The sequence below is a fragment of the Mytilus californianus genome, unplaced genomic scaffold, assembly GCF_021869535.1.
Source record: "Mytilus californianus isolate M0D057914Y unplaced genomic scaffold, xbMytCali1.0.p SCAF_4, whole genome shotgun sequence".
In the NCBI taxonomy this organism is placed as follows: Eukaryota; Metazoa; Mollusca; class Bivalvia; order Mytilida; family Mytilidae; genus Mytilus; species Mytilus californianus.
This window is the reverse complement of record NW_026262690.1, coordinates 72,109,317-72,214,582: the sequence shown is the minus strand read 5'-3', so window position 1 is coordinate 72,214,582 and position 105,266 is coordinate 72,109,317. Positions and strand designations below refer to the sequence as shown.

At 32.3% G+C, this 105,266-nt stretch overlaps 3 protein-coding genes across 4 annotated transcripts; all 3 read left to right on the top strand.

Annotated features, from left to right (window-relative positions):
• Window positions 1-22,601: 22,601 nt before the first annotated feature.
• On the top strand, window positions 22,602-34,477 carry LOC127737066 (uncharacterized). The gene is made up of 5 exons (XM_052247599.1): window positions 22,602-22,689; window positions 24,119-24,160; window positions 30,020-30,118; window positions 30,548-33,085; window positions 34,449-34,477. Exons 1-5 carry the CDS (start codon window positions 22,644-22,646, stop codon window positions 34,475-34,477), a joined length of 2,754 nt encoding a protein of 917 aa, XP_052103559.1. The 5' UTR covers window positions 22,602-22,643.
• A 6,018-nt stretch (window positions 34,478-40,495) lies between these two features.
• Window positions 40,496-63,946, top strand: LOC127737065 (uncharacterized). The gene is made up of 11 exons (XM_052247598.1): window positions 40,496-41,162; window positions 43,947-45,518; window positions 46,663-46,863; window positions 47,203-47,361; window positions 48,448-48,624; window positions 49,415-49,615; window positions 50,587-50,742; window positions 51,701-51,844; window positions 52,181-52,381; window positions 63,369-63,509; window positions 63,933-63,946. Exons 1-11 carry the CDS (start codon window positions 40,994-40,996, stop codon window positions 63,944-63,946), a joined length of 3,135 nt encoding a protein of 1,044 aa, XP_052103558.1. The 5' UTR covers window positions 40,496-40,993.
• LOC127738464 (uncharacterized) lies at window positions 63,489-85,240 on the top strand. Of its 2 annotated transcripts, none has more exons than XM_052249719.1 (17): window positions 63,489-63,509; window positions 63,968-64,390; window positions 66,557-66,757; window positions 67,612-67,770; window positions 68,475-68,615; window positions 69,437-69,637; window positions 70,494-70,649; window positions 72,012-72,155; window positions 72,450-72,650; window positions 73,518-73,718; window positions 75,446-75,568; window positions 78,192-78,311; window positions 79,372-79,572; window positions 80,721-80,939; window positions 82,172-82,297; window positions 83,634-83,847; window positions 85,121-85,240. In XM_052249719.1, the coding sequence occupies exons 2-16, from the start codon at window positions 64,144-64,146 to the stop codon at window positions 83,828-83,830; spliced, it is 2,637 nt and encodes an 878-aa protein (XP_052105679.1). In that variant the 5' UTR covers window positions 63,489-63,509; window positions 63,968-64,143; the 3' UTR covers window positions 83,831-83,847; window positions 85,121-85,240. The 2 variants fall into 2 exon arrangements, with proteins under 2 accessions (XP_052105679.1, XP_052105680.1); XM_052249720.1 differs by having other exon boundaries at window positions 83,634-83,738; window positions 85,121-85,239.
• The last annotated feature ends 20,026 nt before the right edge of the window (window positions 85,241-105,266 follow it).

Below are 105,266 nucleotides of genomic sequence, written 5' to 3'. Positions count from 1 at the left end.
CATAATAGATTAATGTTACAATAATTGGGATCCACAGTCTCAACTGTGTAAACATACCTCACAGATATAGAACACAACTAACTAAAAAATTCAAACAAATATGCAGATTAATCTTACAAAGATGCCAACAAAAAAGGCGTAGTAAATAGTAATACCTCATCAAAGAGGCAAAGACTGAAATTGTGTACGCCAGATGCGCGTTTCGTCTACAAAAGACTCGTCAGTGACATTAATTAGACAATGATGTCACCAACAAAAAAAGTTTTTGTCGTTGATAGTACATACCGTATATATTACACACTTTCTCGATAAAGTCAAAATTAAGTTAATAGAAATACAAGGGTAAACTAAAAAGAAACAACACTGTAAAAACCCTTTGTGCCCGAATCACACATCATGATATAAAAACATCAATGCATCTGCTGGGAATAATATTTCGGTTAGAATGGTATGAAATTCGTGAATACATTTCCTCAAGTTCGTGCTAGACCAAAGGCTTTCGATGCGAAGGGAAGATACCTTACTTTCGAAACGGGATAGATAATGCCAAACATCCATAGCAAAGGACTAGATAGTTACCAGTACGTATGGGAAAAAAAGTAACAAATGTTATCTCGTCGCAGTGCTGGCTACCTAAACTGAATCAATTTCAATGCATTATTTTTGTTATTTGACTTTTTCCAATTTTCATTTGATAATTTATCCTTTGGTCTTGTTGAAATGAAGCAATGACAAATTTGCCATTTCAAGAACAATGTTGTTAGTATTAAAAAAAATAATCAAACAATAAAATCGAAATGAGGCATGCAAAAATGTACGTCATGCGTTCAGTTGTGTACGGTTTAACCAATATCATTATTATGATTCAATATTACAATTCTGGTTTGGTGTCAGTTTAGCTTATATGATAGCATATAGATCACGGAATAAAACAAATACAAACAAAATGCAATAAATTCATAACACTACGTACATCACAATTGGAAATTCGCATAAAAAGAACTGGAATCCATAAACTGTTTACAGCTTTGTTTATCAAAATACATTCATAACTGCTTTTCCAAAAACTTCATTCTAAACACAACATATGTCCGACAGTCATACAAGGAACCAGAAGAAGATGTCGATTCTCTATAATTCTGTTAATTCATAACACAAAACCTCAAGACTTTTTATCTTATTGCTGTATATAGATATTTTGGTTTTCGGGAAAACAAACATTTGTCTGATAGCTATGGAGTATTATATCAAAGTCCAGCTAAAAAAACGAACATCTTAAAACAGTTGAAACCACCAACAGGTACAACAAAAATTGAACGTTTGCAGTTACCAAAAAAAAAAAGTCATTACATGTTTTAGTGTTTTATTGAGTACGAAAACAGGTCCATACCGACATTGGAAGGCTTTTTCGGTAAGCATAGACGGTTCAGGAACAACAAAAGCATTGTACATATAATATATAGTTATTCAATTTATTTTTAATAGAATAAAAACATTTCTTATGTTTCAGATTTTTAAAGACCTGATGGAAACCATACATTATAGAACTTATAATAAATAAATAATCAATATGTATTTCGTTGTTATTATCTGACCTCTGAATTAATAATGTTGCATTATTCTTTTATTGTTGGTTTGGTGCTAAGTCATTGTATTATCTAATAAGCTTAATAAACTAGATCGCTGTTTAAAAATCAAAGTTAGATAGTTCCTTTTCACTTCTCGTTAAGCTACTTGCGAAATGCATCAAGATGATCAATATTCAACATAGTATTATTTGGTACATGCTTAAACTATGGCCACACTTTTATTAATCAGAAAACACCATATCTCAACACATGAGTTATGTTTATAAATATCCGCACAAAGCTTTTACAGGCCAAAAGCTATGCGGTCAATTCTTGTCATGCGATTGAATGTCCAAAATTTAACAAGAAGAAATTTTTGGTCCTCCATCCTGCAGTTACTTATATTTTGGAACTGCACAAGGCGATGTTCTTTTTTTTAAACTGTTTGTGACCTCTTTACACTAAATCCATTAGATGATAACTAACTGATATTTAAGTATGGGAAAACATGGTGTATTTGTAAGTTGGAATTAGCTTTGAACTGACTCTCAGTTGCTGCGAGTACTGTTTAATCGGTACCTTGTGTTTTGTTTTTTATATACTTACTGCCGACTTGAGGAGTTAAGCCTTTTTGAACTGATTGTTATAGGTTGTTCTTATGTTGTGTTGTTACGCCACTATCTCGAGTTAAGGGAGGTCTGAACTTTTAACATCGGAAATCGAAAAAAACAATACAACAAATACAATTAAGTCTAATTTAATCTAGAAATTGACAATGAGGGTCGGTAAAGAAAACAAATTTACGGCAAAAGATATGATTTCCACTTCTCAATTGTGAAATTTCAATTTCTATGTAGCAAAATCCCAGCAGCGCATGCATATGGAATATATATCTCTCAGTTAATGCGATTTGCTAGAGATTGCATTTCCTATCATTATTGTCTTGATAGTGGGTTGCTGCTAACAAGGAAGCTATTAAACAAAGAGTGTCAAGTGGAAAAGTTAAAGTCATACGAAAATTTGATTGACGCCATCACGAGTTGGTTGGCCGTTATGAAATATCTGTTTCACAAATGACGTCGGATATGTTTCAAATTTCCTAACCACAATCCCGCCCTCTTTTTCTCGAATGTAACCCACCGAATTAGACTTATGCCCAAATTTGAACAGTCCTTAATTTTCGATGTTGTGTTTTGTAGACTGTTGTATGGGTTATTTTTCATTTTTTTCAAAGCCATTGTCAGTTCGTTTTCAGCTTATAAGTTTGAATATCCCTTTAATATCTTCCGCATATCTAACGATATGGGATTGCTCATTGTTGAAGGCCGTATAGTGTCCTATAATGTTTTACATGCTTGTTTTGTGGTCTCTGCTGAATAGTTGTCTCGATGGAAATTTACCAGATCTCCTTATTTATAACTGGAAGACAAGATGTGCTATAAAGTGACAGGGTAAATATGCTTATGTTTGAAATTTTCACAAAAATGGTAGCTATCTCGAGTTTGTAGACCATAAAATACTAGATAATACGTAAAAAGGATAACAGAAAATACTTAAAAATTTATCACTCTTTCGAGAAAATAACCGTAGAAACAAACACAAAACAAGTAGTAGTGAAACCAAATGGTCAAGATAGCCTAACTTGGTCCTGGTACATATAGTGATTGGGTTACACCAGTTTTACATGCGCCCAGACCTACCCGTTTGGATTTCATACGCTACCAACAGGATAACTACATAATTGTGCTAGGACATAAAAGATAGAACATGATTTAGATATTTACATGTGAACATGCCGTACGGTGACCTATAGTTGTCGGTCTCTGGCGGAGAGTTGTCTCATTGGTAATTATACCACATCTTCTTATTTCTATATGTGTCTGCGTTTTCGTACCTGAATTCAGGTCTTTTCGGTTGTATATGTCTGATATATTGCCTAATAGTTTTACCAATTCTTAGTTTCATTGGAATATTTTTATTCATTATTTGATAAATTTATTTGTCTGTTTATTTTTTAATTTATCCTTCATCTTATGTATTGATCTATTATAGTTTTTTTTACACATCTACACATCTTTATTTATACAAGATTATTGATTTGTTTATGTTTGACTGTTAGTCATTTTCTTTTTTAGCCATGACGTTGTCAGTTTATTTTCGACTTATGAATTTGAATGTCCCTTTTGGTATGTTTTCCTCTATTTTATTGAAAAACTTGAATTTGTCAGCAAACGGTTCTTTTGTAGAAATTTCACTAGCTGGCAAGCCCCCATGCTGAACTTAAACAACACAATTGAAAAAGGAATAACAACTCAAAGCTGCATCTGACGGCCCATGTGTGGCAGTGGACCAGCCACCGCGTGACGGTGGGCTACAAAGTTTTCAGGTATTGAGTTGAGGTTGGAGATTTTAAATGAGAAATGATTGGAAAATGAATGAAACGTTTGAATGATAAGTGAAATATTTCAAAAGTTTCCAAGAAACACAATAATAAGGCAAATTAAAGAACACAATATATACATAAAGCAAATATGCAGTACTAATGTCCTTAAGCTCATAACTGTCTTTGATATATAATCAATAATAAGCAGATTCAGCTAGCAGCTGTTGTGTACGATTTATAGTGGTTGGTTGAGTGCGAAGATGACGCACATAGTAATCTGAAGACCAACGGCCTAACGATTTTATCGTGTGATACTCTACTTTAGCTTGACCAACACCTATTCTAAATGAACGCACTGACAATTATTTAGGATCATAACCGCATAACTCTAGAATATATCTGAGTTTGGTTATAAAAAATCTCTTTCCAAAGCCAAATTTCTAATTGATACAAAGAGAGGGTCAATGTTTTGATAAGACGATATACACCATTTGCTGATCTCTAAATATCTTTTTAAAACAAGATCTGGACAAATATGACTTTTAATTTTGTGTAACTGAATATCTACATCCTTACGAAATGGATCAGTTTTTGACTGTTTTAGCTACATTTATATTTTGATTTACTAGTACATAAAATAATAGCAGGCTCAAATTATTGGGATCTGATAACAGTTAATTTGTAAATGTCACATAAAATATCTTAAAATGTATGAAACTAATGTCATACACGTCCTTGGTCCTTCTAGATATAGAAATCGTCAATAGTTATTCGACAGTTTGAATTAACATCACATTACATCTGAAATGTTTGACACGGGTCCGGAAATAGGTCTGCATCTGGTGCCAGTGTTTTGAATCTTTGTATCTGAAATCTAGATAAGGCATCAATTATGTCGTTTTGTAAACCTGGGACGTGTTTTGCACTAAAAAAGAAATTGTTTGTACATGCGCACCATGTTAATTTCCTCATTAACTTCATAATATACAAACATTTTGATCCGCCGTTTCTTATTATCTCGACTGTAGACATATTATCAGACCAAAATAACACTTTTTAAGTTTTCCATGAGGCGCCCCATAAAATAGCTGCCACAACGATCGGATACAATTCAAGAACAGCCACTGAATGTTTACTGTTTGTGCTGTTTTTTTTTTATTTCTATCGGCCATGACGAATAAAAAGTAAAATAACAAAAATACCGAACTCCGAGGAAAATTCAAAACGGAAAGTCTTTTACATCAATAGCAAAATCAAAAGCTCAAACACATCAAACGAATGGAAAACTACTGTCATATTCCTGATTTGGTATAAAACCATTTACTTATAATTTATTTATATATTTCTCTGTGCTGAGTGTTCTTGCGTTTGTTTGTACTGTATTCCTGTCACGTAGTGTTGTCATTTTAGCGGTATTTTTTAACATTGCTATATAAGCGGGAGGTTTTGCTAGCCATAAAACAAGGTTCAACCCACCATTTTTTCTTAAAATGTCCTGTACCAAGTCAGGAATATGGAAGACATTCCGTTTCTATGTATGCTGGCGTTTGCTTTTGTTGTAGTTCAGTGTTTCTGTAGTTCCATTGTTTTCCTCTTATAGTTGATGTGTTTCACCCGATTTTAGTTTGTTGCCTGGATTTGTTTTTGCTCAATCTGATTATGACTATTGAACAGCGGTATACTACTGTTGCCTTTATTTACCACCACATATCTACCAAAATCTACAGTTGACGATGCATCCGTGAATATTTCCTTATAGTCAGTAGATATAATTGTAGAATTATAGAACATATTAATTCAATTCCAATTCTTTAAGAATCGTAACCAAAAATCAAGATCTATCTGACATTCTTTATCTAAACGCACATGAAGATGTAATTCTTTTGCTTTGGTTGATAGATTTATAAGATAAGACACAAATTACCTACCCAGAAGTATAACTCTTGATGCAAAATTTAAATGCCCAAACAGCTATAAAACTTTTCGAACAAAAGGGTTAAACAATGTTTAACTATATTTGAAATAGACTCACAATTTCGATCATTATGTTTCCTTAGGTAAACGGGCCTCCATTTTTTGTGTATCGGGGATGATGCCAATATATTCAAGACACGTTACATGGCCAATAGTTTTATGCATTGCTATTGGAATATTTAAGTGTTTAAAAATAATCATAATATATGTCATTGATCGTTCTCCGTCGGCTTGTGGTGGATCTATAGTAAAGAAATCGTCTTACAGGTATAAAATGTTATTGGCCATTAATTGTTTGTTGCAATACAACATATTGCCTTCGACAAAGTGTCGAATATAATGGGACTAGTTCGGTAACTTAAAGTTAATCGCACATAGGAAAAATACATTTCCTCCCATCTGAAATAAAAAAAAAAAGGCCATTGTGAAGATAGAATTGGACAAGTTTTTAATGCATTGGAAATATCGTACTTGCATAACCAAAATTTTTAACCGTATTTCAGGATAGTATCCATAGCGTTGTCGATCTTGACGTTCGAAATAGAGCAAATGTCTTTGTCAATTGATGCTAAAATGAATATCACTTTGATGAAGTGTCGATAAATCCAATATTAGTTCTTTGAATATTTTCCTTCTGCAACTCAGAACGGACTGTCATGGTAACTTGAAAATGAGAGTGTGTCACATAACCCGTATATGAAGCCATTTTCACATTCATTCCTTAACAATTTATTTACTACATTCGGTTGTGATCATGCAGACCAATTACTACGACATTCGAGTGGGTAAATTCTAAAACCATATTTTAAACCATTGTATAAGTAAAATACAAAAGGTGTTGCATTATAATTGTTAAGTTCATTTTCCAATACGTCTACGTTAATCGGAGTAGTAGAATGTTGAGATAAGTTAAAATTTAATAGTCATTTTTCAGAACCAAAATTTTGCTTTGGAGCAGGAATACCAGTCTTAGCAACAGTGTTTTTAAATGTTTGGTTCTTTCTACTTTTTTTGGTATCGGTTTGTGTAGATTGACGACGACAGGCGGCTAAGCTTCGGTTAACGTTACGACAATTAGAAGAAAGAAGAAGCAACGGCTATCTTTGTAACAGCCAGATATACTCTTGAAAATGTTGCAAATTTCTTTCTCGTTGTAAAAACGCTTCCTCCCACGAATATCAGTATTACCACCATTTCTTACCAGTTGTAGAAACGCTTTCCATCGATAATTAGAGTAGACAAATAAGTATCATGGTCATAACCAAATTTGCAGTTATTGATTTCAACGCCCACACCTATCAAAATCATTAGGTCGCAATCTCTTTTGCTCCAATCGACTTTGATTTGTTTTTCTTGAAGAAGTACCTCGGCTTTTGTTGAGAACAATTTATGACAATCGTAGAACTTCTGCCTGTAAAAGTTACTAATCTCTATCATATCCTCATCATAGGTATCTAATTCAGACCTCCCACCTGGAAAAGCAGATGTCATTTTACGCTTAAATTTTCCGAAGGCCTTCCTAAATTCCTGGATTATAAGTTGTCGACTTAAGCGCGGGTCTAGCTTATTCCCTGCATTAATTTCCATACCGTATATCAAAATGATATGTGATTGGGGATTCTCGAAACTAGGAATTAGGAGAGACGCTAATATTATATCCTTACCGTGTATTATGTGTTTATGTAATGCTCTAGAAATTATGTCGACATTAGAAAAATCATCGGAACGAATTCCTGTTCTATTAAATCCAACAGGTAAGGCATCCGAGGTGTTTTGTATCGACGGTCCGGTATTACTGGAATTGTACCATTGTTGTAGATTATACGGTTTGTTAGTATTATAGAGCTTCTCTGTCATCAGGGTATCGATGGATATGTGAAAGCCATTCATACATTGTGACATTGTGTTAAAAGCAGCCACCAATATATTAGTGTTCACATTATTCGTAGCAGGAAAAAAATAGTCAATGCTTTCACGGCTTTGTGTCTCTGTTGAAGCAGTTTGCATATCAGATGGAAAATTGTCTGTTGCATTGATAGTATTTTTTATGTGTCCTCCGCGAGAATCATTGTTTTTGTTACCAATGTTTTCTTTCTGTATACAGAGTTCTAACAAAGTTTAAATGGAGGTTTGTAGGCACTTTAAATCCAATTAAAGACATTTCATCAACCAATTCGGTGTTAGTTTCTCACAATTAGTTTTCGTTGCAACCGATTCAGTACTATATGGTTGGAAACGAGATTTTCGTTTCGTTGGATTCATTTATTTTACTTGTAGGCATACCTAATATCTTTTTAAACAGTCATCAAAGCTGTTTTGAGATTAAATTTTAAAAGCTTTTTCCACAAGAAGCAATTAACTAAGAATAATGTTTTTCTCACGTGACACATTTATTAGAAAACTGGAAGCATGCAACTTTATCTGACCTTTGTGTTTATGTGAAATCTTGACCGATATTTAATGTCTAGTAAGAGAAAATGCAGAGACGGGTTAAGAAAAATAAACAACACTATTAAACTGGGAATGAAACGTCTCATCTATAAACCATGATTATACAATTCTGTAATGTACCAGTAACTTACTCAATCTTTACATTACACTCCCACACAATCTAAACAACAGAAGTTCTCTTCTTTCATCGAATGATTGTTAAAAACATCTTATTCCAAATATATTTCCTGCAGCCCATATCCAGCTTCTTCTGTAATGAAAATTAAATATAGGTAGTCCTACGGGCACAAGTTGTACCCCTTTAAGATCAGACTGTGTTTGTATTGTTACGAATAACAATCCATGGAAAAACTCAGGAAAAGTTGACTTAAGATGGACTTGGACTTTTTTTTATCTGTTTAGGTGACAAATTGAAAAGTTTCGTAGTTTATAGTTTATTAATATAGTTCTTTACAAATTTCGTGTTTTATACATCTTTGACTTTTACATTTTTGGCTTTGAGTAATCCTAATGAAGGGAAATCCAGAAAAGCACTTGGGACGAATAAAATTTATAAGGTGTTATTTTCATTTTCTAGCACTGGGTTTATTTCACTGCCTATGGACTTAAAGATAAGAATGTCAACATAAAAAGTAAAACAAGGCAACCACAACGAAGAACCATTTAGTTGACTGATTCGGCACACAGAAAATTCTTCTTATACAGACATAACGATTATTTTCAAAACTTTTTAATTAAAAAATGTAATCAAACAGAACTAGAAATATCATTATACTATGCACGTGCTTGTCTGTCTATTGTCTATATTTAAATCTACATGTAATCGGGTTATATGGCATCGGTAGTTTTTAGTGGTCGTCTTGATGGTTTATTAGATGACGCCTAGTCTAAAATACGTATGCAATGCTGATATTTTATACAATGTCCATGCACTGCTGATTGTTTCTTGTTTAGTTTTTGTAATTTAGAAATACGTTTTAGTATCTTATAAATCAAATATAAGAACTCGAATCAAATCTGTGAACATGAATTTGACAGCTCAAGCCCCTTTATACAAACAGTAATTCTTTATATACACGGTAGAAATGTACTGCACGGAACTGACTCTAAGTATTCTATTATAAACAGCAAAAATTGACTTTTTCTTGATTTGTATATTTCTGTTACGCAAGAGAAATTCTACACTATAATATAATATAAGAGAACGTTTTGTTTGTTCCTTTTTGTTCCTTTTTGTTTTTGTATTTAGGACGGTAATATTCATTTGCCACCTTCGTACGTTTATATTTTCTAGCTTGTGCGCTTAGCCCGTGTCTGCAGTCATGTCTTGAATTTCAATGAAAATAATCTATGTTTATGTGGTAAAATTTTTGAGTCATGGATTTCGTTACCATAAACTATTTATAACCTTTTCCAAATTCTGTCATACATGTAGGAGTAATACCACCATTGTTTTTCTCCTGTTAGTCTTTTTTATGTTGACATTTTCCAAAAAAATTGTACAGAATTTATCTTTGTTTCCAAAAAAAAAAGTTGACATGAGTAAAGTTTTATCCTGTCCAGTACTACAGTGAAAATGTACACATACCATTTCATAGCACATAAGATAATAACCATCACCGGAAGTTAGAAAATCGAATTTTCGCCATCTTTTCTCCTGTTGACAAACTTTAGTAGTTTCCAAAATATTTTTTTAAAAACACCCAATAAAAAAATAATGGTGCTTTGAAACACCAAAAATATATGTTTGTGACTCAGAATTTTTTTTTCTGCAATGAAATGCAGGGTTAATTTCCTACAACTGTCAAATTCAAAGAAATCGTTTTTGTCTACCCTTGTTCGTATGAAACCGGATGTGACGTATTATATTTTGGTGGTATTACACCTGTAGTACAAATGCCACTGCTAGTGGATGTTTCCTCCCCGAGGTAATCATGGACTCAGTTGTCAGCATTTATATGCTGACATGAATTATCATCGATGTTGTCATTTTTATAATGTAACTGTTTACAAAACTTATTTTTTTTTAATACTAAGGATTTTCTCTACCATAGGAATCGATTACGTATGCTGTAAATGACAAAACCTTTTGGAATTTTTGGCCCTCACTACTCTTCAGCTTTCTACTTTATTTTGCCTTTTAACTTATTTGATTCGAATGTCAATGATGAGTCTTTTGTACACGAAATGCACGTCTGGCGTACAAAATTAATAACCATGTATCTTTGATGAGGATTTCTTACAACCACTGGGTCGATGCCACTGCTGGTTGAGGTTTCCTCCCCGAAGGTCTAATCAGCCCATGGCCAGTAGTCGGCAATTCAGTGTTGACATGAGATATCATTGATATAGTCATTTCTATAAAATAACTGTTAACAAAACTTTGAATTGATCGAAATTTTCGAAATACTAAGGATTTTCCACACCAGGAATAGTTCAACTTAGCTGTATTTGGCAAAACCTTTCAGATTTTTTGGCGCTCAATGCTCTTCAACTTTATACTTTATTTGGCCATGTATTTTTTTTATTTGAGCATCAAGTCTTTAATAGACGACACGCATATCTGGTATAGAAAATCATAAGCTTGTTACCTTCGATGTGTGTTTTGCAACAACGGGGTCGATGGCGCTGCTAGTGGAGGTTACCTCCTGCGGGTATCACAAACCCAGTAGTCAGGACTTCTGTGTTGACATGAATTATCATTGGCGCGCTCAATGCTCTTCAACTTCATACTAGCCTTTTTAACATTTTATTCGAGCGTGTCTGTCTTTGTCTTTTACAACATGATATGCCTGGTATCTTTGATGAATTTATTGATACATTTTATATAATATTTAAAAAGAGATTATATGCTGTTAACTTGTTTTTAATCTGAGTAAATATTCTTTACAGTTTAAGTATAACAGATCATTGACAATCACTTTATCCAGAATATAAGATACCATCATATGTTGAAGCAAATTATTCAGCCAAACGTTGAAAGAACTCTGAGTCAGAATTGAATTCCATGTAAATAATCTTTCGCCAAAACCAATAGCCTTTTTCATCCCCCGAAATGGTGGCATCAGAGAGCATTTTTAATATCTGAAAAAAGGATATGAATTATATCCTTTTAAAAGAAAAAGTCAGATAACCCAATGTTTTCTTACTGTCTCTTTATCTCATATAATTTTGCCAGTACTCATACTACTTGCACTTGATAAACTCAACCTGTTTCTAAAAATTAGATGTTTAATGATCGTTATATAATAATTCATACATATGAAAATAAAGCTTATATCAATAATCCTTTGTATTTACTAACATCAATCTGTGGATCAAGCCATGTCTTCTTCACATGAATAGTTGTCATCTTTTATACGGTACATGCATGTATACTGTGGGTGGAAATCAATGCTTGTAAAAATACATAATTTTTGTGATAATGTGCATTTCATGTAAATAGAAAAGTATTCAACTCTGAGCTGTACAAATAAACACACTACATTATGAATTAATTATATAGATATGCAATGAATTACTAAACAATTCATTACTGCACAATATTCAGGATGCCTGAAAACTGATCAGGTAAAAAAAAAAAACGTTATACTTGAGAGTTTATCTTAATGCCTTACGTGTATAATCTTTAAACAAGTCTTTATCAGAACTTTTGTATCGACAATTTTGATCAAGTAATTTTTTCTATATTTCCAACCAAAAACAGCTGAAATAAATCAACTCAACAGTCATGAAAAAAGTAAAATAACAAAAATACCGAACTCCAAGGAAAATTCAAAACGGAAAGTCCTTATCAAATGGCAAAATCAAAAGCTCAAACACATTAAACGAATAAAAAACAACTGTCATATTCCTGACTTGGTACAGGCATTTCCTTATGTCGAAAATGGTGCATCAATAAAATTGTGAATGGAAATGGGGAATGTGTCAAAGAGACAACAACCCGACCAAAGACTAGAAAACAGCCCAAGGCCACCAATGGGTCTCCAACACAGTGAGAAAATCCCACACCCGGTGGTGGGCGTCAGCTTGTCCCTAATCAAAAATGTGTACTATTTCAGTGAAAATGGACGTCACATTAAACTCCGAAACATATAATAGAACTTAAATTTAAAAAACATACAAGACTAACAAAGGACAGAATCTCCTGACTTGGAACAGGCGCATAAATGCGGCGGGGTTTAACATGTTTTGTAAGATCTCAACCTTCCCCCTATACCTCTAGCCAATGTAGAATAAACAAACACATAGCAATACACACAGTTAAACTCAGTTTAAAAGAAGTCCGAGTCCGATGTCAGAATAGGTAACAGAAGAAACTAAGCAAAATGACAATGATACATAAATTAACAAAGGATTACTAGCAGTTACTGACGTGCCAGCTTCAGACCTCAATTAAACTGATTGAAAGATTATGTCTTCATCATTTGAAAATCAAGCAGAATCCCTCTCGTTAGGGGTTTAGTATCATACCACCATTAAATATATGAAAAGAACATAACCCGTGTCATGCCAACAACTGGTTTTAGAATAAATGTGTTTATTTCCGATGCAAAGACCCTATGAATGAATCAATATCAAATCAAAAATATGCCATCTTTAATGACCTGACAACAGTATCGTAACTATATCCCTTCTGAATAAGTCTGTTTAAAGGTTTTTTTAGCTTTTGAGGTGAATGACGACATTTTTGTGCTTTGTAGCGAAAATTACCATAAAAGATTGGATGTGAAATACCTGAACGTATACGATTTCTGCATGTTGATTTATATATACGAATCATGTCCAACCTGGCTTTATAGCTAGCTAAACCTCTCACTTGTATGGCAGTCCTATATAATTTCATTATATTGACAACAATGTGTGAACAAAACAAACAGACACGACAGGCAATTTTTCAAAAAAAATTATGTGAATGGTTAAAACCTTACAAAATGTTTGGTTTGTCCTTTTCGAAAACTTTTTTGTCACAATTTTTAATTTAATTTAAATGCATGCACTATTTTTTTTATAGTGTTGTCCGATGAGCAATATGATTTAGACATGATAATCAATTTTTGAAAGTGACATGACTCTATTTGACTAGCTGTTGAATTATAATTACCATTATTTTCATGGTCCTTGGAATTCTTTTCTCTATTATACGGATCTTAGATCTACATGCTCAAACGCGAAATCACCACAGGACTAAATAGCTATGGTTCCACGTCTTATATTTGACTTGCTCATATTATCAAGACTGAGGACAAAAATATATTTGATTCTTATATCATATTAATAATGTTTCTTCGTAGTTAATACAGTTCCCACTGTTATTTTTCTTCTTGAAAGGAAGAGTATTTGATTTCATTTAGTATTGTATATTACATAGTTTTTCTGCTTTACAAGGTTGCCTGATTAAGTTTAGAAGATCCTCATATAATCTCAATTGATGGATATTATACTCTTAATCATGCATCACAGATTGGTCTTTTCTGTGGTCGTGCCAGCTACCGCCTTTATGTGTAGTCAGCTTGAAAACTAAACCTGAACAAGTTGACCTTTCTTAAAAGGCGAAAAGTTCTTCGCAGTATCAAAATTACGTCAGTGTTAGCGTTTGATGTGAGTTTTTAGGAGAGAACTAATAGGGAACAGACTCGTGGAGTAAATATGAGCGCCAACCGTAATCATAATGGATAATCAAAGGTCTGATCTATGTTCCTTTTGGAATTTCAACCAAAGATAAAGAACTGGATCACCCATCACTGTATTGGATACCTAAGCTACATAAGTGTCCTTACAAACAACTTTATATTGTTGGGTCTTCCAAGTGCGCCACGAAACTTCTTTATAAATTATTAACATCAATTTTATCAGCAATCAAAGCCGGGTTCAAAGTTATTGTGAAACTACCTATTCTAGAGGTGGCGTGAATCAGATGTGGATACTAAAACATTCCAAAGATCTTTTAGAGTACATACAATATAAGACTCTTTCATCTTGCAATTGTATTAAAACATTAGACTTTTCTACACTTTACACAAGTATTCCCCATTCCAAACTAAAAGACTAATTGAAATAGTTGGTCCTGCTTTGTTTTATAAAAACGAATGGACAACGTATCTTGTCTTAGGAAGGGATACATCGCACTTTGTAACAAATCACTCTGATTCAAACAAAACAAGTTCTGAAACTGACATTATCAAGATGCTGGATTTCTTGATTGACAACATATTTGTTACCTGGAGGGACGTGTTTTTCAACAAACAGTCGGTATTCCCACGGGAGCCAACTGTGATCCTTTTCTTGTCGACTTCTTCCTTTATTCATATGAGGCTGACTTCATACAGGAACTTCTTACTAGGAAGAAAGAAAAGAAATAAGCAGTATCCTTTAACTTTACTTTCCGCTATATAGATGATGTTCTCTCACTAAATAATTCAGAATTTGGTGATTATGTTGAACGCGTCTATCCCATTGAACTTGAGATAAAGGATACAACATATACAGTTAAGTCTGCCTCATGTCTTGACTTACATCTAGAAATTGACAATGATGGTCGTTTGAAAACAAAACTTTACGACAAAAGAGATGATTTCAGCTTCCCAATGTGAACTTTCAATTTTAATGTAGCATCATTCCAGCAGCGCCTGCATACGGAGTATACATCTCCCAGTTGATACGATATTCCAGGCCTTGTATTTCCTATCATGATTTCCTTGATAGAGGGTTGTTGCTCACAAGAAAGCTATAAAACCAAGATTTTCAAGTTGTGAAGTTGAAATCAACCCTTCTTAAATTTTACGGACGCCATAACGAGTTGGTTGACCCTTATGGAATATCCGTTTTACAGATGACAGCAGATATGTTCCAATTGTCGTAACTACAATCCCGTCCCCTATTCCCTAAATGTGACCGACCGAATTAGACTTATAACCGGGTTTGTACTAACATTGGTAACACGACGGGTGCCACATGTGGATCAGGATCTGCTTACCCTTCCGGAGCACCTGAGATTTCCCCCAGTTTTTGATGGGGTTCGTGTTGCTCAGTCTTAAGTTTTTTATGTTGTGTTTTGTGTACTGTTGTTTGTCTGTTGGTCTTTTTCGTTTTTTTTTTAGCCATGGCGTTGTGAGTTTATTTTCTACTTATAAGTTTGAATGTCCCTTTGGTATATTTCGCTTCTCTTTGATAGTTGTCTCATTGACAATGATACCACATCTCCTTATTTTTTTATAAACGAATCAAAGTAACAAATTTGCATTGTTCAGTTTTCCTTTCAATATCTCGTTACTTTCAAACAATGCATTTAGTTTAATTATGAAAATAAAAACTAAAATCATTCATTTTGAAATGGCCGCAATTCGATACTAAGAGATTAATAACAAAATAATTTTTTGTCACGTACTAGGGAGAGAAATCCGATCTCTAGTTGACAAACAATTGTGTTGGCTAAGAGCAGAAAAACTTCCTTTGCAATTGGTCACCTTCGTTCCTCTCAAACAGTTTTTGCACGCTCTTATTCTACGCGCAGATAGAGAGCGATGCACTCTATCAAATCTTGATTTAGATTTTTTACGTCTTCATTCTATCAAAGTGACTACGTATTTCATGCATTTATAAGAAATTCCATACAGCCCGACAAAGTGTTCATCATAATCAGCAGAACATGTTCACTCTTTTTGACGGCAATACTCTTGTTCAGGTCTAGAAAGTGTAATTTTGTTTTAATCAACCAAATGTTTTTTTTCAATTTTAATACACAAATGTTGACATTATTTACCCTTAGAATATATAATATCAAAAAAGTATTCTGTTGTTCCCAGTGGTTTTTTAATGTTTGTATTGTTTCTATATTTTACAATGAAATTATTTGTCGGTCAAAGTATTATTTTTTTTTTTAAATTTCTTTGTCCTTTATAGTATGTAATTTGTTTATTTTACCCTCCATATGTGTGCTGTATATAAAGCTTATGAAATTAATGGTAATAATTTTTTTTTGGAGTGTTAGAAATTCATTAGAGGTTTTAGGTTAAATACGTGCTTTTGATGGTCCTTTTAATTCTGTTGACAGTTATGATTTTTCTACTCTCTACACTACACTTCCACACAATCTTACCAACAAAAAGTTTTCATATTAAATTAAATGGTCTTTTGAAAAATCTCATTGCAAAATTTGCTGTAACTCGTTTAAAGCCTTTTTCTGTAACGAAAAAGGAAAGTATGCTAGATACCTACCTACCGAATTAGACTATTTACCGGATTTGTAATAACATAAGCAACACGACGGGTGCCACATGTGGAGCAGGATCTGCTTACCTTTCCGGAGCACCTGAGATCACCCTCAGTTTTTGGTGGGGTTCGTGTTGCTTAGTCTTTAGTTTTCTATGTTGTGTCATCTGTACTATTATTTGTCTGTTTGTCTTTTTATTTTTGGCCATGGCGTTGTCAGTTTGTTTTCGATCTATGAGTTTGACTGTCCCTCTGGTATCTTTCGTCCCTCTTTTAGATACACTTACTAGAAATGTAAAGATATGATAGAAGCTTTAATTTTTCTCCTGGACAACATATATGTACGTTTCGGTAATAAAATGTATCAACAGGTAGTAGGTATTCCTATGGGCACTAACTGCGCCCCTTTAATAGCAGATTTATTCCTGTATTGCTATGAATCTCAGTTTATGACCAAACTCAGTAAAGACACGTCATTGTTACATTTGATTGATATATTCAACAATACCTACCGTTATCTTGATGATATTTTTTCGTTAAATAATCCAGAGTTCTCTTAATATACTACCGAAATTTACCCAAAAGGAACTTACTTTAAATAACTCTAATATAAACAGCAGTAGTTTTCCCTTTCTAGATTTTTTAAAGGGAAAGTCCATATTAAATTTACGACAAAAGAGACGATTTTTCATTCCCGATTGCATATATTGTTAATTTTCCCTTTTTAGACGGCGATGTTCCTTTGGCTCCATCATACGGTGTTTAAAAATCCCAACTCGTTCGTTATGCCCACGTGAGTAGTGATGTCATAGATTTTAACGAACGTAATCAATGCATCACCGGTAAATTATTAAGTCAGGGATTTCGTTACCATAAATTACGTAAAACTTCCATAGATACAAAGATTTGATTAGTAAATTTGGCTATACCTGTAGAAAACTGATTAAAAACGGTATTTCACATCCTAAATTTTACGGTAATATTGTACCAAATCGCGCAAATCACTATGTGATCCGTGTATACTCATCAAACCTTTAAACAAACTTATTAGTAAAGGTTATCTTACCAATGTTGTAATTAGATCTTTGAATATAGTATACATTGGCACAAATATCGATTTTGTTATCAGCAAATTAAAACATTACTAAATTTGTATTCTTTTCAAACGTTTTTTTGGGATGTATAAGTACACATCCACGTTCATTTTCTATATAGAGATAACTCTATCTATATATTACATTATACATATTTATTAACAGGTTCACTCCTAACTATCCTACTGCCTGTCGATACTTTTATATTGGCATTGCACAAGTCATGTCTTCTTTGACTGTCCATGACGTTAAAACACTAAATCCCTGGGATGTGTTTTAGTTGATTTTAGTCTCTGATGCATGATTTTTCATTATTAATTGTTTTTGGCTTTTAACTAGCTAGATTTGAACACTTCAATCTCTAAAGGAAATCTCCATACTAAAATTTACGACAAAAGAGACGACTTTTCATTCCCTATTGTTAATTTTCCTTTTTTAGACGGCGATGTTCCATTTGCTTCATCATACGGTGTTAATATATCCCAACTCGTTCGTTATGCCCGTGTGTGTAGTGATGTCATAGATTTTAACGAACGTAATCAATGCATCACTGGTAAATTATTAAGTCAAGGATTTCGTTACCATAAATTACGTAAAACTTTTACTAAATTCTTTCATAGATACAAAGATTTGATTAGTAAATTTGCCTGTTCCTGTAGAAAACTGATTAAAAATGGTATTTCACATCTTAAATTTTACGGTAATATTGTACTTAAAGCGCGGAAATCACTATGTGATCCGTGTAAACTCATCGAACCTTTAAACAAACTTATTAGTAAAGGTTATCTTACCAATGTTGTAATTAGATCTTTGAATATAGTATACATTGGCACAAATATCGATTTTGTTATCAGCAAATTAAAACATTACTAAATTTGTATTCTTTTCAAACGTTTTTTTGGGATGTATAAGTACACATCCACGTTCATTTTCTATATAGAGATAACTCTATCTATATATTACATTATACATATTTATTAACAGGTTCACTCCTAACTATCCTACTGCCTGTCGATACTTTTATATTGGCATTGCACAAGTCATGTCTTCTTTGACTGTCCATGACGTTAAAACACTAAATCCCTGGGATGTGTTATAGTTGATTTTAGTCTCTGATGCATGATTTTTCATTATTAATTGTTTTTGGCTTTTAACTAGCTAGATTTGAACACTTCAATCTCTAAAGGAAATCTCCATACTAAAATTTACGACAAAAGAGACGACTTTTCATTCCCTATTGTTAATTTTCCTTTTTTAGACGGCGATGTTCCATTTGCTTCATCATACGGTGTTAATATATCCCCACTCGTTCGTTATGCCCGTGTTTGTAGTGATGTCATAGATTTTAACGAACGTAATCAATGCATCACTGGTAAATTATTAAGTCAAGGATTTCGTTACTATAAATTACGTAAAACTTTTACTAAATTCTTTCATAGATACAAAGATTTGGTTAGTAAATTTGCCTGTTCCTGTAGAAAACTGATTAAAAATGGTATTTCACATCTTAAATTTTACGGTAATATTGTACTTAAAGCGCGGAAATCACTATGTGATCCGTGTAAACTCATCGAACCTTTAAACAAACTTATTAGTAAAGGTTATCTTACCAATGTTGTAATTAGATCTTTGAATATAGTTTACATTGGCACTAATACGATTTTGTAATCAGCAAATTAAAACATAACTAAATTTGTATTCTTTTCAAACGGGATGTATAAAGACACACCCACGTTCATTTTGATCTATAAAGAGGTTAACTCCTAACTACATGTAACTACTGCCTGTCGATACATTTATTTTTGACATTGTACAAGTCATGTCTTCTTTGACTGTCCGTGACGTTAAAATACTTAATCCCTGGGATGTATTTTAGTTGATTTTAGTCTCTGATGCATGATTTTTTATCATTAATTGTTTTTGGCTTTTAACTAGCTGTCAGTAACTGCGAGTACACTCAAATCGTACTTTCTTGTTTATTTGACCTGTTGATACTAATTGTAATGCTTTTTTTTGTTATTTAATGTTATTCAGGGTTATATCCGGTCTACATACCAGCTTTGATAAGTGTTTGGTATTATTATAAATTTTCACTTCTTCGTAGTATGAACATCAAAATTATTTATTTTGTAAAAATATTTCCCTTTCTCTATTTGAACTGTACACGTATACCTAAGAACAAAATTATTTTCATTTACCTGTGTTAAAAATAATTGCAAATGGCTGATATTTTTGTTCAAGCATATTGTTTTTCTTAAATTGTATAACATTTCACAGCGGTATTACATGTTACTTTAATCATTCTTCCCTTAGTATATTTATTTTGTATTTACATTGTATCATAGATCAAATTAATTTGTTCAGTGTATGTTCACTGGTGTTAATATGTCTTTTGATTGAGTTAAGCCATTTCAATTGATATTTTATAGTGTGTCTTTCTATGTTGTGATGTTACACTATTGTTTCAGATAAGGGTGAAGGTTTGGTACCATTAAAACGTTTAAACCCGCTGCAATTGTTTGCACCTGTCCTAAGTCAGAAATTTGATGTTCAGTAGTTGTCGTTTGTTGATGTGGTTCATAAGTGTTTCTCGTTTCTCGTTTTTTATATAGATTAGACCGTTGGTTTTCCCGTTTGAATGGTTTTACACTAGTAACTTTTGGGGCCCTTTATAGCTTGCTGTTCGATGTGAGCTAAGGCTCCGTGTTGAAGACAGTACTTTGACCTATAATGGTTTACTTTTATAAATTTTGATTTGGACGGAGAGCTGTCTCATACCACATCTTCTTATATCTATTAAATAGCTTTCTGCTTTAAAATATTAAATGTTTATTCAAATCCTAGTATTTTTTCCTTTTCGGTGATTTAAATATGAAAAAGGCTTCCACTTTTTCTTTTTCTTTTTTTCCCTTTCTAATGGTTAAATGAATTAGTAGGAAGGAAAACAACATTCATATAAGACAGTAGTAGAAACATAACGAATTTTTCTGATCATCCATTTTTACCCAAAATCAGACGATAAATGGAAACTCACACATTATGTATATTTTCGTAGCCTCAACATCCTTCTATATGTGAATACAGCATTAAAGCACTTTTAATAGTTAATACAATATTTAACATGAACAATTTTTATTTTCGAGCGACTAGGAAAACTCCCAAAATTTACACCAAAAACACGGAAATCAATACAAAGGTAAGATATAGATATAAGAAGATGTGGTATGAGTGCAAATGAGACAACTCTCAATCCAAGTCAAAATTTATAAAAGTAAACCATTATAGGTCACAGTACGGTCTTCAACACGGAGCCTTGGCTCACACCGAACAGTAAGCTATAAAGGACCCCAAAAATTACTAGTGTAAAACCATTTAAACGGGAAAACCAACGGTCTAATCTATATAAAAAACGAGAAACATTTATGAACCACATCAACAAACGACAACTACTGAACATCAGATTCTTGACTTAGGACAGGTGCAAACAAATGCAGCGGGTTTAAACGTTTTAAATGTACCAAACCTTCACACTTCGATGAGTTTACACGGATCACATAGTGATTTCCGCGCTTTAAGTACAATATTACCGTAAAATTTAAGATGTGAAATACCATTTTTAATCAGTTTTAATTTGCTGATGACAAAATCGATATTAGTGCCAATGTAAACTATATTCAAAGATATAATTTCAACATTGGTAAGATAACCTTTACTTATAAGTTTGTTTAAAGGTTCGATGAGTTTACACGGATCACATAGTGATTTCCGCGATTTAAGTACAATATTACCGTAAAATTAGGATGTGAAATACCGTTTTTAATCAGTTTTCTACAGGTACAGCCAAATTTACTAATAAAATCTTTGTATCTATGAAAGAACTTAGCAAACGTTTTACGTAATTTATGGTAACGAAATCCCTGACTTAATAATTTAACAGTGATGCATTGATTACGTTCGTTAAAATCTACACACACGGGCATAACGAACGAGTTGGGATATATAAACACCGTATGATGGAACCAAAGGAACATTGCCGTCTAAAAAAGAAAAAATAACAATAGGGAATGAGAAATCGTCTCTTTTGTCGTAAATTTTCGTAGCATTTCTATTGAAATGCCTACAATATCCTTTTTTCCATTATGTCAAAAGATGTGTTGCCGTCTGGTATAAAATTCTTTTTTTCTCAGTAAACACGATTTAAAGAGCTCAAATTTTCTGTTTGAGATTTTTCAACCAATTTTTCACGAGAAATTCTAAATTTGAAGGTTTTGTTACGTTATATTATGCGTTATGCTATGTAACATGCTATGTTATGTTATGTTATGTTATGTTATGTTATGTTATGTTATGTTATGTTATGTTATGTTATGTTATGTTATGTTTTGTTTTTATTTTCTGTTTTTTGTTTTTGTTTTTGTCGTTATTTATTTCATTATTTATTGTTATTAGCTACATGCTTTGTTGATCTTGGTTTTCTTCATTTTTCGTGTGTGAAACAATGTGCTCTTTGCATAGCGAATATGTTTGTTTCATGAATGAATTTTTGTCAGAACAACAGTGAAATTGCTATATTGTTCAACTAAATACATTTGTGTAAAACTATTTTTCATATAGTTCATCTTTTTACTTTAAACAATGCGAACTTTTCTTTTCAATGTTGTCAGCATTTTCCTAAAAATAGGTTATTTCATGTTAACATGTTGTGATGCAAATAACCTGAAACGAATGTTGTGAATTTGTTACAGCTTGAAACGAAACATATGTATTTTTTCAGCACAAAGAAACCTAGGAAGTTACAACATGAATGTAAGAAAAGGATTATTATAAAAACACAAAGTTTTATGATATACGTCCTTATACAAAGAATTATGAAGCAACACGTGGTTAGTCTTATACGTTCAAAATTATGGCATATTTACATTCCTTTTGACTGTCTAGCATGCAAAAGGTTAACACGGCACAATGGACCAAGGAATACTTGTGCTGGTTTTTGTCTTAAGCTTTTCAGGTAAATGATATTTTACATAAATGTATTGACAACCTAGTTTTTCTTTTTCTTCAATTTGAATTGATTTAAAATATCTATTTTCCTAATTATGAAATAGAGGCGGCAGATACCAAGGGGATATTCAAAACTTATACGTTAATAAAAAAAAGGACAATGCCAGGGAAAAAAAACCAAAAAAGGGCGAAAAGATGAAAAAGTACACAAAACAAAACATAGCAAAATAAATATTGAGCAAAACGATTTTAATAATTGAAGGCATCACAAATGAAGATGCCAGTTTCATTGTTATTCGACAATCTTCTTTTTGTAACAATTTTACACATGCCCGTATGATTAAATTCTCTTTTTTATGGGGAGGGGGGTGATAAAGAAAAAAAGATCAGTATGAAAATAAGGAGATGTGGTATGATTGCCAATGAAATAACTAGCCACCAAAGTTTTAAAGAAGTGTATGTAAGCAATTATAGGCAACCGTACGGCCTTCCATAATGAGAAAACCCATACCATATAGTCGACTATAAAAGGCCCCTACATTGAAAATGTGAAACAGTTCAATTGAGAAAACTAACGCTGAACCATATTTATACAAAACGATTTAAGAAAAACAAATATGTCAGATATGAAACAACGATAACCACTTAGCTAAAGGTTCCTGACTTGGGACAGGCACATAAAGAATGTTGCGGGGTTAAACATATTTGTGAGCGTTCAACCATCCCCTTACCTTGGACAGTGGAGTTACAGCAAAACATAAGAACAAACTGTAAAAATCAGTTGCAATTTGCTTAACTACAACAAGATCGGTAAGAGGAACATTTCGGTTTCGGTAAATTCAGTAGTATTTGTACTCTCCACCATCTTGCTGTTAAGATATGTCCGGTCAGTTAAAAAGCGGCCACGTGCATTTTTTTTATATCTGAACTAAGTATTACTGATATATACGAATTGCCTGCAAATTGAATAAACCGATCAGGTTTGATGGTAAAATAATTGCATAAACACAACTGAATTTATCACAAGTAAAAAAAACGAAAAAGATAAAAGCAAACAAATGAAAAGAGTCTTCGAAGACATTTACTGCCGCACCAAAACTAAAAAAATAAAAATGTCAAAAATAAAATTTCATCACAGAAATGAATTTCTCTTCAACATTACATTAAAATATGTAGTCGATTGTGATGAGCCATCCGGTTTAAATTTTTAGAATGCAAATGCTGGACTGAAATTATTAGTTCATCCGTTGTTTTATATGGCGGTGTATATAATTATTTTTGTCTAGGTTTCTTACTTTTGTTTCTTTTTTTTTCGTATTTGTAATTTGAAAATGAGTAGTTGTCTTAGTTTGTTTTTTCAAGGGATCTGATCCCCTTCCTCTATTTTAAGAAATTGCAAGCTATGGCTCTTACAGAATCATTGTTCATTTTTACAGTATCTACGAAAGAAGCAGGAAGATGTGGAAAGCTTTCAGATAGTAAGATACATTTTATCTGTACTGTGATTGATTTTTGTCGATATTTTCCCGAATGTGTATTACTTTTTACAAGTGTTTCTTTTTTCTGGCATGTTTAACATTTGCGGCACCAGGTTAAAGTTGATATTTAGATGATAACATTAGCTCAGTATTCAGTGATGCGGTACTGACATGATTTATATCAACATTTCTTTAATTGCCCTAAGGTTACAACTTCCTCAGGCAAAGTTGATGGACTTGTCTATTATGTTTAGGTCCCTGTTGGTCATAAAGCTCTTCAAATGTTTCAGTAATCATACATCCTTGTCTTTCAAATATTCAAATTTAAGCGTTCCTGACAAAGATAAATCCAGAAAAAGGGTTTCAGACGCTAATCATACATTCTTGTTTTTCAAATATTTAAATTAGAGCGTTCCTGAAATAAATCCAGAAAAAGGGTTTTGGACGCATACATTTACAAAATAAAAATATTACATAAAATATTTTTTAAAGCTTTAAACAATATTGTTTTTGTATATAAATCCTAATAGAGATTTCCAATAAAATGACATTACTCGGCATAACCAACCTGAAGGATGACGGAGGGGAGCATAGACTGCATGAATTTTTAGCTCGTTGAATACACATACGTTGTTGGAATAGATGTTATTTGAAAATTAGCACAAACTACTATTTTAATTCTTTACACATTTTGTTATTAAATTTGGGATGATTTCATTGACAACAACCTTTAAAGGAAATAATTAATTCAGTTACCGGTAATCAAATGCACCGATCATTACTTAGTCATTTCACTTGACCCATATATTTATCTCTCAAACGATGAATTTATAAAAGCTACTAAATCAAAATTAAGTTTGAAAAATAAAAATGATGGAATCTGAAGCGAGATCTCATTTTTGTTTAAAAAGTTATAAGATTTAAACAAGAGTTTCAAACACGCCGGAATGTAAAAGGTGTACATGACTTGCTTCTTCTTCCTTTTTTTAGCATACTTCTATAATTTATTTCAAGATACTTTTGTCAAAGGTAAAGATTTAGATCACTGATGCATCTTTCTGATAGTACTTTGTCACCTTTCCGTAGAATTTTATCAAATGGAATTGATGAGGACGCATCTTCAAGAAAAAATTACACTTTACTGAATCAGTTAATTTTTTTTATATCTTGTCTTTAATTATATTGATGCATGGATTCTAGAAAGAGCCCGTACAAATTTATGCGTAATTTAATGTCATTGCTCTTAAATTGTTTTTCTAAAATGTTTGGCGATTAACTTATACATAAAGGAATGAAAAACGGACATGTACGGAATATTTGATTGAAGTTTTGTTAAGTAGGATAATCATTTTAGTTTTATGACCAACTTATGATAGCAAGGGGATATTATATTTACTGGTCTGTGAATCCGTCCGTTCTTCCGTTCTGTTTAAAATATAAAACGTTTAAAATTATATATCAAATTAGAGTTTTACCCGGATGAAGTGGTGCACTGAACATAGAAATATGATCATGTGAAGGGGCACGGTGTCTTGAGGCCACGCATTCTTGTTGCAAATGTTTTGATTAATACACGTACAAGTATATGTATCTTCCATATTCATAACTGTCTCTTTGGTCGCGCTCGCCTCAACAGTAACCCTTCAAAGGTGATCGGGGCAATAGAAATATGGTCACTATTGGTCTTGTTCCGATCTGCAGTTAAACCATTGCCAAAGTGGGGAGTCCGTTTGGTTGTGCGGGATGTACAAGTACGCAGTCCCGTCCGGTCAGAGTGGGACGTTAAATCTGATGCCTCTTGTAGAGAGAATGTGACATTGCTCTCTACACGTTAATTATGCATGAAATATTCGCCACTGAAAGTAAAGCAACCAACTATCAATCAATCGACAGTAGCGTAACTTGAATTTTATTTCTGGTGAAGTAAATGATTTGAATTTTGGCAGTCAAAGCCTCACCTTGGTTAAAAGACGTCAATGCCAATAGGGAGTGGACGGTTAATTGAAAGTATGAATCGCAAAATAGGTGTAGGTGATCATACTCTTTATAGGTCACAGATTTGTGGAATTTTATCAAGAATTAATATTTCTAGTGCGTATTAAATCAATATATTTCAATGAAACTGCTGGTTAAAGGTTTAATTCTCAGTATACAGTTACAGACAGGTCCTGATCAAAACAAAAATAATTGAATGAATTATATGTATGACCTCCTTTAAAATGCTTTTGTACAGATTTAGGGATATTAAGTTTAAGATCCACTATTTCTTTTAACTTTATACGTTTAGCTTTTGTCAAAATGTATGGATGATAATAACAGGGTGAACTATGAAGTCATGCTTATATTAACCAAGGTACAAGAATACTACATAAAATGTAGGAATGCCAAGTGTCTGTTGAAAACTTTGTTTACAAAAAGTAACAAGTTTGTTGTCAAAAAAATAGCAAGCATCATATCAGTTTCACAGTTCTGACCTCTTGTTTGGATCAGTTTTTTGCGAGGTATACTTTGTCTGTTACTTAAAAAAATATTTGCATCTACCTTGTTCATTTTATGAAAGAAAGTTTTCAAGACGTTAATAATGAGGAATGAGTGAATAAAGAGTAAATCAGTCAACGTTTTGAACCGTCGTCACTCAGTATACCTTATATAATTCTCTTTATCTGTCTTTTTTAATGGTAAAAAATTTGGTGAGGCGGTTGCCTCATTGCGTCAATGGAAGCTACACCACTGCTCGAGTGCGGGAAGTCTTGGGCTCGTTCCTGGCCCGTTTCAAATCGAAGACTGGCTGCCTCTCTGCCAAGCACGCAACATTTAGGAGTTAGGAGTAAGAGCAAAGATTGGTCGGTCAGGGGTCAAACTCATGTGTCCGGGTATGATGACATGTCTTCCTGCAGTAAAATACAAAGTCTTGTTCATATTCATCTTCTCGTCCTAAATATGCATAAATAAAATATAATTTAATTAATTCTAAAAAACAACATATATAAGGATTTTTTTTATCAATACATTTTATAATAAATGAAAAATATTTTGTTTAGAAATTAAATGGAAGCGATAGTTTTATCTCAATTTTCAACTTTTATAAAGAGACAGATTCTGACAAACTCTGGTTTCGATATTTTAGAAATTGTCAGAAAAAATATCCTTCAAAATATTTCCCCCCTAATAGAATTAAATTAAATAAGTTCGTGAAAATAGTAAAATTGAAAACAAATGACACCAACAAATATAATACGAGGGTCGTTAAAAAATTTTGTGGATCGAGTGGGTAATGTCACTTGACGCCTTGTGGTGAGTCCTTATACCAGTGGTAGGTCTACATATGGAATCGTTAATTCAGCGTTTACGTTCAAGCATTCTATTGTTAAACATTAGTATTACCTCCAGAATATATGTAGTGCAAGATTGTTCATGTGTTTTCTCGATATATATTTTATATATGTTAAAATGTGAAAATCAAGATCTATAATTATTTGATATATGATAAGAGCGCCAGGACGGATTCAGAGATTAGGGCGCACCCGATGTGTCTCCACTCGACAGACATATGTCTTAACTACTATTCTAGGTCTCCAAATTCGAATATTCCTTAAAAGAAACAAAAAATAAATATTGTGAATTTTGTCGTTAAATTTAGAGTATCATTCATACTTCGCGAATTTCATTGAACTAGTTGTAGTTAATGTTATAAACATTTAGAAACTATGTGCTTGAACAATTCCCGCGCAAATATGTGTAATTGTGATTTACATAATCAACGTATTGTACGTAAGTGTATTTTACACGATTTTTCTTTATATTGATATAAGAAGATGTCGTATGAGTGCAAATGAGACAACTCTCCATCTAAGTCAAAATATTTAAAAGTAAATCATTATAAGTCAAAGTACGGTCTTCAACACGGAGCCTTGGCTCACACCGAACAGCAAGCTATAAAGGGCCCCAAAAATTAGTAGTGTAAAACGATTCAAACGGGAAAACCAACGGTCTAATCTATATAAAAAACGAGAAACGAGAAACACTTATGAACCACATCAACAAACGACAACTACTGAACATCAGATGCCTGACTTAGGACCTTTAGTTATTAATAAAAAACTCATCATAGATACCAGGATTGAAATTTTATATTTACGCCAGACGCGCGTTTCGTCTACTTAAATGGTTGTTTAATTTGCGATATACTTAAAATTGTGTAAGATACATTTCATTAAGAAAAGTGTTGTTGTGGGAATGTAATACATGCCCCCTTTACATTCGTTCGTACCTTTAGTCAAAATGTAAGATAGCTTTATTACTACGAGTGTCTTATCAAAGAATTGGGAATAAATGAATGAAAGAAGTTAGATTATTCAATTTCACACTGTACAGGTATATTAATGATGTTCTTTCCATTAGTAATTCAAACCGGTTTTCTGATTGGGTCCCATTGATATATCCTCCTGAAACCACTTATAAAGCTTCCTCCGCCTCATTTCTAGACATTTACGTCGAATTTTAAAACACCGATCATCTCAGAACCAGGATCTATGACAAACGAGACGATTTCAATTTGAAATTATAAATTATCCTCACCTTAGCAGCAATATATCAACTTCACCTGCGGATGGAGTATACATTTCTCAACTCATCTGATATTCAAGAGCTTTGCAGCTGCTACTCAGACTTTGTTAAACGTCACCGGTGTCTCAGCAAAAAATTGACAAGCCAGTGATTTGTCAAAAAACGTCTTGTCCTTTTTCTCAAAAAGTTCATCGGAAAGTGCCAAGAACGTATAGTTAAATATTCGGTGTCTACTTCACAAATAATACAATATGGTCTTGAGTAATAGATTCTAGGTGCTGAAGCTAGGTATCGTTTTTATTTTACTTTAGTTTCATCGTTATTTGTCTTCATGCTGTTTTGTTTCTTTTGGTCGTCTGACTTTTAATGTGACTTAGGTATTTCAATATGCATCCCGCCATCGTTATTTTTACTTTGGGTGTTCCAGGTGCAGGTGGGTCCTGAGGTGCAATTCGGACACCACAGGGTTTTATTTACCGTGTTTATTTTGTTTACCATTGTATTTATATTTTTCACATTATCGAGAAAGTGTATACTTTATACGATATGTACTTAATGTATCAATGATAAAAAATTGACAAAAAATAAATTTTTTATCGGGGTCCGTGTCAATTTACTATCAACGACAAAAAAAATTTTGTTGTCTTTGTTAAATTTACCATCTACTTCAGCACTTTTTTTGTTGGCGTCGTAAGATTTATTTGTATGTTTACCTGAATTTTTGGTCAGCTTTGTCGTATGTCTGTGGTGTATATTTACACAATTGTGGCTGCTAGATCCAAAATATTGTCATATTAATCTATAATGTCTGTTCGGGTTGTTCACCCAATTGTCAATATAACGGAACTATATACAACAGTCATACAAGTAGGATATTTATCTAGCTATAAAGCCAGGTTTAACCTATAATTTTCTTTGGAAAATGTCTGAACCAAATCAGGAATATGGTAGTTGTTTTTCACTTGTTCCAGTGACTGATAGCGTTTGATTTTGTCCGTTTTTATGGACTTCCCCTTTTTGAATTTGCCTTGGAGCTTTTTGCTATACTTTTTTACAAAGCGTTACTGTCGGTTATTTTTGAAGAATATTGCTTTTTGTCCACCAACTTTATGGAAAATTTGATTTTAGTAAAATGCATATATTATGTATCAGGTTACAAAAAAAATGTTTCAAACCCAAAATTATATTTCATATAAAAAGACCAAAATATAATTGATGACAAGGCACATACAACTTTATAAACAAACAAATATTTATGTTTTGGAACACAATGTGTATTTTTTAATTTTTCAGGTTGTGGTAAAAGTAGCTTTGATAGATCTATAACTGTTGGAGGTGGTCAGACATTCAGTGGACCAATCAAAATTCACCTTGATATATCTATAGACGTTGGTAAATAAAAACAAAATACTTGCTTTTTATTTGTGACAATCATAATTACATATAATGCTTGAAAATTTAAAAAAAATAGTTCCTAATTATTAATGTGGAAAGTACAGATCTACTCGCAACTACTAAAAGCCCATTTGTTACTATTCAATAATCTATGTTTTCCTGGAATAAAATATGTCTGTGTACTAAGCTGTGACTTCAACTACTTCTAAAATTTGTTGTATACATTATATTGAAACATTAAAAAATATGCAATTTACAGATACACTCAAATGTTTTGGAGAATTAAATCCGAATATTAAACAATTAAAAAAGAATGTCTGCTCAATTACTTTCGAAAATATTTTTAGATTATTAGGTACTAAAGTACCGTAATTAAGTTTTTATAATGTTTAATCAAATGAGTTTATTTCTTTTGCAAAATTTCAGGCGGAACTGGTCGTTATCATCATTGTAGAAAGTTACGGCATCACCCGAAATGCAAATTGCTACGGCAACGATGTCGACGTTTTTGTCACCATCGTCACTGCAAATATAACGATCATCACCATGTGATAATTGGTCACCATCCAAGTGCGATACTTGGTACCTATCACCGTGTGATATATGGTCACTATCACCGTTGGCTTCATCGATACAAGTATCGTATGATCCATTACCATAACAACCACCATAGACTTCATAACCTTCGTTTAGTTCATTATCACCGTCACAGTAGGCGTCAATATCGAGATTTAATCCGACTACATCGATATAAGAAACACCAGCTTATGCTAAATTATGACCAAAACATCAGTAGGTTTTACCACCACCATAATATTTATTTACACCAGAAACAAAAGCGTTGGCTGAAGTATTTTAAACGCCATATTCGTAGGTTTTCCAAGCACCGACACTTCCATATCCACAGGTTTCACCACCAACATAGACTTCAACGAAATCAACATCAAATACGTTGGCTTCACTTACACCACCGTCGTATCCGTACGTTAAATCAATACCATATGCTTCTTCGACATCAGAAACAAAAGCATTTGAATCAGTATAATCACCATCACCACAACAGTAGGTTTTATCATGAACAAAAGTATTCTAAACAACAAACCAGTAGATTTCGCAATCACCATCACCACCATGTGCGCAGGTTTCATCGCCACCGTCGCTACCTTATGCGTAGATTTCACCATCACCGTAGACTCCAACGATATCAACTGCACAAGCGTTGGGTTAAACTTCACCACCGTCATGTCCGTAGGATTTACCGACACCATAGTCTTCTTCATTATCAGGAACAAAAGCATTTGATTCAGTATGACCATCATCAGCGCATCCATAGGTTTCACCATAGGCTTCATTTACATAAGGAACACAAGCGTTTGGTTAAAAATTTGAAACAGCACATCCACCGGTTTCATCATCACCGCCATCACCATATGCGTAGGTTTCATCGCCACAGTAGTCACCATTTGCGTAGGATTCTCCTACACAATAGACTTCAACGAAATCACTTGCAAAAGCAGTTGGTACAGGTTCATCACCACCACGTTCGGAGGTTTAATCGACTCGAAGGTCTTCGTCGTCATAAAGAACAAAAGCGATTGCTTCGGTTAAATCACTATCACCACATTCGTATATTTCATCAACAACACAGGATTTGGAAAAATCAGCAAAACAAACTTTGGGTTCGGCATAACCCCCATCACGTTCGTAAGTTTCATAACCACCATAAACATCGACACTATCAGGAGAAAAAACTTTGGGTAAAGTTTCACCATCACCATGTCCGTACGTTTCACCAATACCATAAGCTTCTTCAATATCATAAAGATAAGCGTTTGATAAAGTATAATCACCATCACCACATCCGTAGATTTTATCATAATCATAGATTTCATTTACATCAGAAACACAAGTACTCTACTCGCCAAATCCGTAGGTTTCTGAATCACCGCCACCACCATGTGCGTAGGTTTCAACGCCACAGTCGTGAGCATATACGTAGATTTCATCACCATCGTAGACTTCAACGATATGAGCTACAAAGGCGTTGGATTAAGTTGCACAATCGCCATGTTCGAAGGTTTCACCAACACAATAGTCTTCGTCGATATCAGGGAAAAAAGCGTTTGATTCGGTATAATCACCATTTCCACATCCGTAGGTTTTCTCATAGTCATAGGCTTGTTATACATCAGGAACACAAGTGTTGGCTTAAGCATTCGAAACACCATGTCCAAAGGTTTCACCATCGCCTCCATCACCATATGCATAGGTTGCATCGCCACAGACGTCATCATTTGCGTAGGTTTCACCTACACAGTAGACTTCAACGATATCAACTGAAAAAGCGTTCGGTAAAGATTCACCACCACCATGTTCGTAGGTTTAAACGACATGAAACTTTTCGTCATAATAAGGAACAAAAGCGTTTGATTCGGTATAATCACTTTCACCACATCCGTTTATTTCACCAACAACACAGGCTTTGGAAACATCAGCAACACAAACTTTGGGTTCGCCATACCGACAACCATTTCCGTAAGTTTAATACTTACCAAAGACTTCTACAATACCAGAGGCAAAAACGTTGGGTTAAGTTTCACCACCAGCATGTCCTTTTGAAACATCAGCAAAAAAAAGACTGGAGTCACCATAATCATTTCCGTAGGTTTAACTACCACCATAAGAATCATCTTCAGTACCACCGTCACCTAAACAGACATCTTCACAGTCGATATCTCAACAAACATGGTCGTCATCGTCATGTGAACAGCTATCTTCACCCTCGTTATCGTCGTCAGCAAAATCGTTGGGTTCACTTACGCAACCACCATCATAAAAATACGCTTTATCTACACCAGAAACACCAGCGTTGGCAAACGTTTTCTCAATACCACTTACGTAGGTTTCACCACCACCGCCATCACTATGAGCAAATGTTTCTTCATCACCGTCATAAACATGTGCGTAGGTTCCACCACCACCACCATCACCATGTACGAAGGTTTCTTCATCACCGTCGTAAACATGTGCGTAGGTTTCACCACCACCGCAATCACCATGTAAGAAGGTTTCTTCACCACCGTCATAAACATGTGCATAATTTTCTTCAACACAGCCATCTCCATGTGAGAAGGTTTTTTCAGCAACGTCGTAAACATTTGCGTACGTTTCACCACCATCGGTATCTGCAACAAAAGCGTTGGATGCACTTTCACAAGAACCAATCCCGTACGTTTCACAAATACCATAAGCTTTTCCGATATCAAAATAAGATAAGGACACACCAGCAAGAAAAGCATTGGGTTCGGTTTCACCACCACCATCACTTCCGTAGGTTTCAACAACATTATAGACTTTGGAAGCACCAGCTACAAAAACACTGGGTTCGATATCACCACAACCATCGCTTCCATAGGTTTCACCAACATCATATACTTTGGAAACAACTATTAGAAAAACATTTGGTTCAGTATTACCAACAAAAGTTTCACACTTACCATAGGCACCATCAGCAACATTCAAACATGCATCATCACCATCGTTATCTCAAGAAAATGTTTGGTCATCGTCACCAAAGTAATCTCAACAAGCATCGCCAAAACCACCGTCATCTCAACATGCATCACCGATACCACCGTCATCTCAAGAGGCATCATCATCATCGTATTTTTGGTAATATAATAATATAATTATCGTTAAAATATTTAAATTTATTCACACTTAATCCAAATAGTAACGATTTCATTATGTTTGAGGTTTATCTTTTCTTATTATATATTCTTAGGCTAAATAAAGTTTAGATATCATGACGAGTAGAAAAAAATGCGAATGTATTGCGACTACAAGTTCTCAGTCATCAAATATTAAACAGTTTCTAGAAATGATAATTACGTGAGAAGGGATGACAGTAATGTACATGAAACATAAGTGATTTTTTGCTGAATTGTAAAAGAGAGGCGAAGGATACCAAAGGGACATTTAAACTCTATAAGTCGAAAATAAACTGAAAACTCCATGGCTAAAAAAGAAAAAGACAAACAGACAAACAACAGTACAAAACATAGTAAACCAAAGACTGAGCTACACGAACCCCAACAACAATTAAGGGTGATCTCAGGTGCTCCGGAAGGATAAGCAGATCCTGCTCCATATGTGTCACCCGTCGTGTTACTCATGTAAGTACAAACCCGGTGATATGTCTAATTCGGTAGGTCACATTCGGGGGAAAGGGGACGAGATTGTAGTTACGACTATTGGTACATATCCGTCTAAACTGCATTTGGTTTCTTCAAATTAATATCTAATACATGTATCTTCCTTTTTAAAGTGAAAAGAGACCAATCCGTAGAATTTTAGTATATAGTTAGATACAACAAATACTTCATTAGTTGATGTTAATAATATGGTAGTATTTGTATCAAATTTATTCAATTATTCGTCTTGGTAAAGGCATAAATGATCATTCGGGTATAGAAATATTATAGTGAGCTACTTCACTGTGTATCATCGCCACCGGAAATTGGGTACTAACGAAGCGGAGAGAAATGGAAAAAAAAGTGAACAAGGTAAGAATTCATTCAATTTAAAGCATTTCTACTGATTTGACGTGGGTACCGCTTAAGAAATGATTTTCTGATATATAATTCTTTAAATTATTAGGCCGATAAGTACAAAATTAAGACAAGATTTTGTGTTATACTCAAGAACTTGCCACTTAGTACCTGAAAATTTCGAGGTCGATCGTCCTCTGTCGCCCCATTGGCAAGATATTCAACTGTTTTTCATTATTTTTCCAGACACTTTTTTAGATTATTATAGTGTGGCATCATATTCACTGAAATTTGTTGTCAAAATGAACGTTTTTAAAGAATAAAGACCATAAAAAATAAAGTCTAGGGTACGGCAACTTGCTCATGTTGACAAATTTACTGTATGGCAACTTGTTTTCAACTGTATGGCAACTTGCTAATTTCAAAATATTTATTTGCCGTCTTTTTAAAGAAAATAAAGTATTAGGTTCAAATATCTAATTATGCATTTGATAAAAATACAATTTGCTTGACACCATTTAAGATGTATAAACAATATAAGGCTTGAACACAGTCCTATTACATCTTTTACATACCTGATGTATACAATATGAATACGGCATATACAAAAGCTGGCAAATGTTGTAACTTTCGGAAAGGCATGTCACTTTTTTACTGACCTGTTGTTCTGCCCTGACGTAGCGTTAAATGTTACCCATGTCCGTCCGACACGTCTCTCCCGTCCGTCCAGAAAGTCCCAATAATTGGTTTCCGTTCTCTAACTTTAGTATGCCTTAACCAAATGTTTTAAAACTTACACGAAATGCTTATCACCACAAAACACAGATCAATTTATAAATTGGGTAGCGTCACTGTTACCGTTCTTGAGTTATGCCCTTTTATAAATGAAAAAAAAGCTAAAGCTGTCGTTTCTGTTCGCAAACTTTAGATTGCCTCAATCAAATGTTTTAACCATACAACATTAGTCAGCATTTGCATATAAGTGATGAACATTTCGGGGATGGGTTGTGGATGGAGGGAAGGAAGGAGGTAATGGCAGGAGAATTTTTCCGATTTGAATATTTAGAACCATTAAGTGAATGAATTCTCTTTCAACTTTCAGATAAAATGAAATATAAATGAATTATCATTCTCTGCAAAACAAAATGTTGTATTGCTACACCACGGCACCATGTTAAGGGAGGTTTGAGTGCTCACAAACATGTTCAAGCCCGCCTCAATATATATGTGTCTGTCCCTGGTCAGGAACATGTAATATAGCGGCTGTCATAAGTTGCTGCCTGACATATTTGTTTATGATTTTGTCATAAATCAGGCAATTTTGATACGGTATGGGTTTTGTTCATTGTGAAGTGTATAGTAACCAATAGTTGGTCAAATCTATTTCATTTGGACTTTGTTTGAAATTCCTCTCAGTGAAAACCATTCCACGTCTCCTTTTTCAATTAAATGTTATTGTCTTATTTGTAAAAGGCAGATACAGCCAATATATTAGAATAAAGAACATTAATTTTCTCTAAAAAAAACTTCATCTCTATATAGTAAGAAATGAACAAGCTCGGTGGCTAACACTGTTTAAATTCAAAAAAAATATTAACCTTAGATTAATCATTTTTGGAAAGAATGAAAGAAGAATCCGATACAAGGGATACAAATCCGGCTGTGGCTACGGCATACACTATTTATATAAACTTTCTACTTGAGAATAAAGATGACCTTGTATGAAGTTTTTTTTGGTTGTCATCTTAATATTATATACTTATTAATACAATTCACAAAAGCTAGCATCTTCGACTTGTAAGTTTAAAAAATGATAATGAAATAACATCTAATAAGGACAGGTTGAAATATTTTTTAATCCTGATAGTGCATACTCATAAATTCTTTTGGAAAAATCCACGTAAATTTAACTGTTGATTTGATAGCGTTCATTTATTTATTTATTTGCCCTCGTAAACAGTTTTGTTAAAATACCGAAATCGGTAAATTCTTATCGTGAACGAATAAGTCGGGTACACCTTTTTACATTCAGGCGTGCTTAAGTTGCACTTTTTTCTTCTTATTAAGAAAAATGATTTTAATTTAAGCATCTATCTAAAGATTAGACTATTTACACACACACACAAATAGGGCTTACTGTTGATTTTGAAACTCTATGAATTCACATTTGTATTCAACCAAACAGATAGGCCGAGATCCATACCTTAATAAGTTTCAAAACAGAGAAGGTGTGTTTGAAAACAAATAATCACGTACCGCTATATCTTTTAAGGCAAATGCAAGTCTTACTTGTATTAATTATATAATTTTAATTGGCACAATATCACATTAAAATTTACTGAGAAATATTATACATAGTAATCATGAAAATGTACTACTGTAACAATGAAAATTCGGACGAATACACTCCTTTTCACTACCCCTCCATCTACTCATTTAAATTTAGGCCAAACAGCCTTAGAAACAGTCTTTTATTATTTTTTCCCTGTAAATAAAAAGATTGATTGAATTTACTTAAACTAAAAAAAAAAAAAAAAAATACAATCTTATTTTCAATAACAAACAAGAAAATTAATTCGAAACACAATTCATGATTTATTTCTCCTAATTTTCAATGAAAACAAAGTATTTTCTTCACTCTTCTTTTAACAAATTATTCATTTCAGAAATTTAAAAAATAAACAATAAACAATGTTGAAGACCGTACCTTGACCTATAATGGTTTACTTTTATAAATTGTGACTTGGATGGAGAGTTGTCTCATTGGCACTCATACCACATCTTCCTATATCTATTTAACCCAGCACATTCTTTACGTGTCTGTCCGAAGCCACGAGCCTGTAGTTTGATGGTTGTCGTTGGTTCATCTCTATCATATTTGTTATTTTTCGTAAATTGTTTTGTTATGAGTTAGGCCGTTAGTTTTCTTGTTGAATCCTTCCACAATTTTCATGTTGGGGCTTTTTATAGCCGACTGTAAGGTACGATTTTTCGTTGTTGAAGGCCAAACGATAGCATATAATTGCTTACATACAATTTATTTGACCCTGGTGGATAGTTATCTTATTTGCAATCATACAACATCTCCACTGTTTATATTTAAAAAAAAAAAAAAAGATGAATGGTCGTTTTTTTTTTATTGAACTTACAAAATTTCACCCTGACAACAAATAAGACAACAGTCGTTAGTATTATAACGATATATGAATGTATTTAGGGTAATATGGTTGAAAAAAACCTTTTAAAACACAAAGTCAAATAGAGGTACGCAACGACGACTTCTGAACGAAATTAACGGCATATATCTTATAATATTTGATAAGTAGTTTATTTTGTATATTTGTAAGCCGGTAAAGCTTAGATACAGCCAAAATTTCGTCACTTGATATTATCTGAACAGTGATTAATTTCATCTTTAAATTACAATATATTGCAAGACGCCGTACAGACAAAAGTTGTTATTTTGCCATTCGCCGTACAACGTCCTGCAATTCGCCGTACAATAAACAAACAATGTTTTGGTCCATATTCTTTAAAAACATCTTTATGACAACAGATTTCAGTCAATATGATGTCTCACTATCATAATCTAAAAACGTGTCTGGGAAAATAATGAAAAACAGTTGAATATCTTGCCAATGGGGCGACAGAGGACAATCGACCTCGAAATTTTCAGGTACTAAGTGGCAAGCTTTGGAGTATAACACAAAATATTGTCTTAATTTTGTACTTATCGGCCTAATAATTTAAAGAATTATATATCAGAAAATCATTTCTTAAGAGGTACCCTCGTCAAATCAGTAGAAATGCTTTAAATTGATAAATTCTTACCTTGTTTACTTTTTTTTCCATTTCTCTCCGCTTCGTTTGTACCCAATTTCCGGTGGCGATGATACACAGTGTACTTATGTGAATATTATTTCAAATCATCATATTTCTTATATACTTAAAAGATATTTTTTCACAATTATAACTTTGAAATTAAATGAGACCAGTTTAAATTTGAACTGACAAAATAAACAGTGACATCTGGAAATCTTCTCACAGTTTGCTATTCTAAAACATTGAATATATTTCACATAACTTTTAAAAAAACACATTCAAGATCACTGTAATTGTACAAAATTGTAACCTATGACTCCGATCATCAACTGTCCTGCAATTAAGGACAGGCGTAAATCAATCAAAGAGAAATTCGTTTCATATTTCATTAAAATTGTACTAAGGAGACTGCATAGCACGTATATTCGTTTAGGATTGTAAACGGAAATAAAGAAAATGGTTTATAATGACCATATTTCTTTTAGTGCTTATTCATAATTGTATTTTAACAAAACTACATTGTTTTCTCCAATGTTCTACTCTTTGACCCAGAATTATGTAAACTACTTTGCCTTTAATAGATCAATGCTAAATAAACAATTTGGTACCTATTAAGTCTTTAACTTTTCAAATACATGTATCTTCCTTTTTAAAGTATCTTCCTTTTTTAAATAATTTTAATTTTCAGACAAATTTGAAGAATATGGACACTCTCACCACTCTCACAGATATGTAATAAGACATCAAAGGGAACTCAACAAATTAAGAAAACTACACCACAAACGAAGTTCCCATACTGATAGTTATTTGTTCGGCATTAAAAAACATAAGAAACTGTATGGACACCACCATCATGTAGTATATCACAATCATTACACACACAGGGATCTACGGAAACATACACACCGCCATATGCATAAACAAATTCATCTATCTACTGTTGGTCATAAACCCAGCCATTTAGCAGTCAATAAGCGCATTTTTGATAGAGAATGGCATTTGAGTAGGCATACACATGTATCTGAGAGACAACAAGAAAGTCAAATAACTGAACATCATGAGAGTTCTGGTCTGGCCATTGCTGGTCATTACTTGAAACTATTTCATCAACTTGGAGTTCGCTTAATAGGACGGAGCATAGTATATCATACAAATTGTGAGTGATATTTTGATAAATTAAATTTAAAACATGCTTCAATCTTATTTGAAGTAAAACAATTGGATTTAAACCGAATTAACCCGGAGCAACCAGCCATGAAAACCGTATATTGTTTTCGATGAATGAATACAAGAATATAAACCAGGAGTCACCTATGACCTTATTTGATGATTGATTGATTGGCAAATATACCTTTAGTTATTTGATGAGAAATCATTTTATTTATTATATTTTTTATGTATTACTATAGATAAATGGCGAAAATTGATCCGTTTAATATCTATATTCATAAAATGAATTGCTCGATATAACTGAAATACTTATAGAGTTATATCGCGTTGTATTATCATCTTATCAAAATTCTATAATGTTCTTTGAAGTAGCATAATTTTCAGTAAGCAAAAGTTAATCAGTGTAACATTTCTTCAAAATATATCTGTTGATATAGTAAAAGGTCAGAACTTTATAAATACTTTAAAGGAAAATACGAATTTAATCGTTCATCAGTCATATTTGACTTGTCACATGTAAAGAACTTTGACTTTGGATACGATTCTGTAGTAAATGTTTTAATTGTTTTTATTAATACGAGTTTTTAGTTCTACAGTGCTGAATATATACATTTTTGTAGTTTATAAACTACGCTGTAGTGAAAGAAGACTTTACATTTCAATGAAGAAATGTATTAGAATATATGGTGGAATCGATGCCTGTTTTCCAAGATTGTATGGACGCGGATTGATAGGCAAACGACACAGATATAAAAGATATGGTCAGGGATTTGGTCTAGGTGTAAAATTTGTAAGAAAAGGAATTATCTATGGAAACTATTGTGAGTAAATATACAATTATCTGTACTGACTTGTGAACGTCATAACATTTTTTTTTTAAATATTCATCAACTTTGTATTTTCGTACACTAGTATAATGTCGTAATAGCGCGTAAAATTTTGAATGGATTTGGTCTAGGTGTAAAATTTGTAAGTAAAGGATTTATCTATAGAAACTATTATGAGTAAATATACAATTATCTGTACTGACTTGTGAACGTCATAACATATTTTTGTAAATATTCATCAACTTTTTATTTTCGTACACTAGTATTATGTCGTAATCATGGTAATAGTGCGTAAAATTTTGAATATATAATTTAAGTATATTTTTCTATTAAATGAATACCCCGGTTTTAAATTTGTCAATGTTATGTTTACTGAGTTCAAGTAAAATGTTAATTAATTAGACTTAACATTATCGATCTAATAAATGCAAGAAATATTTGATAAATTATAATTGTTATGTTCATTTTAATTTGAAATACCTATTATACAAAATTGCTTGTTTATGTTTATAGATCTAAAGTATCACGTTGTGCGAAAGACTTTCATAAAGTATATGACGGTATGTGTGAACAGTTACGGACGCACAAGTAAATGTATTAACAAGTTACAAAAGAAAGGGCTACTTGGAACTGCACATTCATATAGAAACCAAAAAGTGATCAGTCATGGTTGTAAGTAGAACGTACTATCACAATCACTTATATGACTACTCATGAATATGTGTCGTCTAAAAGTTAAGTCATCAATTTAGGGAAAATCAATATGTATTACAGAACAGAGTAAGAGGAGTATATTGTTACATCCTACCTTTATATTAGCATTTATCTTACCTCCTATAGATTTCTGGGGATATGATTGGTTACAAGGACTACACGTGGTGCCTAAATATATATTTGATATAGGGTGTCCTAAAAAATATGGGTTTAGTTACCATATAGGGTTAGTAAGAAGTAACTTCCCTTTCATAACAAAAAAGAAATCTGAAAGGTTTCAACAGACGAAGAAATTGATAATGAACGATTGAAATAAATTCATAAAACAAATTGAAAACTAACAAGTTGTTATTGTTGGCATTTGCTTTTTATATAGACAAATGGAAGTATGTTCTTAATACTAAGTATTCGAGACTTAATGACTTTGATAGGCCGCTAGTCTAAATACCACATGTGAAGATAGTCGGTAAGATAAATGCGTTACACGGTGTACTAATGACCGAATACGGTATAAATGGGGTCAGTAAATTCCATATGGGGATTCGAGTTTCGCTCTCTCCCCATATGGAATTTACTGACCCCATATATATCGTATTAGGTCACTAACACACCGTGTAACTAATATTATAAGACGAAACAAAAAATTCACTGTTGGTAAACTGGCAAACTAAACCTACTGACTGCAATCGGCATGTAAAAAACGACATACGTGCAATATCCAATGGATAACTAAGGAACTTATTTAAACTAAGGAAAATATTCCTTTTTGTATCTTTTTTATTACTGCATACATTTCAAATATAACAGTTAAATATAAGTTATTTCTGTGTTTGCGTTTAACGTCATTCTTGGTTAGCGTATTTTTTGTTGGATTTTGGTGAATGTGTGATTTGTATCATGACTTTTTTTAGCGATATTGCATAGTGACATACATTAGTTTGAATGTTCCCGGAATCAGTTGGCCGTGGAATGAACGACAAAAAGGTTGCCACATCATCTACATCATTTAGTGTAATTGTTTGAAAATATTCATATTGATGATACTAAGATATATGCTTCCCGCTATAAGTATTTTGAAAAAACGATTTTAAAAGGCAAAAAACTAAATCCTCTGCATTATGTAGTGTAACTTTTCGAATACCGTTTAAGAGCTGATGTCTGATTGGACGAAAGTTGTGTGATGAAAGTTTATGATCTGATTTGAAATTTGACCACGAATTGAACGTTTCTCAAACTTCGTACCAGTTGTTGTTAAAGCAAACTAACATGTTATTTTAATAAGACTGAGGTGTAATCTAAAACCCTCAAAAATACATGTACATATTCAATAAGCGAATTTTCGATTATGAAAGTAAAAATGTTGACTTTTACACGTCTGTGCTATTTTCGCAGTTATAATTTGAAACAACACTTCTCTAACAATAGTATTAAAACATCATTTAATTGGTTATTTGATTTAAAATTTTGGGTGGAAGTTTAAAATCATCTTATTATAAAAACAGTAGACACGTAACGATTTGAAACTAATGGATGTGTTTGTGATAGAAATTTTGTAAAAATACAAGAAATAAATAATATGCTTCGGAATCTGTGTAAACAATTTAGCATACTAAAACAAGTAAATTAAATTGATTTTAAAAGATAACATAAGAGTTTTGACTTATTAGTACTAAACCAAAATATTAATGATAGCAAATATATAAACTATATACAGTTTAGTTGTGATTTGTTCATGGTCATACTACGACATAAAACTAAGATTACTGAACGGTACAGCAGTATTAGAAGAAATAGCTTATATTAGAAGAAAATAACACTGAATAGATTTTATGCGTCGGACGTGCCTTTTTTTGATATACGATCATCAAGAACGCTCAAAGTAAAACATTTGAAATTCAAGGTTAAACGTCTAAAGGTAAAAGGCAAATAATTCCTGTCTGTCAGTGTTTTTAAAAGCGACAAAATTGCAAGTTGATTTCGGAAATATTACCTTTGAAAAAGTCATGTGTTCTATTTGTAATATCCTCATATTTCAAAATTTAAAAAACAAATCTGCCAAAGGTCGATTCTTCTATCAGAGCACTCCGGCTTCCCCCACTTATAAAAACTGACAACCACGATATAGCATAAAGAGTGAAAATGGCGTTTAACTCCAACTATTATTCAAGTACGTAAGTTACTTTAACTTATTTTTTATATTCAAAATGAACTTCAGTTTATACCTTTGCCTCGTATAGATCAATGATGACTTAATTTTCATTTTTTAAAGCACTGAGTCGATACCGCAGCTGTTGGACTATTGGTTCCCGACAGTACCATCATCTCAGTAGTCAGTACGTTGGTACTGACATGATTTATGCATACCTTTCTTAAATTGTCCGTTTATAGATTTAGAAATTATTAATAAACTAAGGTTGCAACTCCCACAGGCAAATTTGATCTCAGATGGATTTAGCTATTATTTTTATGTCCTTTTTTAGACATATAGCTCTTCAACTGTTTCGGTTCTTATACAGCCTTGGTTTTAAAATATTTGGATTTGAGCGTTCCTGATGAAGATTAATGAAAAAAGCGATTTATGTAAATTTTTAACGAATTATACATAGTAAAAAGCGGTGAAAGATAACAAGGGAAATTCAAAAGTCGAAGGGAAATTGACAACGCCTTGAAAAAAAAAGAAAAACGACCAGAAAACAAACAAGTGCATTAATTTAATCTTTTTCAAATGATTTTAATTTTCAGACAATTTTGATAAATATGGACACTCGCACAGACATTTAAGACACAAGCACGGTATTGAAATTGTTAACCATGGTCACCACGCAGAAGGCCGTTTGCGAATTCCCTATTTAGAGAGCCGGCTGCACGATCATCATTCAAAGATTCATCATATAGCAAGCCATAAATGGAGGAATCCTTTCGAAACCTTTCAACATAGCTACCAGGCCAAACGTTATGTGAACAAGAAACGCATTCATCATATTATAAACCATAACTATCACCATCTTTCCAGTTCCAGACCTCGTCTTCATACTGCAATATATTACCACAAACGACGACCCCATACTTATAGTTATTTGCAAGACATGGAAAAACATAAGGAAATGTATGCACACCGCAATCATGTAATGCATCACAATCGCCGTCATGTAGTACATCACAATCGCAATCATGTAGGACATCACAATCGCCATCATGTAGGACATTACAATCGCCATCATACAGTACACCACAATCTCCGTCATGTTGAACATTACAATCGCCATCATGTAGTACATCACAATCGCCGTTATGTAGTACATCACAATCGCCATCATGTAGTACATCACAATCACCGTCATGTAGTACATCAAAATCGCCATCATGTAGTACATCACTATCGCCGTCATTTTGAACATCACAATCGCCATCATGTTATACATCACGATCGGCGTCATGTAGTACATCACAATCGCCATCATGTAGTACATCACAATCGCCGTCATTTTGTACATCACAATCGCCATCATGTAATACATCACAATCGCCGTCATGTAATACGTCAAAGTCGCCGTCATGTAGAACATCACAATCGCCGTCATGTAGTACATCACAATCGCCATCATGTAGTACATCACAATCACCGTCATGTAGTACATCAAAATCGCCATCATGTAGTACATCACTATCGCCGTCATTTTGAACATCACAATCGCCATCATGTTATACATCACGATCGGCGTCATGTAGTACATCACAATCGCCATCATGTAGTACATCACAATCGCCGTCATTTTGTACATCACAATCGCCATCATGTAATACATCACAATCGCCGTCATGTAATACGTCAAAGTCGCCGTCATGTAGAACATCACAATCGCCGTCATGTAGTACATCACAATCGCCGTCATTTTGTACATCATAATCGCCGTCATGTAGTACATCACAATCGCCGTAATGTAGTACATCACAGTCGCCGTCATGTAGTACATCACAATCGCCGTCATTTTGTACATCACAATCGCAATCATGTAGTCCATCACAATCATTACAAACAAGTTAATCTACACAAGCATACACGTCGCCATATACATAAACAGATTCACCCATTTGCACTAGGTCGTAAATCCAGTCATTTATCAGTCGATAGGCACAACTTTGATAGGGAATGGCGTATGAGCAGACATGGACATGTATCTGAGAGACAACAAGAAAGTCAAATAACTGAACATCATGAGAGTTCTGGTCTGACGATTTCTGGTCATTACTTCAAACGATTTCATCAACTTGGAGTTAGATTAATAGGACGTGGTATTGTCTATCATCATACTTGTGAGTGATATTTCGATAAATAATTTACCAAACATGTGATTATATTGTTTAAAGTATAACAAGGGAACATAAACAAATAAATCCAAAGAAATAAGCCATCAAAGAGATATCTATACACTTTTTTACGATGGATAATAACAAGAATACGAAAACAGTAAAGACAGAATTTTACAAGTAGTCATTTGACAACATATATTTTATATACATATTCTTGTATATGAACTTTAGATCAAACTGTTTGGCAAGGTCATGCAAATTATTCATATTTACAAAATGATTTTTCTTTGATACTAGTACCATATCGATAAAAATAGAACATGTATTGAATGATGCTGCTATGAACTATTATCCAATCTAATGTCTATCATGTTCTTTTATGCTAATAAATTTTCCGGAGTCCAGGAAAGCATACCAGAAGAGTGTTCCAATAAATCACTTGATGCTATTTAGAGGTCAAATCTTTATTAATATTTTTAATGAAAAGACGCATTTCATTGTCCTTTTTCCAAGGTAACTATGTGATTTGACATGAATAGTGCTGCAGATGTAAATAACTTTAAAGGGGCATTAGATGCCAAATTCATGTGTACCAATTTTGTCTCAAATTTTCTTATTTGATTTATAACATACTGAAACGTATATCCAAATTACAAAACGCCTAAAATGAACAATCATCAATGCATGGACTCGATAATATTTATCAGCAATTCGTGTGTATTTTTGTGTAGAGGCACAACTAATATACCATCGAGATGACCTCCGAAGACTGCCGACGGTCAAATAACCCAATATCAAAATAAATATAATAATGAATAAAAAGCGAGCACGTGCAATTGGATTTTATGCCTATTTTGACAATTTTGGGGCAAACTTACTGTTTATAACGAAATATTACTTCAAAATTCCGCTTTTAAAAATACGTTTACAAAAAGAATCGGATATATAAATCGAAGCTTATGCCCCTATAAGTATATGGGAATACAATTCTGTAATAAATGTATATATAATGGTTTACTTTTATATATTTTGACTTGGATGGAGAGTTGTCTCATTGGCACTCATACCACATCTTCTTATATCTATATAATTTTTCATTTATATGTGATTTGGTTGAACAATAATGAGTATTTACATTTGTTTTTAGTTTATAAACTACGCTGTAGCGAAAGAAGGCTGTACATTTCATTGAAGAAATGTATTAGAACATATGGTGGAGTTGAGCCTTGCTTTCCTAGATTGTATGGACGTGGATTGATAGGAAAACGCCATAAATATAACAGATATGGTCACGGATTTGGTCTAGGTGTAAAATTTGTGAGAAAAGGAATTATCTATAAAAACTTTTGTGAGTAAATATGAATTTAACTTTGCCGACTAGTAAACGTCGTAAAACATCTTTGTATATATTTCTATCTACTTTTTATTCTCATATGTGGTGCCGGAATTGTTTGTAAAAAATCTTCAAAAATCTTCTTTGTTAATATCTTGTTTACATGGAGTATGTTAAATGCAATTAACCCTGTCAAATTGAATCTTAGATATCATAAATGCAAAGAAATAATTGTTAGATTAGAACATTTGTAAAATGTATTACAACATGTTCCTTTCGTGGTTTGGATTTTCCTTTGACATTTTGTTTTAATTCTCGCATGCCTATGTTACAGAATTATTTTGTTTTTTTTAGATCTTAAGTATCACGTTGTGCGAAAGACTTTCATAAAGTATATGACGGTATGTGTGAACAGTAACGGACGCACAAGTAAATGTATTAACAAATTACAAAGGAGAGGGCTACTTGGAACTGCACATTCATATAGAAAACAACACGTAATTAGTCATAATTGTAAGTGGAACATAACATTTAAATTACTAATATACCTGTTCTTTACTGTTTGTTTTGTATTAGTCGGGTTGTTGTGTTTTAAAGGTACTAGCATATAAGAATGAATTGTGACAAACTACTTTTTGATTAACTTTTATAGCATGCTGAAACCGGAAATCAATGTTGGTAAGCTGGCAAATTCAACATAATGACATTGACATAATAGCAATCGCAATGGATACTTACTGCTGTCCTCTTTTCCAAACTACGGAAAATCATTCTAGTTTTTATATTTATGTTCTTACTGCATACTAGTTCATATACAAATATAACATAAACAGAGGCTAACAGACCTGTTAAATTGAGTTTTGTGAAGTGTTTTCCATTTTCGAGTAGAAGGAGAGAAAAGTTAACTCTGCCTTTTTAATGCACACTTATAATACTTTTTTTTCCTTGTTCGTAATTGGAATGAGCTGAGTTCAGTTTATATTCAAACAAATAATCTTGGTAAATAAATTTACAGATGGAGGTCATTTTTACAATATGCAAATAATATCATGAGACAGCCATTTATTGTTACGTCAGTATTAGTTTTATGGACAGCCAACCAAATGTTTAACATAAGAATTTTGATACAAATCATTCCAACATGCTTTTGCGATTTGCTTTTATTGCCTTTCAATTCAATTTAGCGACAACCGTGTTGGCAGCTCTACTGTGCGATGATTTTTCTTGATCTTTTATTTTTATGACAAATTGTTTAGATAAGTAAGAGGTAAGTTTAGATACAAGGAAACTGGTTATGCTCAATCATCTTTTGTGCAGACTAAGTCAACCTATCAAACCTATATTTCGTAATCTATTATCTGTCCTTGTTTCTCAGTATCTTTTCTTTCATGAGCTATTTGTTAACTGGTATTTGATTGTTTTTTTATTTGTGGTATTTATTTTTATCAAAAGAAACGAAATCAATAAATAAAGTCTTGTTTGAAGTTAGTTGCCTTATTTCAATGATTAATATTGTATTTAGAATGTCTTCTTTGGGGCTTCAATTCAACAATTAACCCATAATTATTTGAATATAACATATTACCAATAATACTTCAGTTGCATCACAACAACAGCTTTTGCATCTAAACTCTGCATCCACAAGACCAGATGGTTTGCATCATAATGCAGGCTATAGACACATCCATGCTATTAAAGTAGACAAACGGACTTTTCAAAGATACCGAAAGCTTGGTGTTCGGTTAGTGGGACAGGGAATACTGTTTAACGGATATTGTAAGTAGACACAATATAAAAAAATAGGTTTTTTATCAATGGTACATGTAAGTGCAAAACTCAATGATTTTTATTATGAATGCAAATGCAATGATGTGAACTTTCATTCTTGTAATTCTTGTAACGTAATTGTACAGCATATGCCAGAATCAATCTCTCATAATAGATAATTGTCGAAGAAATCAAATTAATAATACGAGTAGCATGAAATTCTGAATGAATTATATCTTTTTGAATGGCGAAAATTTAACAAATTGAGAGAAAAAATCACGATGGAAATAAATTTATTAACATTGCATTCACGTTGCTGTCTGAGCACTATTTACGTTTGGACTATCAGTTCCCATAGGTATCATCAAGTCAGTAGTACTGACATGATTCATAACAAACCATTCTAAAATTGTCCGTTTATAAATTTATAAATTATTTAGAAACTAAGGTTTCAACTCCCTCATGCAAAGTTGACCTTATATGGATTAAGCTATTAAATCAGGTCTGTTTGTGTCATATCCTCAAATGTTTCGCTTTTTATACATACTTTGCTTTCAAATATTCGGCATTGAGCGTTCCTGATGAAGGTAAATTCAGAAAAGCGCTTCGGACGCATGAAATTTATAAACTCTTGGTTTACCTTTTATTATCAATTTCGTTTTTTTTTACCTTTTCATGAAGGGGAAAGTATTCGAAAATCGTTCTCTCTTCAAACACGAAATGCACCATGTTCATGCATATTTTTTTTTTTTTTTTTTGTTAAAGAAGACGATAATTCCTTGCCATTTTGTTTTGACAGTTTACAGAATACGTGTAGACTATACTATAGTTTATAGAACCCTTCGTTCATGTATGAGAAGTCATGGTGGAGTTCATGCTTGTCTTCCTGTCTTGTACAAGAAATCATTCATCGGTTCACGTCATCGGTTCATGAAATACGGAAGAGGGTATGGACTTGGGATAAAGTTTGTCAGGAGAGGGATAGTTTATAAAAAACATTGTGAGTTTTTTTTATTTTTTAAACAGGAATTTAAAACTAGCATTGACTGTTGATAGTAATAATGCAATTAAATATCAAATTTTTTTTTGCATGACAATAGGGTTATTGCGCATATAATTTTCGGAACTAATTTTAAATATATTTCATTTAAAAACATTACGATTGAGTCAGAACAAAATATTATTTGATAAATAAATGAAAAATGGAACGGATTACAGATTGGATATGAACTGTACAAACACTTTGTCAATAAATATCCACATAATACGATATAAAACAAAATTTATTTGACCAAAAAAAAAAATTTAAAACAAAATGTACTTAAATACCCTGTCACCTCCGATCTGTGTTTTTGTTAGATGTTTTTTTTTCTGCTTTGTACCGATCTGATGAGTTAAGCACTTTTCAACGGATTTGTATAGCTTGTTCTCGTGTTGTGCTGTGACACCACTGTCCCAGGCTAGAGGGGGGTTGAACACTCACAAAAAATGTATAACCTCACCACATTCTTCATGTGCCTGTCCCAAGTCAGGAGCCTGCAGTTCAGTGGTTGTCGTTAGTTCATGTCTGTCATATTTGTTTTTCGTAAATTGTTTTGTTATAAATAAGGCCGTTAGTTTTCTAAATTGAATTGTATCATATTTTTCATGTCGTTGTCTTTTATAGCCGTCTTTCCAGTATTGGTTTTTCTCATTGTTGAGGGCCGTACAGTTGCCTATATTGCTTACATCCACTTCATTTGAACTTTTGTGAATAGTTGTCTCATTGGCAATCCTACCACATCTCCTTATTTTTATATTAAGAAATAATTGCTTACAACAAAAAGAACTTTTAACATACAGCGAGGCAACATTAAATGTTTACATTTTTCACTTAAACACTTTTTTGTAAATGACCTCCTCAACCAGTGTTTCAAGCACTACTTATGTACATGTTAAATTTCTCCTAATACATGATAATTAAATTTTCAGTTTACAAGTTCATGATACGGCGAAGACGATTCATTCGTTATATGACCACATGTATCAACAGCTATCATCATACTGATGTTTGTTTAAATCAGTTACACAAACAGAGGATAATAGGGCATGCTGTAACATGGAGAGGGAAACATATGTTTCAAAAGGGTATGTTCAAAGAACAGTAAATAATGACGTATATAAATCGGATAATTTATTTATGAAATTGGAAATTTAAAATGTGCCTACATTAATTCCAAAAAATGATAGTTATAAAAATCCCCGAAAGTTATAATATTTTTTCTCTCCCGGATTGAAAATATTTAAAAGAAAGTATTGTTAGAATCAGCGATATTGCTTACTGTAATGAAACGCTTAAGTCAGTCATATACAACGGAAGACGTTAGGTGTTGGAAATCATAAACCAAATACCCGGTTTTGTACTCTAGTGCTGAGATATTTAATTGCTTATCGTCTTTTTTGTTTAAACATTGATCTTGAGTCATTCAATCAAAAATGGAGGAAAATGATAATTTTCTGTGAATTATAAGTGAACATTTGTCAATATTTTCGCACACATTTTATTTGTATTATATTATTTGAATTGCATGAAAAAGGGTTGGAATTTTCACAATTTGTACATTCAATTCCTTATTGTAATTAGTTGCAGACTATGCAGTCTGGACTAAAAATTCAAAATCTTTATTTTAATAGTATCTTTCCAGATTTTCTCACTTGTTATCATCTTTGGGGTTATTTTCATTTTGATTGTTATTTTTGGTAAACTATTTTCCCGGAAAACCTTATTAAATTGAAACGCCACAAAAATTTTATTTTATATTTTCGGAAATTAAAGGAGGTTAGAATTTCGAATCAATGTAAATGCTCCATAAAACACAAGATAGTCAAGTTTAGCATTTAGAAGTCAAATTACTGTAATCAAATATAGACTGGCGCAAAAATATATGAAAACATTACATTTGTACTTACCATGAGTGTTTGTGCTGCTCAATCTTAGTTTTTTTTTATGTTTTGAAGACAGTTGTTTTTCATAGCTTTTCGTTTTTTTGTATCGGCTGCCTAAATTTTCAAATGTTTCATTTTTCACATCACCGATATATTGTAGTTGCATCACACCAACTTGTTATACACCGAAGCTCTTCCAATTATGGGCACGTTCATGGTATCAAAGTAGACAAGCGCATTTTCCGAATGTATAGAAAGCTTGGAGTTCAGCTAGTAGGACAAGGAATTACTTACCATGGATACTGTAAGTTAACTCATCTCTGGGTTTTTAAAAACTTTTCATTGATATCAGAAGCATCATATGTAATTTATTTTTTTGACGTTTTGCCATGAAAAGAAAATTTAATTATTATTCTTTATTCCTTATAATTTGTCAAAATTTACATCAAATATTATGGATCTTCAATATATAATTTCAAATCAATCAGTGTTGTAAGTAATATCGAATTCATCAATATTTTATAATCTATGTAGCCACTATATGTATATTGATGTATATTTATATGTAAATGTATGTATATATCTATTTCCTCTATATGATTGGTTTTGAATTCTTATGTGAGTATTTTTGTTTTGACAGTTTTCAGATTCAGTATGGACTACAGCGTATTTTATAAGATTCTCCGGTCATGTATTAGAACACACGGCGGCATACGTAGCTGTTTTCAATACCTGCACAAAAAGGAACTAATAGGCAGGCGACATCGCTTCCATAAATATAACCGTGGGTATGGCCTTGGGATAAAATTTGTCAGGAGAGGGATAGTTTATCAAAAACATTGTAAGTGTTTTGGAACAGAACATTATACATATATCAACTAATGGACAGTTGTTATATTTCAATGGTATTTGATTTGATTTGCCTACTTGGTGTTGTCTGTCTTTTTATATGTATTTCCCGCGATTTGACATAGTTTTATATATATTTTTTTCGTTTGAACTATTTGACCTAGCATGTAGGTTTTGTTGTAGTTAGTGCATAAATGTGACACGTGATTAACAGCATATAACTATTCAAAATTACATTTCATTTCAACATATGACAATTAAAACATAAAATATAAATAGCATTATCAATTTTAAAACTTAAAGAATGTTAACAGCATGTATCGAATGTACTTTGAAGTAGATGAGGATCAGTAATAATAGAGCTGCTCGTTTGCGTTGAGGTTTTTAAAATGCATAAAGGAGCATCACTAGAAATTAATTGTCGAAGTAATCATCTATTGAAATAACATAGTTGCCATTAATGTGATCACTACACCGCTTGTTATCATAAAATATCATTGTATATTGCAAAACTCAAAATAGTTGATTTCAATTAAGGGAATTGTTACCAGAGTGCAAGACAAGAGTACAATAAATAGTTATGTTAAAAAAAATCTTGTTTGTTAAATTTAATATGATACTGTTAAACAAAATGCAGCACTATACGATAATGATGTTTTATAATTTCTACTACTAAAATAAGTTATTTCACTTTTAGTCTACAAATTCCTTATACGACGAAGACAATTCGTTTGTTATATGACCACGTGCATCCACAGCTATCATGAAACAGGTGTTTGTTTAAACCAGTTACGCAAGCAGGGTATAATAGAGCATGCTGTTACATGGAGAGGGAAACATTTTCTTCAAAGAGGTATGTTCATATGACAGTAAGTAACGGCGTATATATAATACAATAATTTATTTGTGAATTGGAAATTTAAAATGTACTAAAATTAATTAAAATATCATCAAATTAAAAGGTTTATAAAAAACAACAAAGTAATTATATTTTTTCTCGACCGCTGTTAAAATATTGAAAACAGTATTGTTAGAATCAATGACGTTATTCTAGGTTTATTTTCTATTTATGCAAATATTTTATTTTTGTTTTTTTGTTTTATTTTTGTTGGTTTTTTTTTTTGCTTTTTATTGCTTTAGTTTTGCTTGCTCTCTATGCTTTTTTGCCTGATTGTCTGCGATATATGGACACACACATATACATGTAAATGCTAATTCTGCTTTATATATATATATTCATTTTCCAATCTGCTGTGTTGAAATGTTTGCCTTTATAATTTATTTATATGTTTATTTTCTGCTGCTTATATACTTATTTATAATTTTGCTCTTGCTAGTTATTTAGTATTATTCTGAACTGCTGTGCTTAATGCTATTGCTATATGTTTTACTTTAACTCATCAGATACAGACTGACACAAATGAGTTGAAGTTAGAATATGTAAAGTATAGACCACTTTTAAAGTGATGTTTATTCCAAATTTCAGAATGAGATGCTTGTTTGAAATTATCTTTTCTTGTTGTGTTTATGGTACATGTACACTAAGATGAAGTGACCATACTATAATAAGTTTTGCACAATCTCTGCTGAAACTAACTCATTAATATGATATGCATACACACACTCATGATGTGCAGTCTGTGTTCGATTGGTAGATAGTTTTGTTAGTTTTTATGATATATTGATCATGCATTAATTTGATTTACATTGTGATGCAAAAGTATTGCTTTTTATCAAGAGTGATACTACATTTGAAGTCGGTCAGTGTTCTTAATTTTTTGCAATTGCATGTCTCTCAAGTACGCATTGTTCTTTTAAACGAGAAATATTAACGTTTACATAAATCTTATATATTTACAGCTACATCTCATAAAGAATATTGATATTTGATCGTATCAGAGATATAATGAGTATAAAACATCTCTGCCTTCTTAAATAGACAAAGGATCATATAAATTTGTAAATTTGACATGGGAGTTTTTAATACATATATACAAAGGACAAACATACAAATTCCAATATCTACATGTAGTAAATTGAACAACTCTGACAGTCTTGAAATAGTGTACATAAAAGGCTTATTTATATTATATATAGTTCATTTAACTAAAAATGTTTTTCAAAAAGAATGAACGTGTTAGACAGACAACATCTTATAATAAAAATATTGACAAATCTGACTGGATCAGATTTGAAGGCAAAACAATGGACATTTGTATACTTGTGCTTCTTGTGTGATCTTTTTTTTTTTTGCCATAACCACATAGAATGGAAAAAATGTCTTTGTGTGTTGGAAAGAATGTCAGTAAGGAAATTAACTGTATTATGAAATTATAGGAATGAAATAATCTTTCAAAATATGTACATAACATGAACTATACATTTATTCACTGTTGGGTTTGCTCAAATTAAATTTCCATCTGAATCCAATGTATTTATTAAATTTCTTCCGAGTCATCTCCCTTAGACCATTTAGAGTGAATATCATACACAACAACAGTGAATGTCTCAGAGTGCAGATTTAATATTTGATTTTAGTGTTGGACTTTGTCTTGCTATTGTATTTTATGTTTACATATATATGCATTTATTGTAAATTACAAATATGTCTTAAGGTGTCACAGATCTTGAAAAATTATACAGTTTTAAAGGAAAAGAATTCTAAAAGTCCCTTGATTTCACAAATATCATGGTATATTCATGTATACTCACTCATCATTAGAGTTATAAATATTGATAAAGCTAAACACATGCATGAAGGGTGATATTCTTAAAATAATTTCTTATAATTGTCAAGGTCTTTATACAAAGGAGAAACGGAGAGATGTTTTGAATTATTTGAAGTCAAAGAATTTTAATATCTACTGTCTTCAGGACACACATTTTACAGAACAAGACGAATTAAACATTAAAAATCAGTGGAAGGAAGAAAGCCTTTTCAATTCATTTACATCCAATCAGAGAGGCGTGCCCATCTTTTTTAATGAAAACTTTGATCTTCAAATTCACAAAGTTAAAAAAGATGAGGGTGGAAACCTTCTTGGATTGGATATTACAATTGAAGAACAAAGAATTACCTTAGTTAATATTTATGGGCCAAATGTAGACACTCCTTGATTTATCAAAAGGCGGCAGACATCATTGAAGAATTTGATAACCAATCTTGTATTCTTTGTGGTGATTTTAACCTTATTCAAAGTTTTAATCTTGACACTCATAATTATGTTAATATCAACAACCCAAAGTCTAGAGAAAAAGTATTACAGCTAATGGAAGACTTTAATCTAGTTTAGCCATTTAGAGAATTATACCCCAATGTGAAAAGATTTACTTGGAGGAAAAAAAAACCCTTTAAACAATCTCGTTTAGACTTTTTTTCTGATTTCTGATAATATTTTTCACTTTGTTAGTGATGTTAAAATTGATAATAGTTATAGGTCTGATCATTCACCAGTGATCTTTTCTTTCAAGATTAATGAATTTATAAAAGGCAGAGGCCTTTGGAAGTGTAATAATTCCCTTCTTCATGATACTGACTATGTTAAAGAGATAAAAAAAACTCATAAGTACAGTAAAAGAACAATATGCCATCAAGATATATAGAGATGAAAATTTACAAAATATTGACAACTATGAAATTGAATTTACTGTTGATGACCAGTTATTTTTCGAAACTTTACTCACAGAAATACGCGGTAAAACTATTTCATACGCCTCTTATAAAAAAAAAAGGAGGATATAAAAATTGAAAATGAGATTATTTTAAAATTAAACAGAAGAAAATCTTGAAGAGATTGATCAGAAAAAGCAGAACTTAAAATGTATAGACAAAAGAAGGTTCAGGGACAATATGTTAGGTCAAGAAGTCAGTGGATTGAAGAAGGAGAAAAACCTACCAATTTTTTTTAAATCTAGAGACTAGGAATTATATTAATAAGACTATTCAAAAACTTACTTTAGAAAATGGTGTTATAGTGAAAGAACAAAAAGAAATCTTAAATCAGACAAGGGTGTTTTATGAGAAACTTTATAAAAAAAAAGATTGTTTGAAAAGGGTTGACTTAACACGGGACAATTGTTATAATGATATACCGAAGCTTAGCGAGGATGAAAAGCAGTTATTGGAGGGAAAGATTAGTTTTTTCTGAATTAACTGCAGCATTAAAGAGAATGAAAAATAACAAGAGTCCGGGATCTGATGGTTACACGGCAGAATTTTTTTAATTTTTTTGGATTGATATTGGTAAATTTGTCCTTAGATCTATAAATTTTGGATATGGGAAGGGCCAAATGTCTGTCACCCAGAGGCAGGGAGTGATTACATGTATTCCAAAAGATGGTAAACCAAAACAATTTCTTAAAAATTGGAGACCTATTACTCTTCTAAATTCTACATATAAATTGGCATCAAGCTGTATAGCAGAGAAAATAAAATCTGTTTTGTCAAAATTAATAAGTTCTGATCAAACTGGTTTTGTTCCAGGAAGATATATAGGCGAAAATTGTCGATTAATATATGATATTCTACATTTTACTGAAGAAAATAATATCCCAGGAATTCTCTTGCTGATTGATTTTGAGAAGGCATTCGATTCCATTTCTTGGTCCTTTTTTTATGATACATTAAGATATTTTAATTTTGGTGAATCAGTTATATCCTGGGTTAAAACCTTCTATAACAATATAACAGCTGCAGTGACACAAAACTGTTTTCTGTCAGAATTCTTCACTGTAGAGAGAGGCTGTAGACAGGGAGATCCTTTATCCCCTTATATTTTCTTGCTATGTGCAGAAATATTAGGCATTTTGGTAAGAAATAGTAAGGAGATAAAGGGTATTTCTAAAGATGATACAGAATTTGTACTTTCTCAATATGCAGATGATACATCATTGATATTAGATGGTTCGCCAGAATTGCTCGATGCATCTCCTCGTGTTCTCCAATTGTATGCTGAAATCTCGGGACTTAAGATTAATACAGAAAAAACAAGTGTTATTTGGATAGGTAGCAAAAAACATAGCCAGGATCAAATTTGTGTAAAGTTGGGATTGAAATGGGGCTCCAGTACATTTAAGCTCCTTGGAATTACTTTTTCAGTCGACCTAGATAGAATGATTAATTTAAATTATAGGCCAGTTTTAGATAATATAGACCACACTTTGAAAAAATGGTCAAAACAGTATCTCACCCCCTTTGGAAAGATTACCACTTTAAAAACTTTGGTCATATCCAAATTAAATCATCTGTTTCTATCTATCCCTAGTCCAGATGAGAATATGTTATGTAATTTTACAAATAAAATGTATGCTTTTATCTGGGATAATAAACCTGATAAGGTCAAGCGAGATCTTTTATGTCAAGATTATTATATGGGTGGTTTTAAAATGCTAAATTTAAAAGCATTTATACAGGGACTGAAACTTACATGGGTAAGACGGATGTATAATTCGAATTCAAAGTGGGTGAGATTAGTCTCTATTGTGGAGCAAATAAATTTTAGTGAACTAAGTTATATTGGGCCTATTAAAAGGTCATCAAATAAATTTTGGCAAGAGGTTTTTGATGCTTGGAAAACCCTTAATCAAATTAGAAAACCAAGATGTATTGATGAAATTCTATCTTATTCTTTATGGGAGGTAGAAACATTAAAATTGGTGGTTCAAGAGTCTACTATAAAAACTGGGCAAACGCTGGAATTTTGACAGTGCATGATTTGTTAGATTATCAGGGCAAAGTTATGTCATTTCAAAATTTCCAACAATTATATCAATTTAGGCCAAATATATTACATTATTATGGAATAGCACACTCGCTTAATGAGTGGTTAAACACAATCAATATTGAAGTAAAGGGGAAAAAAATTCAAGCAATACTACCTTTTAACATAAGTATCTTCTTTGGATCAAAAAAAGGTTCAAAGGACATGTACAAAATATTGAATGAGAAATGTATTACTTTTGCTGCAAAGGAAAAATGGGAGAACCATCTTAATATGACTGGTATTAACTGGAAAAAAATACACACTTCGTGTACAAAATATACTAGAAGCACTAAGTTTTGCTGGTTCCAATATAGAATTATACATAGAATTTTAGGAACTAATTCACTACTTTACAAGATGAAAATAAATAGTAGCAACATATGTACATTTTGCAAAGAAGGACAAGAGACCATAGAACATGTATTTTGGAGCTGTCCGATGGTCGCCAGTCTCTGGCATGCACTAAACATCTGGATTTTTCAAATGACAAATATTGAACTGCCTTTGAATATAATGATTATTCTATTTGGTATCTACGAAAATGTTAAATTGAATTTTGTTAAAAATAAGATTATTCTGCATTCAAAATACTATATTTACCGAACAAAATTACAAGAAGTTTTGCCAAATTTAAATGCTTTAAAAAACTTTTTAAAGGAACACTTGAACTTAGAAAAATACATTTCTTTTAAAAACCTCTCTGTAGATGAATATAACAAATACTGGAGTCCCTGGGCCCCTATTATAGAATAAATAATAAATGTCGAATTTTGATTGAAACACCACTAATAGATATTGCAAAAACAAATAAGATTCCAATGTTATAAGAAAATTATTTATTTTCAGCCAATTGTTGCACCATCATATATTCAATTGTTGTTTAATTATTTAATACTTCCTTTGTGTGAATATGTCATTTTATATACCTTTGTTCATACATATTGTGCTAGTCTATTTGTTACAATAAAGAAAATTCATTATAAAAAAAAAGAATCAGTGACGTTACTATTTGTAACCTCAAATTACAAGTCAGTCATAAAAACGGAAGATGTTATGTGTTGGAAATCCTAGAGATAGTACCTGGAACTTGTACTCCGTGCAGCAATATTTGGCAGTATATTGTTTGCTTTATTAAAACGTCGATCTTAAATGGTTGAGCCACTCAATCAAAATTTGGGAAAATGATAAAATTGATAAAATAAACTGAACATGTGTCAATATGTTCACACACGTTTTATGTAAATTATATCATTTGAACTGCATGAACACAGTTTTTAATATTGACAACTTGATCTTTTTCGATCGAAATTCAATTCCTTTTGTAAGTAGTGACAGACTCCGCAATTAGGTCCAATAGTTGAAACCTTTGATCCATGGATATCTTCTCAGATTTTCTCACTTGTTATCATCTTTGGAGTTAATTTCATTTTTGATATTTTGTTTTTTCTTTGTACCGTTTTTGGTGGAAAAAGTGCTCAATCTTTTAATTTTGTCATACTTTGTTGACAGCTGTTTGTTTGTTCGTTTTTTGTATCTTCCGTCCATTTTTTTTTTCAAAAATGAGACAAAAAGTAATCAACTTATCTAAAATCGCAAATGTATCTTATCTCAAGCTAATTTTTCACTTCACCAATATATTTTAGTTGCAACAAAACACCTTGTTTTACATCGAAGGTCTTCCAATTATGGGCACGTTCATGGTATCAAAGTAGACAAGCGTATTTTCCGAATGTATAGAAAGCTTGGAGTTCAGCTAGTAGGACAAGGAATTACTTACCATGGATACTGTAAGTTAACACACCTCTGGGTTTTTAAAATATTTTCTTTGATATCAGAAGCATCATATGTAATTTCACTTTCTGACATTTGCCATGGAAAGAAAATTTATTTATTATTTTTTCCTTTTAATTTGTCACAATTTACATCAAATATTAGGAATCTTCAATATATAATTAAAATCAATCAGTTCTGTTATTTATATCAAATTCATCAATTTTTATAATCTATGTAGCCACTTTATGTACATGTATATTGATGTATATTTTTGTGTAAATGTATGTATATATCTATTTCCTCTATATGATTGGTTTTGAATTCTTGTGTGAGGATTTTTGTTTTGACAGTTTTCAGATTCAGTATGGACTACAGCGTATTTTATAAGATTCTCCGGTCATGTATTAGAACACATGGTGGCATACGTAGCTGTTTTCAAAACCTGCACAAAAAGGAACTAATAGGCAGGCGACATCGCTTCCAAAAATATAACCGTGGGTATGGCCTTGGGATAAAATTTGTCAGGAGAGGGATAGTTTATCAAAAACATTGTAAGTGTTTTGGAACAGAACATTATACATGATTAACTAATGGTCAGTTATTAAATTTCAATAGTATTTGATTTGATTTGCCTAATTGGCGTTGTCTGTCTTTTTATATGTATTTCCTGCGATTTGACATAGTGTTATAAATATATTTTTCGATTGAACTATTTGACTGAGCATGTAGGTTTTGTTGTGGTCTGTGCATAAATGTAACACGTGATTAACAGCATATAGCTATTCACAATTACATTTCATTTCAACATATGACAATTAAAACATAAAATACAAATAGCATTATCAATTTTGAAACTGAAGGAATGTTAACAGCATGTATCGAATGTACTTTGAAGTAGATGAGGATCAGTAATAATAGAGCTGCTCGTTTGCGTTGAGGTTTTTAACATGCATTAAGGGGCATTACTGAAGATAAATTAAATGTCGAAGTAAGCATCTGTTTAAATAACATAGTTGCCATTAATGTGATCACTACACCGCTTGTTATCATAAAATATCATTGAATATTGCAAAACTCAAAATAGTTGCATTCAATTAAGGGAGTTGTTACCAGCGGGCAAGACAAGAGTACAATAAATAGTTATGTTAAAAAAAACTTAATTTTTAAATCTAATATATTACTGTTAAACAAAATGCAGCACTATACGATAATGATGTTTTATAATTTCTACTACTAAAATAAGTTATTTCACTTTTAGTCTACAAATTCCGTATACGACGAAGACAATTCGTTTGTTATATGACCACGTGCATCCACAGCTATCATGAAACAGGCGTTTGTTTAAACCAGTTACGCAAGCAGGGTATAATAGAGCATGCTGTTACATGGAGAGGGAAACATTTTCTTCAAAGAGGTATGTTCAGATGACAATAAGTAACGGCGTATATATAATACAATAATTTATTTGTGAATTGAAAATTTAAAATGTACTTAAATTAATTAAAATATCAAATTTAAAGGTTTATAAAAAAAAAACAAAAAAAATATATTTTTTCTCGACCGCTGTTTAAATATTGAAAACAGTATTGTTAGAATCAATGACGTTACTATTTGTAACCTCAAACTACAAGTCAGTCATAAAAACGGGAGATTTAAGGCGTTGGAAATCTTAGAGATAGTATCCGAAACTTGTACTCCGTGCAGCAATATTTGGCAGTATATTGATTCCTTTATTAAATCGTCGATCTTAAATGGTTGAGCCACTCAATCAAAATTTGGGGAAATGATAAAATTTGATAAAATAAACTGAACATGTGTCAATATGTTCACACACGTTTTATGTAAATTACATCATTTGAACTGCATGAACACAGTTTTTAATATTGACAACTTGATCTTTTTCTATCGCAATTCAATTCCTTTTGTAAGTAGTGACAGACTCCGCAATTAGGTCTGATAGTTGAAACCTTTGATCCATGGATATCGTCTCATATTTTCTCACTTGTTATCATCTTTGGAGCTAATTTTATTTTTGATATTTTGTTTTTTTCTTTGTACCGTTTTTGGTGGAATACGTGTTGCTCAATCTTTTGATTTTGTTATACTTTGTTGACAGCAGTTTGTATGTTCGTTTTTTTGTATCTTCCGTCCAATTTTTCAAATAGAGACAAAAAGTAATTAACTTATCTAAACTTTCAAATGTATCTTATCTTTAGCTAATTTTTCACTTTACCAATATATTTTAGTTGCAACAAAACACCTTGTTTTACATCGAAGGTCTTCCAATTATGGGCACGTTCATGGTATCAAAGTAGACAAGCGTATTTTCCGAATGTATAGAAAGCTTGGAGTCCATCTAGTAGGACAAGGAATTACTTACCACGGATACTGTAAGTTAACACATCTCTGTGTTTTTAAAATATTTTCTTTGATATCAGAAGCATTTTTATGTGATTTCGCTTTCAGACGTTTGCCATGAAAAGAAAATTTATTTATTATTCTTTATTCCTTTTAATTTGTCAAAATTTACATCAAATATTAGGAATCTTCAGTATATAATTTCAAATCAATCAGTGTTGTAAGTAATGTCAAATTCATCGATCTTTTAAAATCTATATAGCAACTATATGTATATTGATGTATATTTATATTTATATGCAAATGTATGTGTATATCTATTTCCTCTATATGATTGGTTTTGAATTATTGTGTGAGGACTTTTGTTTTGACAGTTTTCAGATTAAGTATGGACTACAGCGTATTTTATAAGACTCTTCGTTCGTGTATTAGGACACACGGCGGCATACGTAGCTGTCTTCAATACCTGCAGAAAAGGGAACTAATAGGCAGACGACATCGGTTCCAAAAATATAACCGTGGGTATGGCCTTGGGATAAAATTTGTCAGGAGAGGGATAGTTTATCAAAAACATTGTAAGTGTTTTGGAACAGAACTTTTAATATGGATTACTGTTGGTCAGTTGTTATACACGAGATTTTCAGAATTTAACCTTCTACTATAAAATTTCGTTTTAACATATGGCAGTTAAAACGATAAATACAAACAGCATAATAAAACTTACAACTTAAAATGTATTAGTAATTAAGAACGAATGAAATGTACCAAGTATACCTTTGATGAAGACCAATGAGGATCAGTAATAATAAAGCTGTTCGTTTGCGTTGGCAATTCAAAATTACTTCAAGGACTTTTTTGACCAAAAAATACACAGATTTTCACTTAAAATATTATTGTGTAATGTAAGCGTCAAAGAAGATGACTATAAGTGAATTGAGGGAATGGTTAGTGAGAACAAGACTAGAGTAAGAGTAAACAGTTAGGTTTAAAAATAAAACACTTCTTTGATACAATCAACATCTTATTGACAAACAGAATGCATGTTATATTATTGCTAGTACTAAAATATCTTATTTTGATTTTTAGTCTACAAATTCCTGATACGACGCAGACAATTCGTTCGTTATATGACCACATGCATCCACAGCTATCATCGTGCTGACGTTTGTTTAACCCAGTTACACAAACAGAGGTTAATAGGGAGTGGAAAACACATACTTCATAGGGGTATGTTCACAAAACAACTCGGAAGTGTACATAAGAAAGGACATTAATCTAAATGAACCTTATCAAATGGCTTTCATCTTTAACTTATTGTTATTTTTGGAAAACAACATGACCATCATTCAAAAATAACATTAGATTATGATATTTAGATGAGAAATGATTTAATTTTGAACACATTCATGACATTAAATTATTTTCTAACTGTTCTGAACTTGGTCATAATATTAAACTATCTTCCAACTATTTAGAAAACTTTGTTTATGTTGAAAACAAACTTGTTGATTGCTTATATGTAGTATTTGTATTTTCGAAAGGGTTTTGTATTCATTGTTTTTTTTATCTTCGGACTTTAAGATTTTGTTAATTAAACTTAAGAACAGTGCAGAAAATTGTTATCCAAACGTTTTTGTTTTTAATATACAGTTTTTGGTTCTTAAAATTTTCATTTTATTGTGTAGGTCAGTTGAAAAAATATGGACACCACAGACATTTCTCTAGCCATCAACTAGTATTAAAAGACCTCAAACGATTTAAACACAAGTACGGTATAGAAATATTTAAACACAGCGTTATTTCTCGTCGTTTAAATAGACATTTGCATACAACAAGCCATAAAAGAAGGAAACATTTAAAGATGATTCAGAAAAGGATTTTACGCGAACAAATACGTCATCATACACATAAGCATGCTCATCTGTCTGCATTGGGACATGGACGCCATCATATAGCTATCCACGGACACAATTATCAAACACACGGACATGTGAGCAGACAGATGATAGAAAGTCATTCTGATCTTACAATAGCTGGACATTACTTCAAAAGGTTCCACAAACTTGGTGTTAGATTAATAGGACGTGGAATTGTTTATCATAAAAATTGTGAGTTCCACCAAAAAAAAAAGTTTAAATTGTAAATCATTTCCAAGACAGACAATAACAGCAATGTCGCAATTAGTAACAGTTGTACGATGTGCTATCTTAAAGATAATTGGAAAATACGGGATCTTTTATTTAAAGATGCACAAACTAAATAAGATAACAAAATAATAAAGATATACAAGTCTGTGTTGTTCTGCAATACTACAGATATGACTCATCTACGACTCGCCTAATGTTAACATTATTAAAAAAATATCAAGTAATCATGTTTCGTAGTAGAAATAAGTTAATTACGCATGCCTCGGTCGTTATCACACCTGTTCTTTAACACCTTGATACACTTTGGTGTACTTCCCGAAGTAAAAACTGAAATCAAAAAGAAAGGAGAAACCAAGAGATACTCGTAAACGTAAGTTGCACAACTATAGGTAGCGTCATTTTGAAAGGACAGATATTTAATAGCATTCAATACACTAAACAGAGAGCAGGATACCAGGCTTATAATGTCTTTTACCAGACGCTCTTGTTTCGTCTAAAATAGACTGTGGCACTCGAATAAAGAAGATTGAAAGGTCAAAACACCATGAAATTGAAGATCATTGCGCGCTAAACATTCCCCCAAATTGTCCTAAATACAGCTTATGCAATCTTTTCGAGAAAGTAGAAAAATTAATCACGGAAATTGGTTCCTATTTCAGTATAATGATTATAACCGGTACAAAGACATCCTGATATAGTGGGGTTGTCTTGTTCTATCTAAAGTCCTGATGTATTTGAGATTTTAATTATCAATTTGATTAGGGACTTTCCGTTTTGAATTTTCGTTGTAGTGTGAATTTTTGTTATTTTACTTTTTACCAAATTTATTAACCAAAGTTGAAGGTAGATTTGTTGATCCGTGAATTTTCAATACGACATGAAACTAAACAAATCTCAAATGCTAAAAATCATTATACAAGAATAGGTCTATAAATTAAATCATTTAAATGAATCATGTGCTATTCACTCAAATATGTAAAAACATTACCAAAAAAACGTATAATACTAATTTCCGTGGGTCAACAAGAATAGATTTAATCTGGTACATGTATGTACGAGAACTTTTAAGTATCAATATATATTTTCCTTGTTGAAGATCAAAATTCAATGTAACAACTTATTTGGACAAATTTATAATTTGAAATAACAAGTTCAAGGCAGATGAAACTATAACTTGATAGTAAAATGTATAGGGAGAAAATATTTCAATTTTTGCATTAAAAAATATTGTTTTTTTTAAACCTGTGTTGAATCTTCTAAAAAGAGAGGTAATATGGTCAAATACAGTTTTCATTCTCCCAAAGAAGTCGTTAGTTATGTCTAAAAAACCATTCGATTAAACTTCGAACATAATGGATAAGTTTTTGTAGCGATTTCATGTAGTTAAGACACGTTCAGTTTGATATTTAGAAATAATATCAGTGTTCTTATGAATCAATTATAAAACAAACACATACTTGTTCGTCGAAAACTTTGCACATAAAATTAAACTTATTTTTAGAAATTTGAAAAGTAAGGATAATAATGTCAATATTAATATGAATATGATAATGTTAAATTCTTATAATAAAAATCCAAATTGATAACCGCTCTTTTTTTCTATAGCATAATAATACTTCAATGCTGAATCAGGCTTGAAAGAGAGAGGAGAAAGATACCAAATAGACATTCTAGCTCATAGGTCGAAAATAAATTGACAACGCCATAGATAAAAAAGAAAAAGACAAACATCAGTACACAAAACACAACATAGAAAACTAAAGAATGCGCAAATTGTAAATTGAGTTATGTTGCATTGTATTAACATGTATTTACTGTTTCACTGTTTCACTACAATTATGAGATGTTTTTTTTTTTCATAATCAGTGATTTTATATATTTTGTGTGAACATCTCATGACTTTATTATTATAAAATTATCTGCTTACTGTAATAAGCAACAAAAATGATGCAGTTGATGATTTTTGTTTTCTACAAAAGATGGACTTTACTAGTGTGTCCTTCTTCTATGTTGACTTTACACAAATAAAGAATTCTGAGTATACTGGAAGCTGTTATCTAATTCTATATTGATATGAGGTCAGGTTACATAAGTACATGACTAATTATTATGAATAACCTTTTGTAGTTTATAAACTACGATGTACCGAAAGACGACTTTACATTTCAATGAAGAAATGTATAAGAACATTTGGTGGAGTTGGGGCTTGCTTTCCTAGACTGTATGGACGTGGATTGCTAGGCAAACGACACAGATATAAAAGATATGGTCGCGGGTTTGGTCTAGGTGTAAAATTTGTAAGAAAAGGAATTGTCTATGAAAACTATTGTAAGTATTAACAAATAAACACTATTATACTAGTATTCTTGATTCATTCTTGATTCACTGATATACGTGGGATACTAATTTTTTCGTATTTCGGTGGTTTTGCTGAACAATGAATTTAGATATTGAACATAATATATATTTCCCATAGGTTTGGATTTAGAATTTCTCAAATAACAAATAAATGTAGCCACAAAAATTGATTCCCCTAAGATAAATGAATTTACGAAAATTGTTTCACACTACGTATTATGAACCCGCAATATTTCACTGACTTTGACATTTGACAATATCTTTGTTTTTATATTTGTCTACTCTTTATCTTTATATTTTCTGTCGTAATTCTTTAATAAAAATTTTTAAATAACTACTGTTTCGATTAACCATAATGCTTTTAATTAATTCCTGTTTGTGAATATTCTGTATACTAGACCAAATGTAAAATACATATCACGCTCCAAAATAAGAAACTGAAAATCTGCATGGAAAGATTTCGATTTGAATATACAATAAAAAAAATATTGAAGTACAGTGACCTGTCATGGTCAGCATAGTTTTGCCTTTAGGTCTTTGTTAGATAGTGTCGCATTGGCAATCATACAGCATCTGCTTATATATTTTTATAATAAGTGTTAACTCTGATATAATATACGGACACTGCATTTGTGCTTCCCATTGATATGCTCGTACGATTTTGAATTTCATTAATCATACATGGAAAGCAGTATTTGTTAGATATAAACGAATTATGAGAATTTATTTTTTTTGTAATTATATTACAATAAAGACAATGCTTTTTTCCTTCCCATTGATATTTTCATTTATATGTATGCAATAAAAACATATTTCATATCCAGATCTTAAGTATCATGTTGTGAGAAAGACTTTCATTAAGTATATGACGGTATGTGTGAACAGTAAAGGAAGGACTAGCAAATGTATAGATAAATTACAGGGCAAAGGACTTCTTGGATCTGCACATTCATTTGAAGTACACCAAACAATCAGTCATAATTGTAAGTGAATAAAGTAATGATGGTTTAGTCCCTGAAATAACTTTTAGTGTTCAAAAGTTTGAAAATTATTGAATTTTAAAAGATAGTTACGATTCATAATAACAAATAGAAACAAAAGTGATTAACCAATACAAGGGAAAATAAAATACATAAAATAAACAACCAACATGTTTTTGATAATGGACAATATTCAAATTCACGTGCCATTTACAAATAACGAGATACTCCAATTGGTCATTGACAAAGTTGACAATCATTTTTAGACAATGACAATAATTAAAATGTGTTATTGCTTTTATTTATAGTTTTTTTTAATACACAAAAAACTCCTCAAAGTTATTCGTCATGTCAATTAAAATGACAAATGAGTGATAGTCTTGCTGGTAGGTATATTATGCAATGGCTTAAGTGGTATGGTTTTTTTCATGTTTAAATAGGTGATTGAGGGTTTAAGATATCAGTAAACATGGTGTAACCAACATTATTAAGGCCTGACCTAGTCATGCTGTTTTGAATGTGTGTTATTCTTTTTTATTTTTGTCTTTATTTCTTTTCATGATTTTTTTCATTGGCGAGTTCTATACATTAAATTTATAAAGTAAAATTTCTCTATATCATTTTCGTACATTTAAAATGGTTTTCGTTTTGTCTTCATGTCTCCCTGTTTCGCTTAACATTATGATAATACATTAATTATATTTTAGCTGCAACAAAACATCAGTTTGTGCATCATAATTCAGGCTTTGTACATATCCATAATATTAAAGTAGACAAGCGGATTTTTAGACGATATCGGAAACTTGGTGTTCGATTAGTTGGACAAGGCATTCTTTTTAAAGGATATTGTAAGTAAAAACTCACTAACTAACTTATAAAAAAGATGGGACATGATTGCCAATAATATGATTAATCATGAAAGTGGTCGTATTTTGCATAAAGATCGCCTTCTTTTCCAGTATCTCATAATAGATGATAGTCGAAATATAAAAATAAAAAGATGTGGTATAATTGCCGATGATACAACTCTCCACCAGAGTCAAATGACATAGAATTAAAACAACTATAGGTTACCGTACGGTCTTTGACAATGAACAAAACCCATACCGAATAGAAAGTATACACATCAAAGATACCAGGCTTATGAACAAGTATGATAGAATGGCCTTTAGTTCCTCAATTGAATTGTTTCATATTTTTCATGTCGGGGCCTTTTATAGCCGAACATAGGGTATGGGTTTTTCTCATTATTGAAGGCCGTATGGTTGCCTATAATTGCTTACATCCACTTCATTTGAACTTTGGTGGATAGTTGTCTCATTGGCAATCATACCAAATCTCCTTATTTTTATATCTAATCTAGAACGAACTCATCAGCGGCGCTTGCATTACGATTCTGATTAAATAAAGTATGAATTAATCAAAACATGTATCATCATAACAAAGGATCAAGAAAATATATAAAATGATAAATATTCGGTGTTCTTTTATTTATCCTGTAGACAAGACATAATCAATCGATACCCCAAGGAAGGATTCATAATTCATATATATATAAATCATTGTAATCAACGTTATTCAGGGAATCAACTTATTATTGGAGATATTTATATTTTTGATAATGATGCAAACATTCTAAAACTTGTTTATGCCATTTGTATTTTGCAAGTTTACAGAATACGTGTGGACTACACTACAGTTTATGAGACACTCTGGTCATGCATGAGAAAACACGATGGAGTTGGTGCTTGTCTTCGGATCCTCTATAAGAAAGCATTGATTGGGTCACAACACCGGTTCACAAAATATGGCAAAGGTTATGGACTCGGGATAAAGTTTGTAAGGAGAGGAATAGTTTATAAAGAACATTGTGAGTTTTTTTTCACAAAGAAGTTGAAACTAGTGTTGATTAATGATTACTATTGACTTTAAATTTGCCAAAAGACAAACAACAGTACACAACATGCAGAAACACAACATAGAAAACCAAAGACAGAGCAATACGAACCCCACTAAAAACCGGGGGATGGTTAATGATCTGCTTGGTGTTATCTGACGTAAAGCGAGCAATTGAGGGATAGTTGAAAATAATTTGTACAATAGAGAACATTCATTTTTTTAAAACTTTATAAGTGAACAGAAATACTAGTACCGCACACCACTCAATTCACTGCCAATGCTATCTGTAATTGATACTTGTTTCTCTTTGGTCTGATTGTCCTCTATATATATATTGGTAGGAATAGGGATTTGACCCCTGTTTTCTCAAAGGCATTTGAAGAGTTTCAACTATCATTATCGTTTGTAGTTTGTTTTCTTGTCTTTGCACAAATTGCGCAAACGCTTTTTTTTCTTTAATCAAACTTACCTCACAAAAAATCACTTTGATAACATTACAATGAGTCATTATTGTAAAGACAAATTAATGAGAAACGGGACGTCAATGTCTTGTCACTAAAAATCAGCATTAAGTTCAGGTAAAAAATGTACTTCACAAAACAGATTTAGAAAAGTCAAAATTTTTTCTCGACTGCTTTTAACTAAAGAATATAAACCTTGAACTAGTTCCATAACATAGATAAAAACATTTCACGCATGGCAAGACAAACCATTTTAATGGAAGGAATCATTTTTGGATAAAAACAGTAACTTAATGGTCAACCTGTATTCATTCATTATTACTGTATATTTTCATATTCCTTTAAATCACAATCTTCTGTTTTCAGTTTACAAGTTCCTGAAACGACGACGACGATTCATTCGTTATATGACGACTTGCATACACAGCTATCATCATACTGATTTGTGTTTAAATCAGCTGCAAAAACAGGATATTTTGAGGCATGCTGTTACATGGAGAGACAAACATATGCTTCCAAAGGGTAATGTTCAGAAGACAATAAGTAATATCATATAGTATACTAAAACTTGAAGTCGACAATCCTTTTCAATAAATCCCAAAGCAATTCTATAAAAATAATGAATATAAAATCATTAATGATACGTACATTTGTAAGGAAAATCAGTACATTACAAGTACTCATAAAGCGTTTTATATCCGTACCCATCGCCAAAGCAACCAACAATGTGGTAGGTGTATATCGTAAATACTACATAGAAGTTCTTGAAAATGATTTATAAAGTATTCAACTTTCGAGGTCGTTTGTTCCACGTAGAAGCAAATAGAAGCTTACTTTTCTAATTACCACGTTTCAACTGAATGTCTCATCTCAGCATATGAAGATAAACTTAACTATAAAAAAACAGAAAAAGGCATCGTGCAAACCAAATTTATAAAATGTTATTTTCATGTTCTAGCACTGAATCGACACCGCTGAAGATATACTGATGCCTCTGATGGTATCTCATCCTCAGAAGGCAGCGGTTGATACTGACATGATTTATAACATCTCTTTCTTAAATTCTCCGTTGATGAATTTAGAAATCATTACTAAGATTCCGACACCCGCAGACAAAATTGGCCTTAAGTGAAAAGAATTTGGCTATTTTCTTTTGATCGTTTTAGGTCATCTTGCTTCACATGTACTTGCAAGAGGTTAAACATTCTTTGTTTTTTTTTTCCGGAGGACAGTTAAAACAGATTAAAGCTGTGGACGAACCAAATTTGTAAAGGTTTATTTTCATTCTGTTATATTCCTATTGTAGCAGTTATGCTCTTAAAAAACAGTCATGAATTGTTGGGCTCGGTACTTTGTGTCTCTTGTCTTTTTTGTAAACAGATGCCGAATAAACCAAACGGAGAAAAATTAATTTCGAAAGGTGACTGCAAAAACCGTGGCACAAAAAGACAAACTCCAGTCTACAAAACAAGCATAAAAAACTAAAGACTGATCAACACGAATATAACATAAAACTGGAGGAGATATCAGGTGCATCGGAAGAATAAGAAGATCCTGCTCGACATGTGACACCCATTTTGGTATTCGAATACAATAAGTAGAAAAGTTTTATCAAGTATTTACGCATCACGCAATAATGTGCTGTTAAATCCCTATGGGGGCTGACCACTCACAAACATGTTTATATAGAATAGACATCTGGAAGTCACCATTATTTTCGAATAAACCACTGTCAGAATAATATGGAAAGCGTTCAATTGCCACATATCGAATAAGGGGAATTCATTTTATCCAGGGTAAGTTTATTTTAGTAATTAAACTTTTAAATGTTCTGTTCTTGAACCTAGTTCTATCATGATAATATTTGCTCTTTAAATGTTTTAGTTACATCAGAACACCTTGTTTTACACCGAAGCTCTTCCGAGTATGGGCATATTCATAATATTAAAGTGGACAAACGTATATTCCGACTCTACAGAAAACTTGGAGTTCGTCTAGTGGGACAAGGAATTCTTTACCATAAATACTGTAAGTCAAATAATTCCTGGATGTTTTAAACAATTCACTTTTTGAAATATTGTCAAGAAAATATTTTTTTTTTTCATTTTCTTCTATCATAGTAAATTTTTTGAAGATTGATATTGAATAGACGAAATCTTTGATATCATAAAAATAATGTTGAAGAATAGAACTCTTTAAATTATTATCTATCAAGGTTGTAAATTCGTAGTTTATCGAAATTTCTTTAAATTTTTTTTTTTGTGTATTGACGTATATAATTTCATTTTGCTTGTTTATAAATGATTGTTTCTGTTTTTACAGTTTACAAAATCCGTGTTGATTACAAAGTATTTTACAAGACAATTCGGTCATGTATTAGGGCAAATGGTGGCATACGTAACTGTCTTCCAAACCTGTACAAAATACAATTACTAGGTAGACGACACCGCTTCAAAAAGTTTGGCCTTGGATATGGCCTTGGGATAAAATTTGTCAGGAGAGGGATAGTTCACAGAAAACATTGTGAGTAACTAATTGATACTGGAAGGTTTTAGTCAATGTCAACTGCAAACAGCTAACTAAACTAAAGGATTCTAAATGAACAGTTTCAATAATTGAAAAGGTCTCAAACCTTGCTTGTTTCAGGTCAAACATACACCAATTGCAGAAATTAGACGTATCTAAATTGAAAACATCGTTATTTGGACGACCAATATATTACGCTTGGAAGAATTTAAAGTAAATGAAAACAAATCTTTGGACATTATTCTTCTGAATTCATCAATAAAAGTCCTAAAAACCTACCCGAAGCATAATCTGTAATGTTGATTTTGGGCATTCAGGAGTTTAAATCATTTTCTTACGTTGTATCATATTGCATCTAATGCTGCAGAGATACAGTGTAGCAATCTTGAGATATGAATGATGTCACATGATAACTTTTATTTATGAATTTCTAAATTACACGATTATTAAAATAATATGAGCCTGAAAAGCAACAATACAAACATCAATACCAAGTTTCTCACGAACTTTATTCTGAACAAATTTATTATGTAAAACGCTGAATAAATGGCTTGCACATTTTTTTCATATAGATAATTGATTATTATGACAATGAATAAGTTTCGCAATTGCGTCAATGGGTTCAATCGATATGACAACAGACATTAAGTTAGACATAAACTGTGTGGACAAAAACATTTATGATGGAAATACAAAAAGAAAGTTTCAACATAAAATCACTGTAGCAGATTTATTAACATTTTTTTAATGTACAGAAGAATTAAAGTTACAACAAATGTTAAACAAACAAAGTCGTGAAAATGCATCTGTAAATTTACAAGTAAACCAGTTATCAATTGTAACATGTATATACTTTTATTTCAGTCTACAAATTTTTAATACGACGAAGACGTTTCGTACGTTATATGACCACATGCATTCATGAGTATAAGCATCCTGATGTTTGTATAACTCAATTACAAAAACAAGGGATACTAGGCCATGCTTCCATACAAAGAAAAAAACATGGTAATCACAGAAAATTGATCAAAGTAACGCACAGAAGATTTTCTTACGACGGACAGGGTAAATATTTATGTCTCATCTAAATGCTTCTAGTGCGTCTGTGTATGAATGTAAAATCTGTTTGAAATTACCTTTGTTCTAATCCAGGGTCGAGCTCCGTGTTTCGGAAAGTGCCAAGACATTATAAATGAATATTCAGTAATTATTTAACAAATTAAACAAGATGGTTCTAGGTGCTAAATTTATGTATCTTTTTATTAACTTACCTTTGTTTGTCTTTGTGCTATTATGCTCCTTTTGGTCGTATAACTCTTAACGTGACTCGGTATTTATGCATCCAGCCATCGTTTTTTTTTCTTTTGCTTTGGGTGTTTTTGACGCAGGTCGGTCCACATGTGCAATTCGGACGCAAGATGTTTTTACGGTATTGTTTTCATTTTGTTTACCCTTGTATTTAGATTTTCCGTAATTTGAAATTTATCGAAAATTGTATACCGTTTATTATATACTGTATGAACTATCAACTACAAAAACTTTTTTGTTGGAGTCTTTGTCAAATTTATTATCAACTACAAAAACTTTTTGTTGGCGTCTTTGTTAGATTTATTTGTATGTTTGTTTGGGTTTTTTTTTTTTTGTCAGTTGTGTTGTATATCTGTGTTGTATGTTCACTCAGTTTTAGCTACCAGGTCCCAATAGTTGTCACATTAACCTTTTATGTCTGTTTGTGTTGCTCACCAAATTTTGTCAGTTTAATGGAACCATAAAAAACAGCCAGTAAGTAGGATGTTTAGCTAGCTATAAAAGCAGGTTTAAACCACCATTTTTTTTTCGGAAAAAGCCCTTAACAAGTCGGGAATATGACAGATGTTTTCCGTTCTTTCCGTTGGTTAATAAAGTCTAATGTTTGATTTTGTCAGTTTTTAAGGACTTCCCCTTTTTGAATTTACCTTGGAGTTCAGGAGTCGTTTTCACAAAAAAAGACTTACGACTAAGATTGATCGTAAGTATACTGAATTATTTATGACTTATCAATACGATTAATCTTAGTCGTAAGTTTTTTTGTGAAATTGACTGCTATATTTTGTTTACACTTTTTTATGGGTAACAAAAGAGCAAATTGAATAATATTTTAAGAGTTGGAAGCGTTTGTGTTGATATATCAATAGGGTATGAATAAAAGTCTGGAATTGTCACTTCGCAAAGTCATTAATCGTCTTCATGAAATGACGGATCGTTGCTGTGTCTTATATTTCTTATATTACTCTAATTGACGGTTGGAATTTTATTTGACTTTGGAATTGCCTGTTGGTCAGTGCACGCCCGACATGCTCTGCTTACACTGAGACTACTATAACACATGCCGTGTTATAGTAGTCTCAGGCTTAAACTAACGAATAACCATGTGTGTTCAAGGTTTATTTAATTCCGATTCTTTCGAAGTACTTTCTGACAGTTTATTCTTTACTTACGATTTTTAGACTGGTTCTGGTCCACTACCTTTTATTCTTAACCTTTATCAGCGTCAATAGTTTAAAAATTAAATAGATCTTTACCAAAATTATCTTAATCGTTTCGAATATAAATTTCGGTTGATAAACCTCTTCAACTTCGTATTTAATTTTCAGTACTAATATACAATATTACCAATGAAATGCATAATTTTCTTATGCCATAATACTTTCCTTATACATATCTATAGTTTCCATAAACATCTTGTTATTTTTCTATTCTTTTATAATGTAGATTAATCTCAAAAAACATTTTCAATATATCTTTTCTTTCAGTTTATCGATTAACCTGCAGAAGAAGGCGTTTTTATAGAAAATGGAGCCGTTGCATGAGGATGTTTCATAATAAGGATACGTGTTTTAGAAAACTCCATAGTTTGTTTATTCTGTATTCCGAAGGTAATAAACAGTCATTTGCTATTCTATAATACTAATATATTCCAACTCCATTTATCATGATGAATTTTTTACATATAATTTTTTTTTCAAGTTAAAGTGGCATTTACTGTAAACAAGAAAATGTATGGCTATAATGACACGTAGGTGTTCGTCTAGGTTTTTTGTAGTCGGAGACAAGAAATTATAACCTACACACTTTTTGACAATAATTTTAGAATACAATAATTCATGAAGATTTTGTAAATTTATACTGTTTAAATCTGGTAGTAACAGTGTAATAAGAAAACACTTGTATAATTACCTATCGATATACTTGTATTCAGGCCAGATTAGTTTGTAAGAAACATGTTAATGATATTGAAATAAGATTGCTGTATTACGTATGCTGTATAAATGAATCATCAACCATATATCGGTTGCTTCGGTGGTTAAGGGGTCTAAGTAGTTCATCTACAGTGTCACTACCCTGTTAACTATAAAGTTTTGTGTTCGAACCACACACGTTGCAGGTGCATTCGACACTTCTCTTAATTGACTAGGATTGCCAGTTTTCCTGTCGAAGTTTGGTGGTTCTCGCCGGGAACTCCGGTTTCCTCTACCATTTACATTGACCGGCACGAAATAGCCAATAGTGCTGAAAGTGGCGTTAAACACTCGACCTGTCTCGACCAGTCTTGACCTTCACATTAGTCTTGACTGGTCTGAATCAGCCCATCTAACTAAATTAAATATAGATCTTACGAAATTCCAGGTTATTTGGTAGTTTGGTTCATTGCTTTGAAATTAAAGAATTTAATAAATATGAAAAAAAAAAAATGATTAAATTCAGATAGTCATCTTTAATTATTTCTATAACTTTTTCAAATCAACTTGGATTTTCGCAAAAATCTACAGCTATCACAATTATACTTTGATCTTACAGAATGCCAGGTTGTTTGGTAGTTTGATTTATTGCTGTCAAATTTGAGGATTCAATTGATAGGTAAAAAAAGCTAGAATTTTCAGTCAAATTCTAGCTTTTTTTACCTTGATTAATTAAATCCTTAGATTTGACAACAATATGCCTAACAATATAACAACCTTTGATTCAGTAAGATCAATATACAATTGAGATAGCTGTGTAGTTTGATGAAAATTCAAGTTGATTTGAAAAAGTTATAAGAAAATTTAAAGATGACTATCTGAATTTAGTCTGAACTGCAAATTCTAGCTTTTTTGACCTAGATTAATTAAATCCTTAAATTTGACAGCAATACACCAAACTACATAATGACCTAGGATTCAGTAAGATCAATATATAACTGAGATAGCTTTAAAGTTTTATGAAAATCCAAGGTAATTTGAAAAAGTAATAAACAAATTTAAAGTTGACTATCTGAATTCAGTCAACTGAAAATTCTAGCTTTTTTTACCTATTAATTAAATCCTCAAATTTGACAGCAATAAATCAAACTACCAAACAACCTGGTATTCTGTAAGATCAAAGTATAATTGAGATAGCTGTAGAGTTTTATAAAAATCCAAGTTGATTTGAAAAAGTTATAGAAATAATTAAAGATGACTATCTGAATTTAATCAAATTTTGTATTACCTATTAATTAAATTCTTTAAATTTCTCAGCAATGAACCAAACTACCAAATAAACTGGAATTTTGTAAGATCTATATTTAATTTAGTTAGATGGGCTGATTCAGACCAGTCAAGACTAAATTTGAAGGTCAAGACTAGTCGAGACAGGTCGAAAAAAGGTTGAGACTGGTCGAGACTGGTCGAGCCTTGGTCCAGACCACTTCAGACTACACTGAATCAGACTTATTAAGTAAAGTCAAGACCAAAGTCGAGTACAGTTACGTACTGTCAAGACAATGTCGAGACTAGTCGAGTAAAATCTGTGCTCGATTTTACTGGTCGAGCACAAAATATGGTCTTTTCAGACTCTGAGCAGTTTGTAGTGAATGTTGTTAACAAATATTCTATTCTTTCATAGAAAAAAAACTGGTTGAATCGCTTTCATTTTCATTTTTGAATAACTAATGCTATTTGAACGGGAAGGCAAGGGCTTTCAACATCAATAACCTTCTTTCAAAAATGAACACCGCATTAAAAATACCATTGTTATAAAATTACATATTAGCAGCGCATTCATGCCAGTTTGTTCTTTTTGTTAGATTAAGCAAAGTTATTACATCTGTCATTTGAACACACTGTCAGATGCATTATCTGACTAAATTTTACATGACGCCAGTTGATTAGGCAATCAATTACAGACTATTAAAACTACTGTAATTCTTTCTTATCTAGCGCATCTATGATCACCCCGGTTTTTTTGGTGGGGTTCATGTTGCTTACTCTTTAGTTTTTTTATTTAATGTGTTGTGGACATGTTTGTCTTTTCAACTTTTTTCTTTTTTTTTTTTTGTCACGTAGTTATCAGTTTTTCTTCGACTCATTAGTTTTAAATGACCCTTAATTGATGTTTTCTTTTTTTTTTTTGTGTTGTGAGAATGAGTGACCAACAGTATGCAATCCTGTTATTTCGATTTTTTCAAACTCATAGCCTATCAGTGTTATTTTTAGATGCAATGTAATATAATTATGACTAATGATTGTTTTCATATTCCAGGACATGAACATCATGATGCAGGACATACTTCTACAAATATTGTTGTTAGCCCGATATTTAAACGTTTCCGTAAACTAGGTGTGAGTTTAGTTGGACGTGGAATTCTTTATCATAGATATTGTAAGTAGTTTTTTCCTTGTCTTATTAACAATTTTATTTATACATATTAACCTACAAAAGTGTATGTTAATAAGTGTATATACTGCAAAGATGCGACAGGAAAAGCGACCTGGAGGTTATTTCCGCAATCGTATTCAGAACGAGACCGTTCAATATTTACTTCTTCTTTTTGTTTTATTTTTTTTTTAGTTTGTATAATATCCAATTAACTTGTTCGGCGTTTGAATAATATCTTCCTCTAAAACATCATTTAGTGGGCTAATGCTTAACGTTTCAAAATGACATGCAATAGCGCAAGTCTTGTTTCGAGTATTACATGTATTTGAAGATTATTACCCAATATATACCGAACCTTTTTAAGTTTATATGTCGATGTTGTTTGTGAAAATGTGTTTTTTTTTCCATTAAAAAGGTCTTTCGGAATTTTGTTTATCCTTATTTGATAGTTTTGACTTACTTCGGCAAATAACAAAAAGAAAAAAATAAGCTGAGCTCAGATACTTATTCATACAATATATAGAAAGATTTACAAAAAAAATTTTAATACGATATAGCTTTTGTCCACATTTTTTTTAAACCATGACAGGATTGAAATAACTTCATAATATGTTCTTAAGAACGAATTTTGCATTAAGTACTTGAAAATAATTAGTTGCAGTCAATAGCCGTTATAATAAAACTATGCGGTAGTGATCTATATGAATCATTTATAAATAGAACTATACGTTTTAGTGCTAAAATTGGTCCGCATGTATATTTTATGTCACTTTTACAACATCAACTTGGGTTTTAATGTACATGTACGATATCGATTGTTGGGTAATAAAGGTATATATATGCATTACGGTCTGATTTGACAAACGATAGTAAATATGTACCAAATCTGGTTGAGGCAACTTGCTAAGATATGTAAAAATGATCCAGTTTATTATATCAAAATCAAATGAAACATTGGGTGAATCAAAAGACATTACAATTAATATTTAAGCAACGAAAGACAGGTAAATTTAAAAGTAAAATGTATGTTTAACTTACATTTATTTTATTTGTTAACCAACAGATTACAAGCTTCGCTGTGAATATACCAAGTTTTATACCATTTTAAGACAGTGTGAAAGGTCTCATGGCGGAGCCAATGTCTGCATATCTCGTATGTTTAGAAGAAAATTAATCGGTCGAAGACACAAATTTAAACGATTTGGCTATGGATTTGGACTTGGTGTTAAGTTTGTCCGAAAGGGAGTCGTTTATAAACATAGTTGTAAGTTAATTTGGCGATATACATCCCAAAAATTATCGAGTTCTTAGAGGTTTCTTTAACATTTTCTTAATGTTTCACTTTCGGAGAAGTAATTGTTTTATTTATTTAAGAATTGAATGCTTCTCTTTATAATTTTATTGGGGTATAAAAACGTTGACCGAATCACATTTTCCATATCAAAATTGCGCACGATCAACGCTTTTACAACCATATAAAATTATATGGTTGTAAAAAGAAACATTCAATTCTTATAATTACATTGCAACCATGAACTATAGAGTTATATCAAGCTTTTAGTTTGTTTTTCAATGTATTAGTTTAACATCGTCGCGGATAGCACTCGGAGTCATAGCTGTTGTATGTTTAACGGAAATAAAATATGATATTGGAGTGACTCAGGATTGTTGTGAGGCAATCAAAATTACAGATTCTTATAAAACATACATATGTACATTATAACATACGAAGCTCGATATACCATACAATTCAATGGTATTTAAGTATAAGCTGTATTCTATATCGTCAGTAGGAAGGAACACGTAAGACAGCAAACGAAAAGACATTTATTTAATCAGAACTTAAATTAAGTAAAGAGTATTCCAAAGATACCAGCGGGAACTCGCGTGTCCATGAAAGGTCAGCAAGAGATATAAATGAAGTCATCAAATATACCAGGCTTTAAAATAGTGTACACCAGACTCGCGTTTCTTCTACAAAAGACTAATTGGTAACGCTGGAATCATAAACGTTAAAAAGATCAAATAAAATGTACGAAGTTGAAGAGCGTTGAGGACCCAAAATTACGAAAGGTTTTGCCAAATGTAACTGAGATAATCTATTCCTGGGGTAGAAAATCCTTTGTATTTCGAATAAGTCAACACTTCAAAAGTAATAATTACAATACTATAAAGACGAACACAATCATCTTTGTATATTATTTTCATCTAAAACATGGTTATTATTGTGTAAATTTAGGAGACACTTGCAGTACAATCTACATCGTTATATTTCTATTTTTATCGCATAAAACGAAATGTATTTAATTTGTTGATTTCAATTTCGAATGAACAAAGTATTTTTAACATTCAATCACTTTAAAAAAAAAACTAATGTCAATAATCTAATGTGTAAAGTTAATTTCCTTGTAGTCTATAAATTTCTCATCAGACGACGCCTCTTCATTCGTTACATGACGACATGTTATAATGAGTATGGAAATACGAAGTCATGTATGGCAAAGTTAGGAAAACAAGGGATCATTGGAGCTGCACAATCATACACAGAAGTAACCAAGCAGAGCATGTCTCTCACTACTGTTTTGCATGGAATAAACCCCAATGCGCACCACTTTGTTTATAAAGGAAGTGGTAATATTTAATTTGCATACCATTGTTTTGAAATTTGCATTCGTTATATAACGAACGATACAAAAACAAAATACACACAGAGACCAATATAAAGTTGTTTACATTGGATCGTTGTCTTTTCAATTTGTCAAGCTAAAAATCGGTCGACTCTAAAAATGTAAATACATTCACAAAAGCTATTCGAGATCTACTAAATTCTCCAAAGTTGCGAAACACACTGATATGGTTCTCGACTTAAGACAGGCAAATGAAAAAGTGAAAACAAATTGACAACTATTTTTTTCTTTTCTTATATATGTTTATGGGAAGTGCCGATTTTGGTTGGCAGTTTTCTACGCATTTTGAAAAGTTAATTTTCATGTTTTAAAACAAGTTTATGAATTTATTCACTTTTCTATGTTTAGCTCGATGTATTTTGAATTTCTTTTCATTATAAAATATTTAACTTAAAAGAACTAAGCTTCGTCAAACAACGACACATGGTTTTCAGGTGATGCCATATTATGTAAATACATAGGCGTTTTATGTCTACATTAACTAGGAATTTGTCGTGCAATGGACATTCAATATATATCGATATTCGAGATATTTAGCAAATATTGTTTTGCATGATGCTTAAAGCCTATATACTTTACCGAGAACAAAGCAGAGAAAAATTCTTTGGATTGTAAAATTCAATTTTTAAGAAATGGAATCCGACATATCAGTCAAGGAAAATAATTAAGACTATATACAGTCTTTCATCATCTGCAGGACTTTTCATGTATAGAAAAAAAAACCACAATTGCCATTTTTACTGTCTTGAAATATGACTTCAACATTTGCTTTCAAAGATTTCTTCCTCAAATTGTTCAAACCCTTAAAAAAGAGTAACTTTGTTTAAAGGGGGAAAAGCAGATATCTTATTTTCCATTTCTGTATGTTCTTATCATTTGCAAATTAGAGATGAAAATTTTAAACACCAAAAATGATTAAACCTCATTAACGAAGAAAAAAAAATCTATACTTCATTTCCACTTGGCTTTAAGCTTTTAGCTTTTATATATAGAACCACATCATGTTATATATTATATATTATTTATTTTAGTCTTGTACTTTTAATATTTACAGACAAGATAAAAAGAGTTAATTTAAAAAGTACAATTTTATTCACTTCTTTTTTTAATATTACTTTTCTAGTACAGAAAGGTATTTTTAAATTATTAATATGTAAGTCATATAATTTTTTTCAGCATTTAAGTTAAGATGCAGTGTAAAAAGGTTTTACAGATTATGGCGACATTGCAAGCGGAAACACCACAATGTTTTTGTCTGTTTTTCGCGGCTGCATGGATTGTTCAAACCTACAGAACTACATGGTAATTATACGTGTACATAAATAAAGTCAATACATTTTGTTACTGGCTTATTTTATTTGATCGCACTGCTAAGGAAGCAAGTTATATCCATATAAACGTCGCATTATTGTTAATGATATTGGTATGTTGTGCTGAAAAGTTATTAAGGCTAATAAGTTAAAGATGCAATTGCTACTAAATGCAAAGACAGGAAGTATTCACTTAGCAAAATGACTTACAGCTGATTTCAATGAGTGTGTAGGAAAAGGTAATATCTTTTGGTTAGCTTGCTTGCTAGCTGAACCGTGAAGTCAATATTAGGTTAGGTAAACTACCCTCCTTTTTTAAGTAGACTAGTCCGACAGACAGATATAATTGGTAACCTGTGGGACTAGTCTACACTCAAAGGAGGGTAGATTACCTAACCTAATAATGACTTCACGGTTCAGCTAGCAAGCAAGCTAACCAAAGATATTACCTTTTCCTACACACTCATTGAAATCGGCTGTAATCTTTTTTTATTTATATAAGAACTTGAGTAACGATATATACTACTGAGAAATAACGTCCTTTAATACATGTGTCATTTATCTAAGCTATTATATTTTGTTATGTTTTTGTTGTGTGATATAACTCATCATAGATCTATGAGAAAATAAAAGCCTCAGAGTCTGGACTTTTATGACAAAACATTATTGATTACTTAATAGGAGAGAGAAAGAATGGAAATTGAAACTCATAAGTCAAAAACAAACTGACATGGCAAAAAACGAAAAACGACCAGAAGACAAAATTAAGTAAACAAAACACACCAAATAAAAAAATTAAGGCAAGGAATGTTGCGAATAGTATTCAGAGACTAACAGCTTAAAACAATTAGTTTGGTCTTTGAGACATTAACATAAACAAATAAATGACCAGCAGTTGTCACATATGTCAAAACAATTAAATATTGACATTTGAAATCAAGTAACTAATTTGTAAATTTGAACAGCTGCAATATAGTTGCCTCAATAAAATGCCTTAAAAAATAGGCATTAAGCATTTAGCTCAGACAAGAAGGAAAAAAGATATATTCACAAATGAGACACATACTTAGCAAAAAAGTTGAGAAAGAAGGAACTTTTGAAATGTTAACTCATCACGACAACCCCATGTCATTTTGTAAGTATTAATAATTAATCAATGCAACAGAACTTTTCGATTCTAGCTTAATGAATGATCATGACGACCCATGTCAATGAATTATAGTAACCATGACGAATAGCTATTACAAGCAGAATATAATTTTATGTTTGTACAAATAATGGTTTTGTAATACTAAACGTTACTGAAGTTTAGGAAATATTTTTTGAAGGTCATGGAAAATCTGGACAGGGTATAATAGGCTATGGAGGAATAAAGATGGTTCATGGCAAAAACAATGTTGCTCATGAGGTTATTGGGGATGATGAGTATAAAGGTACAGATGATACAATTGGTCATCATAGACATTCCCATGTAATACATAGGCACATTTATGGTAGATTGTTACCTCCGGGTGATATATTATAATAATAACAAACCCTAGGGTAAGTTTAGGACTTTTAAATCACTAGCATCCATATCAAAAGATATATGAATAGATGGTAAATAGACAACAAGTGATCAACCAAAATTTAAAAAAAACTTATATAATTAGAAAAAAAAATATAGAAAATTCTAAACATAAAGTTGTCCGTGTTCGTGTTCGTGTTATGTTTTTTATTTAGTAAAGAAATTTGTAAGAACCATTAGCATATTGAATTAATTCTTTCTCCACCAAATCTCCGATTTATTTTCTGGTGACAAGTCGTTAAGGATACCTTGAACATCCGCGGAACAATCCTGCAATGAAACAAAATGCAAAAACTTCATATTGAAAGGGGATGTATTTAAAAGATTTTAAAAGTTTCAACTACACATTATTTGTATTTATCATATTGGTCCCTACTTCATATTTGAACCCATTATAATTATGTAAATTGTATACATATAAATAAAACATGGTATGGTGTAATATGTCAATTATAAGGATACAGCAACATAACAATACAAATGTCAAATTGAACGGGATAGATATTTAGAAGTACAGATTAACTTTATCGGTTACGGCAAAAGACAATTGTCCACTTCATATTACAAGCTACAAAGCGTCTCTTAGCACAGCTCCGATTCCATGTCCGGACTTGGCTATACCGTATGTTATTTTTGGTTTATCAGCTTAATCACGCTTGTACAGTGTTTTAGGTTTTGGGTTTTAAAGTAGTTTGATCTCGAGCTTCACTAAAGAGATATTAATTGTCGAAATGCACATCTTGGAGCAGTAAAATTACTGTTATATACAACATTTTGACCATCTAATATATCAGCAGTTTGAATTGAGGAGTTATCGCGCCTTAATATTGTCTTACATATTGTATAATCATGAGATTATATTACTCACGCAGAAAGCAGAATTATATAAAATAGATAATTTCTACACATTTCTGCCCTTATGATAATTTATTAGTCATTCGGCCATATGTACTTTCATAGCTATATGGACTTTAGGTTCGTTTGCATTCTTATTATTGTCACAGGAGATGAGATCGTCCTACTGCCCTTTCCTAACGGTATGATAAAGTCGTTGCTTATAAGATTTTCACATAAAAATGTATTTTGCAAATGCAGTTCTCATTTTTTTTCTAATTTTTACTGTGCGTCTTTTTAGTGTTTATTGATATTCAATTTTTGAATTATTGAACGATTTATTCTCTTTTGCATTCCTTAACTTGTGTTATTTCTTGCAATGCATTTGACATGTCATTATCTTTCTTTTTTCAGGACAATAGTTCATCGTAATGAAGCGAGTGATTAGTTTGGTTTTAAAAATCTTTTATCTTTTGTGTCATTTGTTCTTTAATCCTTGACAATTCAATTAAAACTTAATCTAAATTGCTATCTAGTCAAATATAACGTGTTTCATATAGAACAAATGTCTTATCTTTTTGTGTTTAACAAAAACTAAACTTAAACCAAAATAAAAAAAAAATAATCAGATAAACAGGACACGAAAAAATAATCTAGCTTGTTACTGTATAAAGAAGATGACAATTTAACTATAGGGTACATATGGCCTGATGTTCTTTGATGTTAATGGAGAAGGCCGTTCATTTCTTACTGAATCTATTTTTAATTAATTGAATCCCTGTATAAACCAAGTAATTTAATGAACTGTTCTATACTAGAGTCATTTGAATTAACTTCATATCGCAAATAAGTAGATAGCATGAATCTTAAAAAGAAGATCGGATATACATTGTACCGAAGGGGCAATGACCGGCTTTAACCAATCGAGTTGAAACAAACAAATGATAAGATTTCAATACACACATCACGTGTCTTCATCAGGAACGCACGTGACCAAATGATTGCAATTGGAAAGCCAAAAATTATAAGAAGTGATTGACTTGATTGATTATTGATTGCTTTACGCCGCATCAGCAAGAATACGAATATTTTATTCTCATAAACATAATGTTACAGAGAAATTAGTATACAATTATAATACAATAATAGTGCATGCGTAAACAAATATGGAAAAAGACAGTACATAAATTTTAATTGTGTATGTTTAACACAACTTAACTAACCAGGAGGGACGACAATCGATAATACATGTTTAATAAATCTTGCTAGTTTTTCTAATACAATAATATCAGTTGATGAGAATGACTGATTCAATTTTGCAGTATTTGCATTTTTTTGACAATATTGCGGTAACAACTTTTTCCTTTCCTTTCAAGAAGAAGTGATTGAGAGCATAGAATTCACCAAGTACTTAAATAGCCCGTCTAAGGTGAACTTGGCATTAGGAAGTTGCAACCTTGGTTCTATAATTTAAAGAATATTCAGGCAAGATATTCATTTACATAATGCCAAAGAACTCATTTAAACACGTTCGACACGTACGTTATTGTAAAATTCAGTTCATACTGAGAGTATAAAGTTGGTAGAGTCAAAGATGTATACAAACAATGCTTTAAACCGTCTACATCAAGTATGACTACGAATAGACATTTTCAGATGTTTGCTTATATTATCTAAATAAAAAAGAATAAATTGGTAAATGTAAAATAGTGATTATACATACAGTTATTTTTTCAATACACGATGCATAAAAAGAAAGAGACAGAGAGGGCAGCAAAAGAATTCTTTTTTAATGAATAAAACCCCATAACTACGAAACGCAAAATCTAAAATTTTTGAAAAACGAAAGGGAGCTCGCATCAATAGATATAAACAATTCACCAAAGTTTCATGCAAATGTGTTAAAGCGTTTTTGAGTTATTGTCCAACATGTTGACGACGGACGGACAGACGGACGGACGGATGGGCAACAGTATGCCATAAAACGTCCCGTAAACGGGCGTATAAAAAGGATATTATTTTATTGCAATTTGCTGTTTTGTAAACTTAGAAAATCAATTTCAATGAAATAATGCATCTCTATTTCATACATAGGTCTAAGTCATTAGAGTAAGTTAGATTCGATCAACATAGTCACCAAACCGAATTATTTAGTGATGATAACAATTAAATCGGAACGTGAAGTGAAAGAGTAATGTCAGCTTCTTTTTATTCTTCTTGATAAGGTCCTACGTGAAGTCTCATACGAATAAAAGAAGTAGTCGGCAAGAAGAGGAGCGCAGTTGGTTCACATAGGAATGTCAATTGTCTGTTGGAAAGTACGTCTCCAATCGAAATGAATATTGTGTCAAAAAATTTTGTTGTAGTCAGTTTCAGGTTTCAGAGAAATTCTTATTAGAATCAGAGTGATTGATTTCACAAGGTATATGATTCGCCCTTCTCTAAACCAAAAAATGTGACAGTGTTGGCCATTCTTTTTTTTTTTTATGAAAAGAGGTTTGATTAATTCTTTCAATCTGTCTTTAAATCTAAAAATAAGATGTGGTATAATTGCCAATGAGACAACTCTCCACCAGGGATCAAATCAACTATAGTTCATCGTACGGCCTTCAACAACGAGCAAAACCCATGCCGCATAGTCAGCTATAAAAGACCCCGAAATGACAAAACAAATGATTGAATCAGTTTTTATTAAAACGACATCATGACCTAAATTGCTGTCAGTAAGTTTGTTTACGGCAATTGTTGTCTAACAGAAGACGTAGAATAAAACATAATAAAAATGAAAAAAGACCGATAAACAATGTATTTTAAAGGTGCTAAGCGGACTGCATTACTGTTGGTTTCATGTAAGTTATGAGCTATTAAAGAATACCTATGAAGAGAGCAATAGTAAACACTTTAACAACATAAATTCACTAAAAATGGAAAACGATATCCGTATATACACAAAGAAAGTAATTGTTTTACAGTCAGTTAATTGAATATCACTATCTCTGACGGAGTCGATTTTGCAATTAAAATAGAAGTTGATGAGTTTGAGAAGGTTATGCAAGTATGAGCATCTTTTTAGACAATTATTAAATGCATTTAATATAACCAGACATAACTTTTGAATCGCTATATTCAAACAAAGACAATAGTTTCTGTTAAAAAGGCAGGCCGGCATACTCGTGAAACTTGGATGCGGAAAATATGTAGATTTCTGAAAATTATATTATGATATGGACTAGTACTTCTGTCCCAAGTCAGCAGCTAGTAATTCAGTGGTTGTCGTTTGTTGCTCTGTGACAAATTTGTTTTTCGTTCATTATTTTGTACATGAATTAGGCCTTTAGTTTTCTCGTTTGAACTGTTTTACATTTGTCATTTTAGGGCCTTTTATAGCTGACTATGCGGTATGAGCTTTGCTCATTGTTGAAGGCCGTACGGTGACCTATAGTTGTTAATTTCTGTGTCATTTGGTCTCTTGAGTAGAGTTGTTTCTATGTTAATCATACCACATCTTCTTATTTTTATATTCTAAGCTTGTTAAGCTTCAGTTATCCTTTCCTCTGTTTATTGGACTGAAATACCAAAAATCGTCGTTGACGCACATTTTAATTCATCGCTACAATAAAGGAACATTATGTGAGATGGATCTAATAATGCAAAACTTTTCAAAATACTTTAAAACAAGCCAGTTTTAACACAATCGTGCGTAGGATTTTGAAAATCTTATGATTCACACTGCATTAGAAATCATACTTTGACCTATGGATATTCGTTTTTCGCGTTACATGTACATGTATCTCGATTTTGTGTTCTCTTCATTCCAGTTCTTAACCTTTTACATCTATAATTACCCTTTACTCTATTCATGGAAGTATTATATTACTTCCATGCTCTATCTAATGATCAAATGACCCAATATTCTTATTTTCTATGACACCACGTACTTTAAAATGGGGGAGAAGGGGGGGGGGGTATAATATCTAATCCTGATTCTGAGTTTAAAAAAAAAAGAATTATAGTTCGTTAAAAAAATTGTTGACAAAATAATCTGTATATCCGCACTTAAAATGTCATGAAAAAAACAACAGAAAAAAAACAAAGCATCCCCCTTCCCCTTTCATAAACAAAGTTAATATAATAAATTACTTACAAAGTGACTTGTAATTTGCATACACCGTTACAATTCATGTGTTTCTTGGTTCGTGCAGATACAGTTATTTTTTTATTGAAACTGGACAATGACTTCTATAGTTTGTATCTAAATTAATTAGTGCGTTTTATTTCACATTATAAATGAGGCTTAGGGCGTATTAAAACCTGAATACATCAGAAAAGAATATGGTCGGTAAAATAGGATGGAAATACTGCAAATCTTAGCAGAAAGTTATATTTTTTTACGGTATATAAGTCAAATAATGCATATTTTAAGGTTTTTCTTGTCGTATAACACACCTAGGGGTGTTTTACAAATGCAAAAAACGAAATCTTTAGTGATAACATTACTAATTTATATATATATATATTTTGATCCAGTTTATAAATGACGCCATGGTTGGAATAGGGTATAGCAACATAGTAGCATTGCATTTTCACGTCCAGTAATAAACACAAGTCATGGTTATGCGGGATGTACATGTTCTTATAGATGTTTAAAAATATTACTCACTGTACATAGGAATACTGACACCCAACATATGTTTGTTAAAAAAAACTCCTCATGGGTTTTTTTTCCCCCTTTGTTTCTTAGATAAGAGTTCTGTTTGTCTTTATAAGTTCTAACTATCGCAGAAAATATATTGCAGGCAATTTTTATAGTGCATCTTAAACGTTTAATTAAAATCAAAGTATTGAAGTACTGAACATCGGATGACTGCAAGTTCTTGTGGATGGTCACAAGCACTTGTCTCAGAAAAAAAATCACATCTCTATACCTGAAAGTGAGGTTAATGTACAGATATATTTTGTTTTTCTAAGGCAAGTTCGTGCGTGGATTATAAATAACTGACAGGGAATTCAACCTCACCGTAATAAATATGATATTGAAGTGATACAAATCAGTATACCTCTGGTTTGTTGTTATATATTATATTAATATTTGTATATTACAGTTACATGTATATATAATTTTCATCCATTTGTATATCATTCTATTCTACTATATTAATAATAGTGCAGTGCAAGTGCATGGTGGACACTCTTCTGTAATAATTCGATTTTTCTAATAGATTGGATTTGAGTAGGCATTCATATTTTCCCGCCAAACTTTCAATCTTCCATGCAGAGTTATCGGTTCTTGAGAGAGAGCGAGGACCGATAACTCTGCATGGGAGATTGCAAACGTTCTTGAGATATTCTTCCGCATGCGTTAAAAAACATTTTCTGTACGTGTGCATAGATATTAAAGATTTTTTACTTATATATATATTTCTAACGACAAAACATTTTCATATTATTAATTTATGTTCTAAAAAAAATATTTTTAGGAGTATCCATTGAAAAAATTAATTTATAAAAAGCGATAAGGAATGTTATTTTGCACTCGATAATGTCCGCGTATTTATCATGTTTATAGATCGGTTACAATCCCAACACGAAAGTTACGTAATGAAAATCTAGGCGACAGCAATACACCGGAATGCCCTCACGGTCATCCGATGTAAAAAGCAAAAACGAAGATTTTCCAAATTTTTGTATTCGTTTCACAGTGACATGAGGTAGACATTAAATGACGGAAAATTCAAGGATTTTCTCAACGACACAAACGTAAATAAACGAACACATTTGTTGCACCATAAGAAGAAAATAACTTTTTACATAACCAAGGCAATCATAATTATACATGTATTACGATCGATTTTGTGTTTCCTTTAGTGCAAAACTATCATTGAGATATCTTTGATTTCCGACAGAAGGTCGATGATGCTAAGGCACCAACCAATTTAACAAAACAATCCAACATTTAATTGTGTACAAAATGATAAGCCTGGTATCTATGATGAGTTTTTGCTTTGTAAACCAATGAACTCATAATTACTATTGATTATTACAAAGAAACTTATTTTAAAAACCACAAAGTTTTTAATAGAACGCACATATCATACCTGACTGTACTGAAATTTGGCTCAACGGAGGGGTAACTGTGAAAAAACTATAAGATTGATTGAAAAGTTTATGATGTTAAAACATACTAAGAAACTGTATAACCAATCATTTATATCTTCAAAAATGAAACTGTTCTACAATCTATGATGATTTTTTTAATATTTCTGAAGCTTCATCGGTAAATCTTTCGAGGCAAAAGAAATATTTGAAGGACGAGTCGTATACTGTTAGCTTAATAAATATTTTACTGAAAACTATGGATGTAAAATACCACTTTTTTACTTTCATGCAAGTGGAATCATGATTCCTCAATAAATCCACAAACATGTTTATGAAAAAAATCAGGAAAATTTTGAGCAATTTATCATGACTGAATCCATTTTATAACAGTTTTAGTAATGAAAATAGTACGATTGTTTTAACATTTGAGTCTTACAAGTTTAACCATTTATAAACTGTGTTTTATTCACACGTGAATAATCACTGTTAAGCTACAACTCAAAACTCATTTACTTGTTTTAAACAGAATATGTCTGGCCTATTTTTCAAAAATTATTATTTTGAGTTCATCCGTTGAAAAACACAATGAAATTAATTATTTAAGTAAAGTTTTATAATATTTCATTAATTTAATTTTTTAGATTTACTTTTTCCCAATAAAATATCTCGTCGAAAAAGAGTCTGTCTTTTAACTTCATATTGTACATTTCTATTTTATACTATTATAAAAATCATTTTGATTTGCGTCATGGGTAACTTTACAACTCATAAATTTGGAACTGCAAAAGATATAATTTGTGCAAATAACTGTTAATAACAAAATAATTAAGTTTGCATGCTTGTAACTGAAGAACTTTTCAGTGTAATATCTGTCAGTCTTCCGTCATACTTTTATTTTATCACTGTTTTATGACGTTTTTTGATACTGTATAAACTTAGATTACCAGACTCCAGTGATAGTGTGGTTGTCTTAAACCATTCTTTAAGTTTTTACCATTAAAAATATTTTAAAAGTGGGAACGTTTTGAATCATTTTTGACGAAGTAGCTATAGATGACAAAGTGGCTGAATCATCACAATTTTATTATGCTAGCATATGTATGTAGGCCTGAGGCTGTCTATTATTGCTAACATCCACTTCATTTGAACTCTGGTGGATAGTTGTCTCATTGGCAATCAAACCACATCTCCATATGTTTATATAGCAAGAAATTATTATCATTTTACTGTCCATCCATCTGGTCGTTTCTTCATTTCTACTATTTCGTTTTGGGTTTTTTTTATCGTGTGGCGGTAGCATTTATTCTACGGCATGTATTTTAAATCAAATGTTCCAAATACGAAAAGAGACAAATAAAAAATTGACATACGATGACAAATATTCTGTAAACTTTTGTTTTATTTAATACCCGTAAAATTATGTTTTTGATTTACTAAATTCATTTAAATATTAAAAAAATATCTTACAGTTAGGTCATATTTACCAGTCATATAATAAGTGATTGATATGAAATACCTCCACAGAACAACTTTACATGTGTGTATCCTGTGTTAATTCAATGCTTTGTATTTGATTTGATTTACAACAAGACTTAGTACACATAAAACGCTCCCGGAACTCTCGAATTCGTAATACATGGATTACTGGTTCAAAAACAGGATTTAAAAGAAGAAAGTGGTTGCTTATTTTCAACCATCTCATGGTATTTATTGCCGGCCCTGTGTACAATGAGCAGAAGGCAGTGACACATCTCGGTACATTAGCAACTAACGTTACACATATTATAGCACCTAGAGTTAAAACGTTCCTGTGCATCAGTCTTACTGCTGATTTGTTGTTGTTCCTTGTTGTAATAGTGGCTAAGTCCTGATGGTCAAAAACTTTCTTGTGTTGTTTTACTATTCTCACAATTACAACTGAGTACACAATGATGATAAACAGTATAAGTAATCCAACTGGTATGTCTACTACCAACACAAAACTTAAATTGGCGGTAGATGAGACGGTGCATGGTCTTGGTCCTCTTGTTACATCATATGATAAATGCAGAAGAGAATACACATGGATCACTACAAAACTTATAATAACACTCCTGTTTTGTGTAAGTTTCTTCAATAGTCTACTCTTAATTCTTGATGTTGCATTTAAACGTTCAAGACATATCAATAGAGTTTGAAAAAGCGAAAATGTTACTGTTCCACATATGAGATGCTTCAAAACTAAACAGGTGTACAGAATTGGTTCTTGTCCTGTGTTAAATATATTTATAACAACATGAGATAAAAATTCTATTCCAGTTGATAAGTCACTTACACTTAAAAATAAAACAAGCGATTTAAATCGCGAATTTTTCAATTTTTTCGTCGTTGCTAGAATAAACACAGATGCAGCATTTAGAAGCATACACAATGAACAAATAATTATTGCTAAAATCTGCAAAATGGAAATGAAGTTCCCCTCCATATATCTAGTTTGAATATATACTCCATAAAAGGTGTTTGAGATGAAAATAAACATACGATAGAATATGATCCTCAGCCATTTCTACTGTAATGATTGCTGCTTCCAGATCAATAAGTTAGTAGGTATCTGATACTGCGTTTGGTTTTTATGTATCACGAGTCACCTTCGGATAAAAATGTGATAATTTAAATTAAATTGCTATTCGACATTCATTGATTCATTGAATAATTCGTTTGTGCTTTTGCAATAGTAAATGACAAATGGACTATAGGTCCGAATACATGAGCAACTGGAGTTTCAGGATTTGTTTTATGTGTAAATTACCTAAAAATGGGAGGTATCAAAGATTTCAATAGAAATTAAGCACTGACCATTGGTTAAATGATATACAATGTACATACATTAACTTTCAGTCAATGATTAGTGGTATCGTCCAAACGGTAGTCGTAATTTTGAACTAGATCCTAATCAAACTTAAGATTTGTTTTTACTCTTTATCATAAATCAATTTTTGATCGCGTAATATTTAAAAAGAATGGCCAATGTAGATACAAGTATCTTGTCTTAGGGAGGTATAAATCCTACATTGTAAAAAATCACTCTGATTCAAACAAAGAATTCTCTGAAACTGACATTATCAAGATGCTTGATGTTTTGATTGACACCATGTGTGTTACGTTTGGAGGATGTGTTTTTTAACAAACTATCGGCATTCCATGGGAACCAACTGTGCTCCTCTCCTTGCCAACTTGTTCCTTTATTCATATGAGGCTAATTTCATACAGGAACTTCTTAGGAAGAAAGAAAAGAAGTTAGCAGTATCCTTTAACTTTACTTTCCGCTATATAGAGGATGTTCTCTCGATAAATAACTCAAAATTTGGTCACTGTGTTCAACGCATCTATCCAATCGAACTCGAGATAAAGGATACAACAGATACAGTTAAGCCTGCCTCATATCTTGACTTACATCAAGAAATTGACAATGAGGGTCGGTTTAAAACAAAACTCTACGACAAAAGGGATGATTTCAGCTTCCCTATTGTGAACTTTCCATTTCTATGCGCATCATTCCAGCAGGGTCTGCATACGGAATATAAAAATAAGTTGATACGATATTCCAGGGCTGTATTTCCTATCATGATTTCCTTGATAGAGTGTTGTTGCTTACAAGGAAGCTATTAAACCAAGAGTTCCAAGTGGTGAAGTTGAAGTCATTCCTTCGTAAATTTTACGGACGCCATCACGAGTTGGTTGACTGTAATGGAATATCAGTTTCACAAATGATAGCGGATATGAGTTTTGTTTTAATTGTCGTAACTACAAACCCTTCCCCCTTTCTCCGAGTGTGACCTACCGAATTAGACTTATTACCGGGTTTGTACTAACAGGAGCAACACGGCGGGTGCCACATATGGAGTAGGATCTGCTTACCATTCCGGAGCACCTGAGATCACCCCAGTTTTGGTGGGGTTCGTGTTGGTCAGTCTTTGGTTTTCTATGTTGTGTTTTGTGTACTGTTGTTTGTCTGTTGGTCTTTTTCTTTTTTAGCCATGGTCTCTTACACATTTTCACATCGAGGCGATGTAAAGCTTGATGAAATGTATAAAATCTAGTCCATTGTTGAAGATTGCATGACGACGTCTACATGTTTTTGTGTCATTGAGTTATTACCGGGTTTGTACAAACCCGGAGCAACACGACGGGTGCCACATGTGGGGTAGGATCTGCTTACCATTCCGGAGCACCTGAGATCACCCCCAGTTTTGATGGGGTTCGTTTTGGTCAGTCTTTGGTTTTCTATGTTGTGTTTTGTGTACTGTTGTTTGTCTGTTGGTCTTTTTCTTTTTTAGCCATGGTCTCTTACACATTTTCATATCGAGGCGATGTAAAGCTTGATGAAATGTATAAAATCTAGTCCATTGTTGAAGATTGCATGACGACATCTACATGTTTTTGTGTCATTGAGTTATTTGTTTATTGTAAGTATCTCATTGATGTTCACCCCACCTCTACTTATATTCAATTAAGAAATGAATGCTTCTTTTTGTAATTTTATTGGGATGTAAAAGTGTTGACCGAAGCACATTTTGTATGAAACGCGGAAACGCTTCATTCTAAAAATGTGTGCACGATCAACACTTTTACACCTCAATAAAATTACAAAAAGAAGCATTTATTTCTTATAGTTATATTTGTATGCTATTAAGACCATGAAAAAAAAGTGTTATTAAGTTTTCTTTTATTTACCTGTGCACTTTTTTGTGGAAGCACGTGTCATCACGAATGTAACATTCATTTTGATATGAAGGTTAATTTTTTAATGACGCGCGATTGTTGTTAGCCAATTAAACTAACGGATTCTCGTAAACCATACATGTAATGTAATTATTTCAATAAAATAAAAGCTAAGACACACAGATTACAACAAAAACCATAATTATTCCGACCACTTAACGTACAAGTACACAGGAAAATAACATTAACTAAATATAACACATAGTTGGAGGGGTGATAATCCGTATTCAGATTAACCCAAATAATTCAGTCCCTCCCCGTAATCTAATCTAATCTAACTTATCTTTAAACCCCCTTTGTAGAGGAACCATATTTTCATATGTAGAACAGGTGCTCTCTTTATATACAGTGCTGCTTCTCCTTCCACCATTGGGCATCTAACCATATTTACACGCTCAGCTCAAGTGCTCTCTATATACAGTGCTGTTGCTCCCTCCACCATTCAACATCTGATGTGCTCATATTTACAGTGACGTCCTACCCCCACACAATTTGCATAAATTCCTTTATTTTACAGTTTAATTCACTTGATTCCAGTAATTTGTGTGGTTCCCCCAACCACGCCCTTATGAATGTTGAGATAACGGGATCGCTTGTCTTATTGTCACTTCGCACTAGTTTTACTACTGTCCACATACCATCTTGTAACGGGCTATATGAAGTTGATATAGCAGGCGTCGAGTAAGGCGTTCTATTTGTACTACACTGACTGGAGAGAGTTTCTTTGCTTTCGCTATCGGCAGTTAAGTTCAGAATATGTTGTAGTTTTTCGTTCGTTGATAGTTCATCAAATTGAATTCCCATTGCGTTCAGCGTTGTAGTTATTTCTTGAAGTATGGCGTTCCTCACTATTCTCAAGCTTTCACATTTCAAAATAAAGTGTTCTATATTTTCTTCTTCCTTTGCACATAACAGACATTTCGGATCAGTCTCATCTTTGTACATTCTGATCCTTTTGCTCTGAAGGATATACGAGCCTGTAAGTAGCTTTAATTTTACTGGCAATCTTGCTGTATCAATAGTAGAGTGGCAGTTGATTTTGAATAGAGGGTGTATATTTCCGGTTCTCAAATTTTCAGTTGTTGAGAAATTGAGTCCTTTATATAATAGCTGTAACTGAACTATTGACCTATTCCAGTGATTGTATATTGTCTTCTTGATAGTTGAGGTCCATACGGTCTTTTTAACGGGGTTGTTCAGATACCAGCTTTCCTCTTGCAGGTCATACTTTCGTAGCATATGCTTAATAGCAATAAACCAGCTAGAACTTTCATCATTTTTTATAATAAGTTGGCGTTTTGCAAGTGATTTTTCTACACTGTCGTCAGGCTGGTTGCAGATGTTGTTAAATAGGCCCAATGCTCGGATGTGTACTTGTGCCTCAATAGGTAGTATTCATGTTAGGATGTTATCAGTTATGTCTGCTACACAGGTTGGTAGAGAAAGTATTTGCTTTAGAAGTTTCTTCTGGAAGTTTTCAAGAAGTGTTAATGAGCTTGTTGTTGGTAGTATAAGCTCTAATCCATATAGTAGTACTGAAGAGATGTAAATTTTGTACAGGTGCATAATTGTCTCTACGTCAAGAACGTTGTGGCCATGGAATCCTCCCCAAGCAGGCTATAAGCACTTCGTCTTGCTTTTTTAATATTTTCTTCCACATTTGCTATCATGTTGCCCTTGAGTGATGTAGTTCTAATGATTCCTAGATGTGTGGCTTTCTCAATTGATGGCATATCGTTTGGTCCCATTTTAAAGGTCTGGTTGTTAGATTCCTGTTTTCGCTGTTTATGGGAGATGTTCAGGACTACACTTTTTGTTGGTTGTAGTTCATAGCCTTCCATATATGCATAGTCATAAGCCATATTAATGAGTATTTGTGCTTGGATAGAGTCTTGACTGATTAGTGCGATATCGTCTGCACATGCTGTACTGTTAACACTAATATTTCCTATTTTATAGCCAGCTCCAGTTGTTTCGTACATATTAAGAAGTTGATTGATATAAAGTTTATACAGGTTAGTGCTGAGTATACCTCCTTGTCTGACTCCTTGGTTAACTTGAAATGGTTGAGAGATATTTCCTTCCCATTTGACTACACTTTTAGCGTTCTCGTGTAGGTCTTTAATCAGCCCCCAATGTCCATCATCAATCCCTGCCAAGAATACCCTTCGAAGCATGTGGCTATGTATAACTGTGTCAAATGCTGCTTTTGCATCTAGGAGTACAAGGTGGAGAGTTATATTGTTGTCTTTTGATTCTCTGTAGCTTTCTTCTATTGGTAATGCTGAATTCAGTGGCGATGACCCTGCTGTAAAACCTCTTTGCTTTTTGTTTTGTGTTTCCAGGACACGGTCATTTGTACGTTCTTTGATGATAGTTTCTACAATCTTTCCTATGACTGGCAGTACAGTAATCCCTCTGTGGTTGATAGCTTGCTGCCTTGTTCCTTTGTTTTTAAATACTGGTGTTAAAAGGCCCATCTTGAGTGTTTCTGATATGCTCCCATGTTTGAATATGCATTGTACCAGGGGAACGAGAAGTTTCTCCGTATCAGATCCTGCGTAGATGATATGCTCTATTGTTATACCATGGTAGTCTGCCGATTTTCCTTTGTTTATAGAACGGATAGCTTTTGTTATTTCTTCAGATGTTACGTTTTTGGTGTTATTTTGTTGTACAAGCTTGTTTATTGATTGAATATCCTCTTCAACTAATTTATGATACTGGCTGTCTATACTTGTTTTCTCATTGAATGTTGCCAAACTGCTAAAATGTTCTTGAAATCCATTGATAATATTATCGTTCTCAACATATTTTTTCCCATTGACTTCTAGTTCCATGATCGCATCATTTCCTTTTTTCCTGTTGTTACGGACCAATTTATGAAACATTTTCGCATCTTTTGTCCTTGTTTCCAGGATAGTTTCCTTCTCCTTGCTTTTTTGTTTAGCTAGCTCAATTCGTACTGCACGTCTGAAGTCCTTTTTAGATTGCTTCTTCTCCATAAGCATTTTATTATTTTTGTTGTTAGGTTTTCCATGATTTTTCCATACTTTGTATTTTTTCCTCGCTGTTTTAGTGCTTCTTGGATTTCTGGTGTCCAAACTTTCAGTTTTGGTTTGGCATTGAATATTGCCTTTGATGATGAGGTTAGGTCGGCTGTTTCCCTAAGTAGTTCACACAATTTTAGTATGGCTTCCTCTACTGCTGTTTCTTCCATATTTTCGTTTATTTGGAGACTGTCAATATGTGTATCAATGTGGGCAGAGTACCATTCTTTGTCAACCTTATCCCAGTTGACCTTCTTTTTTATCACGCTGTTGTTTTGCTTACGATTAACTTCTGCACTTTTGTACTTGAATTTAATGCTCATACGGATAGGATGGTGGTCTGATGTATTTTCTATCAGTTCGTTCAGGACTTGTTTTGCTTGAAAGTCTTGATCCGCAAGGTTATGCATAAAAAAATCAATTTCTGAGGATTCTTGTCCTATTGAGTTAACGAAAGTTTTTGCCTTGTTGTCATATTTTAAGCCGCATTCGTTTATGAAGTCTCGCAGGTATAAATTACGTTTTGTGCCTGTTTGCACATTCAGATCCTCGTTTGTATCTCCTCCTATAATAATTTTATGGGTTTTATGGTATTTTTGGTAGAGCTCATATAATTGATCAATTACGTCTTGGTATTCTGATAGATGGTTTTTACTCCCTTTTGCTGGTAGGTATACTGATGTTAAGAGTATATTGGAGTTGGAGTTTTCCTTGATTTCTATACACTGTATTCTTTCTGAACCTAGGTCTATTGGTTTTATCATGTGCTCAATTTTTTTCTTCCATAGGATGGCTACTCCTCCGTATCCTCGAGGCATACATATTGGTAATAGCGGATCTCTCCTACTTGCGAAGTAATTGTAGATCGGCGGAATATAACGACTGAATTATTCAGATCGTTACCTTGTGAAAAATATTGTCAACCGAGGCCAATTTGAAGAAATAGCACCGATGCGGTCCATTTCTGTAAAGGCGTAGAACCTGAGGGTTCTATGTGTCCCCGAATAATAAGTCTGTTGTTTCTAGATAAAACGTGTTGCAAGTTGATGATTATACTTGAAAGAAAAAAAATAAATAGAACTATTGGTGTCGAGCTTTTCTAATAAAGCGTTGACATTTACACCCCAAATTTGACATTTACACCCCATAATTAAAGGTCAAACATTAAGATTTTGGTGAAAGTTGACAAAATCCTCATGTAGGCCTAAGAAACATAGAGCGTATTGTTCGATAAATGTAATTAGCTATAACAAATATGATCATAACATTTATGTCAAAAGATCTTTTTGTCGACGCCGTGCGTTTTATGCTTCCTGTCATTAAACCCAAAGGAAATTGATCTGCTTTCATTGAATTTCGTAGGGAATAAAAATCTGTGCTGTTTGTGACGTCATTGAAATAACGTTGATTCGTAAATTTCCAACACTATGCATTCATTATGATAGCTATGAGTCATCATGATAATTACCACTAAATCTGACCTAGAAAACTAAAGTTATTCATCTTACTAATTGGTGTTAAGAGAGAGGGACATCCAAAATCATAAGTTGAAAACAAACTGACAACGCCATGGCAAAAAAAGAAATTATAGACCAAAAGACAAACAACAGTAGATAAAACACAAACATAGTAAACTGAAGACTGAGCAACATGATCCCTTCCACAAATCAGGTTTGATTTAATGCTCTCCTGAAGAGTAAGCAGATCCTGCTCCACATGTGGTACCCGTCGTGTTGTCCATATATGTACAAACCCGGTGATAAGTCTACTTCCGTAGGTCACATTCGGGGAACAGAGGACGGGATTTTGGTAACGACAGTTGAAACATATCCGTCGTCATCTGTGAAACAGATATTCCTTAACGGTCAACCAACTTGTAATGACGTCCGTAAAGTTTATGTATAAAATCACGCAGTAAAATTGATACTGTCACTGCCTTTGCAATACTGATTCTTAGTAATTATTTTTTTTATATAAAGCAAAAAAAAAAGCAATACAATGATCAAAGGCTATCGTGGGTTGATCGGTTACACTGATATCATAAATAATCATAATGATTATATTTCTATCTGAGAGAAAACAAAAACAAATGTGATAGGTAATTATGAAGTTATTCTATTCAACTACTATTTCATTGACAATATTTTCAAACAGACAGGAACCGCCTCGGTGGGGATAGTGGTAGCGTGTTCGCCTTGATTGCGGGAGGTCGTTGGATCAAACCGCGGCCGGTCAAACCAAAGACTTTAAAATTGGTATTTGCTGCTTCTCCGCTAATCACGCGGCATTAAGAAGTAAGAGCAAAGACTTGTCGGCTCGGAGTCAGAATAATGTGTCCGGGTTGGGTGACATGTCTACCTGCGGACTGTTACCTTGTGAACTAGCACGTTAAAAATCCTTCTCAGCGTTTCGGTCTAGTACAAAGCAGGGTTAATATTCATATTACATTAACATGTTCTCGTCCTGAATATGCATATTAATTTGCCGCTGGACGTTAAGCAGCCATCTATCATCATCATCATCAAACAGGCAGAGATGGTAAAATTTGTTTTGAAAGGAAGATAGGTTGTATAATGCAACATATACATATGGAAAGGAATTTATTTTAGTGAAAAAAAAAATGTTAATTTTTTCCATGTGTTACTTCTGATAACCTGCATTTATTATGACCATAAATTTAGATAGAAATAGGGGTCATATTGGGGACTAAACGAACATATTACTTTCGTGGTAAAAAATGATGAATTATTCAAAACGCTAAGATTTTTCTTCCCCAAGGCATAGATGGCTTTTATCGGATTTGTTTCAATTTTTGGAACTTTTGGTTTCAATGTTCTTCAATTTCGTATTTCAAATGGCCTTCCAACTTTTTTATTCGAGCGCCAATGTTGAGTTTTGAGTAGACGAAATGTGCGTTGTAAATTATAAGACTTGATACTATATCTTTGATCAGATGTTTACTGTTTCGAAATCAAAGAAATTATATATTGAACTGTATATATTTCGGTGTATATTAATAAAAAAAATACTGTTTATTACTTGTGTAGTTTTAAATCAAACAAGTTACACGCAGAATTGGTGCGTTCAAGGCGCTTTTCTGAACTAACCTTCTATTCATTGCACATGCTCATAGCCAACTTTGAAACGCCAAATATTTTTCAAATATGAAAAAAAGTAGATATGGTATGATTGCCAATAAGATATCTATACACCACGGTCTAAATGACGCGGATACTTATAGGTCACCGTACGGTATTTTTAAACAATGAGCAAAACTCGTATTGTATAGCCATGCAGCTATAAAAGCCTCCGACATGACAAAATGTGAAATAATTCAAACAAGAAAACTAACGGCGTAATTCATCAGAAAATATTAATTAAAAAAAACTATTAAGAAAGACATACACTAGCGACAACAACTGAGTTAATTGGAACACACTCAGATATAATACGACGGGGTTAAGCATGTTTGTTGGCGCTCAACCTCTCCCTAACCTTGAACAATGGAACAAAAAATGTTTGCTCATTAAATGAGACTAACACTTTGGGTGAATCTGCCATTATTCGATATTTTCATGGATTAAATCTCCTTCTCGTTAATACTGACAAAAAAAGGTGATATAATTTTGTTTTCACTTCGCTGACGTTGACTAAACTCAAATTCCATACGGAATTACACAAGAAATAGTGAACTGAACACTCGCTCTAATCAACATGAGTAGTGCCCTTTTCTGGTTAATACAACTCTTGAGTGTACTTTATAACTTGGGGCTTTTAATATCGACACATAGATAAAATGGTACGTTATTACTGAATTTCAATGTATTAATTATGTTATTTTACTATAACTAAGGTCGCAAATCCCTTGGGTTAAGATTACTTTAAACGATTTTAAACGGTCGTTCACAAAATAAATAACCCCGCAACATTATTTATGTGCCTGTCCCAAGTCAGGAGCCTGTAGTTCAGCGGTTGTCGTTGGTTCATGTCTGTCATATTTGTTTTTCGTAAATTGTTTTGCTATATATTAATAAATCCGTTAGTTTTCTAAATTGAATTGTTTCATATGTTTTTATGTCGGTGCATTTTATAGCTGACTATAACGGTTTGGATTTTTCTCATTTTTAATGGCCGCACGGTTGCCTATAATTGCATACGTCTACTTCATTTAAACTTGGGTGGATAGTTGTCTCATTGGCAATCATACCAATATCTCCTCATTTTTATATTGACATTCTTGTTTTGCCCTTTTGCTGTTAAAATTTTTTTTTTATTAATTCAACTCCTCAAATAATGGCAACAGTAGTATACCGCTGTTCAAAAGTCATAAATTGATTGATAGAAAACAAACCCGGGTTACAAACTAAAACCGAGGGAAACACATCAACTGTAAGAGGAAAACAACGGAACAACATAAACAAAGTATAACAAAAACAAATGCCAACGTACATAGAAACGAACTATTTGATAACAACTGCCATATTCCTGACTTGGTACAGGACATTTTAAGAAAAAATGGTGGGTTGAACCTGGTTTTATGGCTAGCCAAACCTCCCGCTTATATGGCAATGTTAAAAAATATCGCTAAAATGACAATACTACGTGACTGAAATACAGCACAAACACACGCAGAGAACACTCAGCACAGAGAAACGCAAAAATAAATAATATAATAGTCGTTACAACATGTAAACCGCAGAATAACAACGAAAATCTTCCCTTAACGACAGCACAGGACATCACAATCAGTGACGTATTTTTGTAACGAATATATAATCTTAAAATTCATACAATTATTTTCACAATACTATTACAAACAATTATTATGACTATGACGGTATTGAAAGGCTATTTTAAATAAATGCTGTGACGACGTCATAATTATTTGGACTAACACAATACTTTATCCATGGAAAATGGAAATTAACTCGACTATACTGACAAATAAGACATATGTGAAATGTACCGAAAATACAGAATTCAAACCACAAACGATAAGACATAACACAATATTCAACCAAAACCACAACAGAAACGTCATAAATTAATAAATGGATGTTCGATATATAAATACCGAGACACGGCGTATAGCAATGTAAATTCACACTCGTCAAAACAGTCATATTCGGGAATAGGTCCTTAAATATTCGGTATTTAGCATATCTGATAAAAGTTACACTTTTGATGCCTAGCGCACATGATGAAGGTTAAACTCTTGGTATCTAGCGTACCTAATGACGTTTACACTTTTGGTATCTAACGTGTCTGATGAAGGTTAAACTCTTCGTATCTAGCGTACCTGATGAAGTATAAACTCTTGGTATCTGACACACCTGATGAAGGTTAAACTCTTGGTATCTAGCGTTACGTACCTGATGAAGGTTACACTTTTGATATCTAGCGTACATGATGAAGTTAAAACTCTTGGTATCTAGCATATCTGATGAATGTTATATTTTGATATCTAGTGCATCTGATGAGGGTTAAACTCTTGGTATCTAGCGTATCTGACGAAGGTAAAACTCTTGGTATCTAGCGTACCTGATGAAGGTTAAACTCTTGGTATCTAGCGTACTTAATGAAGGTTACACTTTTGATATCTAGCGTACCTGATGTAGGTAAAAATCTTGGTATCTAGCGTACCTGATGAAGGTTAAACTCTTGGTATCTAGCGTACCTGATGAAGGTTAAACTCTTGGTATCTGGCACACCTGATGAAGGTCACACTTTTGATATCTAGCGTACCTGATGAAGGTTACACTTTTGGTATCTAGCATACCTGATGCGGTTACACTTTTGATATATAGCACACCTGATGAAAGTTAAACTCTTGTTAACTAGTGTACCTGATAAAGGTTTAACTCTTGGTATCTAGCGTACCAAATGAAGGTTAAACTCTTGGTATTTAGCGTACCTGATCAAGGTTACACTTTTGATATCTAGCGTACCTGATGAAGGTAAAACTCTTGGTATCTAGCTTACCTGATGAACGTAAAACTCTTGGTATCTAGCGTACCTGATGAAGGTTAAACTCTTGGTATCTGGCGCACCTTATGAAGGTTAAACTCTTGGTAGCTGGCACACCTGATGAAGGTTACATTTTTGATATCTAGCGTACCTGATGAAGGTGAAACTCTTGGTATCTAGCGTACCTGATGTGGTTACACTTTTGAAATCTAGCGTACCTGATGAAAGTTAAACTCTTGGTATCTAGCATACCTGATGAAGGTTAAACTCTTGGTATCTAGCGTACTTAATGAAGGTTACACTTTTGATATCTAGCGTACCTGATAAACGTATAACTCTTGGTATCTAGCGTACCTGATGAAGGTAAAAATCTTGGTATCTAGCGTACCTGATGAAGGTTAAACTCTTGGTATCTAGCGTACCTGATGAAGATTAAACTCTTGGTATCTGGCGCACCTGATGAAGGTCACACTTTTGATATCTAGCGTACCTGATGAAGGTTACACTTTTGGTATCTAGCGTACCTGATGCGGTTACACTTTTGATAGATAGCGCACCTGATGGAGGTTAAACTCTTGTTAACTAGTGTACCTGATAAAGGTTTAACTCTTGGTATCTAGCGTACCTGATGAAGGTTACACTTTTGATATCTAGCGTACCTGATGAAGGTAAAACTCTTGGTATCT

What these genes read in the sequence shown, in the direction of transcription:
- LOC127737065 (XM_052247598.1), top strand. Translation starts at nt 40,994, where the DNA reads ATGTTTATAGATCTAAAGTATCACGTTGTGCGAAAGACTTTCATAAAG. An exon ending in AATTATCTATAAAAACTTTT is followed by an intron (nt 46,864 to 47,202) that starts GTGAGTAAATAT and finishes TGTTTTTTTTAG; the next exon opens with ATCTTAAGTATCACGTTGTG. An exon ending in AATTACTTACCATGGATACT is followed by an intron (nt 51,845 to 52,180) that starts GTAAGTTAACTC and finishes TTGTTTTGACAG; the next exon opens with TTTTCAGATTCAGTATGGAC.
- LOC127737066 (XM_052247599.1), top strand. Translation starts at nt 22,644, where the DNA reads ATGGACCAAGGAATACTTGTGCTGGTTTTTGTCTTAAGCTTTTCAG. An exon ending in TTTTGTCTTAAGCTTTTCAG is followed by an intron (nt 22,690 to 24,118) that starts GTAAATGATATT and finishes TCATTTTTACAG; the next exon opens with TATCTACGAAAGAAGCAGGA. An exon ending in TCACCGTCATAAACATGTGC is followed by an intron (nt 33,086 to 34,448) that starts GTAGGTTCCACC and finishes TCCTTTTTAAAG; the next exon opens with TGAAAAGAGACCAATCCGTA.
- LOC127738464 (XM_052249719.1), top strand. Translation starts at nt 64,144, where the DNA reads ATGATTCAGAAAAGGATTTTACGCGAACAAATACGTCATCATACACAT. An exon ending in AATTGTTTATCATAAAAATT is followed by an intron (nt 64,391 to 66,556) that starts GTGAGTTCCACC and finishes AACCTTTTGTAG; the next exon opens with TTTATAAACTACGATGTACC. An exon ending in CCAAACAATCAGTCATAATT is followed by an intron (nt 67,771 to 68,474) that starts GTAAGTGAATAA and finishes ATTATATTTTAG; the next exon opens with CTGCAACAAAACATCAGTTT.